Genomic DNA, 143,136 nt, shown 5'->3' on the forward strand with positions numbered 1-143,136 from the left:
ATCTCCATTAAAACCAAGAAACACACAGACTAAAGCATTCAGCAGCATTTTCTCCTCCATCCAGCATGCATCTGATCTAGACACCAGGAAGTTCACAGATGATTTACAGGTTTGCAGAAACCTTGATGCCTCTTACTCTGCCCGCCCATGTATCCATCTGTTAGAAAAGCTGAAGATCTGGAGTGAACTGGATTCCTTCAGCTGCAGCGGCAGCAAGGCCAGCGACTGGTGCTCGAAGGCCTGGATGCCAGCTGACGGAAGCCACTAATTAAGAGGGCTGGGGAGCCAGTGGGGTGCCTTATGAAACAGGGGCACCTGGGTTTCACAAGAGGGGGCCGGGTATCCATCGCAACTCATCTGTGTTGCACAGCGAAGACTAAAGTCCGCTCCGGCACTATGCCACGTAGCACTCTTTTCACTCGAGTGTAATGTCAAATTACACAAAAGCCTTCCTCCCCCTGTGCCCTCTCTCAGCTTGTCTGCCATCATAGAGGGAGATGTTATTGCATGGCATGATGAAACTGTATATGTCAAGGTGCATTTCATTCAAGCCAAATGCACGTAAATGTAGGCGCAAAAAGAAACAGCTGTGTGTGCACACACTCACACAGCAGCTAACTCCCACATGCATAACTTAAAGTCCCTCTCCGTTCTATTGTTCGTTGAGTCTTCTTTGCTGTAGGGTCAAAATGTCTCTAAGTAATCTAACTAGCTCTGGCTTTAGGGACAATATAAGGTCTGCTGTGAGTTCTGTCATTACTGTTTCACCCACCACAGGCAGATACAGCTCTCGACCACCACTGAACCTGCCATATTGCTATCCAACCTGACCCCACAGATGCAGTAAACCTAAGTGAACCACAGTTTCTAAAGTCGACAGCAATAACCACTGCAGAATTGCTTTTAATCAACGTCTGAAATGAGGGTGACTTGAAGCGTCGCCCCATGCTGATTAAATGTAATTGTTTAATTGCCAAGTGCTGGGAACCCATCCTAAGAGGATTCCAATGGAATTATTTAATCTCTAGTCAGGAAGTACACTGCAGGAAAAAGCAGAGGGAAAAACGGAAGAACGGAAAAGGCAAAAATCAAGCAGAAATAGTCTGTTTTTCTTTTTGAGTATGTCCCTCATGAAATATTAACTGTGGTTTACATTTAGTTAGCTAGGAAAGAGAACAGCCAACGCAGGGGGGGAAATGTACACTAAGTGATGCTACAACTTCAAAAGAGGTTACAGCTTTGACCTGTATCTTCAGACTAAAGTGGTTTGTTCTTGTCTGCCAGTTCACTTTTATATTCCATCTTAACTTTAAAATACCAGAGGAGCACATTGGTCATCGCCTTGTTGAAAAGAGTGCTAAAAAATCCTGATGTCTTCTGTGTTTTTCCTAATGCCAACCATTACAGTGGCTTCATTCCACATCTGACACCTTTTTATTTATCTGTTGTGTGGACCAGAGGTGTTATCCAGTTTGAAAACAAGAGATTTCAGCATGAAGTCATCCTAACAAAGTGCTAAAGGGGAACCTCTAAGAGTTTAACTATATTCCGAGATTCTCGTGGGGAAGTTATGTAGGCCCTCTCCCCCCTCTGATCACTGACTGACTCTCTCCTAATGGGGCTCTATAAACTTAAGGGGCACAGGTGCGCTCCATTTGGGGTCACAGATTTTAGATACATTGCTTGGGGTGACAGACATCCAAACCCCCCATAAACACAAAGACAGACACACCTTTGCATGCGCACATTATTAAAATCTCTCATCTGTATTTTTCGTAGTGCTACCCCTCTTAGACCAGTTTCAGCTGGCAGGATCCCCAACACAACCTCAGTCTGTAGCCAATCGGTTTGGCACACATGCCATGACATTTCAATCTATCAACAAAATCAATAGCAGTAGTCCTCCTAATATAACTGCACACAGTGCAAGCGCTCCTCGCGGTGATATGGCTCTTGCTGTCGCATTTAGATACACAGGGAGTAAACCCAGGCTTGCCATTCTGCTGATAAATGCAGTTCTGTCATCCCGAGGGAAATGTGCCTGCATCCCTCTGGTCAGAAGTGTGCTTCTGTCCCCCCACCACACCACAGGCAGAGAGGGAGTGGGGGGGGGCTGTTCCCTGCAGCTGTGCCCTTATTCCCAGCACCTGACCAGGGGCCCAGATGTGCACATGGGCAACAGCAACAGTTTGAGCAATGTAAGTCTCCTGTGGGACCCAGGCACCTGCAAATGTAACCCCACTATCTAACATGATGGCGTAATTGCAGGTCTAATAAGTCCACATCTGGAAAGAACTCATTTAATCTATCAAATCAAACCTACCTAGACTGGGGAACAATACAAAAATGGTATTGCACTCTCAGCATTTCATCTGCACATCAAACAAAAGCCACTCGGCACTTGGCACTGACCCAATTAGCCATCAGGTAGACAGCGGCTACAATGTTGCCATATAAAATGCATCACAGAGCTCAATTAATTTTTTTCATATTGTGCATAATGGTCCTCAGTCAGTAAAAGAGATGTGTTTATTTTTAAAAATCCTAAATTTAAATCACGTAAAATAAGCACAAAAATGGATTATTTCATTTTTTTTATTAATAAAATGATATACCATAACTTTCTTCTGAGCCAATAGGGCAACATTTTGACTACTACTTTAATATTTAAGTGACACAAACAGTTACCAAACAAAATATATAACATAACAGCACTTAAGGACTATATAAAACATTTGTAACTGTAACTGTTCAAGTTTTGCAATTACAAGTAACACTGTGAGACAGTGAAAGGACTCACTGTGAGTAAATGTAACGAGAGCACCATCCAGTTTTATAGACCTATGATTAGTTCCTTAGTTACAATTTTAACCAGTCAAGGTCCTGGTGCAAAAATATAGCATGTATTTAATTGACAATTCAAACACAAGCAATAAAGAAAAACAGTTCATGGAAACCAATCTCAAAGACTGACTTCACTCAATGATGAATCTAAGCTTAACGCTCAGGCACTGCACACACACAGGAAGCTGTAAAGCTTAATAATGACATCTAGTGGCACATAAGTATACATACACCTTCTGATCACAGTAAAATGGCATTTTGGCATTATCTGTAAACACACAACTTCTCTCTCTTACATAAAGCCAAATAATTTCTGTAAAACAAACAAAAAAATCTAATCAAATACTATAAAATAAGCCAGTGGTGGTGGCACTGCTGTGGAGTGTTTTAGTGGCCATAATCACAAATAACATAATAACAGTTAAAAATAAAAAATAAAAACGAATGTTCCCCTTTTATTTGTGTTGTTTTGTACAGCACAGTAAAGAAGCCATTTATTTTTCAACATGGGGAGATGGAAAAAAAGCAGAAAATGTACTCAGTGTATGGAGAAATGTAATCCATTACTAATCTATTATATAACAATGTGGCCTGAAAAGAGAGAAAATAAGATGTTTTTGCTCTGATAACACATTTCATTTTACAATACATTATATTACATTTACACCTAATGGCACTTTGTGTTTTCATCACTGTGCTTCTGCAATATTAAGAGTAGTAACCTTTCTAACAGCAGAGGGTGATAGTGATCTGTTTTACTTCAGCAGAAGCAAGGATGTCACAGTGAGGGCAACACTTTACAGCAACATAAATCCTCAATATCATGTATATAAATTTGTGATACAAGAACAAGACATAATTGATTAACTGCTATCTAACCTGCATGTAAAATCTAGTTTCTAGTTTCATTTTCTATAGTATAGCCATCACATAACCCACATAAGAGGAAAATGAATGTGCCAAAGTATGTGGCAGTTAGTCATGGAAAATGAATTTCTTAGCCTTATTTCTACAGATACTTAATTAGTTAATAAGGTACAGCTGGTAGATCTGCTTCACTCTTTTCTGTTGTTTTTTTCTCCTATCAAACAACCAATAGACGGAAGAATAATGTTCATGTGTATGATGAATGTTTAATACTTACTTTAGAACAAAGTGAACTGATTGACAGTAAATTACATTATACTGTACAGTACCAACTTTATACATACAAACACTAGAAAGCACAATTGAAAACTATTTATTGTGGCCTGTGTAACAGCTCCATATGCTGAAACTGTGGAATTTATGGGTGAGATTTAGAATTCTTCCATCCATAGTTTTGGCACATTGTTCATCCCCATCCATGCATGGGTATCTGCTTGTCACTGGCCAGCACGAAGGACAGATGATGGGGGAGTAGTATGCAGCCTCGGGCAGAGAATCTTGCTAAAGGCCCTGCGGAAGCTACTGTGGCAGAGCGGGTACAGGAAGGGGTTAATAGCAGAGTTTAGCCACAGGAGCCAGAAGGTGACCTCGTACCAGTGATGCTGGATGCACCGCCCTCTGCAGGCAGCACGGATGATCATCAGTAGGGTGTATGGTGCCCAGCAGATGGCAAACACACACACTATGATGGCCAGGGACTTAGCAATTTTCTTATCCCTGGACAGACGGCTAGGCTGGGCAGCCCTGCTGGTTGAGGGATCTAGTTTACCCAAACTGGGAGAGGAGGTCTGCGAGTGGATGGAGCCTCTTACAGCCAGTTTCATCCCAAACCCCCAGTTGTGGGACAGGGGGACACCTTCCCCCTGGGCAGAGGCAGGTTCGCTCACTTGAAGGTGGAGCTGGGCCTCCCTGCTGTGGAGCCTCCTCCTGCGTATGCTGAGGTAAATGCTGAGGTTGAAGAAAGCCACTGAGATGAAAGGAGAGAAAAACTCCAGCATGGAGGCACTCAGCAGGAAGTACCAAGAGTAATAGAACTCCGCAAAGCACTCATTCTTAGGCACGCGGCTCCTGCCCACCACCAGCTCCCAGAATATGATAGCTGGGCCGTACAGGACAAAGGCTAGCACCCAGACAGCAATCATCTTGATTATGGCTTGATGAGTCATGCTCTGTCTGGCCCGGTAACTTACCTGCAGTAAATATAAGCATAAATCAGAAAATATACTTTGAGTAATACTGTGTGCACTCAGTCAATTTTATGTGTAATTGCTGAATCCTACCATTATTGTAGAAATATTTAGAGGGCGAAATAACAATTTATTCTCCTAAAGTACACTGTCTTTACCCATGAAAAGGTAGGCAATGTTCATTTAACAGCAGAGGTGGAAGAGGTTTAATTCTAGCACTTTTCAACACAACACTGGCCTCCTTGAACTAATCGCAGCACTGCGGTACAATGAACATGGAGGCCAGCCTTCAAACAGAGGACATTGCTTTAAATCACCATGTCTACAAAAATCATCCAGTGAAATTCTTCAAACCCAGGGGACACTAATAACATCTTTTGACAGATGCATAATTGTAAGTATTATTATGTAACATTTTGAAGGAGAAAGAACATGTGAACTGTTGTTTCCAACATCCTGACATCATGCACTGCAGAAAAGAGTGTGAAGGAGTGTTAAGTCGATGAAGCGCCTCTCATGATCACTTGTCTCAATTAGTGTCACATCCTATGTCCCGGTCCACATTCTTGTGCAGCGGGCAGCGTACTTCACATCCTCACCAGCTGCTTTGAATATGTGCCCCTCTTCTGGATGACAAAAAAATGAACTGCAGCTCTTCTGCAAAGAAGATGGAAAATGGCTCCACTTATGTTTGTATAAATTAATTGGTATAGGGTACTTCTTGCCCCTGCTTCATGTAGCGATGATAGCACTCAGGTGTGCTCATAAATCCAATCTGAAATTTTGCATTATCTTTTTAAATTGTTAGATTCCTCCTGAGAGGTTCTCAGATTAATCTTAGCTTACTCTTACAATCACAAGTAACACATAAAATAGGAGCTTTTCTCTCTAACACTGTGCAGTTAGCCCTTTGCTAATGTGCTGACATTTCATCTAACTGCCAAATACATGCATCTAATCTGACTCCATCTTTTCTTTTAAAAGACAAACTTTGTCCTGTGGACGATCCTTTGTCTTTCGATGTTCAGAGAGAAATGTTTTTAGGAAAATGCTGCTTGGCTGCTGGTGGCCTGTTTCTGCTATGATTGATCTCTCCAGGTTGGAAGGACCATGGCACAGAGGAGGATCTCGATGATCAAAGCTAGCTAATTAAAGAAGAGGCTCTCTCTCTCTCTGGTGTTATTTGTATTCATTGCTCTGATGTTAAGTGTTTGCTTGCGAAAGGAAACAGAACACTCTCTTTGTCTACTATGCCAAGCCTCATCCCACCTTTGAGTTAACACTCGTGTATAGGATACAGTCAGCCAGCTAATGCACAGAGAAGCCCCAACAAAAGGTTCAAGGGGCCTAACAGCTGCAGAGGTTTGGAAAAATATGCTAACAACTAGATACGTGCCAAGACAGGCAGAAAACAGAAACATTTATATTAGTGATGCTGTACAACTGTATTTCAGCAAAATAAAGCAGAACATAGTTGCACGGACATAGATTAAATTATCTGAATCTGCTGAAGTGGAAATTAAAAGTGTTTAAGTAATTCAATCATCTAATGTTAGATTATTGACAGTCTTGTGTTGTTTTCTGCATGTTTTCTGAAGCCCAGTCCGTCCCAAAGTCGAAATGTGACTTTTTTTATCTTTGTCATGGGGAAGGGCTATAATTAGGGGTGGCACTGGGCCTGAATGGGTCAGGAATGATTAACCTCTGCAGATGGGCACATTTGGGAGGATGAGGTGGCACTGCCCCTACCAATGACCTGGGAGACTCACCAGTCAGACATTAAGCCACAGAGCAGCGCAGGGAACATTTGTATGGCTGCAAGGGAAAGGGCACTTCAACTTTTAACGTTACACTACACAAAAGGTTATTTCCGTCTGAATGGAAACCAAGATGGGATTTTGTTTTTTACACTATGGCAGGCTAATGTATGGTGAGTCACAATCTGAAATTCACTTTGATGGCTACGTGCATTACGGATGTGAGGCCCAGGATGTTCCACTCACTGCTCTGGTGACTGACAGGAAGCGGTCGTAGCTGATGAGGACGATGTTGAAGACGGACGCAGAACAAAGCAGATAGTCCATGACCAGCCACAGCTTACACAGCCCTCGGCCCAGCATCCATCTGCCTGTGAGGATGTAAGGGATGTAGACTGGGATGCAGAATGCCCCTACAGACACAGTTATTGGAAAGGGATCAGAGACCAGTGCAGTGAAATTTCAGCCCCCCTATGTAGCATTTGTAATCAGTATAGTAAAACACTATAAAATACTGTACATTAACGATCACTTAAAAATACCCTTATATCGCTTATGAATGCATTATAGAGTGTTATAAACCATCTATTAAATGTTTATATAGTGCTTATAAATGTTAAGTAAAAGAAGTGTGAAAGAGCAGATCATAGAAAGACTACATGTTTACAAGAGTTAGGCCATGCCATTGCAAAAGAAAGAAAGAAAGAACCAAAACATGTATCAAGCACTCTAATTATGTAATGCTTGTAGCTGCTTGATTTGTGAATGCACAGCTACTCAAGTGCTGCACTTATAGTAGCACACATCTACTGTGCAGGGAGATGGACAGGCATACGAAGGAGCATCAAAGATATTTTAAAGATTTCCAAACTTAGCCAGCATATATCAGCATTGATACATATCATAGCCTTTGTGACAGAAATAATGCATTCATCTAAGGTTGGACTTACCTACAAGAAAATCTGATATTGCCAAATTCAGGAAGTAGTAATTGCACTGCCTTCTCAAACTCTTGTCCACTTTAAAGGCCAAAATGACCAACGCGTTGCCCAAAACTATCACAACAACCAAAGTCACCATCATCACCATCAAAAGGACAAATATGGGTCCTGAAAACACGAAGCTGCTCTGGACTCTGGTTGAGGTGTTGTCAAAATAGTACCGACTGGAGTTGGAATCAGTTTGCTCCACCGACATGGTCCTGGTGATGTGAGGTGAACGATGCTGTCGTTAAATCCTCAATAGACCGGCGCTGAGAATAAGAAGCCAGCAACAGGTGCCAGGCGAGTGGACGCTGCATCCAACACCCCCCATATATGCTCTGTGCGCTCTCCTGTTGAAACTGAGCACAATGTCCAGGAAGATCCACGAGAGAGCGCACACACGCTCTCCACAAAACGCTGCCTGGACACTTGATGAATTATGCATCTGCCGGCAAAGCCGTGAGGTAGTTGGATTACTTCTCCAAACGATCAAATGGTTTTTTGTAGCGCCAGATTATGTTTTTAAAGCATTTCCAACCAGCGCCACGTTCCGTATAGTCGACACGATGGAGTGAATGCTGTTTATACAGTAGAAACGGGATAGAAAAGTTTGGTTGTCTTCACTGACGCGAGATTAAGGAGTTAACTGCCTTATCCTCCGTCTTAAAGGATATCAAGGCGTAGTGTGAGGTTATTCCAGCAGCAAACGGAAGAGACTTTGGAAGCACAGCAAACCTGATGATTGTCTTTAACTGCACTGTGAACTGAGACTGACATTTTTAGATAATTTGGCTGACGTCAAAGAGTCTATTTCTTTCCTTTCCTTTTATTTCCTTTTCATGCTGTGAATCAACAGTAAGTAAGCTGATCCGCGTGTTTAATAGTCTCCAGTCATATATTTTCCCTGCTGAAATCCATTCATAGCTAACCCCATATTTGATTCACAGACACACAGTCCCTCAGCAGCACTCAGCACGCAGCCCACCAATTTTGGTTGTTGCCTCAAATGAGCTTGCAGTGGGCATGAAGAGGATACAGGACATGTATATGGACAAGGCATGCTGAAGGCACGGCACAATCAAACTATAATGACCCTTACCTCATCCTACGCTGTACCAGGTATTAAGAACATTACCTTCCAGCTATGAACAAACAATACAACTAGAAATGCAGCTTACTCTGTGATTTTTTAAAATTTTATTTAGGCCTTATTGGCATATCTATGCATCTTCTGTTGTTTGTTGAAATTGGTGAAGGTTAATTTCTTCTGTTTCATCAAAGTTGACACTTTGGACATTCAAGGTTTTATAAATCTCATATTTTTGTTAACACTCTCTGCTTTTTTCTTTCACCCTGGCAGCAGCCGGTACCTTCGATCTGACTGACAAGCTGTGCAAGCCAACATCAGCATGATGGACAGAACAGGAGTGAGTGAGAGGCACACACACACACACACACACACACACACACACACACACCGCAGGTCTTTCACTGAAGCTCTCATTAACACGCCTCATGAGATTAACAGTTTTACCAGTCATGATGAAATATTTAGCATTCTAGCCTATCACCCCTCAAAGTCCAGCATGTGGGAATTTGTATATTTCATGTACCTGTTTAGCTACTTGTGTGTGTATAGCCTCTCTCTGGTACACAGTGAAAGAAGCTGTAGGCCTTATTTGCATTCTGATACAATCCTGTCAGTCCCCCAGCTGTGGTCCAAGAGAAATGAGAAACACTACAGAACAGTAGAAGTGACTGAAGGAGCCCAGTTTGAATTACTGTTATTTTCTCACAAATAGAGCCACCACCATCTCTCAGAGTTAGTCACGTCACCGTTGCAACACAGGAACCAGTGCAGGCAAGGGTAAACAGCAAGCATGGGAGTTTTAATGCGGCTTCATTCAGACTCTTTACCAGTGTTGTTCACAATAAGCTCAATTAAAGTGAAATGTCTGTTCAAATCAGCCCTTTAGAAATTTGAATGTAACTGCCCTTGTAGCTTCTCTTAATTAGGTGGTGTCATCATATGCTGTAATTTTCACCGCAAGAGAAATGATTGAGTGCTTTATCATGTGACAAACGTGTTTTAATGATCAATTACAGGAATTTGTGTTTGTGATTTGCACCTCATGATGGCTGATGGGAAATCAACATACAGAAAATGTGTTTTGTCAAAGGAAAACCCCTAACCCTCTGGATGTTGAGAGGGAATAGTGTCATTTTACATACTGTATATGAGCTGACTATACTAAAAGTGATATACAGTATGAATAACTGCTCCTCTTTTACTAGAAAAAGGATGACTTTTCATATTTGAATGGTCTAAAACCCATTTCGATCGTAACTGCTCGCGTCCATAAAATTGACCCTTAAGGGCAAAACTGTAAGTTCAATATTCAGGAAGTTTTTGGCTGCCTATAAAAAAGACTAGTGATAGTGAAATACCCATTAGTTACAAATGTCAGTTATTCAAATATGCAACAAAGGCACAGGGACGTCATGGAAACTGGCGTTGTGCCGTCATGGAAACTAATGCACATAAAAAATTACTTGCTGTGCTCAAGAGGCAGCTTTCATAGAAAATGTTGTTTTCTTGTCTGCCATCATGAGGTGCAAATCACAAAACTGAAACAGAAAAAAACTCTTCATAATAGAAAAAAACATTGTTATCAATGTTGCTCTTGATTTTTATTTGCCTTTACCTGATTGGGAATATTCCCAGAGAATGAAAGAAAAAGTGTCATACATTATGTAAAGATCATGCAGGTGTCTCAGCCAAACATTAATATTAGACCATTGCTCCAAAGGTCATGCTTGAGCTGTTCTTGATAACATACATTGAGGTAGTGGGAACAGAATGCAAGGAAAGTGTGTCAGGGAGGCAATCAATTTGGCAGGTGCATTGCCGCTGGATTTGGAAATACAAGTGCAATGACTCATTTGAAAATGGAGGGCACTCAGAAACAAAGCAGTGCCACAGAGGGTACACAGAGGCTCTAGTGTTGCCGATTATACTGTGCCCTGCTGTGGCTCTCCATTGCTCTAGTCCTCAAGTGTTTGTGTTTGGATGCTGGGCTGGAGAACCGATGCTATCATACTGTAACAGTGTGCCTATCAACAGTAATCACAGCTAAAATGAAACGATAACATGTACAGTGGACATCCCAATTCTCCCTTTAAACCCCAGTGGAGGCTTCGTAGGAGTCCTTACAAGAACACATTCATAGGACAATGTCTGCATATAGGTATTTTATTGCAAATATCAATAATTTCTGCATACTATTTTTATTTTTATGTATAATATATTAGATTTGTCAATAATCCAGTATTGATGAGGTTTTAAGATTTAGAAATAGATAGGTTTACTTGACAATACTAAAGCTAAACACAACACACAGTCCTTACATACAAACACAATTGTCGAGGATAAAAACACACTAAAACTAAAAGCCTTTTTCAGTTTTGGTTCTTGTCAGAGGGAGAGTAAAATGACAGATCTTCAAGGTAAAAAACACACAAAAACAAGCAAACCTACAATAAAGACATAAGATTGATCATTTAACAACTATTGCATACTTATGGCAATCTCTGACGAAACTGAAATTGTTGACTAAGTAACCAGAAATTGCATTCTTCTACCTACAATTTACAATTTTACTTGGCTGATAGCTGATGGGAAAACAACATACAGAAAATGTGTAATGTCCTGCACGTGTCAGGAACACCAGAAATGTCTCCCTGATGGAATCGTAGGTATGGCAAAGTGAATTGAAACTTGAATTTTTACGTTTTCCTAATTCCCATCTCTGGCCATTTTGCAATTCACCTAATTGAACGAGTGATATTCTCACGTTCAGCAAACAACAGTATTAACAAAAGCATTATTTTGGATTACCTCAGTAATGACTCCTAATCTCATTGCGCTGATTTGCTCTGACTTTGCTCCATGCCAAAGTCACAAAAAGACAATAAGCAGTTGCAAAAATGTGTTGACGCTGTAACCAAGGAGTATTACATCTACTTAAGTCTTTCAGAAGACATTCAAACAAAATGGAATCTGATTCTATTCAACGATTTCTGAAAAAATATGAAATTGCTATGGAAGGCATTTGGAAATGTACACTAAAACAGCAATGCACTTTTGTTGTTTGAGGAATAGGTAAACATTTTGTAGAGAAAGCTCCATCTGTTGAACATGCAGTGCTGCAACAATATGCTGGTTATGGGCTAATTGCCATGTGAACATAACAGAAATATCCCCTGATAGTCTCCGTCTCCACATCACATCAGAGCTGTCACAGTTTACATAATAAATGCTAATCATTGATGAGAGAACTGAACTCGTAGTTGGATGGCTTCACAGCCTCACAGTCTGTTTGGCAGAGCTGCTTGCGAGATGAAGGGTGCTGGCATTTACCTTATGCTCCACATCCACAGAAGCTCATTGAAATGCTGTGGGTGTGCCTCATCGTGACAGTATTTTGACTTGTTAAATTTTTCATCTCATTTTCAAAAGCTCCAAGCTGGTTAATCCACGTGTCACTGTACCCCACCCTTGTATCAAAATGCATTGAGTAAGCCATCATTGTAAGCATTCACTGTGCAGTGATTATTACTGTGAGAATTATGTGAGCATTAAAAGGAAACCCTAAACATTAAATAACCAGAATGCACCATGTTTAAGCTATCAGAAAATACATTTTAAAAAGAAAATATTAAGGCAGTTGTATTAGTTAATCAGTCCTTGCTGCAAAGGGACAGAATGACAGATATAATTAGTATAATTTCCAAATGCAAATATTGTGTAATATAAATATAACTCTTTTAAATGTTCACTTCCACTATGATGCCTATAGTACTGGTGGTTTATTTTAATTTCTGTTGAGATGCTTTGGTAAGACTTGCTGCTTCCTCTTGCTTTTGGATAAATGTAATTTACTGTGATGTAAATATACATTAAGAATGCTTTAAAACAAAGTTGTTTACTCCAATTTCCTTGCTAAAGGTGAGCAGACAAAAAAAAAACAAGGTAATCTATCCTGCAGTATCAAGGCAGTTTAAAAGCAATTATTTTTAGAATAATATACCCCATGCTTTAGTGTCTTAAAACCTATCAGTGCTAATGACAATACCCCTGTGAAAACAATAGCTAAACCTGATGGTCCTCTGGGGTTCATTCAAGAGAGAATGCATTTGAGAGCATCTTGGCTCATTTCCATATAAAACGCTATAACACAGAAAAGACAGAAAATAACAGATTCGTTGCACTATTTATTTCCTAAAACAACTTCACCATCATTGGTGCAAAGTACAGTACCCTAAAGTAGATCTTGAAGGCCCCATGAGTGGACGTGTACTGACTGTGCTTGATTGATCTGTCTAACCCTCCTGTTAGTTTTGTTGTGTTGTTGGTGTTTCGGCGGGAGAATTTACACCTATTAAAAAACCCTACTCAGTCATGATTTTCACTTAATCTTAATCTTCTCAGGACTGCGTGGGCTTTGGTTTTGATGCTCCTTTTTGTTGCAAGACAACTTACACATGCTTCATTCTTGTTAGTACTAAGAGTTTGATGACATCACTTAATTCCCAGCATAGCTCCTCCCAACGTCCACCTGTGTAGAGGTCTAATCAGTAATCAAAGTAATTGCAAACACCTGTGTGGCTGTGCTGGGCATTTAAGGATGGGTCACAACAATAAACCCCTCAATGTTGAACAGGGCCAAGGGCCTTTGCATTTACAGCTTGTATTAGTCTTGTCATTATCTCAATTCTGCCCACATTTTGACTGAATCTACATATGCAAATTAGGTAGACGGGGGCTGGTGGACTTGTCAACAAATGTATTGTCCCTGGTTAAGGGAAGCAATGATGGGCATCCTTCATTTTAAAATCACTTTTTGCGAGGGAAGACTTGCTAGCTAGTGCAGCTACTGGTAGTTTTTGCCAGGCTTCTTTTTTTTTGTTTATGTTTATTAACAGCACAGTAATATTACAATACAAATAACAGTGAAGGGAGTATTGGGGAAAACATTTAATAAAATAAATACAATGTAAAAAGGTACATCATACAGAAATTAAGAGTGAAGAAATAAAAAAATAAATATATCAAAATAGAGTCAACTTTAAAAAATGAATAAGCAATATTGCAAACCAAATTAAATTATCTGGCAATGTCGTCCAAAGTGTTTCTGAAGAGATGAGGTGTCTTTAAAGATGTTTTGTTTTTAAATACAGACAGAATCATAGAATGTCTGAAGTTCAACATAAAACATAAAACAATTGTTTTTGGAAGAAACTGAAGAAATCTGGCCTTGTGAATATTTTGTTTGCCCAAAAGACACAACAATTTTATCTTTCTACAACATACTTTCTGTAATAGAGACCTAGACCTTATGAGTCTCCCAGCTCAATAAGGAGAACAAAAATAAAATAAATGAGAAAATGACTCATCCTCCTATTTGAAGAAGGAACATAAAGGGGAAACACCAGGTCTAAAATTGTGATTCTCATCAGAAATGAACGCAATACCTCAGTCATAACAGTCCTTAAAAAGTAGGGTCTTATTTTAGTATGTTGATTGTTTCACAGATTTTTTTCTTACGGGTGCATTTATACCTGGCTGAGATCTGATGTGGTCTGGTCATTTACACCTTGCATTAACATAAACTCTTCATCCAGATAGGAGATGGAGTTACAGATAATATGTAAATGTAGGGTGTAAATGGGATCCGTTGTTCCCATCATGCTGAATGTATAATGGTAGCACAGTTATATATGCTATATCAACAATTCTGCAGTAGACTGTTTTCCTGCAGAAGCGCTGCCTGCCTTGGCAATTACACGCACAAAAAAGCATGAAACTGGTGAATCCTTGTTAGAATAAGCTTTTAGTAGTATGTTTTGCACCACAGGTAAGTACGCCACATGTTGGACTCAAAGAGAGAGAAGGACTATTGATCTGTGGTTATTAGCTGAACCATCCGCTGAGCCCATGCTCTACATCATGAAATATAGTAGAAGCACAATTTTTTATTGTTGACTATCATCTTAAAACTATAGTGAAAAAAGCATAATGTGTAAAAAAAAAAAGTTACATATCAACTTATCATTATCTGTTTCCTTTGGAGCCAATCACTTTACTGAGCAGTCAAATAAGCCTCTCCTATTCAGGCTGCTCTGTGTGAAGGGAATGTCTCACTGTCTCTCTCTCTGCCTGTCCCTAAAATGTCCCTGCTGGGGATTCTATCTCCTGGTTCCTTTTGAAGCAGTGGCCTCTCTTTGCCTCCATTATCTTGTAATTTGTGAGGGATTACGCTTTGGAGCACACACAGTCCACCCCGTTGCTTAAGGACTGTGACAGCTTACAATAATTGCCATGCTAATTAGCAGGAACTAGCCCAGTGCGCTTCTTTCCCTCACCAGACCTGATTTGATGAATATGCTTTGATTAATGTCTGTCTTTCCATAACTTCTGAACCACTGTAATTAAATATGTCTCTGATGGTAATGACTGACTGATACATGTCAGAAAAATAAATAAATTGTGGAGGCTACTGTTTTTGAAGGACAAAGACAAAGCCTGCGTTCAAATCCTGCCACTGAGGAGGTTGTATTTAGGTGTAGGAAGCAGTACTGAGATCAATACAAACATCCCTAGAGTGTGAAGCAAATTATGATCAGCTCAACCACAATGACTTGAAAAGACCACCTTTAACCCATGATGCATTTCTCAATTGATGGAAGCAGTTACTACTTTGTATCAACAGCATTAGAGGTGTATGTAGAGCATGACAACAATTGAGCAGCATTGAGCGGTCCACATGACCTTGTGTGTCTGTGTAAAAATGTGAAACATTATAAAGAATATAGAAAAAAGATAATGATGCTTAGAACTGACAAATGTTGCTGTTTTCCGTCAAAGATTACTTACTGCAAAACTGTCAAATCTACATTGTTAGTAGAGCCGTTCGTCTGTGTTTGGCATAATTGTCATGATTTCCAAGACTTGTTGCCCTTAATTCCCTGTGACGATGAACTCTGCATTTATTCTGACGGGTGCATCTGCAATATAAGCACAGTTGGCCTCTTTGGAGCTCTGTTGGTTGTCTCATATTGCTTTGAAAACTCACATATAACACTGATTTACAGACTTATTTTACAGCAGTAGTTGCTTCAGCAGGGTTAGTCTAGTCCTATTCCACTGGTGCGTGTTTATCTTATTTTGTCCACCCCCCCGCAGCTCTACTGTGTTTTAGCCTTGCCTGTGATCGAGGTTTCTGGTCAACACAACCACTCAAAAAGACATCTCTCTTCTCACAGGTGACTAAGTAACTCATCTTTTAAGTCCTCCCTGACACATACCGTCATTACAGCATGACCTCCCATCGTCCTCTCTGCCAGATATGCACACACCTCAGGGGACCTAATTGCTTGAAGTAAGCAGGGCCCTCTTAGCCACACACAGAGAATTGACCTTCAATACCTCAAAACTGTCTAAGACTACAGTTTTCTACATAGCATAGTGGAGCCCAAAATGTCTCAGATGAATGACCTTTAAAAAGGAAGTATGGCACAAATAAAGGTAGAAGGTTAAAATGTGGCAGTGATGTGCAGGTTTCTGTGTGATTGTTGCCCAAACAGTTTTATCGTCTTTCTGACAGAAACTTGGAAAATGAACACAGCTCTAACCTGTGCGGATATCACCTGGCCCAACAAATACTTCCATCTAGTGTACAAAAGAAGAATTGGGCCCTGGTGAGTAATTAGATTAAGTTAGGTTCAGTAACAAGACCAACAAAATTCATAGGAACCCCCATTTGGAAATTGTATATGCTATATGTAATGACACGGAAGAGGAGTTTATTTCTGATGTAGCTATAATGTGGCAAAGAATTTGAATAATATTTTCAAGTGATGAAAGATAAGTATACTTGATATGGTTATGATACAGTAACATTCTCACCAGTGTAGCATAAATGTTGACATCTTTTCACGTGCAAATACAGAGTGTTTCAGTTAAGTGTTTCAGTTAATGTGACAAATATGGGGATGATTAGTGGAACGAAATGCGATGTTGAAGTTACACGGTACATGTCTTAGACAACTTGGACACCTGTATATGCAGTGGACTATGGGCGTGGACAGGCTGTGCTTGATTGACAGCTGCCTCACTGTCCTAATAGTTTTATTGCACCTGTTAGGGCAAGACAACTTATACTGTTATATATATCTATATATATATTTTTATTTTTTTATTTTTTTGTATCATGTCATTGTAATTAGTTCAAAGAGTGATATCAATTGAGTGATTGAGTGGGTATGCAGAGCCTTTGTGTTGCCAGATTTGACTGACAAAAAGTGAACCTGCACAATCACAGGGACACAATAGCATATATATATATTTACATATATTATATATATATATATATTACAATTGATGGATGCAGTACTCATTGTATCTTTGTAACTGTAGGTTATCTGTGTTTTTCTGTTTCTGATGTTAATGCATTGGGTGTGGCAACTCCCACCCTGGGATTCATTACCCAATAGATTTGAAATCCTGTTCAACCAATTATCCAATGACAATTGTACACCTGACTATATAGTTGTTTGGCTCATGTCTTTGCCCATTCTGTCTCTGATGAAGAGACAGTCTGTAAAAGGCTGCAAATCAATATGTCAGTCTCTGCTTTTCCTCTCCTCTAACTGAGAAGCACCTGATTCAGCTGCACATTGCTTGAAGAAGCGCAGAGAACTACTAGTTCTACTAGAATAATAATTGGAATAGGAAAAAAATGTTTAAACTTAGTTGTAATAAACTGATATGACATTTGATTTTGATGGTCATCAGTTATCAGTCATTGCCTGCCAAACTCGGTAATACTATTGGGATGAGAGCTGAATGCCCAAATTATTACAACCTGCCCAAAAAAACAAAAAGTAGGCCAATTTGGGGAAAACCGCCCAGTCTGGTTCAGGTTCAGATTCAGGTTAAATGAACATTTTTGATGCAACAGGCTTCACTGGCATCTTGCTGATTCACTGGAGGATGATGTTGATTCTTAAAATCCCACAGTAGTACAGGGGGTAAAAAATTATTATTTGTTTGCTTGATTGCTTGTTTGGGGTTTGGGGTGGCTCAGTACTATTTGAGGGGTGGTCCAGTATTGTATAGCTAGCTACGTCTCTGCATACACAAGTTTAGCAGCTGCCTGGTCACGTGACGGCTACCAGCAGCTGTCAGCTGATTGAAATGATCAAGTTTCGGCTGTGAAGTGTTGTGTCCCTCAGCTGTAACTAAACCAGACCCAAGTCCGCGAAGGTTTGGTACATTAAGAGTAGTAAATCCTTAAATCCTGTAAGTCTGAAGTTGTTATCTCGTTTTAGCTAACGTTAGCCAACAACTAATTAGTAGTTAAGTGTTCAGGTAAATTCGCCTCATATCCTCGTGTTATTGGTTTTAAAACCAGTTTCTCCACCTCACAGAAGCTAAAAGAAAGTAAATAGCTAACCTAGCTAAATAATAACTGACTGAAAATCCATGTAGGCGAGTTACTTAACATTTAAATGTATAAAATTTGATGCTAATTTGCCGATCGAGGAGCTCTACTCACCTTTACTGGTTGTATGTGCGTTTGTCTAATAATTCGCTTTTTGTCCCCAGTATCTTGGACAGGCATTTAAGGAAGTCAAGTGCTGATGGAGGCAGACACAATTGAGGATCAGCTTCTCCTCTATGCTAAAGAGGGCAGTTGTTCTCATATTCAGAGGCTCCTTCAGTCGAGGATCGACCACAGCAACTCTCTCAACATCAACTGCACATGTAAGTGAAAAGAGGATGCTAACATGAGTTCAGGTAGGTAGGAGAGTGTTCATGTTCCTGTCTGTCACCGTAGCTAGGTCTAAAGCCAGCTCAGGATGGACACCCCTCCATTTGGCCTGTTACTTTGGACACAGGGATGTTGTGGAGGAGTTACTCAAGGTGAGAGCTGACATCACTCTGTATATTGTGTCCAATGCATATTTGCAGCCAGTGAAATTTACTCTATCGGAACACATTTTGCAGGCAGGTGCTGATGCAAATTTGCAGAATAACATGGGTGACACACCTCTACACAAAGCAGCCTACACCGGAAGAAAGGTAGCTACAGCTCATATATCATAATAAGAGGTTTTGTTTGCATTGTAACTTGACATATGACTCATCTTCTCAGCCAACCTAATACCAGTTGGAATCACTGTTATAGACTTTTCCCTTTCTCCCTTTGAAGCTTCAGAGTGATGACATGTGATGGTCAGACTTACATTTTTTCCTTTCTTTGGACCCTTAAGGAGATTGTTCTGTTGCTGCTGCGCTATGATGCCTGTTCCAACATAATCAATGGAACAGCTCAAATCCCTAAAGATGTCACAGAAGATGATGAAATCATTACAATGCTGGAGGGTATGAAATGATGGGAGGATTTTTTTAATGGCTCATGGCTTCTCTTTACTGTAGATCAGTTGCCCTTGATCTCAAATAGTGTTTGGTTTTTGCAGCTGCAGAGAGAAGAGAGACAAGGCGGCGGGAGGAGAAGCTTCTGGAAGCGGCCAGAGAGGGGGACATCTCCACTTTGTCTAAGCTGGTTAGGGTGGTAACCTTTCGAGGAACTTTGGCAGAATATATCACACTTTGAGAACATCTTTCACACATTTAACAATGCCTTTCACAGGTTTCGCTGTCTCTGAAATTGTTGCGATGCACAAACTACGACAGATTCTAGTCACAAAAATCCAACTTGTTTGATATATTTGCAACCAGGCAACAAGTTTGAATCCCAGATGGCCACAAACAAGACAACATGTGCCAACTGTCCTGTCTTAGTAGACCAGAGCAGAAGCTCTTTATAATTGGCTCGTTTCTCTGTATTGTGTGACTGGTTTAAGGTGGATACATCAGATATTTAGATATAGATACGTTTCCAGTCAGATGTGTAAAAGAGGTAAATGTCTGTCTCTTCTGCCTCGTTAAGTTTTCTGTTGTTCAACTGCCTTCTGTTCTTCAGCTCGGTGGAAAAGAAGCTCCAGATATTCACTGCAGGGACTCGGTGGGAAATACGGCCTTACACTGTGCAGCCTACAGAGGGCAGAAGCAGTGCATTATAAAGCTGCTAAAGTCTGGAGCCAGCCCCAGTATTAAAAACAACAATGGTATATCCTGTAACTTTGAGCATCACCCCTTATTATTTTGACTAATGTATTATAAGTGCAATCATGTTTACAATGGAGTCTTTCATAATTTGTTTTCAAATAATACACACTTTGGTAAACACTACAGTACATTCTGCTAGTCCTGTTCCTGTGTATTGCATGATAATTTATTGTATGGCTGATTGTATTGCAGAGCAGACAGCATTAGACCTGGTCCGCAGTGGTGAACTGAGACTGATTCTAGCAGCCTATCAAGACAAGGTAAGGGCAAATAAATTGTTTTTAATTCACCCAATTAATTATATGAAGTTTTCTTCTTTCCAGAATAAAAACCTAAGGTACAGGAATTAAGGTACAGTAGCACATTTGTCCACCACCTGAGTGCATGTACTGTGAGTCAGTGTCCAACACACTGTCCAACCTGAGCTATCGGCTCTACACCACATTGCTATTATGGATGGGATGATTCCTAATTATTTTAGTGATCCTCTGGCCTCACCTAGCACCACCATCGGGCCAGAATCTTGCTAGGAAAAATCTAATTAACAGATTTCTGTGAAATCTACTGAGCTCATTCCTGTTTCCCAGAAGATTAAACATTTCAATTTTGGGCTCTCCATGAGCAAATAACCCAATCTTCTCTACTGAAAGTCAACACTTGATGTGCCAAGCACCTTAATCACAGATTGGATGTTTCCTGCCTTCCTACCTAAATATAAGTGCACACAACTATCTTCCTGCACTTCCTCTCTTCACACATCTCTATACATGTTCACTTTAGGTCTGGTGACTGTGGAGAAAAAGCCTTGCGAGTCAGCAGTCCTTGCTCTTGCTTGGATGTCTGATAAGCCTGGCACAGCTTCAATGCAGAGTACTGCATAGTCATGGGGGAAATAAAAAACAAAAAGGCTAAGCACTAAGCTGTTAGGTAAATTAAAAATATATATTATTTACCTCTGAAACTATACAGGTTTTACTGTAATACAAAAAAACTGAGTTGAGTGTTTATGGTCTCTTCAACGCTGTCAGTCAGGCTCTGTCTGTACACAATCTGAGGATTATTGTTTTTTCCCCCACAAAGGATGTGAGCAGTGGGGTGCAGAAGATTGAAGGCCCTCTTTGGAAGGTACCCAGATGTTGAAGTGTGTTCTTTTCTACACTCAAATTGTCAGGCAATGTTTTTGTTCAGACTCCTCCACATTTGGTGGTATAGACTTTACTTTTTCCTGTTAGTCATCACATGGTCTCACATAGCCAGACCCTCCACACTTTGTTTTACCACTGTGCCAGTGCTGGAGAAAGGTCGGGCTCAACCCATTATCATTCTGGGATAGGGGAGAAAAGACTCTGGCTTGTTTGTATTTCTTTAAACCAATCACAGTCATCTTGGGTGCTAAGCGCAGGATGCAGCTTTCATCTTTCATCTTTCATCTATCATCATTAGTATATACAAAAGGCCCCTTCAGAGATTTTATTCCTTACTATTCAGTGTTGAAAGTGTTATCTGTGAATTCATTAGTTTATTTTGAATATTATGAAAAAAGATCAGTAAAACGAAAGTTTAAAATAAAGAAATAATATTTTGTTCTCCCCATCTACATATGATATATTTATACATTTATATGATTTACTTTTGCTACACAGTTGATCTCTTGTTGACCTCATGTGTCTCTGACAGAGTTCACGCTTTCTTGGATGGCGATCCCACTGGGTGGTAATTGAGGATGGAACTCTCTCCTGGTACCCCAGACAGTGAGATAACTTTATATGCATGCAGATTTCTTAAGCTAAAAAGTATAGTATGTAAATGTCTAGTATACTGTGTATTCTGTACATATGCTGTTATGGCCATGGTAGAAGTTTTGCTCTTGCTACTCCGTCCTTGATTGTGTAAAAGGTCACATTTAACCAGACAATGCCTTGTCACCTGCAGTGGCTGAAATACAGGCAAATCTAATTTCCTCCAAATAGTCCTTGTTGGAGATGGAGGCATCAGTAGTGGTTCACCAAGCATGATGAAAACTTTAAATTGTGACTCGATCCGTACTGCTGTGTTTTATTTTGTACAGTGTGTCTATGGTGTGATGCCACGTCTATGTGTTCTCTCATCTGTTTCTTTTTCTAGGGCTGATGCACTGGCTGGTGTGAGAAAACAGGGCTGCAAGTCTTTAACACAAGCCTACTGCATGGTGGGTACTGTAGTAGAGGTTATAGGCTCGTTGTAAGCGATTAACCTTCCTGACTACACAAGGATGCACAGTCCTTTGATGTTTCCGTTGTGGTCACATTGACATGATGATGTTTGATATGTAGTGCAGCAAACACATATAATTTCATGTTGTCATTCTAGGTCAAACCATGGGATCATTGCTTCTTCATGCTCAGGTGCTTTGATGACTCTGTACATTATTTTAAGGTCCCCTCAAAGACAGATTCAGTGGCAACAAGAAAAGTGAGATGAGATTCACCTTCTATGCTGTGGCTATACCCCCACCTACCTGAACAATCTGATTTGTCTAAGTGTATCTGTAAGGGTGGACAGCATTATAAATGTTATTGATATTTGTCCACTTAGAGATGGTTGGAGGCTTTTGAGGCACATTCGTCCTATAGCACTCGTCACTGCACCCGAGAACAGATAATCGACGATGCGGATGGTGATTGTGGCGTGACAGTGAGGAATCTGTCACAAGCCCTTCAGGTAAAATTTAGTTCAGACCTTTTTTAATGAGGTGGGTTGTTGGGTGACTGTAGGGAAGAAGTGCTATTCAGAGAGGACGATGTGTGAGTGTGTGTAAGTGTAAGGGTCTCTTGTTGTGTGCTCTTGCAGGCAGCCAACGCTTCCCAGCAGAAATTGGAGAGTGAAGTGTCAATATTTCTATCGATGGTGAAGAATGAGGAGAATTGCGGTAGGAGTCCTGGAATTGGTGACATATTGTGCAGTTAATCCAATGTCCTTTTTTTTATTTTTTTTTTTAACCTTTGCTGATTTTATACTAGTGCTGAAAAGATTAGTAAATTAATTGTTTAGTCAATGGACAGAAAATTAATTGCAAACAATTTTTCATAACTCTAACCCTGTGGTTCCCAACGTGGGGCTCTGGGCCCCTCAAGTGGTCAAAAGATAAATATGACGGGTCTATTGGAGAGTTTTACATCTCTAGTCCTCTAAATACAAAATCTAACCCTTGAATTGTCCCTTTAGCGTGGAAAAATCTGTTTCCAGCTTCTTAAATGTGAGACTTTTTATTTCAATGTACATTGCATATGTTTGGAGTGTGGCTTGTTGGTCAAAGTTGAAGACCTCGCCTTGGGTACTGGGAAACTCTGGGATGAGCATTTTCTGACATTTTGTATACTAATTGATTCATTGATGGATCATAAAAATAGTCAACAGATGAATCAGTAATAAAAAATAACCGTTAGTTGCAGCCAAATTTATACATCTGCTCTGAAAATGTCTTTTTTTTTTTTTTGAAAGCATTGGCTGCCCCTCTTTTACTGAAAGCCAAAGAGACCAGTGACCTCTCCAGTGAAACCTGTGCTGCTCTCCATCTGTGCCTTGAACTGCTGTCAAAACAAGAGGAGGTAGGGAAACATCTTCATCATCTTAATCAGGCCTGTATCAGCATGTACAGGATTTGACAAACTAACAGACACCGTACAGTTCAGTTGCCTTTGGGGTTTGAGCTATATTCCACCATCAGACCGTTTCTTACACATTATTATGTGTAATATTATATTAAATGCAGCCAGAACCATAACAATTGTTTATCTAATATCCTGTATTGTAATGTTTTTTTTCCATGAATGTGAAACCGTGTTGCCGTAATTTCAGAGAAATAAGACATTCAAGTGAAATCTAATCTTGTAATATAGAATCCTCTGCAGTATTGCACTTGATGTAATAGTTGTGGAAGACAGTTTTCTTTTTAGATTAGCTGCAGCTCACTGAGCATGTATGAATCTTCATCTCATTGACTCCCATACACTCACCCATGTGCTGTGCTCCTATTGGCTGGATAAATTATATTGAGTGATTACAAAATCCTCAAGCCCCCCCCCCCCTTTACGTTAGCTCCCTCATACCGATCAGATTTGAAGTTTGTGTGTGTGTCCACCTGTCCCAGTGGCTGTGCTGTGCCCTTGGGGGGGAAGCAATGAACAGTGTGTTAATCACTGGCACGTCTGTAGGAAGGACACAGGCAAGATCCGCTTTTATGCTTAGGTCTGCATTCAGCCCGCAGATCAGTGTAGACACACATACACACACACACAGGCACACTTGGACTTGGATCCACACACTCCTGCTCTGGGGAAAGGCTGTGCATTGAGCGAGGGAGCTGAAGCGCGTGCATATTCACAGGCTCAGCTGGAGATACATGCATTCACCCTTACATAGTGAAAACACACGCTCGCAGGCACACTTCCACATGCCAGAGCATCCAAGCACAGGAGAAAGAAGAGACGGAGCTCTCATCCAGTGTCTGCACAGGTACAAACCAAACAGTTGTTCTTGTATCTTCTTGTATTTCATATTATTTTTTATTGTGAGCTAAATAACTGGCTGTGTTTGCAATGTGCTGTTCCCTGATGACTTGTCATAAGGTGTTTGAAGTTTGGCACAGGTTAAATTTAGGCTGATGGTTTTTTTTAGTGTTGTAGATTCGATGTTAATAGGTTGGTCTGAAGCGTTGGCTATTCATCAGTATGCGGAGGTCAGTGATGGATTTGATGATGAAGAGTGTGAAATTGAGCATGTTTGAAGTGGTAGTGAACGCTACACTGCGCATGTTTTCAATGAGATCAATTTATAATGTACAGAATTCTGTCAAAGTAAGAGCATGGGGGAGGATAGATTAAATTGCATTGAGGATTTATTTGATATGGTGATACTTAAAGTTAAGATTGTGGGTTTAACCATTTCAACATAGCAGTTTTCCTTTGTGTTACACTGTTGTGTTGCACCTAAATTAAGAGCTGAGAGAATCACCTTTTTTGTCTCATTACCAATTAATTTTAAATTGGCACTCTGTCAAAATACCTCACTAAAATGCTGACACTGTCTACTGATTGCAGGTTATAGTATGGTATGTACTACAACTCGTTTATTGTAAAACCACTGGCAAAACAGGAATTAAGATTATATTTATATTTAGACACAAGTAAGTATTCCTGTGTCTACATGTGTGTGGTTTTGTATAATGTGAAGATAAATGAAATAATTTTGCATCAGATACAGTAAAACTCTGCTTTGGAAGTCAGCTGGATATAACACTGCACGACAAAGCCCAAATGCAGCGTGTTTACACAGTGATGTGTGCATTGCCAAACTACATTATCTTGGTATGAATTGGCACCAGCTGCTCTCCTGTCATAAGGAATAACCCTGCGTTGTTATCACAGGGAGGCTGAGAACATTCACTGCAGTCTCATCACCCAAGAAGTATTGACAGTGTCATAACAATGGACACTGAATTCATTTCTGGCAACCAGATAGTATAATATAAGAAGGAAATGTCTTAACAAGCATGTTACATCCACATGTTACATCATGCTAAGCTGGAGCTACTACATCTACTAACTGGATTATATTTCCTACACTGCTGAGATTGGCTGTATTACGCAGTATTAACTCTAATCCCACATTCCCATTGTCCCACGACAGATGCCTCTGTTGCTGCCACTTACTAGACTTAGACTTAGACTTTATTTATCCCACAGCAGGGAAATTTACAAGTCACAGCAGCAAAGACAAAGTTTTTTTTTAAAAACAATATACATATAATAAATACAGATATAAAAAATATTGGGAACAAAATAAATATATACACGGAAAATATAAATATGTGCAGATTTATGTACAGAATTATACACATTTGTTTTCTACATACTGTATTCACGTGCTATTGTAATTGTGCCTTTCATAGGGTTTCGGAGCATTTACAGTGTTACCATTTAGCAGAGTATATGTGGTCTGACCCATTTCAGCAGCAGCTGCAGAACTAAAGTATGCCAGTGAGTGCCACATTTATACAGTACATGCAGGGCACAGTATGACGGATTCGTGACTACATGGCATTTAAAGTGGAGAGATTTGTGCTGCTAACTTTGCTTCTTCCCAAGGACATTGTCGTGAAGATTGAGCTGCAAATGGACAATCCTGGGCAGAAACCCTCTTGGGGGTTGTGTCAGTAACTGTCATGCACACAACACAGCTCTGTAAAACCCAACCTTTCCCGGTGTTTCTCAGGCAGCAGGCTTCCACACCTGTCAAGAAAACAAATGGGGGCTTACAGCATGAAACCACTTAGTGGTGACACGCAGATAAGCAGATCTGTCAGTATGTATTGCTCTGAAGGAAGGAGAATGGCAGCACAGGATCTTTTTTTTTCCTGCAGTGATTCATAATTTTTTGTCTACAGATTGTAAGAAAGATTGCCCTTCAAACCCTTTGGGAATGGTGGGAACACAAAGTACCGTTTGACCTTTAGTTCAACCATCGCCACATGGGGAACTGACCGACCGACTGTCATCTCTCACCCAGGAGAGACTTCGCCGGGCACAGTTAAATGTTCTTGTCGGTCCCTGCACTGACTTCATTCTTTGTCGGGTCATACATTCATAAATCTGTCTGAGAGGAGGAAGTGTTTATTCAAACTTATCTTTTTGGATTCTCACCTTTTAGTCAAGGGTGTGTATGTGTAGAGAGGTACCTGGGAGTATTTCTGTGTAATTGCTTGCTGCATCTCTTTGCTGCACTGGTGCTCACTTCACGCTCAAATAAAATATTTTTTAGTTGCTTAGCTCCCAGCCATCATAGTCTTGTACAGTTTGATATACAGTTACAGTATAGTTATTACAGAGGACTGTATAGAGCTATAATACATTTGCTTCCCCTTCAGCAGAGAAAGCAAATTTTAGAACAAACTAAAAGCTCTACCCTTTGGGGTGTTGGCCAAGGAGAAGCTTCCCTCCCAGGCTTCAGCGACAGCTACTGCACACAGCCTCAGCAGGGCTTAAAATAGCGCTGTTTGTGCTCAGGCGAGAGGATGCAGCGAGAGCGAAAGAGCTGGCTGGGATAGTTACACAACAAAGTGTTCTGTCCCTGGATGGGCTCTCAATCCAAGTGCCTGTGACAGGGAATGTTAACACAGGCTCCTCACAATGAGCTAACTTTCTTTCCACCATACATTTGCAAGGACAATGAACAAATGGGTGTGTTTTTGCACACTAAAGGTCATATTTTGTGAGATAGTAACAGCACGAACATTTTAGAACAATGGGATAATCCTGAATTTGATTTAGATTAGATTTAGATTGAGTCGTATTTTCCTTAACTTGCCAATTAATCTTCTGAGACTTTTTCTATATCTGCATGGAAGGACAGTTATTACAGTCAGAGGGAAAAAATCATAGAGATGTTTGTGGGTTTCTTCACATAACATGACCTAAAGGGGGTAAACAGTATAGTTGATGACAGCAAGAGCGAAAGTGTGAAGTTTGTCCTTGACTGTAGGTGCTAGACAGCTGTTGAACCTTGTGTGAAAGAAGCTGCTTATGAGCTTCTGTCACATTGACAAAAACACCTTAGTGCAACATGACGTCTATGTGTATGCACAGTAGTTCATTTGATTTTACAAGGATACAGGTCTATATAAAGTGATCATGGATAAGTTAAGTGTGAGTGTGGGTTTTTGGTGTATTTGTAGAAATGGGGTGATATGAGGCAAAGTCATGAATGCTTCAGTAGCTTGAAATCTTCTGATCAGAGGTGTTTTTATTGCTCTCTGTTGCAGAGTTAGGATCTGCATATTGTTGCACATGAGTCATTCTCACCTCTCTGTACTGTATGTATAATGAAGTTTTGCTGAATCGAGCCATGGGCACAAAAGAAGTCAGGTTTACATTATGTATTTCAGTCATTATATTTAGATAAAAAAGCCCTTAGCTAGTATTGGGGTGCTCCGATCGATTATGTGTGGATTGGAATCAATCAATATTCATTACAAATGGCTGGATCGGCAGCCTTGAAGTTTGCTGATCAGAGGAAAGAAATCAGCTAATAGGTAAATGTGTCACTCAGTGTTTTCACTGTCTCATCCATCATGTCTGTCTATATACTGTATGTGATATATTATCTTATGATTTGAAAATGTCTTGTCAATATGAGCACTATTTAATCAAAATCATAGACTCCAGGGTGTGTTTCACATTTGTTTCTTTAATGGGAATATCACAGATAGTGAACATCTTGGATATGAATTCCACTGAAATTAGTTTTTTGACCTTCGATCCCATAAAGTCTCCATGGTGATCACTGAAACATTGTACCCATGATGGTTATGGCCACATATCTGAAAGGGAAATTGGTACAAATCATAACCCACCTTGAGCACATCAGCAGATCTGCGTTGACAGGTGTTTCTTTGTGCATGGCTGTGCACACAACTGGTAATACAACAGGCAGTATAAGAGATGAGGATGAACTTTAATAGAAGACATTGGCCGTGCTTTGCAGTCTCAGATTTACAGTGTGATTTACAAGCTCCTGTTTCTCTCAGACTCTGCTGCCTTCCCCAAGGTGACTCTGGGAGTTTTTTGGGGTTTTTTTAAACCGCCAAGGCTATGCTCCATTTTTATGATTATTCTGGATGCTTTTTTTTGTCTGCTAATAATACTTATAAATGAATTGAATTAAAAAAAAAAATCCTTTTTAAAAGTATTTATTTTTTAAGAAAAATGTGTTCTTGGCAGCACTTATCTCATTCGACATAATTTATGTTCACATCTGTGTATTTTTGTTTAGTGTCTGTCTTCTGTTTAGTTAGTAAAGGACGCGCGTACAAAAGCAGCGTTAGACAATAGGAAACACTGATCAGTCTGTCCCACAGTGGCCTGGCTCAGGTTGCTCTGAAGAGACACTCAATCCTGGGCTACAGAGCTCTCGGAGACTAGGGTGTTTGGTTCTGACTGGAGGAAACCAGATCTGTGGGCAGGGTTAGAACAATGACCTGCACTCAGAACCACAAAGACACACACAGAAGCGGATCGATAGCTTCATATCAATCAAACCATCAGTCAATCACAAATCTGCCAGCAACACTGGCTATACTGCACACATGTTGGATCAAAACGTATATGAGCATGTTTTCTTCATTTACTGTACCTTGTTTCTGGGGTGTGTCTGTGTGTTTCATCTGTCTGGTGGTCCTGTGTTTGCAGGTGTGGAGCCTGAAGTTAGAGCAGGAGGTGGAGAAGAACAAAGCTCTGACAGAGGCTCTGCAGACATTGGCCACTGAGCATCACGAGCTCCAGCAGCCCCTGTGTAAGAGCAGGAGGTCGTCTACCCTCAGTACCCTCACTGAAGATGACTTCTATGACGCTGTGTCAGGTCGGCAAACTTCTTGATTGAAGTAATCAAGAATATGTTAGAATATGTTACAGGGGTTACACGAGATCAGTACAGTACATCTTGTTCTTCATACAGTGTCTTGGCCACGTCATAAATTAGACAAATTAAGTCTCAAGCATTAGATGAAGCATTTTTTCTTCTCTTGTAATTTTCTGCTTTTACAAATGTTGCTTAAAATAACACTGAGCTAAATGCATTGTTCATTGAGCTGTGCTCATTTCTCCCATTGCTGAGCTTTCCTTAAAGGTAGCGTGGAGTTTTTGACCTCTAGTAGCCATAGAACAATGCCTTCACAAGTTGCTGTTTGTATTGTAACTAACATTGCTGTGGTTGGTTTCACACCATTCTTCTGTTTGATGGTTGATGGCAATAAAGGGCAAAGAAGCAGTAGCGATGTGCCCACAAGGGCAGGGAAGAAGAAGAATACAAGCTTGCAAACATGGATGTGAACAAAGCACAATTTTAAACATTAATGTTTTATGAGGAAGGCATTTAAGAAGTGTGTCAGGCCTCAATAATAAACACTGAATGTAAACATAACTTTGTTTGTTTACAAGAAAACTCCAAAAGGAAACTTTAAGAATTGCAGCTCGTATTTACATACTTAGGGCTGAACAATCGCCTCCAGCAGCAAATCTTGTTCTAGTATTACTGCACTGTATGTTTACCATGCATGAAGTTTGCTTCTTTGTGGACCCAAAAGCCTCACCATGGTGATTATATACAGCAGACTTCCTTCAACAACATGTTTGTGCACTATGGACCAATCTTTCTCAGGAATCATTACATTATTCATAGATAGCCCTGAGTTATCTACGAGCTGGAGACACTCTGCCTGTAGACTCTAAACTGTGTTCAGCATATATATGAGGATTTTCACATGCTGAGCTGAGTGTGTAAAAACCCGATCAAGTGTCTTTGTTTACGTAGAGGATGTTTATGAAGCTGTGTTGTACCTGCGGCCACCTTGAACACAGTACATGCACATACGGTACAGCCATGCTGTTGTATACTGAATAATATGTTGACAGATATTTCAGACACAAGTACACGTATTAACAATATGCACTCATAACTCAGACTAGCATATACAGTCCTCCCATCAGAGAGTGTACAAATACCACACTATTCTCTCCTCCCTTTGTGTATGTGACGGTAGCTGTAATGCCACTGACAACGCTGGCTAGGGGAGGAGTAGCATCCAGCAAGCACAGAGCAAACAGTGCTGGAGGAAGTGAAGCCTCTGTGTGGCCTCTCATTGGAACACAATCCTCAGGTGGGGTTTGGCTGGCAGCAGGGAGGGGGAGGTTGGAGAGGAACTCGAGTGCACAAGCGATTATTTGCGGACAGTGTACTCGTCAGGCTGCAGCTTTCTGCCGGCCACTTGAACCTGCATATATGTATGTATGTGTGAGTGTTGACCTGGCGTACTTGGCATGACCTGGCATCTGCCCCCTGTCACCATCGTTCCACAGAGTCGGAGTCGGAGCTCTCTGTAAGCGGCTTCCTGTCTGTGGCCAGTCACTCCTGTGAAGAGGACGAGGGGAGAGACACCCCCCTTCTCAGCAGCTTCCGCCATCCCAGAGCACTCGGGGGGCCTACCGGAATGTCGGGGGAGGGTAACCATGGCAACCAACCAGCCCAGTGCAATGGAGTCAAGAAGCACAGGTGGGACATGCTCCAGTTATGATGTCATGCTTGTTTACTGGCTCAAAAGATGGCAAAGAGACGAGTGGAAATGTAATGTTGGCCATGCTGAGTGGTTTCCAGACAACCGATTCACTGTTTTGTGCAAGGCTTCGTTAAAGATCATTATCACAGCTGGTAGCAGGATTCAGTAGAATATAACTTTATATTGCTGAGCAACTTTAAATATCTATCTATTTGACTTTTTAGTATGTGTGTCTGTTGGTAGGTTACAGACCTCAATCAGCAAGAGGATAGGCTGGCAAATAGCAGAGTTGGTGTAATGGGATACTACCTTTCCACTCCGGTTTGTTTTTGTAGTCAGGTGTTTTTGTTTGAGCACCCAATCCACAGAGAATAGCCTGCTTTGTTTTTCCTGACAGATCCAACTCTCCAAGCGAAATATCAACGTAGCGCTTGGTGTTTGGCTGTACAGGGGAGTTGGGGGGGGCATTTCTTGAAGATTTGACAATCTTTCATTTCCGTGCGTTTCTGATTCTGGCTTGGCCTCTCTTCCTTAATCCAACAAGTGATCCATGAATAATTTAGCATGTGCTGGCATAGAGTAGGAGTTGGAGGAAAGGGGACTGGCTGGCTGGCCAGCTCTGTGTGTGTGTGTGTGTGTGTGTGTGTGTGTGTGTGTGTGTGTGTGTGTCTGTCTGTCTGTGTGTCTGTGTGTCTGTGTGTCTGTCTGTGTGTGTGTGTGTGTGTGTGTATTAATGATTTAGGAGGTGTCTATTTTGAATTACTCCTGTCATTCAAAGATACGTCTGTCCCTGGTTGCCTGTAGACGGGCCTCAGTCTGGTTGTTTAACATTTCTCTCGCTCTCTACAGTGATGTAGATGTATTATTTTCATGCATGTTACAATAATGATTTGAAGACTGATACAGCTCAACCATAGACAGCGTTTTCTGTAAGTGCATGCTTCAAAGCTTTGATTTAACACGTATATAGAAAATCCCGCCTCACTTCTAGATTGGCTTGTGTTTCAGGAGCCTCTGCTGAACAATACAGTTTTGTTTAAAAGGTTTATTTTAGCTGTATTTCAGAAAGATTTAACATAAAAACTAGGATTTCTGACCACATTTTAAGACAAATTTGGGAACTTTGTGGCTTAAATTGGAGCATCTCATCTAAAAAAGTAGGATTTTTGTGTTCAACAACTACAAAAACTACATGTCTCATGAATCTTCAGATGTCTACACGTACAGTAGTAGATATCATTTACTTTAGAAAATAGAAAACCCAGTTGTCACGTTTCAGTCCAATGAAAGAAATCCTCTTTGTAAAAATAAATTTTGGGTCTGAGGCTGATGGAACACAAACTAGGCCAGAAGTACAGTCTGCCATGCATCACTGCTCTGCTCATCCTACAGATGGAGTAACCCCCCCTCCCCACCACACCACCACCTCTGTTTATTTAGCTGAAGTAATGGTTTTTATTTGTGTAGTTGCGTCAGCACTCAATTTTAAACAAGGACACAATCTGCCTCCAGCCTGCATAGCTGTAAAACAGTCCACACTACAGTTGTTACCAAGCCTGGAAGATAAACAACATGGACCAGATTTAGTCAAGTAGCAAAGGCAAAGTTTGAGAGGGAGCAGAAAAAGCAGCTGCATGTGTACAAGTTAAGACAGAGAACGTTCAGTCCATAATTAATCTAAAGGTGTGCAAATTAGTAAAATATCTGAGAAGTGTTTTTGAGCCAAGCTTCATAAGCAAAATTGTCAATTTAAGGAGTGTGTCTTATAACCAGTCTTGAAAATCAACGCACGCACACACGCACGCACGCAGTTCATTCATGCGTGTTGCCTGAGGCTTGACCTGACCGGCTGAAACCTCATTTGTCTTTGTTCCCAAATGGTGGTTCAAGCTATGTTGTCTACTCTGCATCTTTTAAATAGTTCAAGCTCTCAAGTAGACAAAATAATGGTTTAAATATGTGGTTTACCCAATACTTGCAGGCATTGGATTTGTGCTCAGCACCATATTAGAACCGTAAATAATTTTGATTGTGGAGGAGACCAGATCACGTGCCCTCAGTGTTTGCCTGCTATACATTGCACACAAAACAAACAATCTAATGATTTCCCATGAATAGACTTTAAAATGTATTGTACTTACACGTAGATGGATATTATGGCACATGATATGGGCACTGATAGAAATCCTCTTCCTTAATGTAATTCTGTCTCTTCATGCTGCTGTCCCACAGAACATCTCTACCGGCTCCCATGTTCTCCAGGAATGACGTCAGCATCTGGAGTATCCTGAAGAAATGCATCGGCATGGTGAGAACAGACGATTCTCCTCCAACAGATGAACCCTTGTTATTTGTTGTACTGCAATTTGCTGTTTGGAGAAAGTAAATGCTGTCCTGAGACATTGTTTTTACACAGGCTTGTTGAACAAAGACTAAACTCAGGTAAAAAAAAAAAATTGGTTAGATAATTGTGATAAATTCTTTTTTTGTACTTCCTCCTTAACTTACGGTGTCTTTATGAGTATAGTCATTAGTATCAGTGTCTTGGAGTCCTAAGGGATCTCAGTCCTCACTCAGCCCTGTCCTGGATTTAATTACATTTAATAATGTCTATTAATGTTTTATTCCTCAATTAAATGTGGCTAATGATTCATGCATACGCAATTCTGTGGACAGATAGATATACAGACACACTCACACAGGGTATGCGTAAAGTGTGTTGAAGAGTGCAGTCATGTGGTTGTTGAGTTAATATAATATCTCCTGTCTTTTTTTTTTCACCGCATCTTTTTATATTGTAAACCACTGCATTAGATTTGTTTGTACATGTCAGGCAAAACATTTTTACACTAAACCTCAGATATTACAGTTGAATGTTATAATAGAATAATGTCAGTCTGCAACACCACCAGAACATTGAATTGAGCTGTAAATGTTAACAATTATACCTTAATTAGATCCACACCTCAAATCCACACCCATGAAAAACTTTAATTTGATAGTTCACATATATTTAACTGTATATACACGTGTCCATATACTTATTCATACACCATGCATATGCTTTACAGAGATGGGATTTAGCTCTGTTGTATTGGATTGTATTCGATTCTAGAGCTGCATCTATAACTGGTAACTCAGAGTAGAAATACAGACGATCCACTGCCCCTGCAACACAGTTTCTTTTATTTCTTATCATCTTATCTTTTTCAGGAGTTGTCAAAGATTGCCATGCCTGTGATATTTAATGAGCCTCTGAGTTTCCTCCAGCGGTTGACAGAATACATGGAGCACACCTACCTCATCCACCAGGCCAATGCCACAACAGACTCTGTCGAGAGGATGAAGGTACCACAAAGCCCACGTTTACTATCTTAAAAATATCTAATGGTTAATCTCCAAAGTAATATGTCATTTGTTTCTTCTCATGTAAGCTCACGTTACTTATTTGAATTAAGTCAAATATTATTGTAGAGTTTCTAGCCTTTCATAAAGTACTGTGCCATTATTATCTTTTCGAATAAAACAGCAGGATGCTATTATGAGACTCAATAGTTATATTTTCTATCATTATCAAATATTGAATTGGTTACCTGTAATTTGGTTTGTAGTGTGTTGCAGCATTTGCTGTGTCAGCTGTAGCATCGCAGTGGGAGAGGACTGGGAAACCCTTCAACCCACTGCTGGGGGAGACCTATGAGCTCATCAGGTAAGACACTTGTCAGTGCCTTAAACGCACAAATGTGTCTCATGGGCGCACCTATACACAAAACATTTTGCATTTAGTGAAGATTAATTTTTTAGTGCCCTTCCCTGCAATACCAAGCATGTCCCTGTTCTCCATCAGAGACGATTTGGGCTTCAGGTGGGTGTCAGAGCAAGTGAGCCATCACCCTCCAGTCAGTGCCTTTCAAGCTGAGGGCCTCGAGCAGGATTTCGTCTTCCATGGCTCCATCTACCCCAAACTCAAGTTTTGGGGAAAGAGCATAGAAGCTGAGCCGAAGGGAGTCATTACACTGGAGCTGCCCAAGTGAGTGCACAGTCTAAGACTGCTGTGCAACTCTGATTTGAATCCTTTTGAGGTGGCATCATCTTATGTTGCTTTTGTCTTTTATCTTTTGCTTCTTCGTCTCTGCAGATATAATGAAGCCTACACCTGGACAAATCCTACCTGTTGTGTCCACAATATCATTGTTGGTCAGCTTTGGATCGAGCAGTACGGCAGCGTGGAAGTCATCAATCACAAGTAATAGAAATCCCCTTCTCTTTGGGCCGCTCTGTGTGTCTTGTTTGTCTCGAAATGCATATTCACTTGGTGCATTTGCATTCACAGAGACTTGGGAGCATGAATATCTTTCTCTCTACGCTCTGCAGTGGAGTGTTGATCTACTTTCAGATTCAGCGTATTGATCATGGGAGCAGAACTGGGACAGTTGCCATTAGAATAGAAAAGCTGGATAATTAATGTTTGAAAGCCTCAGCTCGCATTAGGAGAAGAGTGAAAGAGAATTGTTAAACAGCCTTGTCATTCTGTGGTAGGACCGGAGAGAGATGCAGCATGATGTTCAAGCCCTGTGGCCTCTTTGGAAAAGAGCTCCATAAAGTGGAGGGATACATCCTAGATAAAAGGTATCTTCTTCCTTTTAATTACCAATGATTTAATTATTCATCAGTTGTTTAATATTGCCTGACAGTAATGTAGATTTGTCATAAATTACTACATTGTTAATTACCTTTTGCCATATGTAACACTCAGTGATGCTGTGTCTGAATCTGTGTTTTATTATCACTTGTTCTCTGTATGTTTGCAGCAAAAAGAAGCTCTGTGCAATATATGGCAAATGGACTGAATGCTTATACACTGTAGACCCTGCTACCTTCGAAGCCCACAAAAAGACTGACAGAAAGAATTCAGATGAAAAAAAGGGCAATAAACAGGTATTCAATTTTACTGCTTTCAAAGTCACCTGTGTTCTGTCTCCACGTGGTTCAATACACTTGAGCTTATGTCTGTCTGTGTGTGTGTGTGTGTGTGTGTGTGTGTCTGTGTATCTCCAGAGCAGTGTGGATGAGGAGCCAGAGGAGATGCCTCCACCTGATGCTGAGACGGTCCAGGTCATCCCAGGCAGTGAGCTCATCTGGAAAATAACGCCTCGACCGGACAACTCGGCCAAGGTATGAGAAGACAGGAGGGGTGGAATCAGAACAGTTTGTAGATTTAAAAAAGAATAATCTGCGTCATTCTGTTGCCTTTTGTCTTTGCTCCCGCTATGACGAAATGTTTTGGTTATTTCATTCTCTCTCTCTGGCAGTTCTACGCATTCTCCACATTCGCTATGCACCTAAATGAGATGGAGAAGAGCATGGAGGGAGTTATTCCCACAACAGATAGTCGCCTCAGACCTGACATCCGCGCCATGGAGAATGGAGATATAGGTACAGTGTATGGCCCCATTATGCCACACTAGCTTAAATACCAGCTCTGGCGGTATTCAAGTTTCTTTATCCGTGCCTTTTTTTTTTATAGATTTGGCAAGTGCAGAGAAGAAGAGGCTTGAGGAAAAACAGAGAATGGCCCGCAAAAATCGCACCAAATCAACAGACGAATGGAAAACAAGGTTAGTTACTGAGACATATGATGTTGTTGTTGTTGCCCTATGTTGTTTCCCTATTGCTAATTTGTTTCATTAATTATTATTATTGTCTTGTGTTATCAACTATGCCGTCCCCTTTATTATACTTGAAAAGGAACGCTGCACTTGGCCCAAGGTTTGGTTCAAAGCTTGTTACTTTGTTGCTGTTGTTTTCTCTGGTGTGAAGTGCTGCACTACACCACCCTCCTCAGGACAAAATGCACAACTGCAACTGTGTGTTGTTGAATGCATTAGTCAAAACACTGTCACTCGTGAAGATACTGGTGTTTGATACGGGACATATATATAACTTTTTGCCATTGTGTTGTAAACAACAGTGCCGTGAACTAGTGTTATGCTTTTGTGTTTTGATTTCTCTTTCTCTATCCATAAGTGCTGTATCCATGTCAAATAAATCTTCTCTTTGTTAAAACTCTACAGGTGGTTTCAGCAAGGGCCCAACCCTCACAACAAAGCTCAGGACTGGCTCTACTTGAAAGGCTACTGGGACAGGAACTACACTCACCTGCCTGACATCTACTAATAAGTAGAAATACACACAAATACCATATACATGGATATCTACTTTTACCACCTTTTGGACTTTATCTGCTGCACTGGGGTTTGTGCTGAGACTCCCTAGCACATGCGACCGTGTAATGGAGTTGGTATAGAACAGCAGGTAAGGTCGAAAAAATAAAATGTCTTTAAGGAATCAAAGGCAGTAAAACACTGAATGAACCCAGAGGCGTATATTCTTCAATAGATGTGTGAACAATAAAGCACAAAAACTCACTTATTTATAGTGGCCCTTGACCACCCAAGTATGGTATAGGCATGTATTGGAAAAACTAGAATGTATTTTAGAGATATTTATATATATATATATATATATATATACACACACACACACGTTAGATAGATGGAGTGTTTAAACTGCAGCCTTGGTTTTGTTGTTGGTAGTTTGTCCTGCTGGTCATGAAAACATTTTACTCATCAGCTTCAGTGCAGAGACATACAAGGCCACCACCGCTACAAACAGCTACAATGGAGTGCATGATGCATCCTGAGCACATCCATAGAACTCTGACCCCGATACTTGTGCATGCATACTATAATGCAGTGCAAAGTATTAAAATAGACCATTTGGGAACATTAGCCTTTGTTTTCACTCTCTAGTACCGTGAGTGGTGCAGATAATTAGTGTTTAACTGGATGTGTTCAAAATCTGCTTGTTTGCAGTTGATTGTAACTCTGTGTCTCAGCTGTTTCTCTGCTAAGATGATGGCAAGTAAAATGTTTCTTCAATCTGACAAGAATCATGGCCAGTACTACAACAATAAAATATGTTTAAAATATCATTAAGCCCTAAACGATGTACTGTATAGATGTGTATAGAGACTTAACAGCGTTGCACTCAAGTCTACTTGACTCTGTAGATACAGTAGCACTGTACTGACGCAGGGACACTGGCTCTGCACTTATAGATTTGTGTGTGTGTGTGTGTGTGTGTGTAAAGGTCTTGCCATAGTTAAGTATAATTAGATATATATTCCTAGTGCTATTGGTCTAATTAAAATCCAACAATCACGACAAATGCATGTGCATCACTATAACTATGCAAGCCTTACCTCCTTCACAATCAAGCACTGAATATTCCTCTCATGTTGTGGATAGCTGCTGTAAGTTTTAGTTTTTTCTCCGTTATCACTCTTTATGGTATCAAAACAGAATTTCTATTGTTGCTAAATAAAAGCTTAATGTTAATTGAACTTTCTTGGTTTTGTGTAATTTGCTTGCACATGTGTTAATATATTTTACTATTTGCCGTCTACCCACTACCTTGTCTACCACAGGCCATGTTCTACTTATTATTCCCCTAGAGACTTATCATAAAAATGGTCTTTGCCTTCCTATTTGAGTGATTTTACAATCAAATTATGCACACTGTTCTATTTCACAAGTCCTCCATGGATCCCAAGGGGAATCAGAAAAATCCAGGTTGAAATTCTTGGCAGTAGTTAGACCTGCCCATATAAAGAATTATTTTGTTTTTGCCAGTGTAAAGTTGCCTGTTTATTAGGTGCACCTAGCTAAAACGAATAAGTCTAATACACCAGTGCTGCAGTAAGGTTAGAGAGGTGTTGATTCAACTTTATGATCATTTTGAAGGCTGTAGTTTGTGGTGCAGTTGAACTGTATATTGAGATTTAACATGAGCAGTGTTATTTGTTAGCCGTTAAAAGATAATTATGTATATGTATCTATCACCTTCGTGTCCCACTCATATGACACCTAATCAAGTGTAGTGGATAAAACAATATTCCATTTCACAATATTCATTTTATTGTCTTAAAACAAACAATATAAAGGAGAACCGGTTTTATAGCCAAGAGTAGCACTGTGCACACAGGCCTCTCAGAAGTGGCACAACATGATGTTGGCACATCTATTAAAACTTGTGTTTACTGATTAAAAACAATTGTGCTTAAAAAAGGGACTACGCTAAAAATAAAAATCAGTTTAGTACTCATGCCTATGGATTAGCAAAGCCTTTACAGCACAAATGTCGAAGTCAACAACCAACACTGAGATGGTAAAAATATATCTGCTTCTCAAAGTCATAGGCTGAGTCATTCATTTTAATTGCTTTGTCAGTTAATACTTGATATGTGCATTGCTCTACTTGACCTGACTTCAAATCAGAGGAAGAATTGTCCCTCTGTGGAAGCAATGTGCCTGATGCTTTTCAAAATTAATTTATAGATTTTCATGTGATTTAACTGGCATCTAGTTTTGAAATTAAACATAAACAATAAAATCCAAATTCATGAATTTATTGTGAAATATAGTAACATAAGTAAGACACCTCTTGTAACTGTTCACCCATAAAACACTCATTGTATTGCACACATTTTAAAATGATGCATTGGCTCAGAATATCAAAATAAAAATAAATTAACGAAAACAAATAAAACAGTGTGACATTAGTTCCCAGAATGGCATTGTGGCTATTTTTTAAAGACATTTCTTCCAGTTCTTTCTGAGGTGCTGATAAAATGTCATGGCTGGGCTTCGGCCGTCAAAGAGGCCAGAGCTGAATGGATACGAACATGGAGCCTGTTCTCAAAGTCATAGCCGGCATAGTCCTCCTGCATAGTCCATGATAAAAGACAAAATAGTGATTAAATTGTTTTGATTGTGCTCTGCCATCTAACAAGCTTAGCAGTCTCTTAGCATACTCAGACTGATCAATGCACTCACTGCCCGATCATGTAGCAGCATACCCATTAAAGAAGCAGGGAGCCCACTCCTCCTGTGTTGCAGTCAGATATTGCTGCATCTGCTCAGACATGCAGAGTTTGCAGAGTCAATGCTGCTGCACCTGACATCTCCAAGCTATTCAAGTGGGTGAGGCTGCACCCAGCACACCACAGGCAATGCAAATCCCATTTACTGTACTTGTGTAGACACAAACTGATGTAGCCTTTTGAAACTGCCTTCACCTCTCATCTAAAGCTCATGTATTGGGTATGCTATCACCTGATCAGGCAGTGAGTGCATTAATCTGTAAGAGGGCTCAAATCCTCATTGAGAACCAGTCATAGAACTTGCCACCAACTATTTAACAGTCAAATCCAAATCTTAAGAAAGCATAAAACAAAACCGCCATGCAATAAAGAAACCTACTGTACCTTGGCCTGAAGCATGAGCATTCTGCCCTTCCCTGCAGACTGTAAAAAAAAAAGACAAAATAAAATATTTAGACTATGTGACTTCTCCACTATCTCCGATACGAGAGACAGTCTCTCTCTCTCTCTATCAAACACACAAAACTTGCCTCTGGGGTGTTCAGCAGCACACAGCTCAGTTCATAGCAGGAGTAGGGCTGCACATAAGAGTTGCTCAGACGACCCACCTCATCCCTTGCAGCCAGATGGAAATACTGCAAAAAAGAAAGGAGAGGAAAAAAATCTGTTTTGACACACTTCATCAAAGCAGTTTTCGCTATCATCGCCACAGTATCGTGTAAGGAGTACACTGTTTAGCTGAAACAATCCTACAACTACAGTTGAGTACAGTGTATCTTGTTCTTCACATTTCCTGTGTACCTGAATGGCATCTTTGGTATTTTGAAGACATTTGTTTATGGCACCAAGAAGCAGGTTTTTCAGGCCTGCACATGAGGCATCATCAATCTCCTGCAGGACTAAGCAAAGAGCAATACAGTTAAGCTACGCTTAAACTACAAAAACTGTAGTTTGGTGACTTTCAACATTTTACAATCTGGTACCTTGTGCCATTGTCTGCAGCTTGGCGGTGGAGCAGTTGGGCAGAGCTTTCCACAGATAAAGAATCTCAATCACTGACAGGATGCAGAGCTCTTTGGATAGACTGGGGCTCCTTAGCTTCTCAGCCTGATAACATGCGTGCAAACATACTTCACTGATTTTCATTGTATTTTGCACCGCTAAATTTGCAATAGAAAAGTCAGCTGGATACATACTCACCCTCTTCATGGAGAACAACTCTATCTGATTATTCTTGCGTTTGAAAAGTCTTTGAACATCCTTGAACACAGTGGCAGCTCCCTCCAGATCACCTGTGGCTCCTTGGCACACTGCACAACACAACAAAATATAATGTATGGATTAGGAGCCAATACCAAACCCACAAGAAATGCCCTTAAAGCCTTGTTCATTTGTACTGTTTGTACCTCCAGTTAAATAGGCATAGTAGCACTGGGACCAGCGAGATTCCATCTTCAGTCGCTCAAAGGCTCTGTAGGCTTCGCTGTAGTTGAGTTCGATCATGCTGCACCAACCTAAAATGTTCCACAATCAGAAATTAAGATGCAAACTAGCGCTGAGCAAAGTGGTTTGAAATCTGAGAGGGGAAATAGTACCTATTTCATATAAACACACGTGCTGAATCTCCCTCTGGTCAGAGGCCAGATCTAAGGCATCGCGGAAGGACGTCAAGGCACTACTGATCTGGCACTAGAAAGGGGAACTTTGTGGTGTGAGTTACAGGATGAGACAATTCTGAGCTTTCACAAGTCAGGCGAAGAGGCCACATTGCAGTAGATTATAAGGTTTATTCTTGACTTGTATTTACCTCGAGGCGCTGAACTCTGCCTTTGAAAAACATGAAGAGGGAGGAGTTGGGATAGATAGCCTCCCTTTGTTGGAGAATGGATTTGGCTTCCATCAGGCCTGCCTGTGTGTCTGTGCCATCCAGAGCAAAGAAGGGCTGCACTACTGTGTGGTACCACAAGAGGGCCAAGCTGTAAGGGAAGCACAGGCTGACTATAATGAGTGGGAGTATATATGTACAGCAAAAAGTGTTATTTTCCACTTATAAAGATGACACCACCTGGTACAAAATTAGAAAGATTTGCAATGATTTTTAACTCATTGGTTAAGAGTGAGATTAAACATATTTAACAAATACTGATAAAAATAGTGTTGTTATTAATCGACATTTAGAGAACTTAGTTACATGACTTAGAAGACATGACCAAATGTCCACTCTTGATTTTAAAAAGGGGTTAAGTACAAACATAGTTACCAACGTGTTCTAGAGGAAAGAATTAAAGAAGAAATTAAAAATGATTATCACAGAGGCAGGACCTGGCATCAGCCTGTTATTAAAGCTATGGCCTAAAAAACAATGAATCATTATACAATGAGTTGGTGATGAATATCCTGGTAATTAAAAATCAATAAAATTTCACTAAAGTCATGATTCATGGCAGCTATCAACACGAGACAGTACTTCATCTCACAAAGATGACATCTCCTTTCTTTCCCCTAGAAATTATGCTTCCATTACTTTGTCATATTGTTTGCAACTGAATTAGTTATATCACGTTTCTGTTACAGCCAGAATACAGATACACAAATGTACTCACTCACATACTCACGTAGCTAAGGGGGCCTTCATGTCCTTACTTTCACTGGCATACGCGAGCGCAGACAGGCCTTGAAGGCGGTCGCCAGGGAAGCCCAGTAGGTTGACGATCTTCAGTAGGTGCGGCGGCACCATCGAGATGCAGAGGTGGAAGAGGCCGTAACCAAAGCTGACCGAACCTTTTAGCCGATCCAGAGCCTCTGGGCTGATGCCGTCCAGTCTCTGGGCTGGGCTGGGCCCGGGTGAGGAGGAGCGGCTGTCGCCGGACGGATCAGAGGAGGACAGAGATGAAGGTGGTGTTGCTTGCTGTTCAGAAGCTCTTCTTCTGCTGCCCTCCTGCAGGTGTGTGATGTCGCTGTAACATTTGTTGTACATTTTCCAGGCTTTACGGAGGATCCAGCCTCCTTTGATGTATGCTGTCAGGAGATTGAAGTTGGAGTGAGTGAAACATGCTGTCCTTTGCAGAAAATGTGCAAAACTCAGATTACAGAACTGCAAAGTTCATTATTTTCATTTCACACTGATAAATGTGAAGTCTTCATAGTTTAACTAACAAGTACTGAACGTTTCCTTACCTGACAGCTCTTGTTTGATGAAAGACAGCACTGCAAGGTAAACCTGGCAGTCTGCAATGATGATCTGCCTCTGGAGTCGGTCCACTGCAGCCACCCCCGACCTCTGAGAGTCCATCTGCCCACACAAACACCTCACACTTAGAGACTGATGTGACACACAGACATGTCGGCAAGCTAACGAACAGCAAACCTGGACATTATGGCCCAACATAAAATGCTCCCTTTCAGGCAAATTGCATTTGTTCTATATCACTCAATTACATTAAATGAAATCAAGTGTTACTCACACTCCTCTTGATCTTGTTTTTTATGGTTTCAATGACACCAGTGTTTTCACTCTCACACAGTTTCTCTGTAGCTTTCAGGTCTTCAAAGGCCATCTGCATTTTCTCCTCTTCAAACGTCATCATGGCATTCTACAAAAAGGAGGCCAGATAAGTAACGCTGTTATTTACACACAACTACTCCTAAATGAATGCTGGTGGATCACCAGGTCTTCAAAGTGAAGCAGAAAGCCTCATCCAGAATTAAACCCTGGAGTCCACAACAAACAACACCAAACTGTACTAATCACTCCCTTTTTGCTTTTCAGATTTCTTACAAAGAAACAATAGGCAGGAGTCCTGTATTTTAATATTTGTTTGACCTTTTCGAACTGCTGAAGGCAACATGATGCCACCTGCACAAAACCAAAATCAGTTCTGCTTGTCCACTAAAAAAAAAGGGAAAAAAAAGCTTCATTTAATTTCTAGGTGGCACGCTGCTCATACATCTGTAAATTAAAGACAGTCGTATTGTGAGGTGGAATATGATAGATTCATAGATTTATTCAATATGCTAAAAATCTAATTATTGATTCATCACTTACAGATAGAATAAGAAAGTAGAATCGTTAATTGGCCAATTTAATTCACTTTTTATTCTTTTTCATTGGTTTCGTGAACATTCTAATTTAATGAATCAAGTTACAATAGCTCTAAATTGGTGAGTATATTAATTGATTATAATTAAACACTGTGAAAATCTATATTTACTCTGGTGGAACACTCCAGGCTCTTTTTTTTTTGAGTGATACATTACAGAGGGAAACAATTATCCCTCAAGGTGAAGAATCCAACTGTTACACTGCCTGCACTAACATTTACATTAACAATGTTTTGTTTTACTATTATGGTTTTCTTGAGAGTTTCTCTGTGCATGTGTGCTGAGGTCTGAGGTATCTGGTAGCCTTTGCTAACTCAAACAGGATATGTAGTCTTGTTATGCGTTTTGCACATATAAAGAGTATGGTCTAAACCGAAGCTAGCAGCAAGTATTCCTCTGAGATGAAGTGAATAAAGGTTTGTTAAATGACTACTGCATCTCACCACCTACAGCATGGAGTACATGGTGGCATCAACTGGCACCATATTATCAGTCAAGAGGACGTGGTTAGCTTGTTATTAGGATTATTTGTAATGAGAAAAGGTATATATTTGTCCAAAACATATGTGTATTTTATCTGCTGACAAAGACCTGGTGATATGGTAAAAAGCTCCAGGACAAGCGAATAAGTGAACCTTGAGTAAAAACTGTTTCGTCAACTCCTGTTTCTAACTTGCACAGTGCTCTCTGATCATGCTTTTCGTTGTTTATTTGGGAGCGTTGCACTGTCAACTTTTGTTCCTATTGAGTTCCAATCCACTTATTGACAAAGGAAGGCAATTCACAATTAAAACAAATCTTGATGAAAATTGGATTGTAAAAATACCATTTAATAAAAACCCTAATTACACCTAATTAACCCTAGTCACACCTGTTTTTGTGCAAGAAAAAAATAGGACTCTGGCTTTGTGCCAAGCAGGAACACAAGGGAAATTCCTTGAACCTCATTATGAAACAGAAATGCTTTTTACAGGACAATTTACAATAATTTTTGTCAGCATTTGGACCGCAATGTAAAACTTTGTTCTGCAAAAGGATGTTGCTTCATAACTCACCAGAAAACTCACAAAACTGGCCCCGAAACTCATCAAAGGACTGTGATTCCTGAAACAGAAGGTGAAAAACAGGTGACATGTCAGTGAGAGACGGGCTGCGTGAACAGGTAACAGATCTCGAGGGCAGTTCATGGGTGGAGTGACAGAAATGTGTTCAGCCTGTTTCATGATTCACTGTTAAGACGTGAACAAGTTGAGGAACAAGATGACAGCCGGACAAAAGCAACTTGATTCAATGGGAAAGTGGTGATTTCAGTCCCTACATAGCGTTGGTGGTAATTTACCTACTACCTTACCTAATCTCCTACACCCATAATGCAACACACTATGTCACATAATTCTCAGTTTCTTTGCATGTGTCTGTCACTTCCCTCCATCTTTTTTGGCTGATGCAATCAAAACAGGATGACACCTAGTGCTTAACGCAATTAGTGGAGGAGGTGACATTTAAGCTTCCACCAGGGGTCAGGACACATAGGGGTTGCCCTTCTGTGACATCAACACTCAAGTTGAAAGCGAAACCCTTCCTCAAGCTAATCAGCCCTAATAACAACAGCACAACACGATTGAGGGACGTATACAAAATCCTGCAACCAGCAAGTGGTCTATGGTCAGAGTATGTGCTTTACAGTAGGGCTTGAAAACAAAGTCAGGTCTACTTGTGACCCATCACAGCTTGCTTACAATCAGGTCAACCAAACCTCATGTTTTTTCCATTGCTTTATTTGAATAGGCTTTTAAAGAAAGGTTAAAAAAAAATCTAGTACTTCACATGAATAAAAGGGGAAAATTAGAGTTACGTGTGGAAAAAATGAATATTATTTAGCATAGCAAAAATGTTTATTTCAGCTTTCCTATCCTGTTAATTGTCTCACACTCCCTCAGATTGTGGCCCACATGGGAACCACTGGATTGGAGGATCATTTGCAAGTTAAATTTTACATTTGGACACTAAATTACATCCAACACACAAACCTAGACAGGTGCAACCATCCAACAATCAACACTCAGTTGTGACAAATTGAACACAAACCTGATCAAAGTAACTGACAGCCATTTGAAGAGCATTTCTTCTTTGAAAACATTTGAATATTATTTAGACTGATGATGGTCACAACATTGGTAGCAGCCTGTCGCCACACCGCTAAGAGCAATACTATTACATTAATAAAGACATTATACTGTTTGAGCATCACTAGTCACACTCTGGGTGTGGATATTTGCTCAGGGTATTTAAACAAGATTCATCCTGCTCGTGACCAGATCATATGGTGCTACAAGCGTGACAAGGATGTTGAGGTTTTGTTTTGCAGGCCAAGCACAGACAGTGGTGAGGGGGAGTCATGTCATCATGGCTCCAACTCGTGCTGGTGGACCCCATTAGTTTGGAAACCTGAGCTACAGTTGTCATAACGTGTAACAACCCCCTGCAGAGAGTCTCCATCACTGAAATGTTCCCCAAGCGTCAAAATAGACAGAATAGTAACAGAAAGGTTGCTCATTGTCTCTCACAGACCTGTATGTCCTGAAGAGCTCGTCGCTCTCCTTGAATCCATTGTTGAGGAGCATATTGATTCCTTTCAGTGCCAGCTCTGCGTCGTTGATACGGTCCGGCTTCTCCTCCTCCACGCTTCCCGGGGATGGTTCTGTCGGGTCCGCCATTGAGATACCCGACACCGGAGGTGTGGAACTGAAGGGAGGGGAATGTGCGGTGTCGGTACGTCTCGTTAGTTAACTTACTGTCAGAATAGTCTCAGCCGGTGGCGCAGTTTTCAGCAAACGCAGTCATATTCATATTCTTAAATGAGGAGGGGGATATGCAAACAGGTTCAAATAACTAACCGCTAACAACATTAGTGTGTATGCTAGCCGTTTACTCAGCGGTTGTGTTGCTGTTCCGTATTCTGCCGCCTGACCGGTGGTTCGTGTGTTCCCGAGCAGACAGGAAATGTGCTGCCTTTCAGGACTATCGGAATTATCGCTTTTCTGATCACATTACAGAGACACGACACTGCGGGTGACCCAACAAAGCTATAATCACCGAGATGGGGCTTTTAAAAGGACAAACGCGTGAATGAATCAATGGTGGAGCTGTGAATATGTTATATGCTCATATTATTGGTGGCGTACAGGATTCACATCAAATTCTGTGACCCGTCATTTTCTGTCACCTGATGTTAACTATAATTCCTCTACACACTTTCTTTCTGTCATACTTTATCACATACTTAATTTTGATAGCTGTTACCAAACGTGGTGCTTCATAAGAAAGACTAAAGGGTCGACCAGATTATGCGATTGACCGATGAGGTATTAATGCTTATGACAGTTTCTGTTTTTACAGCTAGCAAAATTTTGATCAATAATTTATTCTTCACAGCAATAGGAATTTCTGACCATATCCAAATACTATTTTGTGGGAACAGCTATCGTTAAAATATATAAGTATATATATACGTATGTAACAAAATCATTTCCTGTGGCAACATAACTAAAATACATAATTAGGTCACAGAATGTGATGGGTCTCTGAATTTGGTGCAACCCTTGTTTGCATGGCTTCACAAAGTCCGTGAAGGCAGCATCAGAGTGGGCGTGGTGGCTCCTGCTTCTTCAAAGAGCGAGTTGGAGAAATAGCTGTAGTCAAGGAGACCAAGGACCAAGGAGGATCCAAAGGAACCAGCAAGTTTTTAATGTTATGTTACTCCTTGTCAGGGCCGCAGGTGTCGGCTAATTTTAGAAATACTGAGGTCAGGAGTCCAAATTGCCCCTTACGATATTTTCCACTAAATTAACATAGTTCTAAAATAGTACATTTGTAAAAAAAAAATGCTAAAATAGTTCAAATGATTTTTGGTACATTTAAGCTCCCTACATGATGGTCTAAATGCTGTGTATAATTCCGGTGGACACATGCTAAATTCCTTTATTTTACCTTAATTAATAATTATTGTTTACTAAAAATAGTCACATTTAATAATAGTGCTTTGAAAAAACACGACATGTAATTGTAGTATGTAAATGTATCCTCAGGTCATTAAATATCCCCATATTCCCAGAAACAATACTGAGGATATGACTTCAGTGTCCTTATTGATAACAACTGCCCTGTTCTTCTGTTTATTATAAGAATATTATGATTCCCTAAGGGCCACAAAGGGTGTGTCAACAAAGAGGAAAGCCCTGCTTAGAAGTGTAATTACTGAACACCACTTTATCTTAACTTATTCTAGTTCAAACTGAATCACCCATACTCCTATGGAGGCATATGGAGACAAATCAACATTAGGTACTGTATTCCAACACAGTAGATCTTTCTCTTACCAATATTAAACATGAGACCTATTCAAAAAATGTTCAAATTATATTTGTCTAGTTTTACAATCAAAAGTATACACATTTTGCTGAGTATAATTCAACAATTAATCCCAGATGTCTGAAAAAATGCATGTCTCAATACCTGTAATAATGTGAGATGTCACAATGGTCACAAGTCAAAAGATATTTTTCAAAACAGATTACAAAAGGTTTTACAAATCAGTGGTCACAGGAGAGGAATGCATGTAAAAATATGTCCAATCATCATGCATGTTTTTTTGTTTTTTTCTTATACCACAAATGTTTCCTCAAATGTACAAAGCAGGTAAGTAAACACTTGCTGGGGAATTTAAATACATCAAATACATTTTTTTTGTTATATTACTTTCAACTTTACAGTAATGTGGGCTAAATGGTCCCAAACACGACTGACCAGAATTGTGAGATTTATGCTAATGTAATCTATATTGTTTCTTCAACTCATAGACAATGCTCCACAACTTTCAGTACATGCTGTCTTCTGGTGTGACTGACGTTAACAGCCACACAGAACATCCTCATATATGAAAAAGGAATGCAAAATGGAAAATGAATTCAGAACAACAGTTATAAAATATGGGGAAAAAACTTGTGGTTTCATGGCCTGTGTGAAGACTCCATGTCTATTGAACCAGTTAAAATGCAGCATTCTACATGCTGGCATGTGGATATGAAGATAAAATATCTAGGCAGCCCCTGAAATGTCATTGAATTGAGCACCGTGGGTGTAAACGTAATTATTCTAGTATAAACTTGTGAGTCCAACAAACAAACAAAAACAAACATGTTGATCTCCATCAAAGCACCATCACAAAAGGCATCATCTGTTTTCTTAAAGTGCTGGGTTGCTCATACTGCAGCCCTGACAAATCACAAGCATATTCAGTTGCATTTGATTGTCGACAGAAAATGAATGGACCAACACACCAGATTGTAACAGCTGTTGGAATATGCATTTGTGAATTGGTGCCGTGATACATGATTTCATCACAAAATAAATACAGAAATGTTTAACCGAGCAGCAAATATTATGAACCTGTAAGCTGCTGCTCATATCTCTATTTTTACACACACACACACACACACAGACTCACTCACACTATAACACACTTCTCATAATATATACATCCTTACACACAGACACATTCTCTGTCTTGGTAACAGATTGCACATGGTTGGCGGTGGTGGACGTGGTCCCAAAGGTTTGTTAAATGATGATGCAGTGAGACGCGCTTCGTTCAGCCCGGACACTCTCTGAGGTTGACCGGACCGAACACACCGGACAGCCTGTCGAAGGAGACCGAGTCGCTGTTGATCGTCATGTCCTGGATGCATCCCACAAAGGACGTCGTGACAGGGAGCGCCTGTTGAATTGACATCTCTGCAGCAGAAAGGAACATGTGGCGAACTGGTAAGTGAGTACATTGTAGTGCAAGTGCATGTTAACTAACATGAACTTGGGGATTTAAATAGGAGAATATTATATGTAGTTATATTTTAAAAGCTTCATAGTTTGAGGCTTGCCCTTAAGAACATATGATAGTTGTTTGTTACTTATCAAGGGGACCCACACAATAAACCTCTGGCTTTTTTCACTATACTGGCATATCTCTCTCTCTCTCTCTCTCTCTCTCTCTCTCTCCCTCTACGACCTTTTCTTCACATTATTATACTGTATAATATATTATTTTGCTGTGATATTTTCACATTTTCTATCAATTTAAGTAGATTAACTCTCAGATTAACAGATTAATACTCACCAGGAATGCCGCCCACGTACAAGGAGTCTTTGGTCAAAGTTGTAATGGCAGATGGTGGTCCAATCTTGTAATTGTCTATTGTGTCCACATGCAGCTGCACAACATTTTTCCTCTTGATTACTAGAAGACAAATGGACAGTGACTTAATGCAAAAGACAATTAGTGTTTTAATAGGTTCTAAAAGCAGTTGTAGTCTGTCTTGAATGATGTCTTCTTTAATGAAGTGACTGCGTGCGTTTTACCTGAAATTTTATGAAACATTCCATCACATAAAGAAGCTTTTGGCTTCACCGACACCATGAACTCCCCTTTTCCATTGTTCACTTGTGCCACTACCTGTAAATGGGAGCCAAACACACTTTAAGAAAAGACACCTTTTCAGTCAAGATTAAATTTAGGACAATAAAATGGAGAACAGAGTCCAACATTAGCAGTTCATGTTTATTATGTAAGACGTGTTTTTCCAATCCAGACTCAGTTCAGCTAAGTCTTTATTTTCCCCAAACTAATGGCCAGACAATAAAAACACCTGACGTGGCATCATTAAAGTGACATACTGTCAGGCCTCACCTCTCCTCTGAGCATGTACACACTGAGATAGTGGCCCATCGCAGGCCCATATCGGCTCCTGCTGGAATCACCAACGTGTAGCAGGAGTCCATTCAGACTCCGTGGACGAATATTAAACAGCAGCTCAAAGCTGGAGCCCACAACAAAGGAGTCATCTGAAATACAGAAAGCAGGTATCATCGCGGTTGTCATCATCTTATTATTATTTATTATAGACATCATAATTTAGACTGTAAGTAACAAGACAACCATGAAATTAACATATCAAGGAGACTCTTTCTTACGGCTCTCATAGTTTCTTAGAAGGAACTGACATGTAACTAATTTCCTAGGAAGTGACTTTGAAAGGACTATCTAATTTGGTACTAATTATAGAGAAAATGGGAGATGGTGTTCCTTAATTAATTAATTTCAATTAATATCTAGTGTGTAACTTAGAGAGTGTTTTACTCAGTGCGCAGTAGGTGAGTTGAACATGCAAAAATACAAAATGGAAAAATTAATAAATATGTACAATAAATATAAAAAAAATACATTAATATTTACTTGAGTAAAATGGATCCAAAAGGGAAACCACTGACATGTCCATTGATCTTAGCAACTTTTCTGATATGTCTACACTACTAAGTCTTTTTATTTCCAATCATTTTGGGTCATTGATTTGTTTAGGAGGAGGAGAATCATGTGGATGAAGCTGACAGAGATCATTTATAGTCATTAGAAATGACTCTGCAGTTTTATCAGGTTGTTATCAGAGAGATGTACTCACTGATAACGACATGTGCTCCATTCCCTGAGAAATAAGCCCCTCTCTGTGTCTGTCCATCGAAGCAGGGACCAGCACCATGGTTTGTGGTTGGACTTGACATGGGTGCTCCGTTCATTTTAAAATTGCGGATGCAGCCAGACACACTTTGTTTTGGTAGGGCCTTCGTCTAAAAGTAAAAAAGATATATATACATTACAATTTGTTAATGAATTGATTGTGTGTGTGTGTGTGTGTGTGTGTGTGTGTGTGTGTGTGTGCGCTTGTGTGAATTGACTTTTTATTTTACCCTCAGCTCTTTGTGGAGAGACTCTGGGGCGCTGCCCAGGTACACAGGTGACACAAACTGCTGCATGGATGTCAACACAGTGTTTGTCAGCTGACCGTCCTGGGCTCTGATCCCATCTACAACCAATCGAAATTTCTTCTTCTCCAAACTGAATATGACCTACAGGCAACATATTCACCATACACATGAAGAATAAAACAGTATGAAGCCTTGCGTTACAATGTGGATTGAGTGATTCCACGTTTTTTAAATTTCAAAATAAAAGTTTGCTTTCGTCTCAAAATACATGTGATTAGTAGTCCACTCACCGAGTGCCACTTTCCATCATTGTATTTCTCCCTGTTGAAGATCTCCTGCTGTTTGCCTACAGACAGCCTGATCCTGCCTTTGGATATGTACAAAGCGAGATGAGAGCGCCCTCCTCTGGTAGCAGCAAAGAACAGCAGGCCCTCAGACGCTCGAGTCCTGACATCCAGAGAAAAGTGGGGCCTGGGGAGGATAAACAAAGACATCAATATGATGTAACTGTAGCATTGTTCTTGAGACTCAGCCAAGCACATCTTTGATTTAGAAATTTTCCACAGAAAGTTTCATGTAAGACAGGTTACTCACCTGGGCTGCAGGACCTGTAGTGGAAGGCTGTAACTCAGGCTGCTAGCAGGGCCGCCCATGCGATAAGCATGTTGAACCAGGGCTGGTAATGCACACGCTGATAGACTCTCATTGATCACCTGCATCACACCATCCTAAAACAGCACACACATAAACAAAAGAGACACTCAGCACAAGGTGGTCCTCAAATCATTGTTTGCTCTTTGGGAGATCTCCAGAGGGGTTCCACTCTGTCAATAAATAAAGATGTGAGGGTACAACAATGTGTAGTGGTAAGAATGACAACAATCAATCATGGAAAAAATATATAAATAATATGTATACGGTCTTAAATTGGGGCTCCATGAAACAAAATATCTTCTAAGCTAAGTTTTACTCACAGGTGAGAACACTCAGGACGTGTTGTTACATTGAATAAATGAATTCAGGGCTTCAACTAATGATTAATTCGTTACCATTTGTCTGCCGATTATTTTGAAGATTAATGGACTAATTGTTTGGCCAATAAAATGTGAAAATAGTAAAAAATATCCTCTATCCAACAAAACCCAAATATATTCAATTTACTATCATATAAGACTGAGAAAACCAGCAAACATGTCAATTGCGAAGGTTTTTTCATGTTTTGCTTTTAAAAATGACAAACTATAATCAAAATTGTTGCAGATTAATTTTCTGTTGATCTACTACTTAATAAATGCTGTTTTGCAGATCAGAAATGCAGTAGATGTCTCCCAGAGAGAGTTAACTTGCAGCATGTAATAGACAAATTTTGACAAATAGCAAAAAGTATAACCTGGAAGGTTTCATCAGTCATGTAGTTAGTATTGATGATAACTGGTGGGTCAGTGTGGATCTTATAATTACAGCTACGAAATAATACATTAGATTGATGTTGGTTACTCTGAGGTTTTTACTATCACAGTGAGTGTCTTGTAGTAGTGAAGCCCCTTGAAACTTTCTATTTGCTCAGAGGTGTGTTTGGTTGCAACATAGTTAGGGATTGTGCTTGTTATACTGTTCAATACAGCATTCGGGAAAGTATTTGCTTATTCAGTTTGACACACACTCCATTTAACGATAAACTAAATTATAAAACTGTAAATAGATTCGAAGACCTTATTTATAGGACCCATGTAGTCCTGATACTATAGAAAACACCAATAATGGACAAGGTTCAACTTGCACCAAAAATATCATATTACACACATAATATATTACATAATGCAATATGAGAACCTCATGACTGAATTTCAAAGCACTCATGCTGAGAATTCATTATTCAGGCAATCTATTGTGGGTCAGGGGCTGTTGGAGAATAGACTGTGGTAGTGATATAACCTCATTTACTCCAAATCAAATACATAGAGCTTAATAAATGATGATGGACATGCAAGATTCACAGATATTTGAAGGAATTATGTTGTGTTTTTGAGAACAGAATTAAAATGTGTCTGAACACAGTGAGCTCTACTAGACTTTGCATATTTCACTGTGAGGCCTAGCCTAGCCTTCAAATACCATCATTTCATCTTGGGAAATGCTTCCAAACTTCTCATTGGCTGCTTAATTTATTATAATGTAGATCAGTGTCTCTCAACCTTAATGCTGGGATCCCATTCAGAGTTTCAAGAGATGCAAGACTGATAAATTTAGATTTGGTTGTTAAGTCAAGACACATTTATCAAAATCTTTATCAAGGGCTTTTCTGGCCCACAACAATTTAAAAAGTTTGAAATATATCACTTATGTCCTTGTCCTTAGAATAAAAGTATAACGTATGCCACAATCACATCTACATAGATTTTGTCAGGTAAAAGAGGCTCATGGGCCAGAAAATGTAGAGAAACTCAGATGCAGATCCTGTTGTGTTTGTTGGATATTAACTGTAATGATTAGTCATTTTATTTGCCATTGATATAATTTTATAATCAGGTATGTTTGTGTCTGAGTGCTTCCATTAGGTCTGGCAGTAGTGAGTTAGAGGGCACGTGCTTGTGAATGACTATTAGAAATGACTGAGTTACATGAAAGAATGAAAAGAGACATGAGTTGATTTCAAGCTTGTTATTCACAAGTTTTTGTTTGTAATTACTGGATTTTTTTTAAATAGAATAGACAGAGATACAATACATTTAATAGTTCTTATGATTATTGGGAATGTTGCATGCAACGTTTTTTATTTAAGTACACTGCAGATGAATGAGCTTGTGCATAAGCAACAGAACATTGTGGTGCAAGGTGCCAGTTTTTCATGTCAATATTAGATTCTTGTCAGCATCAGCAGGTCTTAGGGCTCCTCCTTCTTCATCTCTGGAAATAAGGCAGCAAAATATAATGTAAACAATGTCAACATAAGACAAACACTGGGTGATTAATTTGCCTTCAACAGTAGTATTATACAGTAGTTTCACTGTACAAACTTATGGAAGTTACAAAAGAGAGTGGAATCAATAATTAACTCACCATGATCATAACGTACATGCTAGTTTTGACACTTAATACCTTGAAATAAGATGGATTGCTCTAGTCGTTCAACAATAATGTCACTTAATTCAAGGAAAAGTTGATTTGCTTTGGAAGTTAGAAACTTAGAAGTTTCATTATTTCATCCTAAAGTGAGGTTTTCCCACCTATTTACAGAAACAATATCAGGATTACTAAAATGAATATCTCACTGATATGGATTACAGTATGTATGTAAGACAAACACTCACCTTCTTAGAGATGCGGTCCAGCATCTGTTGAACAGGACTGTCAGCAGTACACACATCCAGAAAGACATCTCCAGAAGCCTGGAAGGTGCTGAAGTCCTCAGCCTTGTACAGATTGTTTGGCCTGAAAACAGAACAAATAACAGATATAATATAACAATAATGTACGTTACATAAATCGTTAAATAAATTAAGGTATTTTAAAATGATGCCGCTATGAAACTCAAAGTGAGGGAATATTACCGTCTTGTGTAGAGGTTGGAAATGCAGCCTTTGAACTTCTCTCTTCCCAGGAACAATGAGCTGCCTGTGTCGGTTATGGGAATGTTGCCGCCATGCTGCTGACCCTTGTCTTCGTCGTCAATCATCAGCTCAATCCTGTTTGGAAAAATCATCATGGTATTTTTTGTACACAAGCTTTAGATTCAAGCAGTTATTGAGTGTTTGTCAGACTTTGTTAATTTTTTATTTCATTGTATTTGATAAGTGTTTGATTTCAATTGCAGGGCGACAGGCGTCACTGTCAATGTCCATTTTCTATTTATGGATAACTGAGCTCATATACCTGCTTGTCAGTCACTGGAATAACGTTAAAATCACATCAAACCACAGACTAGTTGTCAAAACAATGTTAAATATGTATGGAAGTTTACATTATTTATTATATGTTTGAATGTAGAATCATTGCCTCTTTCATACCTTCCAGCTCTTCTGGTTACAGTCAAATAATGCCACTGGTCATCATGATACCGTTTGTTTGATCTCCAGATCTTGTTGTTGAAACTGAGAACCACATAGCCATCCCGCAATTTAATATCAAGCCCATCAGCCTGGAAGACAGAAGAAAAGAAAAAGGTTTTAAAATCTGACCAAGTTCCACCTGCTGTCTCACAGAAATCTAATCTCACACAAATAAAGTCACAATTAAAGCATCAGATTTCAAAATAAACGTAAGGACTGACCAGCTGTTTGTCCTGCAGAAGGAGACCCTCATTCTCTGTGCTCTTGAATCCGAGCGAGATAGTAACGTCGTCAGCCAGACTGAAGCCTGGTAGGTCAGCTGACAGGGAGCTCCCCAAGCTGAACTCTGCTTTACGTGTAACCTGGACAAGAACATGGACATTAGACATCAGTTGATTTGTTGACACACAAGCCTAAGTGTGGCTTGGGCAGTGATATGAATGTTGGTAACTGCTTTGGGATGCAGAGGTTAACGTCCTACCAAGGAATCCTTGGGACAACCTTTGCTGATGCCCACTTGCTCAGCAACAGGTTTAAAGGCTTGATTCAGCTTCAGATTCTTCAAGCATCCTTTGAATGGCTGCATGGTGATGTTATCTCTGTGAGGAGGAACAGAAAATCAAGTTATTCTCGATAAAGGGGGATAAGGCTGACCACCTTACTCACAACACATTCTTGATAACCACATACCTTTCCCTCAAGTCTTGTGGGGCACCGCCAATGTAGTATTCTTTAAATTCACTGTTGCTGTACGTAGCTTGGGCTGTGGCCACGTCTTCTTTGGCCATCCGGACTTTCATTACTCCCTTGTTTGTACTGACGATGAGGATTTCAACCCAGTCATTTTTCTGTTGAAAGGATAGAGGAGCAAGATGCGGTTGAATTAATGCTTCTTTATTTACAAATGTTATTTGGCTGAGTAATGGTAATTGTCAAGGAGGAGCCTGAGTGATTGCAGAAAACAAAAAAAGTTTCTTACCGGGAATGCTTTCACATTCTTTGTAGCTGGTGCTTGGAGCAAATTACTACGTATAAAAACGATGCCCTTCTCCATCGTCACAGTGAAGTAGTTGTTCTATGTTGAAGAGAAAATAGAGTAATCAAATGCTTGCAAATAGTACATATAGTTCAATTAAAAATGCATCAAAACATAAGATATGTAAAGTAACCATATGAACAATAATTTACCTCACTTCCTATGTATAAGAGCAGACCGTTTTCTGAACGAGTAAAGATGGTCATACTGATGACGAGGGTAGAGGATGTTTTATCTATAACCACTTTGCCGTATCCAGTGCCCTCATAGTAGTCAGAATCCATTGGAGATACATATCTGGATAGAGGGGAGAAAAAGTCAGAAAATAATATTTTAAAAATCAGATTCTGGTTAAAGACAGATAGTCTTTGCTCATCTGTCTGTCACTTAAGACAAAGATTTCACACTAAACATGTTTACTCTGTAACAAGAGTGCAGATTACACATCTGTTTGTTCTTTGTTCTTTTGAAATTTCAAAGAATTTTCCATCATTTCTATCCCGACGTATTCAGGATCAAAGTGCCCACTCAAGCATCCCTTGGGCAAAAGAGCTCACCAGTGTTACGTAGGGCTAACACACTGACAAACACCAGGAAAAGGCTACAGCCAACCATGTCTTTGAGAGGAAACACCCAGATCACTACAGGAAATCCCAAAAAATAACCCCAAATAAACAGGGAGATCATATAAGCGCCACATAGAAAGGAGCATTGCAGAGTTTAAAACCCTTGTTCAGGCAGCTACCAAAGAGGGGTGGGATGGAATTTTTGAAAAATAACACTACATGGCAATACAAAAAACAGACGACCTGTTTTGTCATATTATCATCAATCATACTGGGACCTACCTCTTGCATGGAGTCTCCAAATTGATCTTCTCTGCCTTTTGGAAATTATAGAGACTGACGACTTTGTCGTTAAAAGAGGAGAACTCGATGCAGCCCTTGTACATGGGGTGGTTGAGAGAAGCTGGCGGCTGAGGGGAAGCAAAACAGAGAAAGGTATTAATAAAACGCATTATAGTTTAAAATACAAAAAAATGACAGTATGGCTGTTCTTATTTCCTTGCTGCTTACAGTAAAGTCAGCAGGGTAGCCTCCAACATAGAAAACAACATCACTGGGAGTGAGGTCCAGGAGGTTCTTGCTCTCCTCTCCTTGCTTGCTGCTCTCAATTGGCACACCGGGTGTGGTTGAGGTGATGTCTTTGGTGAGGATCATCTTTGCATCTTGGTAAATTCTAAATTGTGAGAGGGGAAAAAATATTTTACATTTTCACCTCTTTTACAACATTCATATTGTTCACAAATCTTGCTCTTTTTCACTTTAAAATAGGGTGGATACGAGTATACATACAACACGGAAAACAGATGAATTAAGAATTAAACTGTCAGTTTACCTGCGCAGGTCCACTCTATCGAACTTGGCCGGCTCAGACGCAGACATGGTGATGGAACCCGTCTTCATCTCGTACTCAACTCCGTTGAGCTTGTACACACCGTACAGCACGTTGCCCCTCAGGACCATACCTATGTAGTTCTTAGAAGACTACAAGACGCAGTTTGTTATTGCCTTGTGTACAATCACAAACTAAATCTTTATATCAAAACATTCATATGCATTTGGAGCCACTTACATCTCTGTTGCCAAGGTATAACACAAACATGTCTCCTTGGTCTCTGGCCTGTCTGCGTCTGCGTCTTCCGTCCCCTCTGCCTTCAGGTCTCTGCAGCGACAGAGACAGGGCTGTGTAGGCCTTCAGATCCTCCAGATTCTTTGGCGGACGCAGCTCCACATGGCCATCGCCTGTGAACTTCATCGGGATCACAATCTGGAGAAAAAGACGGAAAAAAGGGAAATTGTATCCATCAAGGGGACATGTTGGTTTGATTTGGGCTTGGTTATGGATGTATTTACAGAGTGGGAGCTCACCCTGTTGGCTGCGTCCCGGGCTTGTTCAATGAGCTCTTTGATCTTCTTGATGTTCTCAGATATGTTGCTAATGGGGGAGAACTGTGAGGTCAGGTTCTCCACCTCTGAGATCTTATCGTTCAGAGATGGGATGGTTTTCAACAAGTCCTTCACTGTTAGTGGAAGGTAAGAGGGAGAAAACAAATTGTAATGCGTAAAAAATGCAGCATCTTTACTTTAAATCCTAAACATTTATAATATATTCTGGACCATAAAGTACAAAAAAAGATATTTTCAAAATCTCACCTGACTGGTCCACAGCATCCAACACACCGTTCAGGTTGGAGTTCCCTGGAGTGACACTGATCTTGTCAATATCCTTCCTGATGGCGATCAGTTTGTCGATAGTGTTGCTGGCTGAGTCATTGGCTGAAGCTGCCTTCCTCTTGGCCTCATCAATCATATCAGCAATGTCATCTGATTTGAAGAAATGAACAAACCTTGAACTCCGGCAACAGACTCAGACACAATCAGTTAAATAAGTCATGCTAATCCTATAATGCCATGACTTTTCCTACCTCTCTTGATGGCATTTAATTGGTTCTCGGCATCAAGCAGGTCTTTCTGAAGAGCTTTCTTCTTCTTGTCAGCGTTCTTCAGGCGATTCTTCACATCATTAATGTCGTCTGCAGCACCTATCGACGAAATACATGGATTAGTGACTGAGCCTTTGGGTTATTTTAAAAACAACAGTTTAAAAGTAGGGCTACCTTCAAGGTCTTTCTCTGCGTCCTTTGCATTCTGCACCAAGTCATCGCCATTCTCTTTCAGTTCTTTTGCTCTTTGTGTCAGCTTCTGGTTTTTTAGATTCTACAGGAAGGAAAAACTATTTGGTTAAGGTGAAACATGTAAAAGGTTTGGCATCATACCAAGAAGCGTGTGCAGTTACTTCGTGTTTTAGGTATCATGTCTGTGGCTTACATTCAAGGCGTTGTCTGCTGCACTTTTGGCCTCATTGGCTGCAGCCTCAGCAGCATCAATCGCTTCTGTGATGTTCTTGTAGGCATCAATAACGTCTTTGGCGTCACGCACCTCAGTCCGTCCACTCGCGTTCTTCACAGCACTGTTATTCAGGATAACAAGGGAAGAAAATGAACCCAAGACACATGGAGAATGGATGCACAAAACATACAAAAAGGCTCAAAAGACACACATCTTGAAATCTTAGCAGACTTTGCTTGAATAGCATTGAACCAGCAAGGAAATATTCCACAGCAGAAACAACAGAATATGCTGTGCTGAAATCCACTCATTAGACCTCAGGTTATAATGTTTGTCTGTATTGTATGCACAAAAGACCTACTTCTCAAGTTCCTTTGCCAGCTTGTCCAGGTTTTTAGCATGCTCCTCTGCCGCCTCCACAATGTCCTCCTTGGCTGCTGCCTTGGCAATCTCATTCACCTTCTTGGTCAAGTCTGTCTTAGCACCATCCAGCTGTGCTGCCAGCTGTTCGTATTCCTACAGAGGAGAAGGACAGGTGAATGGTTAAGTTATTCATAACAGCAGGAAATGCCATTTACCTCAGAGCACGACAAGAAAAAACACTGATCATTATCTGAGCAGACGGCATGTTAGGACCTGACGGCTCGCTGGGATCAGAGATGAGGCCGTTTATTATAACATACCTTATACAAGAAAATGTGTTGGCTCATACTAAGAAGCAGCAAAATGCATGCAAGATATATAAGTGCATAGAATATTTGAGGTCAAGAAACATGCAGGCTACAGTTCGTCAAGCATACCGTTTTGCTGTCGGATAGTGTTTTCACCAAATCCTCTGTTTTCTGCAGCTCATCTTCTGCCATGGCCATTTGGTTCTCAACAGTCTTCCGCTCCTTTTTTAAGTTTTCGATGCGTTTCTGTAGGGACCACATGAGTCAATTTAGTACACAACTGTGTATGAATAGCAATAATAACCCGGTCATACTTTGTTTACATAATATCTTAGTATAACCTTAATGTATCACCGCACTTTTATGTTATAAACCATTATATAGTACATCCCCAATCATAATTTACGTGCTGTTTGTTTATGAAACAAATGCAACACCTTATGTATACATATGATCCTCATTTCTGTTTCTTTCCTTACCAACCATTAACCAACAAGCCCATGTGTTTCATATAACTGATTGACTACTTGTGAGTTAGTACCTGCAGATCTTCCAGTGCTTGAGCATTGAGTCCATTCTGGGCGTTGGCTTTTTTCACCAAGGCCACCGCCTCCTTCAGAGCCTTGTCCAGGTCCTTCAGCTTGGCATCATAACCCTTCAGAAGGCCCCGAATCTTCTCCGCTGCAGCCTCGTTCTCGTCACACTGCTTACTTACATTCGCCTTGATGTAGTCCAGCACTAGAAAATGGAACAGAATAGGAGAATGGAAATGTTATTGACCAGTCTACAAGTGATGTTTAACTTTTTCTACAATATGTGGGATTATAAAACCATGGCAGTGTTTTGATGAAGCAATTCTGGAAGGGGTTGCTCTCCAAGGTTTTAGGGTCAGTTTCTACTAATTAAGAATAGAGTTGTGTCGTACGTTTCTTGGCCTCGTCTCTTTCTTTCTCAGCAGCTGTCTTCTGAGGGGTGAAGTTCCTGTTCTCCATTTCCTTCACCAAGCCCTGAGCATCTTTTAGCATTTTAGCCAGGTTTTCATTGGGCAACATATCGCCACTGGTGCCTGACTCCTTCAGTTGATCCAGAAGAGCTTTAAACACACAAGAACACACACTCGGTCAAGCAAATATTTTAGGCTCTGATAGTCAGTGGCACTATGTGCTGATGAACCAAATATAAATGCAGAAAACAGAACAAAGTAGGAGATTAAAAGAAAGTTGAAAACAAGACATTAAGACACTGAAAGACAGAACAGACAGAGTTGTGCGGCTGAAATGAAATGTCCCTTTACCTTGGATTTTCTTGAGAGCGTTTTTAATCTCTGAGTCCAGATCTTTAGCCCTCTTGTGGGTTTTATCAACATCTGCCACTGCCTTGTCAGCATCAGCAGCCCTCTTATCTGCCTAAATAAAAAAATAATACCAACAATACAAATTTAGACACATTCACACAATAATTATTGCATGCTGATATTCTAATAAAATGTTGGGCCTTGTCTCCAACACACTACCTTGTCTTTGAGGGAGCTGATGTCATCTGAGAGCGTGAGCGTGTCCTCTTCCAGCTGTTTGACTCTGGACTTTTGGGTGTTGATGGCGGAGCTAAATTTGTTGACAAGAATCTGCAAAAAGCACAGTAGCAGAAATGTAAATTAAAAGCATAAAGGTAAATTGTGCTGTGGGAATTATTCGCTGGTGTCTCATGAATGCACAAAGGATGCACACTCAAGTGAAGTGGATATAACACTGAGATTATGAGGGAATGAGAAACGAAAAGTCGGTGCGATAAACACTGGCATCCAGTGGTGTGGTCCCTAACTCGAGTCGACACACAGGCTGTGGGACAAAATTCACTGAGATTGCTTATCAGCAGGAATCCCGAATGTTTGAACAAGCACACCCATCCTGCGCCATACTGTTTGTGTGTGTGTGTGTGTGTGTGTGTGTGTGTGTGTGTGTGTACTGTATGTGTAGGAAACGGACATCTGCAAAGTGCAAATTATAAACACAACGGATCTCATTGTGCTTGTGACCAGGCATTTGGCATCAGGATATGGCATAATTCCTTGACTTTTGTGTTTTCACTGATTCTTTCAAATGTTTTTAAGTGCTCTTCACTCCTATCTGTTCAGAGTCACAGTGCAGGGTGTACATATACACTGATATATGTTACCTTGGTGTCTGACACAGCCTTTTCCAGCTTCTTCAGCCTGTCCTGAGAGGAGGCACTGGCACTGGCGTTGTCCAACTGAGCCTTGATCCTTCCCATCTCATCATCCAGCTTCTCCAGATCTTGTAGTAAAGTCTGGGCACAATTATCACACTCTGGAATACAAAAAGAGGATTGGATTAGCAAAGGAGCACAATCAATTTATTGTAAACTGCTTGTCACAGCGTCACACCTCAGTTCATTTTGTTAATTCACCTTGGCAGTGCTCATCAGTGTTTGTGTCTCCCGGCTCTAGTGTGTTCTTGCAAACTGGAGGAAGAGTAAAAAAAAAAATTAAAAAGATTTAATGAAATGTATGATGATGTATAGGAATTTTAAAACAGTGACTGAATTGTACAAAAAATAAGCAGAATTGTTTCAAAATGCAATCTAACCTCCAGTCCTGGGATCACAGTTGTTACCATTGCCATTGCAATTACAGAGCCGACAACTTCCTCCTGACGTCAGTGGATCACCATAGTAACCAGGAGCACACCTATGGGAAAGCGAAATAAGAATAAGAATAAGAATACTACAGTATTCCAAAATACGCAGTATCTGCACTGTACTTCAACATCATTGTCCACACAGACACCCACCTCTCACACTTGTGTCCAGTGTAGCCTGCTCTGCATATACACTGGATGTCTCCAAAGAACTCTGCGCAGCCAATTGCAAAACTGCAGACCGATAGAGAGATCACAATTTAATTTTTGACATACACATTTAATTATAGTACAGCTGTTTGGAGGTGCTTAGTTTTTTTCACCCACCTGTTTGTTGGCACGCCGAATGGGCACGGGCAAACTTTGCAGGTCCTCTGAGCCGCGTTTCCATAGTAACCTTCTTTGCAACGTTCACATCTGTCCCCAGCTGTGTTGTACTGACAGTTCTGAAAATTACATAATGTATTCATTAAACCACTTGCAAACTATAACAAGAATGAAGGGTGTGAAGTCGCGAAACACCGGATAGACAAGGTGTAAAAATTAAAACTCAAGCACTGCAGCTAACCTTTTAAACACATGTTGTACCAACTCAACCAGGCACCAAGTCTTTTACTACACTGAAGCAGGTATGCAAACATGTGGGAGCAAAGAGAAAATACAAGTCCCCGCCAATCAATCAATCAAAGAGTGTGTTAGATGCACGAGGTAGTGAGAGTGTGTTCAGATGCTTGTGTACATTTTGCTTTGAGCTGCGAGGGTGTGGATCCATGTTTGCGTTGCACACACAGGCCCAGTCTTGAGCGTCTTGCACAACAGAGACAGCTGAGAAAGACTCATCCTCTCATCAAGGAGAATAATGAGCCAGAGGGGCCCCACAACGGGAGACCAGGAAGCCGTATCAAATAATACTTCTGATGTGGTGATAGAAAAAAAACACAAAGCTATGGGCCCACAGATGTACCCTGAAGGTGAGAGGTCTAGACTAAAGTGACTAAACTGTGGCTCACACTGAAGTCAGCAGGACTGAAGTAACCACTCTTTGCTTTTAGGTGTGTGTGTGTGTGTGTGTGTGTGTGGGTGGGTGGTCAAGAAGCCATTAATAAAGGTTATGGGTTGAGTGTGTTTCTTACCAGGCACCTTCCTGTCCTCTCTTCACACTCATCAGCCAGACCGTTGCACTCACAGGGCACGCAGCGGCCCAGGTAAGGCCCACTGCCATCTCTATAGTAACCAGGAGCACATTTCTGAAAAAGAAAAACACAAATATAAAGACTTGATTACCCAACCTGAAAAAAATCTGTATTGATAAATAGCAGCAAATCTCTTATAAATCTCTGACTGCTGACAGATTTCTATGGTTATACATTATAATATTGCCCAACCTTGAATGATATCATGTAAAAAATGTATAACACAATGCCAATTATCACTGCAGTTTATCAGAGACTAAACTCATAAACTGTAAACACAACATCTGTTTCATTTTCCGCTTTATCTGTTTTACATAGCAGTGTTTCCAGACATTTTACGCCATTCACAGAGGATGATTACAAACTAAAACTAAAAAACTAACTAAACTAAAAACTACTCTCCAGACAATACCCCTGTTTGTTGAGCCATGAAATGTGAGAATTTGCAAAGCACACGTCAATGAACTTGACCTGGATTGACTGTCATTAAAAATTAACAGTAGTGAGCCAAAGCACGCCCTTTGCTTTGAGAGGTAACCGTCGTCAACAATCCACACCTGAGGCGTCGAGAAGTGTAACCTACAGCTAAGGTAAAACAACATCCCTTCAACAACAAGATCACATCTTCACAGATTTTTACCTTAATCTGAGCACTGGCACCACTGTCATTAACAGAGGGATATTGAACTCTCTGTCCTCTGTCATGTACCGAGGGGTAGCGAACCCCCTGGGTACCTTCGTCATTCACTGATGGATACTCTATCCGCTGAGTTCCCTGGTCATGAAGTGAAGGGTACTGTATCCTCTGACTCCATCTGTCATGATGCCTGGCGTAGCGGGGTCGCTCCCCTCTGTCAAAGGGCCTGTGGCCAGCGCAGCAAAGTCCAATCAAAGTCCAACATAGCAGGGTCTGTAACAAAACCCCTGTACACCGCCGTCTATCCATACACGTATCTGACATTCCTAGCGTTTAGTCTGTGTGAAATAACGCTCCCACTCTCCCCTTCAGCCTTTTAAACACACATCCTCACACTCACACACACGCACACAGAGAGGCCACGCCCCATCTACCTGAGTAAGTCTTACAGATCAGCATGAGTGTGGGCACACAAGCACACACATGCAAGTGTTTACATGCTCTCTCTCGTACACACACACACACACACACACACACACACTCGCATACATAGAACAGCTTGAGACACATTCAGACAGTCAAATGTGGGTGCAGGCACACACAGGAAATCCACTTTTAGAATTTTTGAATAGAGAAAAGGAAAATCACAACATTGTAAATGATTCAGTGTTTACTTCAAGCTGCAAGTTTGTGGTGATAAAGCAAGTGTATTAATATTCTGTAATATTCTGTGTGTCTGTGTGTGTGTGTGTGTGTGTGTGTGTGTGTGTGGTTATAACAGTGTTTGTGCAAGCATTTGTGACTGAGAGGAAAGTTAGACATCCTCAGACAACACAGACAACAAACTCACACCTGAATCACACTCCTCAAACACACAACTAGGTGTGCCGGCTACTTACAGACAAACTCACATACAGTAGGTGCACTCAGGTGAACACACTCAGGTTTATGAGTAACAGTGTGTTGCCAAGTGCCACACCCCAAGTGTCAAGGCGAGGCACCTTGTCATACCGCCTCTGGGCACATATAATCAACTGCCTCTAAAACACTCCCTATCAGACGATGGCTCACGTATTGGCAGGAAGGTAAGCACATCTGTGACAACGGCACTCCCACAAAGAAAAATATTAAAAAGTTTCCTCACTGTTTCTCTCCGCTAATAAATGCACTCTGTTATATGAAGAACTCCTTTTTTCAGTTAGTGGTTGCTCTATTCTCATTTTTAATTAACTTCTGTGGGCAAAACTGCCACAACCATGTGTATGCACATCAGATTTGAGAGAGCACAAACACACTCAGTCAAGTCAGCACCATTCCCAGGATAAAAACAATTCAAGTAAAGCTTTTCCTTAGCAACCACATCATGGTTGTTTGCACTACGTTTCTGTGAGCTGTAGCCATGCCAGTGATTATAGCTGTACAATCACTAATATTATGTCTGCGTGATTGTGCATCATATCCCAGCCTGAGGCAACACTATTTGGCTGCGCAGCTCTCCGACTGGTATTTTCCAGTACATTCCACCCAAGGCTCCTCAGATGATGATTTTTTTTCTCTAGGATAAGGGTGTGGCACTTGGTTCAGGCGTGTCAGGACACCCTAAAAACATGAGGAGGAGGACGGGTTCCTCAAAAAAGACAATATGCCTCGCTCCACCCTGCTTCTCCACTGCTTCTCAGACCTGACAAAGTGATCCTAATCTCCCCAACATGTAGCAATATGTTTCTAGGTAGGTTTCAGGTGTAGAAAATATTTAAGTCAATGAGGTTGGATTTCTTTTGTTTGTCTAGTTTATGCCTACATCCAAGACAGGATTCACTGACATGCTAAGCTTTTTAATGATGCTGCACTTGTTTGTTGTTTTAAATATGAGCTTCTTTTTTCTATATCTGTTGTATTTGTAACCTGTAACAAGTTCAATATAGACTATTATTTGATTTGAATAAAGCGCACCGGCTGTAAGTGAATAATCACACAATCTTCTAACATTTATCTACATGCCTTTACGCCTTCTTTTTATTCAAGGAAAAATAAAGACCAGCAGTATTAGGGGATATCTAATGGCCTTTAAACTCCTCACCTCACAAGAGTCTCCGGTGTACTGAGGGGGGCAGGAACAATCTTCCACAGTGTTTCCAGGACCACCAGTCCCTTTGTCAGTCGCCCCCTCCAGTCCCACCTCCCCTAAGCTGAGTCGCTGGGTCTGAGTAAAGTACAAGGCTCGGATCCTCAGGCCAACCAGACCAGCTAGGACCATCATCAGTTCCTCTCTGGAGACAGGCCTGCTGGTGATAGCATGGCGCCAGTTTCCCTGTAGACAACAGATCAGTTATTTTGTGGCTAATGCTGAGAAATCTGTACGGGGTGACTATATTAATCAATTATCAATAATATTATCAATTCATTAGATTTAATATGATCTAAAACAGTACAAGTACATGATATTATACAGTATAACTACCTAACTGTTAATGTCATAACTGGTGAGGCTCTAAGAATAAAAAAAGAATCCCCTTTCAACATTTCATGCGATAGATTTAAAATCACAACCTAGTGGTGCGTTAGATTGTGAGTCAAATAGCGGAACCGGTGTGTACTTTACCTCCAAGAGCTGGACTCTGCCCTGATACAGCCTGTCTGGAAGTGGGACTTGTGAAGCCATGTGGATCAGAGTCATGTTCTGACCCTAGGGGGAAATAATGACATGGATAAATAAGCTGTGTTTCTTCCACTGAAAAAGAGAGATCGTTCTAACAGTGAAGAAGCTGGTAGCACTACGCACAGTCAGCACGACATCAGGTCTTCTGTCCATAAGAGTCATTCCCTCACTGGGAATCCCAAAGGATTTGGACTGGTAAGTGAGAAAACCACCATAAGATGAAACCTAAGAGAAAGGGAGAAAGCCCAAATATCTGTCAGCTTATCTGAAAGGACTGCAGGTTAAAGGAAAATTCTGTATCTAACCTGGGTCTTATTTCACAACTAGGAAGTAATAGTTCATTTCTATAAGTATAGCATTTTACCTATCAGTCTGATTACTAAGATTTTAGAGACATTGCAACATTTCTAAAACCATAAAAGCAAAAGACATGAGACGATAAGGCAAAGAAAAGCCCAGTTAAACTAAATTATCTGAACCAAACTATTTGGAAGTGAACAGGAAACTATTTGGACGTCAAAACTGAAAGAAAGTAGCTAGAATTTTAACTTTATTCATTTTCACTTCTAGATGAGTCACAAAGCTACGAAAATACTAAACACAAAAATACTAAATTTTCTTTTAATGTTGCCTTTTATTTTGGCTTGATTCAATAAAATAACTATAAAGCTATTACTCTGGAAATACTGTTATCTGTTTCTATATTTAAACATTAGCGATCATTTATTGACAACAGTATTCTCGTTGTCATGATCCTTCTTTGACTCACCCTGTCTCCCAGGTAGGGCGATGGTGCCACCCAGTGTAGAGTTTGAACTGTAGGGGGAAGCTCCTGGATGTCTGCCACCACTGTGTTACTGGCAGTGTTCAGCACTGAGGGAACATCCTCCTGGTCGGGGCTTTCCAAACGCCAGACTCGCATCTCAACAAACTAATAATGGGGCGTATTTGGGGGTTAAAGAGTGCAAAAATCTGTCCTAAAATTGTACTGTAGCCACAATTCACAAGTGATAACTGACTCAATGGGCCTATAACGTTTACATATACACATAATATTACAAATAAATTTGTTTAACTTGAAAACAAAGGTGACTGTGAATCAAAGAATGTACCCAGATCCCATCCTTTACCTGAACAACATGTTCTGCTTTCATTAAACAAATGACGTTCACCACATGACAGCCAGAAAGCTTTGCAGGCATAACATTTCCAGAGGCATTCATAGACATGCAGGGGCACGAAAAGCAAACACACCTTCCCCCTGCGTTTGCTGGAGCTCTGACACCGGTCAGTCGCTCCGAAGCAGAAGCAGCTTGTACAGCCGAGAGGGCTGGAGGGGTCAAAATAGAAGGAACCTTCCCGACAGGTATCACACTTGACGCCAGCAACATTTCTCTACAAACATGGCAGCAATGATAGAGAGAGAGAGAGTCAGAGCAAAGGAAAGGCAAATAAACGAAAATGAGTAAGATGGACTTTTTTTAAATCCGCATTTTGATGAAATTGTCTCACCTTGCAGAGACACCTCCCTGTGTCTGGGTGGCACACGGCAGGTGTGACACCACCTTGGTTACAGTTACAAGGTACACAGTCAGGGAAGCGATAATAACCTGCAGCACAGCGATCACACTGCCGGCCCCCAATCCTAGGCTTGCAACTACATAAAGACACACAGACACAGTATCTTTAGTAAAATTCTAGATGTGATTTACAAACAGTCATAAGTGGTTCATACAGAAGCAAACTACATTTATGTATTCAACTGAAATCAAACAGATTCTTGTAAATAGGAAAATACAGTATCATCACATTTTATGCATTACTGCGCAGTGTGTTGCTTTATGCTGCTATTTGGTCATGCATCCCACTGTTTCTTTATCAACAGAGACATCAACTGAGTGGTGGAGGTCATTTTGAGATTGAAAACATACATGACAGAAAAGACAATCTATATATCAACCTGACCAGACTGCGAAACTAATCCCCTCATTAATCACTTTAAGTGGTTTGGTGTCATGTTTCACTTTCACAGGCCTCATAATTCAGCCCTTTTCATCACTCATACATTAGTGCATGGAAGATTGGGATGTATTGGAGAGGGACAACAATTGTTTGTGCAGCTGTTTAAGTACAGAAAATTACTGAGAGATTATACAATCATACAATTAAGAAGAATACAGAAATTATATACGACACATCTGAGCGACTTCTATCATGAAGGGACAACTCAACTGTTCAGCAGACTACAGCAAATCTAAAGTTAACATCAAATAAATGTAAATAGAAAACAGAAACCTTGCAGGTTATTATTAAGTTTTATAGTGACATAAATACAACCAGAAGTACTTGCTCTTCCAAGGTGTGAACCAAAACAATATTCTAGCTGCTCTTTTTACCTTTTTGTCATTAAAAATTGTTTTTTTTAAAAAGTTTTAAAAATAATGTCCCATTGCTTAATTTGTGCTTAATGTTTTAATTGAGTTAGTTTTTATTTTTATGTTAAGAAGTTTTTTGCTTTCACTCAGTAAAATTTTGGTAACATGACAATACATGTTTTTACATCCCTGATTGTTTGTATGATACACAGGAAACAAAAAACTACATACGTGTAGAACACAGTTTAATTTACTAATCTCACTAATAAACGCTAAAAACTAATCTTAGTACATGCACAGCCTTGTAGGTAGAAGGTTTCCACATACCTGCACTGTCCGGTGGTGCGGTCACAGTCAGGCCCTGCGTTGGCTTCAATGCCATTTGGAGAGCATTCACAGCCCTCGCAGCCCAGCAAAGGGTGATAGCTGAAAGTCTGACTCTGACACACATCACAGGTTGGTTTGACTGTCTGAGGAGGGCAGATACAGCGTCCGGTCACCTCGTCACACAGTCGGCGGCCACACTCACACGCTGCAGAAGGGAGAGGGGGGGATTTCATGTGGACAAATGCATTTCAAACTAATTTAGAGGTTAGAGAGTGGGGAAACTCTCACACTCTAACCAGCACAAGTCAGGAGTAGCCATTCACTCACGTCTGCAGTAGGGAAAGCCGTAGTTTCCCGTGGCACACTTTGTGCACTGTCGACCGATGACATGCTGCCTGCAGGGACACTGTCCTCCAACAGGATCACAAGAGGTCCCTGTAGAGCCGGACTTGTCACAGTTGCAGGGCAGAGCTCCATCATTATAGGCTGCTACAAGAGACCTGGCAGAGTCTCTGCAGAACTGCGAAGAAGTTGTGGGGCTGAGGGGACAGAAAAATAAAAGTTCTTTCAAATACAGATGTGGTTTAATACTTCATTATCACAGCTAGAGGGCACCATTTCCAAAACAAAACAAAAAGCAAACATATATCGCAGATTATAAAACAGAAGAGCTTATAACAAAATAAAGAAAAAACTGATCAAATCTTTAAAGCACAATTCTAACTGGATTTGAGTCCAGCTTGTTTCAGAGACATAGCGGATACTTACTCAATATAGAAACCTTCTCCTCGACACTGCTGTATAAAATCTTCAGATTTATCCAGTGGCTTCTCTTTCAGGAGATCTGGCGTGTAACTGCTATCAGGAACCAGCAAGATATAATCCTATACAAAAGACACAAATCACAACAAACGATAAAAACTTATTGTTTTGTGCTTAAAACGTATTTATCAGCATGATGCAGAGGGTGATGAACAGATAAACTGAGGCTTGGAAGTTTTTTAACCATATTTTTCTGTTTGATTTTGTCTGAAGAAGGAAAAGTAAAGCAAGTAAACAAGGCAAGTAAAACCCATCCTGCCCCTGCCGTACAGAGGTTGGAAGCTTAGCTTTTATAAAGCCGTGTGGGGCTGCCAGGTAGAATACAGTCCCTTCATTGTTGTTGTTGGGGATATGGCATAACACAGAGGAGAGAGGACCTCAGCATGCCAAGTACTCAACCTGAACAACTGCAAAACACAGACTCCTCAAACCTGCAGACTTTACACAGAAGTGTCTTACTCATTTCTTGGATTTTCTAAATATATTTCTATCATTCAATTGTATTTTAATTTAGTGGATAAACATATTGCATAAACCGCTGACCAGAATTAGTGTCTTCTTAGGTGGCACGCTCACAGAGATGGTGGGCTGCTGCCAAGAATTCTGGTCAAAGTCAAGGGCAATGCGCCCATCAGCGATCACGACCTCCCTGCAGCCTGAGACCGCAGGGCAGAAGGACGCATTTATTAAACCTGTAAGAGAAGAGCAGAGCTTAAGTTGAGTAGAGAAAGAAACGCCAGCATGCTGCACAATAATCCGTCCCTCCTTTAAAGTCATATAAGGAAGTGTGTCCCAGGCCTTTGATCATCTTGTCATGAACCCAGGGACTTAATCTGCTCTTAAGGAGGAATCACTTTCCCACCCACTGCCTGAGTAACCAGGCTTTTATCCAATGGGAGTCAATAAACTCTTTTTATTTCATTAGACAGGAGTAAGCCGACCACGTCCTCCAACACACTCACCCTTCCACTCATGCCCTGCGTCCACTCGGACCTCCACAGGGAAGGAGGTATGCTCAGGCTGGTGATAATGGACCACAACCACATACCTGCCCGGGAGGGGAACATTGGGAGTGAAATTGATCTCCGTCTGGGGAAATAAATGAGGAGGAAGCTTAAGTGTCGTGCTGAAATTGAAAATGATTGTCAGGGCAGAGGTTGCTCAATGAATGTCTTCAACTCCCAGCAGCAGGGTCAAGTCCAGAAAAGCTCAAATTATTCAACAAGGTTAGGAGAGGCTGAGCATGGTTTTTACCTGAGGGAATTTCAGCAGTATCCCGTCACTCTGAGGTTCACGGACAGGGAACACCCCAGTCTGTCGTCTCCGTCTCCAATCCTCATTCTCTCCTCGTTGGGGAGAAACAGCCGGTGCTGAAGATAGCTGTCCATCACGCGCAGCATACAAAATCCCGGCTGAGGTTGGCTTGTCGAAATGCCTCAGAACGCAGTGCCGACTGGAAACAAACAGCAACAAGATGTTGTTAGTTAAAGGCTGTTGATTGTGTTTGAGGTGTTTGCCAAGCGCTGTCGTAGCAGAACAATGTGACTTGTTATGAGAGGGGTCAGTGGTCAGTCAGAGGTTACGGCCAGTGAAACAACATTAATCTAAAACCTGAAATCCTCTTGTTATCACACTCTCTCTCATCAATGTGCAAAAATCCTGACATCACAAACTTCTAAGGAAAGTTTCAGTTGCATGTCCTCCTTCTTCCTGATTCTACCTCCCCATTTGTCCCTTGGTCAAATGTGCGCTTTTCTTCCAAATTTAGAAACTAAGTTGGTACAAATTGGTCAAAATGTTTCCTGATGAAAAACCTTTTCCCAGAAGATCTGTAATATTCTGTAAATATGGCAGCAGTGTGTGTAAAATAAGAAATGTGCATGATAATATTTGAATCACCCATAAATCAACATAGAACCACTTAAATGTTCCAGCAAACACAAAGCAAGTTGTTTGCATATTAAACCATCATTGCCTTCAGTTTTTTTCAAGTATGTTTATTTGTGTTATGTTAAGCTTAGTTAAAAGATTTACCTTTGCTTTCGAGTGAATTTCTTTGTTGACATGTTTTTCCCTTTTCTACACTGTCCAGGGTGAATTACACAGTAAATGACAGGACTGCACACTGACAGCTGTAAACACATGTGTAACTTCTAACATAGTCATTAGGTTCAGAGTGAGAGTAAATTTAGTGAGACAGAGAGAGAAAGAGAGAGAGAGAGAGTTTGACCCTAAGTTCAGCCTCAGATAAATGACCATGCTCCAGCTGGAGGAATGTGGAACCTAGAAAACAGATGTGTGTCTCCGTAGTCCAACACAACAACACAACACAAAGGTCTAGTCTTGTATCATCATCTTCTAAATTGCAGCTTACGTTCATGGGTGTTGAAAAATTCTCTGTGTGAACCATGTCATTAAAAGCACTGGGTTTATTCAAGGTGACTTACCTGTCTTCAGTGAAGCGGCCATGAGTGGAGACACACAGCACCTTGGGGTCTACATACTCAATGGTGAACTCTTCTGCAGGGACTGCATACACTTTATACTACAGAGAGAAACAAATGTATTTCAAATGGCATGCTGCTGTCTAGATATTGAGCTATTATAGATGTTTTGTGCAAACATTTCCCTCACCAGCAGGAAAGATGCAGTGGAAGTTTGCAGAAGGACCTCTGTCTTGTGAGTAAGCTGCAACAGTGTCACCTGATTCCTGCTGTCCACTGCCACACTCCGGCACAAAAAGCTGCAAGGATTAAGACACATAACAGCTGAAAAATAATATATATTCTATAACTTTCTAGCTATAGGACTTAATTATTTTTTACAAATTGTGAAGACATAAATCAACAAAATACTAGTACAAGAAAGTTTAAGCAACAAATACAGGACTCACCTGTAGGCACAACTGTAAATGTTGGCTCTGGCCGGGATCTGGCCACCTGTCTGGCCACTGATGAGTATATTGACATTCTGGACAGTGTCCACCTCGCTTGCATACTCCAGGATGAGGGCGTATGGGCCAGGACGAGGCACACGTAGACTGAGTTGGAGCTGCGACTACAGGACACAGATCATCAAGTCATCTTCAAATCATTTTATCAAGTCATATTTTAATGAACTTCAATGAAAGGACAAAGGGAGGTAAAAAGCAATCAGTAAAATATCACAAAAGATTTTTTTGAAGTATTAACTTAAAAGATTTAGCCTTAGTTGATTGGGCAGTAGTTCCTCAAAAGCCCAATCACCTGCTTTTATTCTGGACTTTGAAACATCCGATAAGAACCTGCCCAGGATCTCAGTCTGTTTTATATCTTTGTGTTCAACCTATTCATGCCTTAAAGGCGATCTCTACAGTATTGTAACCAAACAGTGAATCCAATAGTAACAAGTTAAAACTCATGTGGCATAGTACGTAAGTCCAGGCCTGCTACCTGTCTGCCATTGAGAGCGGCCATCTCAGGGTGATCTGGGGTGGGACGCCGAACGCGAGCCTGCCTCCTCCTGCGCCCGCTGCGGCTGGAGAGTGTTCCTTGTGAGCCCAGTGCAGAGCTGAAGCCATCCATGGCCACATGTTTATACAACAGACAGCTAAGACAGAGACACACAGCATAACAAGAATCAGCAATAATGGTGATAATTACATGATCATTCTGTTTTAATTGATATGGAATCACAGCCTAACATATTTATAAAACATTGCTTAGCATACAGGAATATTTGGAATTTATTATGGCTATCTCTTTTGTACACTATGTGCTCATGTATTGCATACTACAGTCTATCGAAAAAATAAGAGGATTTCTCTGCTTACCCTTCGGCATGTATCAAATCATCTGTACATTATGATTTATTATAGCAATAAAAAAACACCTGTACATTTTAAAACACAAAATAAACCCTTGTATATTTTATGATAGACCTCTGTAGCATCATGTTAGGTTTAGTTGAACCAAGCCAATAACTGCGTGGAACTGCATATGGAAAACTTGGGCTGTGAGTGCAGTATGAAGAAAAGGATAGATGGCTGTGAAAACAAAACCTACCAATGTCATGCATGAATGGTGAGTATGAAATAGGGACAGACCTCAAAAATACTGAACAGAAATATTAAAGATTTACTTTGTATCCCTGTTTGCAGTAGGTAAGTATGTGCAGGGCTGGGTGATCTTTTCCTGCAGCAAAGGCGTCTCATAGTACTCCCGGGGCAGGAGCACTAAATAGTCCTGAGAGCGAGAGTGACAATGTGTACTTCAGTATTCAGCCTATTGTACATTTGCTATTTTTATATGCAATAACACACAGGAAGACTCCAATTTTCTTTTTTTTTCTTTTTTACATGATCATTTCTACATCTTCGTCTTCCTTATAAACTCACCAGCAGTACCCCCTCTGCCCTGATGTGAATGAGCCATTTCCCAGGAGTCAATGCAAAGGGCTCAGCGAAGCCCTCTCCTGGGACAGTCAGAAAGGATGGGGAGGGACTCTCAGGGAATATTACTTCCTTACTCTGATCTGACCCTGCCGAACAGCAAAGCAGAAATGTCTGTAATGTTACACACTCACAGTTGAAGGCACAGAAAATAAATGACGAGTGGGACGTCATCAGCATAAGACACATCAAGGACCAGCTTACATATAAATGTCACAAATGAAATGAGTTATTTATTTTATTTCTTCCATGATGAGTTAGGTTTTATGACATGATATGAAATGTACATGAAATGTAAGAGTGGATTCAATGTCCGAGGCAGCCTTACCTGCAGTGCCTCTGTTATTGGTAGCCTTGATGCTACCTGTCACACTGGCGCTGCTCGGGTTAGTGAACCGCAGAACCACACGGAATAAGTGCTGCCTCCCATCTTTTGGGTCAACATGCACTGTTACTCTGACCTCACTCTGCAGGGACGAGAGTGACACACAGCTGACTGCAATGGCACAGGTTTGAGTAGACAATGAGGGTATAACGTTAAGGGAGAGGTTAAAAATCATGGCAGGCTGAGAACTTAAGCAAACAGAGCTGGTTAATAAACGGGCAACAAGCAAAGACGAAGAGAGGAAAATATAGCCAAAGGAAGGCAGGCCCTTCACTTACAGTCACAGCAAGACTGAAAGCCAGCTTTGTCCACCACCAAGATCTTTGCTCTCACTCGTGCTCTCCCCTTTTGTTTGGGGACGGAGTAGCGCATTACAATATGGAAAGGGCCAGGAAAGCCAAGGGTAAGCGTTAGGATCACCTCCGGCTGAAGAGAGACAGCGTTAGTTCTAAGAGAGCTGGTGTCCATATTTGTTGTGTGCTTTAAGCAGGAACATCAGTGCAGAGGTAAAAGCAAAACAATCATGGTGGTATCTGAATAGACTGAAAAAAGAGAAGCTATAAGGTTATGAAAGTTGGAGATAGTCCCAGCGATACTGTAATTTATTAGAATAATCACACCAATGTATCCAATATATCAAGGTACTGATGTGAATATGTACTAACCTGTGCAGGAGACATTACAGCGTAACCTCTCCAGCTGAAATCTGGGAACTCTTGGGGGTTATAACCAAAGCGCACTGGTCTGGCATTTGGCGTGGTGCCATCCTCAACCTCAAACTTCAGTTGGTGGAGAGTGGGAAAATAGTAGCTTGGTGCTGGCCTAACAAGGAACAGACATTTAAATACAATCTTTGTTAGTTAGTAATATTATATATAGATTTTCAAAAGAGAAAAAATATTTCACGTAAACTGTTTGTATGATGCATTCTGACATTTAAGACAGCCATATCTTACTCAGTGCATTTACGGCCAACTACATTCTTCCGACACCGACATTGTCCTGATATCTCATCACACGTCATGTCAATGGCACCCCCTACATCACACTGACAGCCTACCAGGGAGAGAAAAGTCATTATTAAAAAGTCAGACTGAAAAGCAGTGTTTCCCTGCCCTCTCTAGTTGAAAGTTTGTTGCAACCCACCCCCATCATCACTCATGGGTGGTGCCTCTGTAACCACACCCAAAGGTGATGTCACGGTGTACTGGCCACACCCTGAGTACACTTCTGCTGTATATTCACTGCAGCAATATGAGAGGTTAAACTTAAAACTTAAGAATTATGTCTTACCTTGACAACCAAAATACATCTTTTTCTGCAGCAGGAAGTATCCATCCTTACAGGTGTCACATGCATGTCCACATGAATTAGGCTTACAGTGACACTGTCCACTTTTCTAGACGAACAGATTGTCAGGAGACAAAATAAGTGTGTCAAAAGAGTCAAAACTCTACGATAACAATAATTCATAGATGTGTATTGGTCACTGGAGGTAGTGACGAAATACTCACCTGTTCACACTCGCCAACACCACTCAGAGTCCCTTTCACATCACACTGACACTCTAGTACGAGAGAGAGACAGAAAGAGAGGGGAAAGGAAATGAAAACATAAAAGGGGATCTACAGTGAATAGACTCTGATTACAGGATTTTGTCACTTTCATGGGTGAAACACAACAGTACAAAACCCCCGCTATCTTCAGAGATCTGCACATCAAAGGTCCAGAGGAGATTTACTGTCACGGCTTGCTTTCAACCCAGTGAAAAAAAACTTCCCCTTAATGTCCAGCCACAGTCAACCAGAGGCATTCTTGGGATATTGAAAGCCCCCCCCCCCCCCCCCACCTTGTGTCTTCAGGCAGTGTGGTCGTGACAGCATTCTTGCTAGAGAGCAGAACAGTAACATTAGACAGCTATCTGGACAAAGCCTGAAGCTGTTTTCCTCACTGGCTGGATAATGGGAGCCACCTTATTATTCTGATATGAAGTATTTTCAGTGGATTAGGACTTAAGAGTTATTTTTTGTGGGGTTAGAAAAAGTCCAGAGGTATTGTTTTTAATGTGCCGCTGGGTACTCATTACTGCAAACTCACAGCATGAAATCTCACAGGTTCACTCGCCACTCCACACTCAAAGCAGTTAACAGGAATTTGCCTGTATTTACGTGTTATTCCTCAGCTCCCCTCTGAGGGACAGGAAGGCAGATCTGGCCTTGTTGACAGGGGTATGTTGACATATCCTCTGGTAAGAGGGGCCAAGACCCATATCAGTACCTTGTCAGATTGCTACTGGTGATTTAATACAGCGGGAAAAATGGGGTCAGTGATCAGAACTAATACTGCTAGAGAAAAAAAATGAGACTGGGGCACTTTTGGCTGAGAGGAGGTCAACAATTCTTTTTTTCTTATTTCTTTCATCTTTTACAAAATGAAGTCAATTATAGTTTTCCGTTCTATTTCCGGTCTCTTACCTATACAGCCACGAGGGTTGTCTGTAGCCAGTTTCCAGTAGAGAGGTTTACACCTGTCACACAGGGATCCCTCTACGTTTGGTAGGCAGCGGCAGGAGCCCTGAAACAACAGATAAGGAATCTAAGGATTGTTGAGACTGGTAGCTACTGTTGAAAGGTTATATTTGTTTACAATCAGATAGATTGAAATGAGTTGCAAGCGCCTGCATATTGTACTACAGTGCCAGTTTTCTGAATGACTGGAAATTTGCAGTTTTTCTTTCTTTCAAACATAGGATATGTTCTAAAATAGAGGCGAAAATAACCTTCCAGAGACTTGTTGTTTTTCTTTCTCTTCAAAGTGGAAGGAAGTCTCTTTTCCTTTATTTTAATTGCATTTACATTTCAGGGAAAAACACTTCCTTGAAAAATCTGCTAGAATAAGTTTAAGCAGCACAGCTGTGTTATCACATATACGACTTTGAGGTCATGTAAATCCACAGGGCCAGTACTGGGTTTAGACTGTGACCACTTCTGTTATCAAGGCACAAGCACTGTCGCACTGGAGGTAGTGCAGGGTAGAGCGGGTTGGGGGTTTGATCCCCGGCTCCGCCCATCATGTAGAAGTGTCCTTGAGCAAGACACTGAACTCTAACTTGCTCCCGATGGAGACCAGCACCTTGCATGGCAGCTCGGTCGCCGGTGTGTGAATGTGACCTAATCTGTGAAGCGCTTTGGGTAGACAGAAAACTAAAGGCTACTGAGAGTGACATACCATTTGAGGATCAGTGACCTCTGTTCCTGCTTGGTTACACACACTTACAGCAGCTAGAAGGACAAAAGTAACACACAAAGTCATAACATAAACATAAGTAAATCAGTAAATTGTATAATTAGTTAATGTAACAGACCATCAAATAAGGCCCAAGGTGGTCAAATCTTATATATTAAGGGGGACTGAAGTGAGAACTATCAACACATTAAACAAATTACATCTTTCAACACGGGACATTGCTGAACTCTATCAAAAAGCACTGCCATATTAAATATTATTGGTCTGTAATAACTGTTGCTCCTGCTCAGTCCCAAAATGACTTCATTTATTACTATGATGGTTCTTGATGTGGTTACCTGAGCAATGGGGGAACCTGAGTCCAGAGGCACAGCGGTCACACTGCTGGCCCACCACCCCTGGGAGACACAGGCACTGTCCTGACAGTGGGTTGCATATGTTGCCATATGAGCCTTGCTGTGAACATTGGCAGGCTGGGGACAGGAAACAAGTAAGAACTTCAACCGTAAGCCTGTAGTGTTTCATTATTAGGTCTAGAATCTTATTTTCTTCAGTGATTCCCAGTTGTCTATTTTTGGAAATATGATGCCCTAGAAGGAAGAAGTATATATATATATATATCTCATGTTCCAGCTCTCTGCAAAATGTTGTGTCATGCAGCATATGTTAAATAAATGAATGCGGATTTTCGGGATACTGTGGGAGAATGAAGATGTTTGCTCCACAGAGTCTTGAGAAGAGGCCACAGTAAGCCCAGTGAAACCAGCAACAACATTTTTTTCCACGAGCACTCAGATCACATGCACACAACTGGTTTATCTATCGTTGTTACACTGGTGGACATAGAGGGGTCCAAGCAACTCACCAGCACAGTCTGGGTATCCATAGTAGCCTGGGGCACATTCGTCACACTCCTGTCCCCCATAGTTGGGAAAGCAAACACACTGGCCAGTTGGACTGCACACATTGTCAGCCACACCAGCGCCATCACAAAGACACTCTGGAGGAAGAGGAAGAGGGTCACAAGCTACTGCTTCAGCAAATTTTCATAGTTATATTCTCTATATTCCTCATTAGAATCAAAATAATCAATCATCATTCATTTTATTTGTCTGGCACTGTAGGTTTCCTTAAAATCTATGTAACATTGGTTACTTACTTAAAAAATACATAAAAACATGAATTTATATAAACAGTGTGTATAAGCAAGGACCTGTAACATAAGCAACTATTAAATAACTTAAACAGAATAGGATGACAGACTACACATTAAAGCAAGTTTTTAAAATTAGATCATTCTTCAAAGGATTATTTTAGACCATTGTTATTAAAATTACATAAGCTGGTGATGACATAAAATAGATTCGGTTGGTCTGGGCTTCTAAGGAAGGTCATCTAAGGAGGTGTCAAAAAAAAGTGTCAAAAGTCTTAAGTTTAGACTTTAAAATGTACTTGCTCCACAAATTAGTACAAGCAGGTTCATGCAGACAAAGGGACACTTCTGTGTAACAATAAAGCTCAAGCTTGCTGCACTCACTGTGTAACTGTCTGCAATTAGTCCAAAATATCACTACTGCTATGTGGAAACCAATCCCCATTCTCTTTTCTGGTATGCTGTGTTTATATCTACATTATAACATCTCGTGGCCATCTCTTTCAAAATAAAGGTCACGTTTCATAAGCATTCAGTCAAGTTACACTGATGAGGTTTAATGGTCTGTGGGGGGGTGAACGCTCATTGGCATGGTGATTCTTTCTCACCCTGGCAATTTGGGAAGGAGTGGTATCTTGGTCGACAGCGGTCACATCGCTCCCCCGCCACACCCTGACGGCATTGGCAGCGTCCCGAAGCATCACACACCCCGTACAGAGTCCCTCTGTAGTCACATATACACTCTGTGCACAAACACATTAGCATTGTTTATTTTAACAATAAAAGTAAACAAATTAAATCCCAACTAATGGAAATTCAAATGAGTTGCCTGTTGAACCCTGAAGCCTGTTTATAAATGAGCCTGGGTGCTTTCAACAGGGAATGACAAATACTTCCGTCAACTATTCTCATATTGTGGCACACAGTGGTACGGCCACACTGGTGCCCACGTCTTGCCAAGCCTCGCCTGGTATTGGTATGTGAATAGACTTGGCATTAAGACAGGACAGCCACCAGAGAGACTGCCACAGTTTTCTTGTGCCCCTAAGCAGCTCCCAATCATTAAAATCAGCTTTTCAAGGGCTGCTGACGAAATTCCTTCTCAGTCAACTCACAGGATGAAAGACACGTTCTTGAGACAAGTCAAAGGAAAGTTAGTGTTTGCTTACATTCTCTGACAAATGATAAAACAGAAAAAGCAAAGGGCTAAAGGTCTTTGTTTTAATAGAAATGCCATATTATGAATAATGGGTTTCCCAGCTTGGAGGAAACCAGAAAAAGGAATTTAGAACAGGGGCCATAACTAATAATAGACTGGTTAGTTCTCACTGGACAGTCCCAAATGACTATTGCTATCAGGAGAGAACACTCTTGAACTTGAACTTAAATCCCCATGATAATTTAAAACCAGTGTTTTGCTCAACAATTGCACGAGATCTGCTGGCACTGAGCAGCCGATTTACTAATTCTGACAACATATTATATAAGTATTTGAACCATCCCCTTAAACCCAACTGTGATGAGGCCTGCAAACATGACCTGACTTTTAGTCATGCCTACATTCATTAAGCCTTTTCTTGACTGACCTCTGCCACATGTTCTTAACATTTAACTCCGAAGAAAACCAAGTCAGACTGAGTGGTGCCTTACATGGTCCTCTAAAGCGCTTTTTAACAACCTAGTAAATGTGACTAAAGTAAATGTGACTCAGGTGACAAAAAAATAAAGGGCTCTTCGAGAGGATACAGTATCAGAAGTTTGTTTTTAGATACAGTAAATGCAAATAAAGAAGCAATAAAAGCAATTAACGTTGCATAGCCGTGTAAACACCTCTGTAGTAGCACAACATATCAGGTCTAATCACACTCACGCTGACAGCTGGGTGAGCCGAAATAACCTGGAGGGCAGGCTGTGGGCCCTATGCAGACAGAAAGCAATAGGATGGAGGAAAAAAATCATAAAAAATCATTGCTTAAAAATCTGTCAAGCTAAATTATGGTATGAGACACTGCAAAATCTTGTTTACTTACCCACAATAGGTCCTGCAGGGGATTTGGTGGTCGTCTGGTATACAGGATATCCTGATTATGAAGGAAAAGACACAAAATTAAGACCTCCACTGATGGGAAACTGTGATCAAGTAAAACCTCAAGTGTCACCTTTATTTATCGCAGTGGGGAATTGCTTTTGCTGTAAGATTAAAAAAAAAACATAAACAGACCACAATGCAGTTTGAGGCAAACCTTAAAGGAATAGTTTGACATTTTGCTCATTAACTTTCTTGCCGAGAGTTAAATGAGTTAGATTAAGTCCTTACAATAAATATTCAGCTGGAATCCACAACTTGTGGTTTTTACCATTTTGTTGATTAAACAAACAAGACATAACTCAACATTAATGAGTGAGCTTTAGAGGGGCTGGTTGGTGGATTTTGGTACCTTTGGACAGAGCCAGGCTAGCTGTTTCCCCCTGTTTCCAGTCTTTATGCTAAGCTAAGCTAACCGGCTGGTGGCTCCAGCTACATATATAGCATTACAATACAGACACAAGAGCAGTATCAATCCTCTCACATAACTTCCCTACATGTCAATAATCATAACAATAAATTAAAACACTGGTTGTAGAAATTTCATACAGTGACAAAAAACAACAGAAAAAAATCTCTTTAGAACCCAGACGGCCTCCTAATGACTGTGTCAACATGTTTAGACCAGTTTGTCAGTGCAGACAGCCTGGAGATGAGAGACCCAAATTTAATAATAACTTCTAGTAATAAATCATTCTATTCCTCATTAAATGCCAAGTCTGAATTTTCAGTCCACAATTACTTTCACGTGTATATGACATAACAAATAAAACACCTGGGGCAGATTACACATTTGTTGCTTTTTTGTGTACAGTATAATGACCGCATAAAACTAACATGAAACTTTTAGATGATATAACAGGTCAATCAAAGTTATTCAAAGTCCAGCAACACAGAAGATGTTGTCATGCAAAGACAGAGAAATAAAAATGACTTAAAAAGATGAAAGATGAAAGACTGGGAGGCTTATCTCTACGCCATGGAAGACTCCTGAGTCTGTAGCCAGATCAGATGAGATAAGATGGGAAACTCTATTTGTGTGTCTAATATCTGCATCTATTTGTTTAGATGGGGGTATGGCATGTGGAATGTGCGCTAGTCAATATTGTAGCATGTGCATACATCCGTCTGCATGTAGCCCTGCAGCATTAAAAGCATACTTCTTTGAGTATATAATAATGATAAGCCTCTTCCAAAAAGGTTGTATTCTTCCCTCGAGGGGAAAACCGACAGGCTGAAACACAAAAGGCTAAAAAAAAGGGTGAACATGAAACTGATTCCAGCCATCAAAGGGTGGCTTCAGTTTCACCTGTATACCTTGACACACTGAGCTTTCAAACACAGACACAGGTAGGGCTAACTGCTCCTTCCTTTATTACAGTGCCTTTACCTGCAGCCCTCAAAGATGTGATTCATGCCATATGACATATTAACACATTCACCCCTACGTTTTCCAACTATTTATCCACCCATCCGTTAGGTAAACTGGGTATCCAGAGTGTGATAAGAAAAAACAAAACTTACGAATGCACTGAGGGTAGTAATAGTATCCGTCAGCACAGCGATCACAGTTTTCTCCAGCAAATTGAGGCTTGCAGATACACCTTCCAGAACCCATTTCACAGCCGGCTGTAGTCCCTTCATCACACCTGCAGGCTGGTGGGGTCACATGTTGTTTTTTTAACTAACATATATATACAAATGTGCACAAATGCCAACAGATGATGTAGACTAACATGGACATGCATACACATAAACATAGCACAGTATTATTGATCATAAGGAAAAGATATATTTACTGTACATAACATAAAACATCAGTACAGAAAGCTTTCAACCATCCATCATCTCAAAATGAGATATCTCAGAAGCAAATAATGATTACAGAACCTTTACTGACTTCTCAGCTAAGCTGACTTAATTGAGTTTGTGGATTTTTATGGTTTACTTTTCAAAGCGCTAAGGGCAACCAGTTTAATTCCTCTACTTTCTAATGTCCAAACACAACTGGCAGCTATTTATACGGCGAGGAACAGCCATAGACCATTAAAGTAATGTAAACAAGAGCGGAGCCCAGTTTAGCAATAATACAAGCTGGTGGTGCCAGTGGTGCTTGTGCAATGGTGCCATTTGTGTCTGTCTCAAACAGGATACTGATGCCTCTCTTTGAATGTAACACTGTTTTGGCTTCACTTCACTCATAACTCATAGGTCGAATACCTACGTGGTGTAACATTATTTAGCTCCCAAACTTAGATAGTGCTGTATCCTGGAAATTTCAACCCAACAAGTTGCATTTTTGTGATATGCTTTCATTGCATTCATTAAACCAGCTGCGGAAATGGATTTGAACTGGTATCTGAAGGATATTTTGCTCCAGACTTGACACAGAACAACTATTGAGAACTATGCATGTTGTCTCAACATCCATTTTAGTACGATATTTACACAGCCTTTCATTTTGGTGCAGACCCCCACAGCAACATCTATTCAGCATCTAAATGTTATCCCACATGTCTCTACACTTATTTTCCACCTCTATATGTCTAGAGATACAGCGTGAAAACAGAACGCAGCCACGTACCCAACCCCCAAATAAAATAGAATAAAGAAAAATACCAAAACAAAATAATAACACACACAAGGCAGCACCAGCTCTCAACTATGAGACACAAATAAGCCTACATACATCTAGCCACACCCCCTGGACAGTCCAGCAACACTCAGATCCTTGCCATGCAAAGTTCTTTAAAAAATGATAAATAAACTAGTAGCAACAACAATCAAAAAATGGACTAAAATATGTAGAATTGAAAATTGGACATTTCAATGTTACAGTAAATCAAGGGGACAAACAGAAAACGCAACTCACGTATGCATCCAGTGGGAGACTCGGGGGGGACGCTGAAAGGTCTGTAGAAACCGTGAAGGCATCGCTCACAGTTCACTCCAGCAGTGTTGTGCTGAAGAAGAACACAACAATAATGTGTGAGTTCCAATTTCTTGTTTGAAATGCACATTACACATTCTCTGCATCAGTATCATATTGCAGAGGGATGTCATATTAACATAACACTTAATACGACTTTATTTTGACAAAATAAAATGACACAAAATGAATTTCTTGGAGCGGTGTAAATAAATGGGAAAAGTTTGTTTTGGCCTCACAAACCCGTTCGCACAAGTTGAAGAGTAAATGGTGCAGCACTAAACGCTCCATAGAGGACTCCATAAAGACATACACAGACAACATGGAATTTTTCTTCATTTTTTTGATGTCCTCCTCCTCCCCCCCTACAACCACACACACTCACACACAGGAATCAGTTTAGACTTGACATTGCATTTCATACCTGGCAGTTGATGCACACTCCTCCTCCGTTGTACCTGCCGAAGGTGTCTAAACTTGCTCCCCTCTTTTCCACCTCAGAGTCGTAATAACAGTCAAAGGCATGGGAGAAACACTGGCAGGCTGAGGAGGAAACCCCCGAGACACACACACACATACACACAGAATTATTCTATATGCCTCAGCAAATTATCTCTGACTCCCCCGTCTGTATTTAAGCCCCTTTAAGCTACTCATTTTCCAAAAAGGAGTTATAAGTGTGGTTGTTAAGTATTAAGAGAAACTATAAAATACAAATTAAACAAGACGGCACATCCTCTTCCTGTATACCACCCCTGTGTCTCATTAATGTTTATGAATGGTTAAGGTACATTTCCGCTGCATGAGAGCACTGATTGGATTACAAGTCTTCTTCATCTTTCTCCCTCTGATTTTATGGCTGCTACAAGGTCATGTTTCATGAAGGGAAATTTTGTCAACAGTCCAAAGCAATTAGATTCCAGCTAACACAGGCTCTGCTGGCTGACTGGATGGCTCGCCGATAAGCTGGCATGGGGGACTATCTGGTGGGCTGGCGAGGAACTGGCTAGCCAGCAGACTAGCTGGCTAAGCTGACAAAAAGCAGTTATCCTGGAGCTAGTTGTGCACCGTGTTGTTCATCACACATACCATATGAGGAATGTCCTCTCATCTCTTCACTGAGGCTCTCTACAATACCATATCAGGGCATCCGCGACAGGGCTTAGCTATCAGAGGCAAGAGGACACTTCAGTCCACTCTGTGGGTCGTAATTCAAGGAGCCAGCAGCGTGGGGAGTAGCAGAGTGTGGTTTTGTTTACACATTGAATGAACAATTGTACATGCACACTTACGATGACACTCATTGGGGCTGTCAACAGTTGCGGCACGCCATGGCTTCTGGTTAAATCCTGGGCAGCAGCGGTCACATGACTCACCGCAGGTGTTGTGTTGGCACTCACACTGGAGTCTACAGAGAGGAGATGAGACACCTGGATTTAGTGATGCAAAATCCCAGAACTTTCTTTAAATGTGCATTAATTCATTTGTTAACCACTTGGCAGCAACAAAACAAGCTGTAAACACAGCATTGACACATTATGACCTTATTTAGTTGTTAAGGTAAATGTGTCAGCAAACAGCTGCCTATTTATACAGCAGACACAGAGCAACATTAGAATTCATTTGGAGTCATGTTTCAGGCAACCCGATGAATGTAAGTCCAACATTCACTCCACTTTTAGCTTTTTGGTCTCCACCAACTCCTGAGGGAAATATCTGGCTCTTTAGCTGCTAGCTAGCTAGTTCTAACTTTGTCCATCTGTCGTTTGATGCTGAGCAAGTAGCGTATCAGAGCCTTTTCCTGAAAACAGCTTCAGTAAAAGTAAACAGTAAAGCCGTAAAAACCAAAACAATGAGCTGAAAGACGCTAAAACGCTCCATAGAACTGAAGAGAACTGCAGAGTTGGGAGATAATTCACTGTGTGTTTGTCACTCCAAGCAACACCTTTCATATTATACATAGTAGTTTGAATCATTGTTAGTATAAAAATATTGATTGAAGCAGCAATGGGATAGCCATGAATGCCATGTTGTTCTGTAGCTTAGTTGCTGTTGAATACAGAGGACAACAGTGGTTATCACACATCTTGCCCTTTTACCAACTATTTACAACGTCACAGCCAGTAATCAGACTAACTACAATAATCTGCTGCCCTTTACAATGGTGATGTCAACATACAAACATATGAGGTAATTGTCCTTCCTCAGAAACAATTCACTATCACTCAGATCACTAGATTTAGCAGCATCTCTGTGGTCTTTGCTGTGTGTCTTTTCAGCATGTAGTCATCTCAGTAAACTGGTTATACACAGGAGGCCATTGTGCAAGAAGACTATTAAGCTATGTTAATGAATAAACAAATGGAATGAATTTACTGGTTAACTTTTGAAATGCTTATAAAGAACCACTTCAGGCTGTAATTAATGAGTGATGAAAAATGCTTCAACCACACAAAAGTATTGAGTCAAATATTTACAGCATTGCTTAAGATGAAGAGCTTTACCAACCTGTTTGGGTTGTCCTGGTTACGCCCCCCACCACACACCTGTGCATGGCCATGACAAACGCAGCGTCCCCCGATGCTGATGTCTTTGATACTATAGTAATACTGTCAACAAACAAGGAAAATGTTATCACAGTAACAGCGGTGTTATCAGCAACATCACCCACACCAGAACAAACGTCTGGCTTTGCTTGGCAGCAGAAGTGAGTCACACGTGTTGACAAGAACAAACTTATACCATGATGATGATGATGATGATGATGAGGTGAGTCCAGTTTTATGGGGTGAATCAGTGCATTATAAAAAAAATCTATGATAAGAATCAACAGCAGACATCACAGATTTATTCTCAGCATGTCATATGAAGAAGAATGAATTAGCTGTTTTGGACGTGAATCCTGAGAATACATATCTGGAATTACTTTATACAATTTTAATAGTTTCACCAGAGCTATGTTACAGGATATCTTTAGCCCTATTACTCTACAGGATTTTATTAACAAATATTTGTCTGCAGTTTGGAGACGTGCCATAGTATGCACCTGCAGCCTGTGGGAGCTGTCCAAGCCAGTCCTAGCTGTCTCTACCAAAGGAATTACCATGCTGACAACAGACAGATCTGGCATTAGGCCTTGACAAGGATGAATGTGTGAGCAGGAGGGAGCAGGTCAGTGTGTTTGTGTCAGCATAAAGGAGGAGGCTAGAGGGTGCAGGGTGCAGAGTTGTAAATTTGGCTTGCCCAAATGGGAAACAAGAGTGTGCCAGCATGACACCTTTGTGTGAGGTTGTACAGTATGTGCCTCACCCTGCGTGTGACGGTGGGATCTCTCTGGGCCTTGGAGATCAGGTGGCCCAGCAGGGTGGTGGTGCGGAGGAAGTGTAGGCGGATGTTGGTGGCCTTGGTGAAGTCTCGTAGCACTGGCGAGTAGGTGAAGTTTTTGGACCCCGGCCGACCGTTGACCAGAGACACCACAATCTGGACAACACAAATGTATTTCACAACGATTGTTTTTGATACCTTATAAAATGTAGCAATTTTGGTTTGGTTTTCCAAAACTTTATGTTTTACCTCTCCGTTCTCCAAAGGGACGATCCGTGAGTATTCTGTGGTGCAGAGCTGGTCATCATCATTTAATATACGAGCATTGGGCTGCTTTCCGAACCTTTCAATACACTCGCGCTTTGAATCTGCCAAAATAAGAATAATAATTATGAGTCTTTTAATCTCTCACCCCATATTCCATTAATTACAAATTCAACTAACGACATTAATATTATCACATGGATGACTTCTGTAAAGCTACTCTCTATCACCAATCAATACAACACACCAATACCTCATTAATGACACATTGACAAATGTTGCGTTCGGGTGCTCTTGTGAAGCTCTGACATCTGATATTTAAAAGTCAGCTGCCAAAATACCTTATAGTCACAAATCTTGCTGTTGGACATTCAAACCCAGAAGGCAAACAGCAAACAAGTATCATGTTAAATGGATTCATCTGAATTTTAAATATGAGAATAAGTAAAATATGTAATATGTGAAAAGTATTGCATTAATACCTGTATTTTTGTACTTTTGTTAATTGGAAAAAATTATAGGAGGAGTAATATTCAATTGCAGTGTTTGTGAAAAAGGAAACAAAGCCTTCAAAATCATTAAAGGTAAGTGAATGAATCATGAGAGTTGTTTAAGAAGTTCAGTCTTGAAAGATCCTGAATAAACATGAACTTGGATCAAGTAAAAAATATGGCAAAGAGTAACTGAGATTGTAAATCTGATGAGTCACAGCTGTATCTCCTGGCAATCTGCGTGCTCAGGTACCTCTCGGATAGACGTCATAACTCAGATTTGCCAACTCAGCAAATCAAGAGCATGTAGTCAGGTATGTAGTTCAGATAATTTGGAAATGGAATGACATTATAGGCCTCGTAAGTTTGAAGTTCACTGCATGTCACCACTTGCTACTTTCTACTAAACATCTACCCCAAAACATACAAGTTTTAAGCCTGACATTTAACATTCAAAGTTAGAATAAGATTTTTTTTCACATACTACAAACACGCACACTTCCTGTCTTAAATTCTTAAGCAGGCTGATCAGTGTGCCAGGATTAAATGTGTGCCAGAAAACAAACTTTAATCCATCCTCACAATGGGTCTTTTTCAGAGCAGACATTTATGACTTGTCATAGCAGGAAAGACGCTGGTCTAATTAATAACGATAACAATGGCTGCATTCCATTCAGCAGTGCCAGTTTCGGGGCTCTGGTACTCTACATGCTGGATCTCTGGCATGGCTTAGGGGACCATTGTTAATGTCATTAGTTACACCTGTGCGTTTCCTCATATAATGAGTCAAAATGTCTGCCATCAAAATTTATTTATAATCTATTTTCCAACTAAATCTGCCAATTATGATTTAACAACCGTTCACTACAAAGACATGATAATCCTCCATATCTCTGTTTTTGTGATTTTGACAGGATTTTGTAAATAAGTGGTTGCTGCTGTTTGTACTGCACTTCTAATAAGTCACTTTGCAATCTCTTTCTGTTTATTCCAAACACACTATTGTCGCATCTGAAGAAAAAACCTGCTACCAGGTGCAATGAACAAAAAGTATAAAAGCTTCTGTCACCTAGGGATGAGCTAAATCACTATTGTGTTATACAGTTGGCAATAGAGAATAGCAGACATTCATTTACAAGAAAATGATTTACTTAAAAAATACAAACATGCATTCCAGATTTACTTACAAATCACTGATGGTTGGTGGACTGGTAGGTTATATATGGAAACACATTTATCTTAGATTTTCTGACCAACAACTTCAGAGGGACTTTCAATCATAAAGTTTCAACATTTGAGTCATAGCACAAGTCATGCTGCATTTTTAAGAATACAATAAAAAACAAAACTTACGTGCAAAATATTGCCAGGGGGTGAAGGTTCTCCCGTTGTCTACCGAGCGCTCTAGCACCCAGAGGTCAGGACGAGGTGAATTAGCGAACTTGATGAGGACGTATGCCACATGGAAGAGCTAAAAACCAGAACACAAAGAGCAGGCTAAACAAAAAGCAGTAACTGCTCTGAGCGGATTTTGGCATAATGTTGTAGCTTCCTGTGCTCTACTTGCTCGATCAAGTCAGGTCCAGTCTTGGCCGGCAGCTCTGACAATACTCTTATTTCCTGTCTTGGTTGTATATTTGCAAGTGATCACCAAAGAACTAACGACTATACTGAGGATTTAGCCGCTCTGAGCTTTTATTCCTGCAGCTTGCCTTCTGTGTGGCCATACAGCAAAGTACAAACAGTTCACCAACATTTGTCAGCATGGAGTCAATAAAAGAGGTGCAGGTGCAGCCAGGTTAGTGAAAAGACATCAGCTAAGCCCACATGATCCACATCTGTTCTCTGAACTCTCTATCTTCACCTTCCATCAGAATATACAGTCCATACAAGGGCAGAAAATTATGCCAATGATTGTTTCTGCCAACACTGAGCTTTCAGTCAGGCTCATGACGCTCAGAGCAGTATGTTTCCTTTGCAGTTCACCAACATCCTCATCAAGGCCTAAAAGCAGGTGACTTCAGCTTGACTGAACATTGTACAATGGAAAGGTAATTCGTAATAGTCAAAGCTCTCTTTGTTATGGTCTGGCATGGACTTGGTGTGGCTTGGAATTTAAACCCTGTGACGCCAACCTGCACGTGACACCTGCAGTGTCAACAAAAAGCCTCACCTACACCTGACCACCACACCCCTGTCTTGTTTTTATGAGGCTGAAATGCATTTTATCTTCATGCAATTTCATTGCTGGCGTGGACTGAAACCTGAAATATTGTGTGTCATTTAAAAAAAAGACATTTCTATAGACTGTCTTCTCTTTGAGAAGGATGAAGGCAGGCCCACACTCGTCTAGCATCCCTCAGTGCCTTGATGAAAACCCCCGCGGGCATTTGAAACAGTCAGGTTGCTATCTCTCCTTGCATGAGGCAGGCTATGCTAGTACTCATATCAAAGCAAACCAAAGCATGGCAATAGCTCTGCTGAGGAGTCATGGACTGTGTCAAAGGGGATCAACAATTATCTTGATAGATTTCTCCACTCAACCATGAAAAGTGATGGCCAGAAGTTCAAGTAGCTCTAGGGTTGATGGATTGTGAGAAAGTTCAGAGGTTAGTTTGGGAACTGTCTGGTCTTAATCTCTGAAAACTGTCAAAAATCCCCAATAACAAACAACAAAATCATTACGTTGCAAATAGCCTAGAATAGCCTTTTTGACTGTCCTTTAATCACTGTTGCCATTGAGCAAAACAGATCGGTAAGTAAATAAAACAGCTTAGAACGCCTCTTTCTGACCTCAACGTTGAATGGGGTGTGTCTTGAAATTAATCAGAGAACACTTCCACCTACATGCAACAGGATGTGCAAAAAAAAAGGGCACACGCAAACAAGATGTGGGCTGTCATGCAGCTAAAAACAGAAGGAAAGCTTTTCCAGAGGAGCTGCCTTTTATCAATATGCTGGTTCTGCTGAGGACCAGGAGGAAGTTTAGTTCACACGGGCTGCGATGACGTTAAGGGAGGGCCAGGGGAAGGGAGGCAGCAGAGTGAGATGGGGGGAGGGTAAAAAGGGTAGGCGGGTGGCTAGAGACGTGCTGGCTGGCATGCGGACCCATCTCAGATTCCAAACATAGCGCCACATTCCCCTTCCCTCCTAATGCCCCCAAAGCAGAGCATGCCACTGCTTTCAGGAACCTGTCACTGACAGCAATGCACAGTAGTGACAATCTTCTTCAACACTTGTCATGTGTTCAGATAAAGATGGTAACTACAAGAGATTCACATGTTTCCCAAAGAATAACAATGTACTTTATCACCCATAAAAATCTCTGTTCCAGTTCTGGTACCATCAGACACCAGACAAGTGTGTGTGTGTTCCCTGAGGATTTGTGGGCTAGCAGCACATTTGCATTAGTTTGCCTGTTGTTAAATGTATTGTCAAATGTGAAAGATAATTTTGCTACAATAACTAAGCGAGGAGTCTGCATGTCATTCAACCAACGTGTTCAGCAGACATTTTTTTCAGAATGGGTAATTATGTACAGGTTTCACCAAGTGGGCAGGTGAATAGAGCTGGGCATTAGAAATACTGGTGCCAATATAATAACTACAAATCTGAGCATTCAATGCCAACCTTCGGTACACAGCAGGCATTTCAGTCAGAACAAAAACATACTGATGTTCAGTACCTAGGCCTACTGGTGAGGAACCAACAGCATTATTACTGCAAAAATGTTAGATCTTAAAAAAAGCTTTAAACTCAATTTCATCAGAAAAAACTAAAATAGGCAATCCAACCACTTCTTATTTACTCTCACTCCTATAGAAACTGTGGAAATTCTATAATCTAAAGGAAAAGAAACACAAACTTCATGCAACTTAATTCTCGGCCTGAACGTGAATGATGCCATTCACTATGGTATCTAATACTGTCCTGATGCCAGTAACTGAGGGATGGTGAGACGAATCCTCCGGAAACAAACCCAGTCAGAAACAGACAGCGTGATCTTGGAAGACAGGGCCTGTCCTGGCACGGCTTTCCTCAATTTCAGGCCTGTCTCTCCAACTGTCCTGCCAGTCTAAACACACACCCTTGAAATATGTCCAGCACCTACGTATTGTTTGCAGGGAGCATGAGATATCGGGCTGGCATGCTAAGCACATCAGCACAGGCTTCCAGTGGCGCACAAAGACATGAAACAGATTGACAAGCTTGTGGCAAAAACACCTGGAATAACACTTGAGCCGAGCCATCCTCCCTGCCCCTCCCTGCATCTGCAGCCTCAGGCTTTAGACAAGAGTGTCATGCCAGAAGGTTTGGTGTGGGAGGTTGTGGGTGGGTGTCAAAAAGGTCAGGGGTTGAGCTGTGACAGGTATGGACTGTTTGACATCTACCCTGTCTGCCTTCTTACCCCATCTCAAATTCCTGACCTTGACCCCCAATAATAGTGTCACATATACAAGGTATAAAGTATCCAGATCTCCTCTAACCTTCTCATTAACACGACAGGGCAACACAGCCAACCAAGTCCCTCGTGACCAAACACCATTTTAACAACAGCATGTTAACATTTTCCCTTTCAATACACTTGTAGCAATGTGTAAATGCATTTTGACAAAACACACACAGAGTCACATTCTTACATCTGTTGACCCCTGACATTTCATGCCCACTGTGTATGTGTGTGTGTGTGTTATTATTTCTGGATTATTAACCCCTGACAGTTGTGTGTGTGTGACAGCTCAAGAGTGATAAATGTGCACCCTTAAGTGTGAACTGCAGCAGCCCTGCTGCCTCTACACACACAGAAGTCCTGCCCTCTAACTTCACACATGCCTGTGTTTCACACTCACAGAACACTTAAAGATCTCAAAAAAGGCCTGATTGCGTGACCCCGCTCTCGTTGCTGTGCCTGCCACGTGGATCTCTTCAATTATAATCTCTTTGTGTTGATCAAATGAAGTGTACTGTAAAGTGAACTGGTTAGCATTTTCTCACAGCCTTCTCAATAAGAAACTATAGTGTCTGTTACGGTCACTGTTCCTTTATTTCATAATCCATGTATTTGACATTCTAATCTTACTGTATTGCCCTAATAGCAAGTGCTGTATGCTACCATGAGAAGAAGAGATGTGTAGACACAGTACATGACTAATCTAAATCCAGGAGTGGAAGCATTTATTCTCATTACTGTAACAAAGTTGTTTTTTGTACTTACTGTACTGTACAAATCTATAATTTTACTTTTACTCAGCTCAAAACATTTGAAAACGTTGAGGAGCACAGTGGGACAGAGATGCTGAGTGGACAGGTTATAGTAGGACAGAGAGACTGAGTGGACTGGTTATAGTGGGACAGAGAGGCTGAGTGGACTAGTTATAGTGGGACAGAGAGGCGGAGTGGACTGGTTACATTGTTTTGAGAAGAAACGAGTAGAGAGGTTGAACCTATTCTAGTACTCTTTCCACACCTGTCTAAATCGTATATCTAATCTTATCTAATGTTAAACAGGCAGGAGATGTAAGCTAGCAATCTAACATTAATAAGCACATTTTCAGCAAGTGCAGTCAAGAAGCAGATATTGGATATCTTAATCCCAACTTCCAACCAAAGGGCACCGCATGGCCAAGAGGACTAAATCTACAGTGAGATCAGAGTACTGACAGATAGAAGCCATCTGAGCAAGCTCCTGAGAGTCTGATGTGAGATCAGAGGAATGCAATTCAAAGAAGAGGAGGCATCGCCTTCTGTTGGAGTGGATCAGCCTCTGCCAGACAGAGCATACTGCAGCCCACTGGAGCAGTTGCCCTCCTGTTTGTAACAACGCAATGTACAACTGTTTGTCTGTGTGCGACAGGTGGGCGGGGGGAAGGGGAGAGGGGTAGTCTAGTGTATTTTTCTCTGTCTCCATGACAGAATTAGTTATATGGTAACAGTGAAAAGCTGGCCAAAAGTCACAAGAGAAGTGTAGGTGTAAGAGAGAACATACAGTATATTCAAGTTTCTACTTGTTAGCAATGTTCACATTAGAAAAGCCTGAGGAGCAGCTGCTCAAGAATTGTCAGTTCACTTTATTCCGTTGAACACTACATGTTTGAAATTATTAAACCTTTAGAGAACATTAAGAAGCCAAGCAGAGTTCAAAATGGGCTTTAACAGTTTTCAGCATCAGTGTGTTCAGGTTCTCAGGAATTGAAAAGTAAGAAATTGTGTATTTTCCGATCGTTGTTTGTTAGCAATACTCTCTCTCAAATCATTCAATTATCTAATTTCTATAATATCTATAAATTATGAATCTTTGTTACAATTGGTTCAAGACCAAAAAACTCTTCTTTACTCAAAAACCTTGAAATGTGAGCACAAAATATGATGATTCTGAACTGCAATATTTCATACAATATGTGCAGGGAAACTATTGCATTAAACTGATGCAGCATGTCCTTGAACCTCAATGACCTTAATTGAAAGCATGCATATGGGTGTAATTCCATTCATACTATTCATGAAACGGCCCTCTCAAATGGGTCTAGGAAAACTCCTGCTCTCTAACACATCCCATTGCATCAGTGCCTGCGTCAGTAAACCTGTGACCACTGATTAGTATTTCCATGTATGAATTGATGGCAAAGGCCTTGAAAAGGTGAATAGATTCCGCGTTAACCCCCACAAGCTTTTCCACGCCTGAGCTCCAGATTTAGGAGGAACTGCAGTCCAACAGTCATCCGTGATGAACTTGCCAAGCCAGACTGCTATACTGCTAACTAGCACGAGGTGGCTGTTAGTGGAGTAGTAAATATCTGCTGGGTTGGCCTGGCGCCTCAGGCAGCCCGGCTAAAGTCAGGCACTTACATCACCTCCATCGTCACCACAGCAATAGGGACATGCCAACAGCCAGTCTTGTCACGAGGGTCGGACTGAGCCAGCTGCACTGTATGAACAAATATTTATCACCAAGCATGTACAACAACATAAGATTTTCAACAGCAATCTAATCTATTCTTATATTCAAAACACATGACACCTCAATTAGGATTATACATATTTGCTAACCCCCTGTTGCACGATTTGGAAGGATGCAGCTGTGCACAATGAATCCGTGTACACATGATCATATATGCATGCAAGCATCAGGCTTGGTTGTATCTGAATGTCTTCGCAGTAAGAGGGCAGATGTCAAGGGAAAAAATGTTTTCAGTCTAAGACTTGTGTGTTTGTGTGTGTGTTTTCTGTTTAAGTACTTTCTCACCACCAAATTACACCACCTCTCCATTTCTATACATTTATCTAGTGAAAAAAGAGGGCCAGGTCACTTTCAGAGAGGCTTAAAAAGAACCAAACCTTTGTGAGAGTCTGAGAGCGCAGAAAGGATGTCACACAATACCGCCTGGAAGGATTCTAACACAAAAGGGGGCGACGGCTGCAAATAAAACATTCAAACCAACTACGGTGGGAGGTGGACCCCTGAGAGAGGGGATTAGGTTCCAGGGGAATGTCTCTAAAATTGAGTTCTTGGAAGCTTTGTCTCTTGACTATTGCAGAACTGTGAGCAGTGCCAAAACCATTGGACTATCCTGAACCAGATCTTTCTTGTCATCCAACTTTAGCATTCAAAGTCTTGCACTTATTCACATCCCCTACAAAGTGAAAAGCACGTATACTCAACATCTCTGCCTGTTGAGCAAATGGATAAAAATGGATAAAAATGCAAGATGTTCTGTCCTGTCAGGGACCAAGCAGTAAGGCAACAAGGAAACAGGAGAAACAGGAGAAAAACTGGGTTTTTATTTACCCAAAAAAATGCAAAAACATTATAAGCCAAGGTGTTGATAATTAGGCCTATAAAAGAGGTCAACGCAACATAACTATACTCAATATAACAACTCAACAAGGTGTTAACTGAACAAACTGACCTGCCACAATGACTGACATGGGAACATATATAGTGGCTCAGCCAAACCAAGTAAAACGCAAGGGGTAAACAAAATGGACACCAACTACAACTAAATATAAAGCAAAATTAACTAAACCCCCCCACCATAACAAGGCAGCACATGGTTTGGCCCGATGAGCTGGCTCCAGGATTTAAGAGCCCTCAGCCACACCTTTTGCTGGACCAGGAAGGAACCTCCCCAACAACCATGATAACTCAAAAGACAAAGAAACAAATTATTAATACAAAGAATTACCAAACAAATTGTGATGTTAATTGATAAAGTATTGTGGACTGCAAATTAAAGTACCTGTGTAGGTTTACAAACTAATCAGTGTGAATTGGGATTTTATTACCCTGTGTGGCCATGGCCATCACATGTCCATTTAAAGCCACAAAACCACCTCACAAAGCTCCATCATCAACATTATAAACACCCACAGAGTTAAGTCCCTTAAACATCAATCCAGCAATGAATCAGAACTGAATTTAAACCAATAATGTCCAATATTCATTCAGTGCCTGACACTAACCAATCAAAAGTAGCTCAGTCTCATCAGATGGGAGACAAACAGCAGTAAGCCCCGGTATGTTTGCCTCACATGGTCTACTCTGAGCTCACTCAGGCAGATAAGCACATGTGGTCAGGGCTCCTAAAATACATTCCCCAGAAAAAAGACTGGCAGTGACTGGCAGTCCGATATGTGGTGTAAATGTTTACCAGAACAATGGCTTGCCTACTGTGTCCTGTAAATAGTTCCTGGAAAAGTAGCCAGTATTTTGGTGGGCACAGATGTAGAATACATTTACAATGGGATGGACAAGAAAAGGCTTACTGGTTCTTGACATATGAATGATCTGGCTAAACAAAATGACCATGGGTTAAACATATACAAGCCAAAAGCTGTATCAATCAAGATGTGATCTGTGCTTATGTCAAATCCACTCATTTTGGGCCCTTTATGCCAAACACCATCTTTATCTATATAGAAGCCTACTGAAGATCATTGAGGTGATTTCTTGTCTAAAGGTAGGATTTGTTATAGGTCACGGGTCAAAAGCCAAGAAGTCACAAAAACAGGGAGCTTGCATTGGCCTGTCTGAGACACAAATCCAGAGGAGATTTCAGAGCTGGAGGCAATTTAGAGAGTGATCACGTCACTAGAGGCACTCAGCCTTTGGGCCGGGCAATGAAAGTAGCACCAAGATTTGTGGACAGATCACCTGGATGAAAACAAGACTAAGCATGCATCAGTGACAATACAAACATGCTGATGTTTAGCAGGCATACACAAAGTAGTTTTTAGTCATACACCAAAGAATTGGACAAATTTGACCTGATGATGGCGACAATGGCACTAGATGAAAAGTCAGGAGATCAAAAAAAACTCAAAAATGCATTTTTGCAACTCAACCTCCCAGTGGCGCTAGAGGTAAAGTCAGGGGATCACCAGAGTCAAGAAGATTCATCCTCTGGGGACGATAAATGTCTGTACAAAATTCCATTGCAATCCATCAAACAGATTTTGAGATATGTCAGTATGGACAAAAATGGTGGACTGACCAAAAGACTGACATTGCCATTACTATAGCCATGCTGCTAGCGTGGCAAAACATTTAAATGATTTTCTTTTTAATAATTCTCAAAATTGTATTTTATGCCCATGTTTTGGTGTAATTTGTCTGACAAACTATTGAGTTCACTTTTAGCCGGATTAGTCTAGCTTTAAACTTGGCAGACCTTTGCTTCAAACAATCCTCTTTACAGAAAATAACGGAAACACCTCTGTCAAAAAACATAGCCCTCGCTCTTTGAACCTCAGCATTTTAACATAAACATCAACTGTGCCATTATCTAATACATCTACTGAGAGCTGCATGGATAACAGCAGAACAGCCACCTGCGTTGGTCTTGAAAGAAACCACAAACCCATTCAGCTGGGTCTAGCCCACATATTTCATTGAACAATCATTCATCCTTTGGATTTGAAAAAGAATCTACAAAGCTATCAAAGCTTCACATGGAACAGTCAAACAACTTGATAGCTCTAGTCCTGCCTTAGATAATGCATGAGCTTGCATTTGTAGGGTGGAGGAGAGCAATAAAGCAGTCTGGGAGGCAAATAAAACACTTAATTATTCTCAGGAAGATACCTCCTTTCAAACCCAAATCGGGTAATATATTAATATAAGCTGTTTTGAGTCTTTTGAATTTTCTTCTGCTTGCGAAATCTATCTATCTTTTGTCAGAATACTGTGAGTTTGTTGATCACAAATCTGCCCTCCACATGCTGAGGCTCTTTCTCACAGACTCATCTGTCTTCATAGAATAGGTTAGAAGATTTGAGCGTTAAAACAACCGTACGGCTTAAAATGCAACGGTGGCAGGTGAGCATTGTTTACAGCCTTGGTGGTTGAATCAGATACCATGAAAAGAAGAATGTGTGTGACAGGTGTGTGTGTGTGTATGTATGGGGTGGTGTTGTTGTAGTGAAGGAGGGCAGGGTGTTGTGCGGTTGGTAGTCACCATCAGAGATCTTGCCATGCTCTCTTTTTAGCACACCATAATGCAATAATGCTGCTTTCCCCCGCTCCCAAATAAACTGAGCATTACCACGTATTAAAGTCTGACATCCCTAAAGGCCCTGCATGCGTCCATCCTCTTGTAAGTGCGGACTATATTTAGCCGTGTAGGGTCTTTGCTCAGCTCGGTCTGTCTAAAAACAGAGATAGAAAAGCCAACACCCACTGTCTGACACAGTGCCCACTGGGAGCCAAATATGCAACACGTGTGGAGGAGTTCTTTTGTTGCTCTCTTTTTGAAGTCTACGCCAAAACTAGTCAAAACCCTCCTCGCACAAGTTGTCCAGGCCTCCACCTGCACTCCTCGAATCTGATTTTGCATCCTTCTGATCCCTAATCCCAAGACAGAATTCCTCTCTTTCCTCACCGTGGATAATTGAGCGTGAGGTGCAATTTTATGGGCCGCGAGCCAAACTCCTGCCAGAGACACGGGTAGTGATGGAAGCATATTTGCCGGCCAAAGGGGCGTGAATCTGATGCCTGGCAAGCATCCAACTGCAGCACATTATTCACATGATCACTGCTGCTGGCTGAAATGATAAAGCTCAAACTTTAAATATAATCATGTAACACTTTTGGGATATTTGTGAATGAAACACTGTGAGTCAAAAACAACTGTCTTCCGAGCATATCCAGAACAAATAAGCAGCAGCAAAACACAGAATAGCATATGGTGCCAAAAAAATGGCAATTTCCAATTTCACAGCAGTGAAGATGCTCTGGCAGCTCACACAACTGGCGCAACTCATTTCGCAGAGCAATGACCAAGGCAGAAAACACTTTCATTCTCTTCCCTCTGTAACATCCAGGTGCTATATTTTACTGCCACCACACAGTAATCATTCTTCAAACTGCAGGTAGCAGCAAGTAAACAGCTGCTCATAGCAGAGTGTGGTATGATAATCTCACCTGCCCAAGGTCCAGGGTGACATTCACCTCGTTGTAGCCCAGTCCCCTGGAAAGAGGAGGGCTCTGCCACCACCGCTCTGTCCCATCGATGGCGTTCGTCACCGGGTGGGCTTTGTTTGGGTCAACAGCATTGCAGTTGTCACAGAATTGACCCTAAATGGTGTCAAATTGTTGGTATTTAGAAACCTACACACCCAGGTAATTGCAGCAAACTACATGCATGGATGGCAAGCACTGGCAAATAACTAACCAAATACTTAACCTGAGGCAGTTTTATGTATTTAATCTAATGAAAATATGAAAAACGTTGCAACCACAAGAAAATCTTAAATTTAGGGAAAAAAACCTTTGCACATCCATGCCAAACTACTGTTCTTACAGTAATGTTGGGCCTTTTAGAAGACCTCCTGGGGGGACAAGACCACATTTGAAATGGCATTTCCTTTAGAAAACTCAACTACAATGGTGTAAAACTATTTCTGGCAGTAGTACAACTTGGCGGGCAGGATTGTCAGAGCTTTTACAAAGACACAGACAACTTTTATAAAGGGAGCATATTCATAAAAACAGCTGAATATACTTTCTGTTAATAGTTATATATTGAATTTAACTTACTGTTCTCTGTATGCATCCGATTACAATGTAATTTCCTATTGCAGTGCCTGCATATTGTTGTTATGTGCTTTTTACGCACGGACCGAAAGCCCTTTAGAGGGATCGCACCCAGCTTTCTCTTACCTGTATATTTTGAGTAAGAACTCCAGTGGTCGGTCCTCCGACGAGTTTACAGTATAATTCATATTTCGGAGTCCCAGCCTCATCCTGACCGCAGGTTGCTGTGGCAGAGATACTAGACCCCACAGCGAGGTTGAAATACGGAGGGTTCAAACTAAAACCTGTTAAGTCATTAAAAGTTTGTTGTCCATCTGCGTCCCTGAAAAGTGTTATTGAAAATGTCAAAAATACAGCGAGGAGATGAGCTCCTCTCATCCCTCTCGCCATGTTCCACGTTAGAGATCCCAGTAGATGCTGAGAGCAACCCGCAGCGTGCAGGTCTTGTCATCTATAGATCTCCATAAAATGCGCCTAATGGGCTGCGCGAGTTACGCGCGAGGCTCTTTCAGTAGGACGTATGTCAGTGACAAAGCTTCAAGTTGATCTTCTGCTGTTGACGGTGTGCTTTCTTTCCGCCGCATGTTTCCAAACTAACAACGCCAGCGTTCCGTCTTCCTGACCAAAGCGTGCGCCACACTGGAGCTATCAGGTGTCAGGCTGTCGATGGTCTGAGCTCAACGTCTAATCCACTGAGTGGGGCCAAAGGTCTCCTGTCACAGTTTACTCTGCGTTTCCCAGCAGGGGCACGTCTATTTGAACACTACAAAACTGTCTTAACTACAAGCTGGTTAAGAAAGCTTCTACATACACACTGTATAATTTATATGTTATTAATACATAATATTGTATGTATTATTATTTTATATTTGTCAAGCTTTGATAAGAAAGTATACCTCTTACAGGAGGATCGGAGGAGCCCCTCACCTGTGAAGGACCCCACTAGAGGGTTAACAGGGTCTTCACGTCACTGATCCATTTACAATGATCTTGGGGCGACCTCTAGCGGAGCGGACAGCCAGCACACCAGAGAGTCATAACTAGTGAAGGGGATTTTGGAATCGCGCACACGCACATGCACACAACTGAAGTCGCTGGTTTTACGCATCACTTGGCCTTCTGTAATAAGAGCTGCCATACTGTGTTACAAGTAAAACGACTCTTCTGTCTTATTTTGCGCATCTCGTTGTTGGTTTCGTCAACAGTCCTAAAAAGGCCAATAATTCCAAATGAATTCTATCTGGGTCATTAAAACAATGGCTCTCAGCGACTTGTCTTAGTTTCTCGCACGACAACACTGAAGGGCCGTGACTCACTGGCAGGAGGCTTTCCGCGCCCCGGCATCGCTGCCATTCCTTCGATGCTTTCTTCAACGCATGTGTCAGAGCCGAGGGAGTGATAAGCAAACAGGAACTCGCTGTGCGCTGACACACGACATGATAAACGAAACAAGACTGGTGGCGAGGATCACCAGTCATCATCTGCTGTGTTATTAAATCTCACAGGACTCCGCATGGAGCCAACGAATCTACAGGTAGGACGAATAACCTTCTTAAAGACTGGAAGCACCGCGTTTGTCTGTGGAGTTGAGTGTAGTAACTCGGATAGGAACAAACCCACCGAGTGTTGTATGCAAACTGACGGGTTTCACTTCGACAAGCATATGCTTTATTTTAAGTATTTCTAAAGGTATCGTGTGCTTAATCAAACATTCCCGTTTTTTTGTTCATCTATATCAGGAGTTCATAGTTTGAATGCAGGACATTTTGAGTTCATATTTCTATTAAGAGCTGACTGAACTCCATCATTGACCACAAATAGTGATTCACACCAAGTCCACACATTCAGTGTCAGTCTGTGAGATGATTCATTCACATTTAATGAAATGTTTTAAGCAGTGAATGTGACCAGTTTTAAGGTGGTTTAGGTAATGTCTTCGTATCCTAGACAGCAAATCTGATATGCAGTGTAGTTCTCTGTTATTGGTAAAAGCAGCAGGTACAGGTGGGTGGTTAGTTGGGGGGTGGGGTGTCCTAGGTCAGGTGGAATTCACATAGCCCCTCTTCTAATATTAATAACTATTTTTATTTCAATTAGAGTTATACAGTTCAGTCTGCTAAGTAGACAGTTTACTCTTACACAAAATCACCATATAACTGAAGGACACAGACAACATTTCAGCAGCCATTTAGACACTAAAATCATTTGGTCACTGACAGATTTGAACTGACAATACAATGAATCACTTACTAATTAACTGATTGACCCTTCACTCTTACAAAGTCAATACTGATAATATCCATGAGCATATATTTGGGAGTCTATGTATCATTCCAGCACTTGCTCCAGAGCATTTTCAGAAATGATTATGATTTATTTATAAACTATAGTATACTAGTATGAGAACAACACTGCACTATATTGCTTTTGTTTTAACTGTAGTAGAGTTATGCACTCAGTGAGTTTGAGGTTCCTATACAGACTCTGTCTTGTAGTGATTCAGTAGAAACATAGGGTATGATAGTATCTGAAATATTGATTACTTTCCTGCTCTTTCAGAAAGCTATTGCCATAGCACAGAAGGCCTCAGAGGAAGACCAGGCTGAGAACTATGAGGAGGCCATCCGCTCCTACCAACATGCTGTCAAGTACTTTCTGCACATTGTAAAACGTGCGTCAACATGGCTGGAAAACAAAATGCATCTTCTAATGTCACACTAAAACACCGCACCAACAATAACTGAGACATTTCAGTTCAGTCTGTACATGGGTGTCCATCGCTGTCATTGCCTGATGGGCCACTGAGCATATACAAGTGAAGTTGCTCAACTATTAAAGGTTTTTGTTTGTGTGCGTATGTGCCAATTATAATCTTGCCATCCTTATACTTGTATAGTTTATAACATGCCTGTAACAAAAATCAATAACATTACAGTCTGGTATTAACTGAATGTTCTCCTTCCCATCAGGTGAACCCCAGGGTAAAGAAGGCAACCAGAAAATCCGAGATAAATGTAAACAGTACCTGGACAGAGTGGAAGAACTACAGGAGTACCTAGTGAATAAAGAGGTCGCTACAGAAATTAAATACATAATATTTGTTTTACAAATACATGAATTAATGCCACAAGTTCACAACAGTGTGGATGTGCTGCAGCATAAGTGATTTTTTTAAGCTTATTTTTTTTTAAGTTTAAACTTAATTCAAGTGCTTGATAGATGATTCATGTTAAATGAATCTATCAAGCTATGTTTCATAGTCTGGTAGTGTTTGATTTTGGTACATCTAGACGGGACAAAAATAGGTCATGGGTATGAGGTATAACCAAACACATCACATAACACGCCACATGAAAGAAAAATTGTCAGATAAGACTAGTGTAAAAACATGTACACCAACAGAAGATAAATGCAGTCCCGATTGGTCCCCAATCTTCACTTTATAGTTATAAAATACAATCAATCAGTACTTCTTGATTGTAAAAACGCAGTACTATACTGAACTGTCTGCTACGCCTTGACGTCATCACATTCCGTGCACGCGAGTATCGACTACTCAATGCGGAAGTTTCCTCCTCGATCTTACTCGGGAGCGATCTAAAAAACGAAAACAAGCCTCATAAAAACCTCGATTGTCGAGTTAAGAGCCAACTTGTAAGATTAAATTCTAAAGCATAGTGTTTTAAAGTTGTTTACTCACGGCGGTGTTACATTCGTTGCGATTACTGGACAAGTGACCAGCCCTTATGGCTACCAACAATAATTTACAGGTAAGTTGAGGACCAGCCTCAGAGCTGTCTAAAACGGGTAAAAAAAAGCTGGCTGAAGTCGTTCACATCTAGGACAAAACTGAAAAAGTATTCTAGTTTGACAATCGAAAGGTCTGCCCTAGGTTTGTTGGGTGGTGTTCGGTATAACTGCTTCCAACGGTGTAAAATCGCGTAACGTTAGCTGCTAATTAGCATGGTTAGCAGTTAGCTAACTTAGCCAACATAGGCATAAATTCGGCAGTTAACTTGTGATTAACAAAAATGCCACCGAAAAGTGACATTGTGGTCTATATGTAATATAAAGGCTGGTGTTATCCATTGTCACAGCACATGCAGTTGTGGCCATTATATAACATCTATAACAGCTTGAGTTTGTAACGTTATTGACGAACAAGGCAGCTAATGGGATTAACGTTGCGAGCTAACGGTAGCTAACTGGTTTTATTTGGCCTCTAAAAAGACATCCACGTCAAATAGAAAGCAAAACTGCTTTCTTTGTATTCTTTAAAGGTTGTGTTAGTACAAATTGTGTTATATTTACACTTATAGTTACGGCAAACAAAGGGAAGTGAAAGAAAGTGCATTCAAATTTAAGTTAAGACACTCCTATCTTGGTGTGCGCAGTGTCACCACACAGGACAGGTGTAGCATTGAATCTGATCTTTACATATAGTAGATTACGGTAAGTATATATAGGAAGGTGACATATTCATTTAAGTATTTGTCCCTTTTATTCTGTTGATTTCACAACTTTTTGCGCTTACATTTGTCTCACTTTGTTTTGATTGGCTGGTGTGTACCACGCTCTCATAATTCAAACACATTGTTATTAACCCCACACAGTGGTCTATGTTCTTCATTATAGTTCCTACAAGTGTCAGTATAACTAACATTGTTCTGTGTCTCTGTTATTTCAGAAAGCCATTGATCTTGCCAGCAAGGCGGCTCAGGAGGATAAAGCTCAGAACTACGAGGAGGCTCTGCGTTTGTACCAAGCTGCTGTTAAATACTTCCTCCATGTGGTGAAATGTAAGGCATGAGTCCGTACATGTGCATTAAGTGTACAGTGTCCACAGTCTGATAATCACAATCTGATCCTTCTTGACATGGCTGTAGCTTGTTCTGGGCCGGATTTAAGAGTGACTTTGTATTGCTCAAAATGGCATGCAAGCTATTTTGTATGCTGTCTTAGCTGTAGTGATAGCAAAAATATTGAAAAGAAGTGTTTGCTAATAGTTCAATGTTATTTTCTTTGTTTTTATAGCAGTCACTTCATATACCAATCAGTACACTAACACTGAAATACCAAGAGGAGGTTGATGTCTCTTTTGGGAACACATACTCAAGCCTGAAATAATTTTTGTGCTTATTCCTGACAGATGAAGCCCAGGGTGACAAAGCTAGACAGAGCATCCGGGCAAAATGTGCTGAGTACTTGGACAGAGCAGAGAAGTTGAATGAGTATCTAAAGAAGAAAGAAAAAGCTCCTCCTGCAAAGCCCGTCAAAGAGTCACAGTCTGACGACAAAGGGTGTGTTTATGGGTGGGGCAGTGGTGTATATCTGCTTGTGTGAAACCATTCAGACCTGGACAGAAAAATATAATAAATTATTTTTTATTTGATATATAGACAAAATTATATATATATTTTCATAATTATATGTTTGTGTTTCCAGGAATGAAAGCGATGAAGGTGATGATCCAGAGAAGAAGAAGTTCCAAAATCAACTCTCAGGTTTGTAATATTCCTTTTGGGGACTTCTGCAGGCTTTGTATTTTTTTTTTTTAATCTGATCCTGAAGATTTGTTGATTTCTTGTGAACTTGTTACATGCAGTCTGTCATAATTAAGGCGTTATATCGACGCCTAGGTAACATAGTATGTTATTTTTTCCAGGTGCAATTGTTATGGAGAAACCAAACATCAAATGGAATGATGTTGCTGGTTTAGAGGGAGCAAAGGAGGCACTGAAAGAAGCTGTTATTCTTCCAATCAAATTCCCCCACCTTTTCACAGGTATTATGTCTTAATTAATAGGAAGGGCTACCGCATATTGCTCTTAAATGATAGAAACAACAAACCTCTATGTTGCATGGAACAGTAGTGTCAGGGTGCAGTTGATGGTTTTTGGTGACATTAATATAGACTAAATTACCTTTTTGCTTGATTGACAGGAAAGAGAACTCCATGGAGAGGGATCTTGCTCTTTGGACCTCCAGGTACAGGAAAGTCCTATCTGGCTAAAGCTGTTGCCACAGAGGCAAACAACTCAACCTTCTTCTCCATCTCCTCATCTGACCTTGTCTCCAAATGGCTGGGAGAGAGTGAAAAGTAAGTCATATTAACAGTAATCCACAAAAGCATGGGTTAAGTATAAAAATATACTGTCGCCAGCAGCATGTTGCTACTTAATTTCTAAAAAACCTTCCTTTTGCTCTCCAGGTTGGTGAAGAATCTTTTTAGCCTTGCAAGGGAGCACAAGCCTTCTATCATCTTCATTGACGAGATCGACTCCCTGTGTGGCTCAAGAAGTGAGAACGAGAGCGAGGCTGCTCGGCGTATTAAGACAGAGTTCCTGGTTCAGATGCAGGGTAAGTCTGATTAACTAAAACAATTATTTGTAATTACTGAATGTTGCAATAAGTGAAATTAAATGTATTCTCTAAGTATTGCATGTTAAACAGTCTCCACTTTAGTGTGAAATAGTTTCAAGATCTGAGATCTAAGTTTTTTTCTGTAGAATGACTACCCAACAGCCTGTGGGATCTAAAATGGCAGTTCAAGTAGAAAATGGATGTTTATCCACCAAGTGAAGCAAAGCTTTCAGTTTCAGTCTCTGTCTGCATCTTAAATTTTCACTGGAATCATTATAGTTACATAGTATGGGATAGACAAATGTATAGCAATAGAAACACTGAGCTGTGCACAGGAGAAAAATATAGCTGCAGTGGGTGACTGGAAGGTACTTTTTGTCAACCTTAAAATATTTGGGTTGTTGGGTTCCTCAGTACATAAGTCCAATGGCTGGCCAAACTTTCAGATTAATGTCTTTTGGTTTTCATAGGATTTGTTCCAGAGTAGGGCAGTGGGCAGACTCTTCCTCTCTTTACTTCTCCCTTTCACTTTTACTAACTGAAGCATGAACAATTTAAATGTTAAATGAGCACTGAATCACATAATCACACTTAACAGCATGCTGATTCTGGTCACACCCATAAACAGATGTCAGAGCAGATATGCTCTTTGACAAGGGAAAAACACCTGCTGTGACATCACTGATTGAGGTGTGGCCAGAAGTCTAACATGGTTTTTAGATGAAAACCCACCGACAGCAGTGACCGTAAAAGTAAATTATAGACACTTTGTCCACATGAGGATTCACATGATATGGACCCAAAAACATTGTAAAATATAACCATTCCCGTAGTCATGCACTAAATTATACATTGGTCAAGGTTGCTCTAGGATCAATATTGATCTTTTTGTTATTGATGTGTGTTACATGTTCTGCAACTTTCTTGCTCCGTGTATTTGCTTCGGACACATCTCATGATCAATTTAGTGTGCAGATGACATCCTAAACTATTGCCAAACTCATATGTGTGATAATAATAAGACCTGTGCCTTTTCCTTAAATTTTTTTTTGATGAAAAATGTATTCATTTTTAAGATGTTTGGGGTTGTTGTTTTTGATTCAGGTGTCCGCAATAAAACACTGGGGGGAAACCACTAATAAGCAGATTTGCAATAATCAAATGTATAATTTTGTAACTTGAATACAGTCTAGTCTGTGTGAGTTACAGTATGTCTCAAAAGTACAGATCTATAGAAAGACCGCCATGTTTCAGTGAAAGCACCAAAGTATCATTGTTTAGATGTTAGGGTAAATACACACCTAAATACATGCTTTTCTTGTTTTGCAGGTGTGGGAAATGACAATGAGGGAGTGCTGGTACTTGGCGCAACAAACATCCCATGGACGCTAGACTCAGCCATCAGAAGAAGGTAATTGTTATTACTTGGTGAAAGTTGTCAGTAACTGTATTGTCATTCACCTGTGCTCACTGTACACCAATAATGCTCTCAGATTTGAGAAGAGGATCTACATCCCCCTGCCTGAAGAGCACGCCCGCTCCTTCATGTTCAAGCTCAATCTGGGCTCGACCCCCAACAGTATCACAGAGTCTGACTTTGTCACTCTGGGCAAGAAGACAGATGGATACTCAGGAGCAGATATCAGTATCATTGTCAGAGACGCTCTAATGCAACCTGTTCGAAAGGTCCAGTCAGCAACCCACTTCAAACGGGTATGTCTTTTAAAATATCTGTCTCTGTTTTATGCCTCAGTGTGACATGGTGTAGTTGAGTAATTGTCACTTTTTTATTTTAATTTTTATAAGGTTCGAGGTCCATCAAGAACTGACCCCAACGCTGTTGTAGATGACCTCTTGACCCCTTGCTCACCTGGCGATCCCAACGCAATTGAAATGACATGGATGGAGGTTCCTGGGGAGAAGCTAATGGAACCTATAGTATGCATGGTAAGGATATAACAATTCTAGATGATATTATAAATGCGTACTTGAGCCCTCAATTTAATATCACACATTTTTTTGTCTTCTCACAGTCTGACATGATGAGGTCTCAGGCCAACACAAAGCCAACAGTCAACGAACAAGATCTGGACAAACTGAAAAAATTCACAGAGGACTTTGGGCAGGAAGGCTAGGTGGGATGATTGAGCCAAGCCAAACCAAAGCAAAGGAATTGTGATTGTCTCTCTTTATTGTCCTTGTCCTGTTTTTCTCTCTCTGTCTCATCATACTGGTTCACCAGGCCTCGTGGTTTATCGTAAGTGGGCAAGAATACTGCTCTATTTTGCCAATCTGATAACCACACAAAGGGTGGAAGCCCTAGTTTTATTCAATATTCACCATTGTCCAAAGATTAAAGACTTCCCATCCGCAGCTGACCTAATAAAAGAATCAACACGACATAGGGAATTTAGAGGGTTGTTTGACTTATGCACTAAAGACTAAATGTATTGATGAACAGAATACCCAAGCAACTTAAGGAAATTAACGGCAGACATTCACAACAATTATTGCAAATGATGCTATTGAAATCAAGATAATTTATTTTCAGTTAGGACTATCTCTTGTGTCCCTATTTTCCAGTCAGAATACATCTCATTAGACTAATAAATACCCTTTATATATTCTCTATTTTATTTTATATTAAGAAAAAAACAAGCATTTTATAGTGTATACTGTACTTTGTGAAATGTTTAAATCTTGGGCTGGGGGAGTGAAGCGGGGCATGAGTTCATAAGATTTGTTGTGGTGAGGTGAAATATGTCATTGTTGTCTCAAGGTGGTGGACATTTAGAGTTTTGAGACAGAGATTCTCAGGATGAGAGCTGCATTAAGCCCTGTGGGAATTTTGGCTTGTTTTATCCAGTTTCCCAACAAATGATAATTGTATTTGTTTACTCATTTGTCATTTGAATTAAACAAGGCTATTAGAGTGGATCACCAATGGTGCCAGACCAGCATAATTCTACAAGTTTTCAAGGACTCAGTAGCTTTGAATTGCTTTGTCACTCAGCTCATGTTTTTCTTTTTTCGCAATATACTGTACATATTTTTCACTTCTATCCACAGGCTTTGCTGAGTATCCTAAATACAAACTGCAAAAACATTAGGCCTTATGTTAAGATAAAGTCACATTGCGGATTTTGATAAGACAAGGTGTTGAAGTTGGACACTGATGGCTCAGGTGGAGAGATCATCTTCTTGTATACTTTACAACATAGGAATGCATCTCCAAGCATGAGCTATATGTAGCCATAAGTGGCAGTTTGCACCATGTGCCTTCTAGAAAAGCTGCAAGTTTCTTTTTTTTATTGGTCAATTTCTAAATTGGTCATAGTGCTTATATATCCAGTGCTGTGTCACTACAACTAAGACATGTATAATACTTGCACATTTCATGTAAGCTCTTTAAGAGATTGTATACAACTGTACTCTTTTGCTCCTAAGGTGTGAAAACTGTCTCTTTTGAGTTTTGATGGGGAACATCTCTTATTTTACTGTAAATGTCTATACATATAGCCAACTCTAAAGCCTTTTCTTTGTGGAGAGGTCGTCCATGCATTTTCTGTTTTTCGTTTCCATAATGTAAATAAAAGTTATAGCTACGTCAAGAAAAGCTGTTTACGTTTTTGTATCCAATTCACAATTTATTATTGACAGTATTTGCAATAGAGATGTAGGTTAATAAATAAAGGTTTCGCATTTTGAATAGTTAGTTTTTACTGTCTCTTATCAGTCAACATACCTGGTGGCTGTTTGGGTGGGGTGAAGCATAGGTGTGTAACATGTAACTGAATGCTAACTGAAACGGATACGACGAATGAGTAAGCGCAGCTTTGCATTGTGGGTGTTGTTGTCAATGCACATTCAAGCAACGTAGGGATGCAAAGAAACATTTTCCCTTGCGAACTACAAGTACCAAGTACGACCGTTATGCGTCCGTTTACAGTGCACAGTTCGATTTGTTTTGGTTTATGCAGACGGCGCTTTGTCACGGGGAGCCAAGGTCCACCGTGGTACTTTCACCTGGCCGTTACACATCTTTGACTCATTACCTAACCCTGGAACAGCCCCTCCTCCGAGCCCTGTGTTTCGCCACCCCCTTTCAGGGCCGCTGCCTGCCTCGTAGCTCCGTTATCGGACCCCAGAAGCTGGCCTGCTAGTTAGCAAACAAGCTAACGATTGCCAGATTTCACCCATGTCCTCTGACGAAGCGTTGAGCTCAACAATCACGGATTGGCTTTTCATCAATTCCTGGTGGCTCCTTCTGCCATTCATCATGCTTCTTGTAGTTGCTGCCTTCATTGTTGCCTTTGTGTTGCTGTTATACATGATATCGCCTCTTATTAGTCCCAAACCTCTGAAACTGAACGGGGCCCACGTCGTGGTAAGTGCACCAGAATGCTAAGTAACATTACATCGCCAGTAAAGCTCATAACGGTAGCTAACGTCCACTCATTACTATGACCTAGCTTTATAGCTAGCTTTAAGTCGAGTTCTAAGCTAGCTGAGTTTACGTTTTAAAGTTACGGTATGCCTATTAGCATTAACATTACCGCTAGTAACCAGTCATAATTTTGACAGAAAAATATTTTTTTTGAGTGCCGAATATATAATGACAGTTATAAGGAGTGACACGCCCACATAATGAATTAGCCTAACGCTAAGTAACGTTACAGTTAAAGCTAACTGTTGCTAAATTCAGTTTATAAGGTACAAACGTTAAGTTAGATAAAACATCATATACTCATGGATGTATAAAGAAATAAAATTAATGCAGTCTCTCCCGGCTATATGTCTTACCTTCATGAAGGATATGTTCAGTTTTGTTGAAACAGTTGTAGAGAGGATCTAATTCAACTTAATAACTGGTCAACTGTATGGTTACGTCACAGAGGACGGGAGACTAAATATTATACTCCTCTCAATACAACGTAATACATTTATTCAGTGCCACAAATTACAGCCTCCAAAATTACTATGAAGTGGAATCATTATTGTTAGCTAGGTATACCTGTCAACTGAAGTTGCATAACATTTTGGAAACATTTAATTTCCAGTTTACCTGGGCCCCAACCTATGAGTTGCAGATCAGCTACCTTACATCTGACTTTTGATAAATGATCCTCTTACACTTTGAATTTTCAGGTGACAGGAGGCTCAAGTGGGATTGGGAAATGCATTGCAATTGAGTGCTACAGGCAAGGAGCATTCATCACTCTGGTGGCACGGGATGAGGTCAGCACAAACCGCAGTCAACTAATCATTCCTTTGTGTCTAGCCTAGTCACAGCCTGTTTGTTGTTATACCTGACTCGTTTGATGTCAAACACGGTGAAACATATTCTAAAGGTGAATTTGCTCCATGTCAGGTGAAGAAGTGCTCCACTTGTGCTCAAAATGTACTTTATTTTGTGTTAAACAGTTCAGCCTGCATGTGAGCATTCATGTTCTGAAGATTTGACATGTTTTCATATAGTTTTGAAGGTGAAACTTGATGACATTCATAAGCGTTTACACAAGTTTACACACGAAAGAGTTAACATGCACTTTTTTCCCGTAGGCTAAATTGCTTCAAGCTAAGAAAGAGGTGGAGAAATTTGCCATCAATGACAAGCAGGTGTGGGTTTAGTATTTATTTCAATGAAAGATGTTATTTTCAGATATTGTTTTAAAGCACCTGTCATGACTGTATACATGTTCATATAGGTCATAACAGCTGATGACATGTTGCATTACATTGAATAAGATCATGTACAATTTCCTTACTCAGGTGGTGCTCTGCATATCAGTGGATGTTTCCAGTGATTATAGCCAGGTGGAAAGTGTGATAAAACAGGTAATGTTACCCTCTTAGCAACAGTGGAACATCTCAAATTCTTTTAATAATTAAATGGTTAAGTATTGAAGTGGCTTTTTTTGTCGTACAGGCTCAAGAGAAGCTGGGGCCTGTTGATATGTTAGTGAACTGTGCTGGATCCTCCATTTCTGGAAAGTTTGAGGATATGGAAGTGGACCGTTTCAAAGTGGGTACCTTGGGAGTGTAACCAAGACACGGCCATGGTCTTATTTATGTTCAGAAATCAATAAGCTACTCTGAACATTAGTAAAAACTGTTTTGAAAAATATTCTTTGCTCATATTTACACCTTACAGTGTCAGAATAAAAATGAAATAGTTTTATGAATTTAGAATGAAGTTCATTTGAGTAAGGCCAAATGTTTCCAAGTTATAATGGGAGTAATAATTAACACACAGAGACATTGAAGCAATATTGATAGTTTTATTTTAATTATATATATGTGCAATATTTATTTATATTAATATTTCATTGTGCAACAGTATTGTGGGATGTGTGGCTACATTTATGCAGTGCTACACTATGAACGACCTGGTTATAACGTGTGTGAACTTTCCAACAGAAACTGATGGAAGTGAACTACCTGGGTAGCGTTTACCCGACACGGGCCGTCATAACCACCATGAAGGAGCGAAGAATGGGCCGCATCATGTTTGTGTCCTCCCAAGCGGGCCAGATTGGCCTGTTTGGATACACTGCCTACTCCCCATCCAAGTTTGCCCTGCGTGGCTTAGCAGAGTCGCTGCAGATGGAGGTGAGTTTCAGGCCTCTCGCGCTTGAATACCCTTTGGCACAGATTTCCACTGCACACCAAGCAAACACGCTGCATTGCAACTTCACAATGCATCTAGTTAACATAATTTAGCTCAGATCTGTTATATCTTTCCACCACTTTGCAGCTGAGGGATGTTGAGCTGCTGGAATTAATATTGTAACAAGAATTCACAATCTATATATCTATATATATATATATATATATATATATATATATATATATATATATATGTATAATAGGGGTACTTCATACTTAATTGTATCATCAAGGTCAAGTGGTAGGACATAATGCTCAGTGAGTCTTGCTGTCTTTCTACTCCAGATAAAGCCATACAATATCTATGTGACTGTGGCCTACCCCCCTGACACTGACACTCCAGGATTGGCTGAGGAAAATAAGACAAAGGTAAACGTCTCTTTAAATAGTAACATGATTTCACTTCCAATTGACTTCCCTATTTAAAGCCCTTTCCTTCTTGTCTTTTTCCTCTACTAGCCTCTGGAGACCAAATTAATCTCTGAGACCTCTGGAGTTTGCCAACCAGACCAAGTGGCCAAAATCATTGTTCGGGATGCAGTGGTAAGAAGTCCAGTTCACCTGCCACTGACCCACCATGCTTCTCTTCCAGTGTTAATCAATAAATAAATTATTTCGGAGAAAGATGGATAATCTGTTATTCCCTTTGCTCTTGCAGCAGGGGAACTTCAACAGCTCTGTGGGGCCCGATGGTTACATGCTATCAGCCCTCACCTGTGGAATGTCACCCGTCACCTCCATCACAGAAGGTCTCCAGCAGGTGAAGTCGTGTACATGATGTTGTGTCACGTTGGCCAAAGTAGTGTTGTGCAATTTACAAATTCTCACCTCAGTTTCTCTACTGTACAGATTGTTACCATGGGATTATTTCGGACCATCGCCCTCTTCTACCTGGGGAGTTTTGACAGCATTGTGCGCCGCTGCATGATTCAGAGGGAGCAGTCAAAAGCAGCTGACAAGAGAGAGTAACAGCAGCCTTACCTTCTTCACAGCCCACTGCCCCTCTTCCTCTTCCACACCTCCCATCCCATCCCCTCCTCCAGCTGTACTAGTGCACAACCATAGGTGGGGAAAAAGGCCAAGCTTTGAGTGCATTTCTGATATCAGCTTAACAGATGGAATGAAAGAAAGTGGCTGATGTTTACTCTTTGCTTGACTTCACAGTCATTTAGATTTTCCCTCTCAGAGATTTCCAGTGACTTTTTCGATTATTGTGTCCACCTGCTTCTTTTTGTGGGAGCAGCCTTACTTTAAGAGAATGAGGGCCGACTAAACATCCCACAGCCTGGTTTTGAAGTATGTAGGCTTTGTAAACCACTGACATTACAGATATCCCTGCCTCCACTTGCACAGTGCTGAGGCAAAGCAACAGATAGCCTGTCCGACCGGTTGTGCCAAATATGGCTTGAAGTTCCTTCCCACCAGGGGCTATAGTGAAAACCAGAATGGTAACTCTCAACTTTTGTCATATTGTTTCACGTATCTCAAACCTAGGTCCACCTTGTAAGAATTTTACAGTTTTCACTAAATAAGGCCGTTCCCCTCTACCTTTTCACACCACAAGTCTTTGCAGGCAAAGCACCTTCCTGTTTGACTGAATAACCTCTTTGTTTGAAACCAGTTGTGACCCTCAGCATTTTGTTTATGCTGTGGGATGTTTTGTTTTTGTGCTCTATGTGTGAAGAGAGAGATAGCATGCCTGATGTTTTTGATTTATTGTTAAATTTTATTGATGCAAAAACATAATTTCCATAAGATAATAATATTCAAACATGTTAGACGCAGTGTTGGGGGCATGTTTTTTTGAGTGAACTGTGTGCATGAATGTATGTGTGTCTGTGTTTGCTGTGACTGAGCCAACCCCTGGCCTGGGGAGAGAAAAGCCATTAGATTTTATTGTCTCGGGAATAAACGCACCAAATTATTTTCTCATCATCCCATTTTATTTCATTGAGAAAGGAAAGCAGGTATTATGGGTCGAAGCCATGAAGTCAAAAGATGGGGTGGGGGGATAATTTCACTTGTCAATTTGACCAAGTTCAATACACTTTTTTTTTCTCATTAAATTTGCAAAAGGAAGCGTATCATTTTTACATGCAGTTTTATGTGTCATTGCACATATTCAACCACCCCAGTCAAGATCCGAGTGGGATCCATAATCTGTTGGGGTGGTGTAAGTCAGGGCAGGGCAAGACTCGCTGGTTCGAGTCATGTCCCTGTAGGTCTAGCGAGGGCGCTGTAGATTTGTTTTACATAAAGACCAAAACAGTGGAGGGACTAGCATGAAAGTGTGATCCTTGTCCCTCTGATTTTGACCTGCTGTCACCCTGTCATGCACAGTTGGGACTTTTGTAGCTCCCTTAAATGACGATATCGATTCCCTCCTGATTTCTGTCAAGCCTTGAAAAATCTTGTATTTACCATATGTGTTTCTATATGTTTTGCATATAGAGGGAGAAGAAGTACAGTGTTGACTCTTGCAAGTCTTCCTTTGGTCCATCACAAACGGGGAGAATGTACTTTAATACAAAGCATACAAATCAGAACATAGGAATATTATTTTTAAATACACCAATATTTGAATGCCAAAATGTGTTAAGACAATTTCTGTAGATGCAATGCATTTATTTGAGATTCATTTCGACGTTGCTGCTCTGTTGATCCTAGAGTTAGTTTGTTGAAGCTGTGGGGCAGTGTGTGGGGACCCATTCAAAGCCTTAAGACGTGACTACTGATGAAGCTAATGCTATAAGAATGGACCTGTCCACAGAACAATGTGGCTTAAACCCACATGTTGTTTACCAGTTCATTTAATACTTAATCTTTAATACTTTTCAGTGTAAAATGCCAGCTGTTTTTTGTGTATTTTGTCAATTTCCAGTCTTTGTATGACAAAAAGAAGCCTTACTGAAATCCAAGATATGAAAGTGAGAATGGATGACTCATGCTTGATGATGTTCTCATTCGATTTTGGTTAAAGGCATACTGTCCTTCACAAGAGCTTTTCATAATTGTACATTTTTTGCCATCAGAAGTTCTCTTTTACCTTGAGGTAGCAGCACATAGTTAATAGAACATGTAGCCCATATAAAAGCAGTTTTGTTCCAACATTTTGTTTTAACCTTTTAAGCTATGCAAATGAAGCCTATGCTTACAGTATGTATGAACATACAGTTGACATTTAAGTTCTGTAACAGTCACAGCTAGTTTCCCCCGATTCAGTGGTGTCATCATCCGATACTTAATATGAGTTTTTAAGTATTGAACGTGAAAGTCATAACGCACTCTTTTGTTTCATTCTTTCTTGCTTTTTTTTTTACTTTTTTTTCTGCCAAAAAACTTAACACCTTCACCTTGTGTGCCATTGAAAGAAAATGTGAGTGGAAAGTGGAACGTTTCTTTGTCTTATTTTCTTACATGATAAACTAAATAAATACCTGTGAAGAAAAAAAAAATCTAACTTCGAGTCTTAATCCTAAATTTTGGGTATTGATGGATGTTCATGGTTTAAGGGTAAATTGCTCTTGATGTCTTGCTTTGTCACAGCCATTTCCGTCCTGGTATATGCTGCTTTATATAGCTGCAGACCTCTTTGGCTCTTTCAGTGGAGGGTTGTGGGACTTTATGTATTCTGTTTGAGGAGATGAGATTTTATTCTTCCACGATGGAACTTTCCAGATCTCTCAGATTAGCAGAATACAGGATTTTAGACTCTTTGTCCCATCAGAGAATAAGAAGACATGCAGGATCGATAGGGAATCAAAGAACACAGAGAGGCTGTATACAGGTGCATGAATTTTGTACTGCGAGGTTGGATCTCCATCCACAAGGGGGTGGCTGGACCACATCAAAGCAGCCCCTCAGCAGAATGGGATGGTACCGAGCTCCTCGTGAATTAACAAGGATCCTCCACGGAGCTCTCTTTGCACACGTCTGGGTAAGCACGGGTGAAGTTGTCTGGATTCCAGTCATAAAAATTGATGGTTTCAACATGCAATCATGAGAAAAGGGGCTATATATGTTTTTTTAGTGCAGTTCTTCGTGTGCACTTGAAGTCTCCGAGCGCAGCCAAAGGAATTACTTTGCGTAGCTGACGTCAGGAATACCTCACCAGCAGAGTGCGGCCCACTGGCGGTGGGCAGGGAGCTGCTGAAGAGGATATGAGGAGCAATCGTGGAAGAGGACTCAGTCCGACCTTGTCTGGCTCACAGTCCCGCGCCTAGTTGTGCGTAAACGCTGCTAAAATAGTTTGCGGCGTTCAAAGCCCGTTCAGGCGCGTACAACTTTGGCCCTCATTCATGTTTTTATTCGCAACACATCCACGTCTGGGTGATGTGCACAGGAATAGATCAACACTACTCCAACCTCTTCCGCATATTGGATTTCTATGCAAAGAGAAGGTCGCCAGGGTCCCTCCAAGGATTCGGGAAATGAAGCCTGCTGCTGACACGGACTCACTATTTTTGGACTTTTGAAACGTTTTTCAGCGCAGTTTTTTGATCAAAGGGGTTTTTCTTCAACTCACGTAGCATTTGCTCCCCGCGTGGGATTACTCGTTGCATTGCTCATATTTGAATCGAATCGAGTTTTTTGGATGAGCCTGTGCTGTGCGTTGTACAGTGCACACATTCGACCATAATGCATTTTATTTAGGACAACATCTGTCTATACAAAGTGCCAAATCAAGCCGGGATGGAGAACGAGTGTAATCGCAACATTGTGGAAAAGTATATCTGCCATAAACTCTCCAAACAGGGCTACGTGTGGGGATTTGACGATGTCCGGGATGAAGATGCTGCTAATAATGGGTCTATAGTTGCCCCTCCACCGACTTTGGTCCGCCGGTGCCGTGAAGACAGCACCGGGCCTGGCAGCGAGAGCATCCCCCACCTCTGCAAACGGCTCCCCCAGTCCGACCCGCACGCCGCCATCCACAGGGTCCTGCGCGAGGCTGGAGATGAACTTGAAAGACTGTACCAGCCGGACTTCACGGAGATGTCGCGGCAGTTGTATCTCACCTCCACCACGGCGCAGAGGAGATTCGCCGAGGTGATAGACGAACTGTTCCGGGACGGGGTGAACTGGGGCCGGATTATCGCTTTCTTCGAGTTCGGGGGCACGGTGTGCGTGGAGTGCGTGACGAAGGAGGAGATGACATCGCAGGTGGACAACATCGCGGAGTGGATGACGGAGTATTTAAATGGACCTCTGAACAGCTGGATACAGGATAACGGGGGATGGGTAGGTCTGATTCCGTGTAGTTGAGCGCTTTGCAGTTGTGTGTCACGGGGGCGCAGAAGTCCTGTTTGCCCTGGTTGAAGAGGTTTTAATGCGTACATTCAGTGAGTGTATAAATGTTCAACTGAGATCAAATCGTGCATCCTGATATGACTTCATCTTGAAACCACAGCTGTAGTTGATCATAAATACAAATCTATTTCTCTTGATGTGCCCATTACGCACAGCAGCGCAACGTTCGTGGCGGACGGCCTCACTTATGAGCTGCTCTGGTTGGATGTGTATAGTGGCTGTTAAGATGATTTGACCAATCAGACAGCATGCTCTGTCACACCTCCCTACGCTCTAAACAAAGCCCGCCCAGTCGACTGGAGAGCCAGTGGCAGCTACACTGCTGTCATTGAGAGGAGGGGATAGTCCAGAATAATCCGGGGGAATTAAAGCTTCATTAAATCTTAAAGCATCGCACTATGAAGAAGTTAATGGCAAATTTCAACATCTACCTGAATCTAGAGCTTTATGTTGCAAAGTGCTCCAGTGCTGCTGTGATGTGATGCATTAGGTCATGGTTGCAGCAGGAGGGAGGAGGCCAGACACATGTCAGCAAACAGTAAACTATTGAATTAATGTGTTTAGGCCTCTGGGCATGGCTGGACCCAGGCTCAGCAATCGGGGGCATTTTCTGCACATCTAAATGACACATGAACTTCAGGTGCTAATGCGGCGAGGCATCTACACTCTGCCGTTACCTGCCTGCACACATACTCATTCACAGAGAAATGAACAGAGAGTTGAATCTGAAAAAAAGTGTGCAATATCATATCCATTATTTGCATTTCTGCAGCCTCCTCTTCTGTGCTCCTCAACAGCTATTAAAACCAACCTGCCACGAATTAGCCTCTAATTAGCAGAGGTGCTCTTAATGAGAGCATAACATTTGTGCTGCTGGGTTGTTTTAGCCGGAAGGTATCAGAATCGGGAGGAGGGGGGGGGGCATCATCAATGATTCATATCGAACATTTCATCTCAAAGGGAAGGACCATTTAACATTCCCCTTGAGTCTGCCTTGCCCCTGGAGGTGGCAGGTTGTGCCACATATCAAAGGCAGGCAACAGAGGGAGGGCCCTCCAGGAACACACAACGCTAATCTGCAGCCGCTGTGTTTAACACACAGTCCTCTGTGCTTCTAGGTTGGCACTCTTTTGTCTGCTTTTTTAGACCTGTGCCTTGAAGCTGGCACAGGCCGGGCTGCAGAGATGCCTGCTCGAAGTCTCTGGAGCCCAAGCCCACCGTACAACAATGTAGGTCATCATAGTCTGTGTTTTCCAGCTGGGCGGAGATGACTGTGTCTCTGCTGCTCTGCGTCCACTTAGAGAGAGAGTACAGTCTTTTAATCCAAAGGATTATTTGGGATTATTTGAACGCATATGTTTCCAGTTTAGGTGATTTTGGTGGATTTCTGCCCTCAGCACTGAGGAGACCATATCCAAATGATTTAGGCTCAAATTAGGCTCTAAAACAGTTTAATACGGAATATATTCACATTGGCTCATGTGAGTTTATACCTTGAATGTTTGTTGTTTCAGCACAGACAGATGGGAGTCTAACAGACGTGTGTTGATTTATATAATCATTTGAATGCCCTTCAGGTGGGGAATTTCCTGAGGTGTGTGTGTGTGTGTGTGTTTCAGTTATTACCTGACATTTAGTAACTGACACTGCAGCCACAGAGCTTTGTCTGTGCTCTAGATTTGGTTTGTGAAATTCAGCTTTTCCTTTTTTATTGACTCGTTGGCGAGTGTTTGAAATATAGAAGAGTCACTGTATCATTCAGCACGTGCCAAAAAGGTTGTTGTCGCATTTTGTTTGTAGCTACTCTTGGACCTACAGAGTCTGGGAGTTTTTCTGTGCTGTAAATAGCAACTAAAAGCTTGTTGATTGTGTTCTGATTTCATCCTGAATTATGCATCCATGCCCCAAGTTGCTGAGATTTCTTATCAGACACCCCCCCCCCCCCCCCATGCACCCACACTCACATTTGTTTTCATTTGTATTTATTCTTCTCTGAAATAATCTGTTCTGTGTATTGTATATTTTATTTCCACATATTAACTTCTAAATGCAGTCTCAAAGCCTTCTCTATATTGCCAGGAATCAAATTCTGGTCTGGAAATAGTGAATCAATTTTTGTTCATTCATTCATTTATTTATTTTGCTTGCTTTAGAGTTGTCAAATCGAAATATATTGAGTCTAAAAATACTGGAATTAGACAGTTAAATACCCCCCATGTATACATTTTTAACTGTGGAGATCACTCCCAGTTACTGAAACAAATTCCCAGAAAAACTGAGGATGGGACCTCAGTGTCCTCAATAGTAGCTACAGTCCTGACAATGGCTCCCACTGTTTGGATATAATCTGGCAACCAATCTGTTTTAGTGTGAAAGCTTTGAGTGGATTGTGATGGAGCGGGCCACGGACTATAACGAGAGATGTTTTTCTTAATTGGGTTTACACAGCTTTGACAATGAAGACTGAATTAACATATGTGATTATATGTGTGTTTAGACAGACTGTGTTTATGGTCACTTACACTGTCCATTGTGTGCAAGAGGTGGGTCTTGTGTTTTCCACCACCCTTAAAACAAAGGTGGGGGCTAATCAACCTATTACTGACATTTTGACATGTGAGAGTGGTGTGGAAACAGCTTTCTATCAGCCACCCTCCGTTTCCTGTTGTTTTTGAGACAATTTGAGCCCAAAATAGGAGTGCCCACTAATCGTTGTTGAGTCTAGGCATCACCGGTGAGTCAAATGTACTTTTAGTTAAACAAAACTATCTGCCCTTTAGAAATAACAAAGCAGTTACTGTATTTGCAAAACCCAGCTGAGGGTGAAATAGCTCCCATTCTGCAGTGAATACTTCCCACACTCCGGGAGATGAAACACTGTCCTTTCATTGTCCTCAACACTCAATACTCACTCTTTCTCCGCCTGTATAAATTCAACCTCTGTGGTGGCAGAAATTGCTCTCATCAGGGGGACGCATGCATTTAGGTTGCAGCCTCACCCACACACGGTGCACCTGTGTTTATTTACAGGCACTCGCAGTAAATACTTTGTGATTGGACAAAGTGAAAGACGGCGTCCGACTCCTGAAATTACATGCTTGACCTCAGACATCTGACTGACTGGGGGGGCGGCACGGAACAAAATGCCAAAATATGCTCCGAGAGAAAAACAGCGGTTTCACAACTTTGGGAGGCTAACTGACAACAGCTTCAGATATGATGTTGAGAAATAACTTTATTTGTTCCAAACTGAAATATCTCAACATCTATTGGATGGATTGCCATGAAAATCTGTACCTTCATGGTCCCCTGAGGATTAATGGTGGTTTATATGGTTTGGTTTGCAAATCTAATGACATTCTCATCAGCCACAAAACTGTACTTTTTTTTATTGCTAATTAGCAAATGTTAGCATACTAACACTAAGATGGCGAAAATGATAAACATACCTGCTAAACATCAGCATGTTAGCATTGTCATTAGCATGTAGCTCTGTACAGCTTTACAGAGCCGCTAGCATGGCTGTAGATGCGTCTTCTGTTTACGTAGGGGACGAGAAGGAGGAGTTAAAACACCAGAAACACCTCTTTTAAAGCCTCAAACAGCCGGATCAAGTGTCTGAGGAATGCTGCTAGCCAGGTGGCCTATTTCTGTGTGTTACAGGTGTGTGTGTGTGTGTGTGTGTGTGTGTGTGTGTGTGTGTGTGTGTGTGTGTGTGTGTGTGTATGTGTGTGTGTGTGAGGAGAAGACAATGTAGGTTGGCTTGGGTTGGGTCCATCCTGTGGGGGGTTCCCCGAGCACAATCTGCTCGACGACGGGTGGGACCTCCATGTTGCTACGGTACTGCGGGCATCTGGCTGCGCCCCTCTCCTCCCTTGTTGAGGCTGAATGGATCTGGGACAGCGAGGAAGTCATTAATCTCCATATAGGTGACATGTCGGCAGAGCAGAGGAGTGAAGAAAAAAAAAAACCCAAACAAACTCACTCACAAAGGAGGCACATGCACCCACTCACAGGAAAGCAAAATACAAAAAATCCAGATGAGATCTCACTTACATCCAATTTGTGTCTCCTAGATGCAAATTCAACCCGTTAAACACAAGTCGATACAAACCGTGGCAACGTGCAGGAAGTGTTCATGGCTATTTTTCACATGGCTTATAACTCAACAAAAAGGAGTCTGTATTGACAGTGAAAGAAAAGCTACATTTGAGGACACATGCTTTTTCAGCGTAATGAGCTCTATAAGTTGTGATTGATCCATCCGTTCAGAGCCAGAAACGTTCTCTTTTCACTCTGCATGCTGTCACAGTCCGCTGTTTCCTTTTTTCGTCTGTTAATTTGTAGTTGTTTATCACAAAATTAGAGCGCGGAACGAACTCCACTCTCTTTTTTTCCCAGCAATCAGACAGAGGAATAAACGATTACTCATGCAAATAGCATTTAGGGTTTTTTCCCTCCCACTCATCATTTCAAAACAGAGAAATAACAACATAATTTCCCTGCTGGAGAAGCAAAAGATGTCTGTAACTAAGGCTGAGTTTTTGACAACAATGTTATCTCCTATTGTGGAGCTCTCAGCTCTGTACTGGAGAATGTACACCACAAAAGAGCTCAGTGTGGCGAGAAGCAGCCAAGATTTTCCCCCTGTACTGTACCCCTTTTGCTGCACAGGCCTCGGTCGCTCGCCATCTGCCACTGTGTTTACACCCATCAGCCCGGCAACTGTAATCTCAGAAACATTTCCTACAGACGCAGGGAGCTCTGGGCTGTAACTCTCTGAAACATGAATACTTTCTTTCAGGAACAGGCCTGGAGAGATCTCTAACCTCTCTTTGCTATCTGGGTCTCTGAGATGCTCGAAGCACAAAGACCTTTGTTCCAAATATTCAGTCCTGTGTGTGGAAAGCAGTTTTGATAACCCTTTATAGTCCATTTGGTGCAGTTTGAGCGACAATAAAGAAACTTCTTTGGTCAGTTTTTACGCTGAGATCACTTGTATCTGAATCACTGCCTAAATGAAAATAGTGGTTGACTGTTCGGTACCTGTACAGACATAACATCAAGACATAAATTTCTTTTCATCTTAACTACATTTGAAAAAATGATATGATTTGTCTACCCATGCCTGTACAAATGCCTGTTCTGTGGGCATATTAGGGCACTCAATGTCATTTCTATATGGATTCACTTAAAAACTCCTACATGTGATGCTGCCAGTATAATACGTACTGCTTCCATGACAGTGTAGATTTTAGACCATTTTGTTGCCATTTTCACCAAAAAACCAAGTACATTTTCGTACAGCAAGAGCAGCCTTTCACTACATAGACTGACAAACGTAAGGTTTTGTTGCAGCTGGATACAGTGCCGTGAATAATTCAGCCATTTAGTCAAAATTTGAACTGCGATTCCTTTATTTTTCTGACAATAAAATCAAGTTGATCCTCAAAACTGCAGACACACTGTCAGTCTTAATTATAGAAAAGGTTGGTATCATGAAGACAGAGTAACACACTGTCTCTCTAAAGCTAAATTTGCGCAAGCAAAGGATTTCTTTTATCATGCTGTTGACTGGAACATAAGGTCAGACGTTCAGCTTGACATGACACTCCTTGCTTTTTATGTCGTGTTTACGCCGGTCTTTACCATTCCACACATGCCGAGCATTTCATGAACACACCGGAAACGTGCACCGTGAATGGAAATCACTTTAACAACACAATTAGCACAGAAATACGGTTCTCTTGCCGTTTCTTGAACACAACTCTGGTGCTTTGAGAGTACTGTGCCGATTTCCACTACCTCACGTCTCCCCAGAGACCCTCCACCCCGTCCTGTGTGCTTATTTCTGGGCCTCCTCAGGAGAGCCGGAGGAATGTCTGCTGGGGAACAGCGACTGTAAATAAATAATGGAGATGACCTGGGTGTTTCTTTCCTGAGTTAAGGGTGTGGGTGATTTTGCTGTTTGACGGTCATGTCAGCTGAGCATTCAGGAACCACCGTAGGCGGTTTTGTGTGCTGACGTGTGTGTGTGTGGTTTTTGTTTGTTTATCTTGCCACTCGCAAATTCTCTTTATGTTAGGCCTATGGGGCCATGTGAGCCTACAGATTGGTGTTTGTGAATTCAGCCATATGATTGTGTTTCCTTTTTATTATTTAGTTCAATTCAGTAATCACCTCAACCTGCTGTTTTCCTGTTTCATGAGGGACACGTGCCTGAGCTGTTTAAAAGCACTGCTATCCCGGTCAGAACACACACTGATGAATAATATATGGAGCAGATAAACTCGGACACTAAATGGATGTCCCTCAAGTAGAACCCCAAAGGCTGTCTACGCTCTAGTTGATAGATTGCCTCCTCTTTTTCCCGTCTTTTTTTCTCAATCTCTTTCTTTCTCTTACCCCGCCACCATAGACGCACTCATTTACACACATACACGTGCCCAATCCCTCCACAAACGACACGCTAATACCCTGAGACCTGGCTTTTAGTGTCAGGTAACGTTCCAGATTCTTGAAAAATGCAGGGACATGCGAGAGGCCTCTAAATATAGAAGTGTTACCATCACTGCTCCCGTGTGGTCCTTTAATTGTCATGTTACACATAAATCCCTGCCCTGTTTGCTTCTGTGCTATCATCTGCGTTCACATCACAAACCCGCCGCCAATCTGCATGAAAAAAAAAGTCCTAATGAACCATTTGAGACGGCAGATAAAAGAGTTTTCCACCTTTCCTGTCATGGTGGGAGCTGGATAATGAGGAGCCTACTGAGACGCTAGCTGACTTTGCCACTGGGCACACCCTTTAAAGCTGCGCAGCATATCAATATAGGGCAAGGTTAAACGGTTCCTCCCATTGTCTGGATACTGTAGTTATTTTTGGGACAAACCCCCGAAAGGGTTTTAAAAGTCATTTGATATTCTCAATTAATTTCTGGAGCAACAATAGCCACTCCTGTTTGAAATGCAGCTGGGGCTGTCTCTGAAATTACTTTCTTGTTCACAAAGAGCCTGTTGCACACATAGCATAATGTAAATAGTTATTAAAGGGTCAGTTCACCCAAATCACAAAAACAAGATTTTCTTACTTACCTCCTCATGGTTGACAGTTTCCACTGGAAACTATTTCCTGCCAAAGAAATAGCTCCAATATAAAACGTAAACACAGAGGTTTGTGGAATTTCCAGAGAACGTGCGACATGTTTCTGGGAAGGTTTTCAAATGAATGATGATAAATACATTTTCAACCCCAGTGCCATGGAGGTGACACTGGGGTTGTGGCAGAAGACTCAGCCACTTGGGGGCAGCAAAACTAGCAGTAAAAGCAACATCGGCATATTAATACCTATTGTCTATTGGCTATTTACACATTTAGCAGACACAGAGCAACATTAGCATTCATTTGGACTCATGTTTCTGGCGACCTGCTTTTGGTTCCGTCTCTTTAGCTGCTAAACGCTACACTATGTTCACCAGCTAGCCGCTAACTTTGTCTGCTGTTTGGTGCTGGGCAGGTAGCTTGCAGTGGGGTTTTAGAGCTTTCTTGATCTAAAACCCCCAAAGCTGTCTACTGCAACTGGAAATGACACAGATGAGAGTGGTGAGAGGGAACCAAAACAACAAGCTGAAAGACGATAAATTCCCCCGTAGAGCTGAGGACATCTGCAGAGTTGGACGATAATTCATTCATCAGTGTTCAATTCTCATCACTACGAGTGACACCTTTCACATTCCACAAAGCCATTTGATCAATTTGATCAATAATATAAAAATATGGACTTTATTTTACATGGCTCAATACCACCAGGGATAAGTGGGAAAATATGTTTTTATGATTTGGGGGAACCGACCCTTTAATATTTATAGAGTTCATATGCACACACAGACAGGCAAACACAGAAGCGGATGTACTGGTGCAAATCAGTTATTTGCTATCCACAAAATGGCTGTGTATACAATCACATGCATCTGCACACACACTCATACTGTGGCACATCGGCGTGTACGCACAGAAGCGGATGTGGTAGTGTGAATCAATAATGCTGTGTTGTCACAGGGTGACATGTGAGCCATGGCAGGGAGCAGATGGCCCCGGGGTGCCTAGCTTCCTGTTAGCTGTGCCATTCAGCCTCAACACACACACACACACAAACACACACACACACACACACACACACCACTACCATCTCCGCTGGGATTTCCTGGTGCAACTAGCCACAACACTGGCCATTAACAAACAGCATGCCATTATTGGCTTTTCTCTGAAATGCTGAGTACATGCCCTCCCAAAAAAATGACAACAGCCAGATAATGGTAAATAGATTTCTTTGCCTCGTCCATGGAGGTCTGGGGTAAATAATTCTCCGGACCCCCTCCCCAATGTGATTTTTGCCAGCAGAGCAAATAGGCCTCTGGAAATCTGATCCGTTTCGGTGGACGCCGAGTGAGGTCAACCATTGCTCAGATATCACTTTGACTATGTTGTATTGATTGAGCGTTTCCGATGGTTTGTGTTGGTATCTCTGAGCGAAGACTCAATTAACGCAGTGAACCAGCGGCTGTAAATGTCAGACTGCATATGAAGGTGATTTATCGAAATTCAAGTGTCTCTGTGGAAAGACAGTGGCGAGACGTTTTAGCACTTTTATGCTGAAGGCTTTCAACTGAAGTGTGTATGTGTGTGTGTGTGTGTACAACTGGGTGCTCTCTCTCCTGGTAAAGCTGCACACAGCAGCACCACCCTGTTGGCAGTCACCTTTGATGGCGACTGATTAGGTTTGAAGTGCAGAGAAAGCGATACTGATGTTTGGAAGATAAAAGCTTTGCCAAGGGAGCGTTAGCTGCTGCTACGTGGTGTTTCAGGGCAGCGATCAGTGTTCATGAAACTCCTTCGCCATCCTAAACTCTGGTGCTGCCCGCTCAAGCCTACAACCAAATTTCTGTCAGCACGCTGCAGTGAACAGACATTTTGTCGCTGTCACAGATAACCCCACGCTGTTTTCAGAGGACTACTACTGCATGCTACTTCTGACAGGGATTTCTCGCCGGCAGGGGCATACCCAGTACTGCCACGCCGTTTTATTACATCAATTTCACTGGGTCTACTCTGAAGGTGTGCTGCCTTTAATTGGTTGTTGGGCTGTCATTACAACTTCAAATAATGACAGATACTTCAAAGAAAATGGGGGGATTGAAAACAGGAGAACTGACAGTGATTCCTTTTCTTCTTAGCTATTTTGTTTAGCAATTTTTGGTATTTTTTTGACAATACAGATGATGCTTTATGTCGGTATATGTTTTCAGGATGCAATCATCTTGTGACATATGTCAGAGAAATTTTTTTTTATGATGCCTGGGTTCAGTTATGTCAGGCGCCATTTTTGCTTTATAGAGGAGTGTTAACTGTGACATGTCTAGACGCGTCTCATGTGGGCAAATTTAACCACCAGAAGTTTAATTAACTCTGCAAATTGACCTATAAAGTGCTTCATTTATCTTTCACACTTTGTGGCACTTGGTGGTGAAAAAGCTGTCAAAAAAAAAAAAAAAGCCCAATAAGTATGTATTTTCTCTCGTTTAATCAACACAATTTCATGATACCATTGTAAAAAAAAATAAATTAAAAAAAAACCTTTGATTGTCACTGTGCCGAAGTATCAGCTAGCTTTGCAAACTCATTTTCTGATACCACCCAATCTATCACGACAGGCGCTCAGACCTCTCGACCTTCAATGTTTCCAGATTTGAATTAATGTGAGTCCACATTCCTGCTCTCCAGGGAGGACAGAGGGTTAGAAAATATTCCTGGATGAAATGACTGGACTTCACAAGGTGTCTTTGATCAGGAGGTGAGGCTAACAGGGTTGAGGAGGAGGAGGCGGAGGAGGAGAAGGAGGATGAGAGATGGAAGGGCAAGCAAGCAGAGGAGGCTTGTAAAGCTGTAAACAGGCTGTCCACTGCTTCTCACTGCCTCATGGGCTGCGGGGGTAATTGCTGGAGAAAAAAGGTATGGATGGTTGGAAAAAGTATGATCAGGCCACCAGGGTTGAAAGACCAAAGCAAAAAACGGAGCCAGTAGAGCAAATGGTTCTGATTTCATTGGAATTCATGCTGTTAGCAGAGATTCTGGGAAGTAAGAGCAGATTAGCTCACTCCTTAGAAATTTATAGAGCAAACTTGGATAAAGTTGCCTGTTAAAGTCATCTGACTCAACAATCATCTGATTCTCAGCTGATCCATCTGCTGACTTAGAATAGCGGAGGAATGCACTCGTGAAACATCCACATGGACAAAATAAAACAAAAAAATAACAACAATAATATACAGTATGTTTGCATTTTTTTCCTACATGATTTAAAGCCTCTTTTTGAGGCAGTATATTCTAATATTCACTGCAGCATTAAGGCTACTCAGCTCACAACAGGCAGTCACTGAATACCACTAATGACATTTTCCATGGATTATTCCAGAGAGAAAATGTCACCAAAAAATCCACCCCCTCCTCTATTATGAAACTGACATGTGCCTTATTAGCTTTCTGCACATTTTCACACCAGACCTTCAGTGTCACAATAGGAAACTTATTATCATTCATCAGGTGGGCTGTGCTTGTTTCCCTTTGGTCTCTGCATACAGACTGCGAAGGTCACACAGCTCAGAGTGAGCCAACCTGCTCCAGATAGTTCAAACAATTGGACGTTTTTAAAAGCGTTGCTGCTCAACACAGCTCTGTCCAAGGTCTCTGTGAGTCACATTGAACCCCAGACCAAAGACCGGACAAAGGACCAGGAACAGAAGAGGTGTCCACTCCGGCTTTTAGCTGCTTGACTGGGGCTTTAAGGATTTAAACGCAGTTTATTATATTACATAATGCAAGTGCGGTGTAGCTGTGCTCCTTGCAGTTGACTTGGTTATCTCAAGGTTCATTCCTTCTCATATCAGGCCTCTCGGGCACACACAGTGCAGTTGTTTGTTTCCACACATCAATGCATTCCTCTCATTCCTCTCCCCCTGGATGAAAATCAGCTGGTTGCCGGAGAGAGGTCATTGAACTTTTCCCCAGTATTCCCAGCCTGAGAGGAGAAAGAGGCAGGGGGGAGGGAAAAGTTTTGTCAGCCAGGAGAACGTTGGAGTTCATTCTGAGATTTCTTTAGCTGACATTTGAACGCTATACAGGCTGTGGATACCTGCTTAGATTTATCAGCCGGAGGTTAAATTGTGTAAGAATATTTATCGCTTCTAAAGTGTAGTGAAGTATAGATATAAAGTAACATAAACTATGTAGTTACCCTCCATCACTGGCAGTAGATGCCTTCACTTTGACTTTGTGGAAGATTTTCATTGTGGTTCGGCTCCTCTGCTCCCCACTTCAAAGGTGTTCCTGAGGGAGCTGCACCTCAAACAGACGATTGTTTCCTCTGACATTATCGGACATCTGAGCTCCTCGATCTGCTTTGCTCTGCTCTGCTCACAGCGTGCCCTGTCCCAGACTGTGGCCTCTCTCATTTACATGGGTACACGGGCAAACACTGTTGAACCTGAAACCTGGCCCCCGTGTACTCCAATCACGTAAACCGCTCCAATATCTTGTTGCCAAAACTGACAAGCTTTCATTTAGACTTTACAAGATGCCTCCTGTATGAAAGAGAGACACTGGGCGTCTAAGCTTTGATGTTCTTAATGCTTTCTCCTTCGCTGGCATGTTTAATTCTCTATTAGATGATATTACACTCCATTTGTTTGGCACGGCTGCCTAAATTACAGGGGTAACTTGGGGCTTCATCAAAGGAAAAATCACAACATTCCCACTTTTTGTGAACATAAAACTTGCCCTTTTGTTACAGTTTGCTTTTTCTTAAACTTGGAGCTAAGATTTAGGAGTCAGTTAATGGTTCAAAACAAATACAAACCTCTTAGTTACAGTGTCTAACCAGCTGTAGCTCTCTGCTGCTGCTCCCCCTCCCTTTCTCCATGGTATTAGTATGACTACATGTTTGGCTTGCCTCTAGTCTTTCCCTAGTTACCCGCACAGTCGAGTCTGTGATTTAACCATACTTGGCTCTACCACAGAGAAGCCATAGTCTCAAACCAGACAGTGATGTCATCCCCACAGCGTCTGGCACAGGAAGTGACTTAACACTAACTGAACTGTCAAGCTCTTCTACAAAGCTCTTACACAATCACTGCTGCCCGAAAAGCCCCTTTTTGAACATCAGGATTGTGTAATTCTGTTACGTCAGCGCTCGAGTCGAAAAAACCACAACAACTGAAAAGCTGAATGCACCATTTCAAGAAAATCCAAAACCAAGTGACTTAATTTCTTGGGCAAGTTCAGCACAATCACCACGACATCGAGTATGCTGCAGATGGTGTTCCCAAACATCCCATTCATTACGCCGTATACAGTAGTCGTTTTTGGCTCAGATCAGTCAGTCTATTTTCAGCTCCACTGCATTTGAGATGGTGGTTGTGTGGTCTCGAGGTCTTAAGGGGTCAGCGCATATGACTTTTAAGGCTTGAAGCAGCGTGCCGCCGCTGTCACAGGAAATGAGCCTCTCCCTTGGCTCCGTTTGTCACAGGAGAAGCAACAGGCCACCTGGGAATCTGCTGGTTCCCACGGCCTCTATCAGAGGTTTCCATCTGAGCCAATCAGGCAGAGCCCTTCAGCTATGGGGGGGCTCCCACACTTCCTTGTTTTGCCAAAGTGAGAGGTGCTCTGGTTCCCGTACACGGCAATCCAACGCTGATTTAAAGCTGATAGAGCAGTTTGAAATGTGAAAGTTTTACCTCTGCGGTTAATCATTAACCCAAACTGCAGAGTCAATGTGAAACATGGCGTTGCCTTTTTTTGTTCACAGAGAGTGCTTCTGCATGTGGCATTTAAATGCCACAGATACTACTCTAATTTACCAAGTGGCCCTTTATAAAAGTGCCCACGCGTTCCTGAGTGTGAAATGTGAACAAAACAACCCAGAAGCTATCTCGGGGAAGAAAAAAAAACCCACCAGTAATTTGGCTTTCACACGCTTACATGGATTTTTGAAGCCACAAGCGCGTCACTGGAACAGTCGATGTACTATGCAAGGCTTCCTTGGAGAGAACACAGAGCTATTAGACTCCCAAGTGGCAGACATCCTGTCTTTACTGGAAAGCCACTCAAGCCAGGTTTAATGCACTCCAAACACACCAGCCTCTACAAGTGTGGATGATGACTCAGCGGGCCCTTTTCCATTCTCTCCTCTGCTCTTTCGCGTCATCGGTGGCCTTTTAAACGGGCCGAGCAGCAGAGACGAGAGTTGTTTTATTAGATTGGGCGGCCCTGAACCAGGAGCTAACATGAAGCCTCTTGATATTTATAGCCGCACAACAGTCTTGCCGCTTCTGTCCTGTTCAACTATTGTCACTTCCTCCTCCGCTGAGGGCCGGATGGGCTTGCTGCAGACGTCCCTTTTCGGCTGCATTGTATCTATTTGAGGAAAGCCATTGTGCCACATTTTGGCTACCGTGAAGGATTTTGGATCAATTGTTGAAGTTGAAATAGGTTTCAAGGTCAAAATCACAAGACTGGTTTGTTTCAAAGACTGAAAGAAACATAGCGACTGAGCTGCAGAGGTTGTCTGATTTATTGTGAGAGAAGAGGATCGTCTCTCTGTGGCTTTCCCTTTGCTTTGATGTCTCTTTGCTCTGCATGCAGAAGTGGCTGATTGTAAATGATGCACTCTGAGCTTCAGTAAAGTGTGCAGAGGCACCGATAAACCAGGATTGCTGGAGGAGAGCAAACACAGTCTGCGCCCATCACCTCTCCGAGCCTGCAAGGTCACCCCGTCCTTCATTTCATGTTGGATCAAAGCTGTTCAATAAAAATCAATGTGCTCAACAAGAATAAAGGGCCTACAAGGATCATATAACTGCTCAGTCAATGTTAAGTTAATACATCAGAAATAATGGTCAGTTCAAAATCTGTTTGTACAAAGAAAACTAGATGTTGCTGCACAAATTGGAAGGTTTAACTCCAGTGGTTCTCCTCCTCTTCCTCCTCCTCCGGCCTCCTTGATGGGATCAAAACCTAGTCAAGCGTTATTCATCTCCAAAGAAACCAGAGTCTCATGTGTAAAGTTATAGTCCCCATTTATCTGGCGGAATAGACAATGAAAAATGGAGACAATAAAAACATGCAGAGTGTCATGCGGAGTGTGGGTGATTTACTGGCGATCACGTTTCATGTTCCAGTAGAGCAGGCTGACTCCCACGGGAGAGCGTGCTGTTTTGTAAACACACAAATGCCGCCGCCGCTGACGCAGATTTGAATATTTATGAGCCTTTAGGGTAGCATCCAACGTCAAATGTGTTTCTCCGTTTACAGTCGAGCCCAATGAAAGTACATTGCCAAGTATGAAACCTGAGTCTTCAGTGACGCCCAAAGTGAAAGCAAATTAAAAAGGTTTCCCATTTCTTTTGATATAAGTCCAGACTCCCTTTCTGCTCTCGTTATCAGACAGAGAGATGTTTCTCCACAGTTACTGTTACCGTGTAGTCATTCAAAAGGCTGTTAATTCCTTGGGTGAAGATTTAAAAGATATTTGTGGGACCAGAAGCCAAATGCCATTTGTTCTTAATTATCTGACTATTTCACATCAAAATAATATCCCTTTTAAGCTGATGTCATTGTGTCAGTTAGAAATTGCACTGCTTGGTTTCACCTGTAAACACGGCTTTCATGGTTTAGTCTGAACAGTTGATCGTTGTCAGAGGTGGTTTAATGTCTCACGAGCAGTTTTGTAGCTCTCTGTGCTAACTTAAAAATACATCATGAAATTAATTACTACACAATGGATTAGGGCTGCCTTTAATCATTATTTCCATCATCTGCTGATTATTTTCTTGATTCTTTGATTAAGCGTTTGGTCTATACAATGTTAGAAAATACTAGAAAATGTCCTTTCCCAGAGCCCCAGTTGACATCCTAAAATGACTTGTTTTATCCGACCAAGAGTCCAAAACCCAAACATATTCCATTTATAAATATATAAAACAGAGAAAAGCAGGAAATCCTGTTAAAGGAATTACTTGACATTTTAGGAAGTATGCTTGTGTGCATTCTGGCGGAGAGAGAAGATCGAGCCAGACAAACAGAGCCAGGCTAGCTGTTTCCCCCTGCTTGTAGTCTTTGTGCTAAGCTAAGCTAACTGGCTGCTGGTGGTAGGTTCATATTCAACAGACAAACATGAGAGTGGTTATCAATCTCCTCGTCTAACTCTTTGCCAAAAACAGAATGGAAACCATTGCTTTTGCAAAAGCCGAATAATTTTCTGTTGATCAATTAATAGACTAGTTGTTTGAGCTCTAAGTGTATATGTTTTAAATCAAGGATGCTACTCAGATATTTTATCAAGCATTATTGTTTTGTTAATGTCATCCACTAAACATTTGTGTATTGACGACACATTTTCCAGATTTATACAGCTTTCCACCCAGTTTGCCATCACTTGGCTATGAGCTTGTTGTTTCCAAGTATTGCAGTATTGTCACAGCGTGGTGAAGGGCTCGGTGTCCTCAGCTCCGAGCCGTTTGGCGGTGCTGACACAGGGGGATTCACTGGGTAATGAGTATTGCAACAAACTCCTCCGTCATCTCGTTTTTGCCGGACCAGTCGATGGATGACACTCCAGAGACTTGATCGAACCTGACCTTGACCAGACAAGAGATTGCTGTCCTGTCACCTATTGTGACTGGAGAGGAGTGTTTTTTAATATTTTCTTTCTGCATCTGTGTATGCATTCAAAACAGATCAGTTACTAAGGACATGAATGCCTTCCTTGCATTTTTTTTTTTATCTCCCATTACTACCCCCCGGCTCCTGAAATGAGAGTTTTGTTTGACTTTAATTAGCGGCGGAGAAGTCTACAAGAAGCTCATTAGAAAATCAAAGAAGGAGCGGCAGCAGCAGCGTATGCAATATTATAAGTACGTTACCATGTGAATGCTTAGGAAATAAACAGAGCGTGGGGAGAAGCTCGGTTCAGAGGTGAATATAGCAGCGAAGCCACAACAGGCACTTTAATTACAAGTTGAACTTTAACCCACATCCCTTTCTCTCAGTCTCAGTCTGCCCGCAATTACCCACAGAAACGTCCCAAAACAGAGATGACTGCCTAATCATTTTTCTCTTTTGGCAAAGCGCTGCTTGGGGTTTTAACAGAGCTAGCCAAGCGCACAAGATGACTCATTATCTTCCACACAAGTCGAGGGATCATTCCCAATAGTAGGGGAATACCCAAAGGAACCGGCAAATGTTTGGTATTTCCTGTCGTACTTAAGATAGCGTAAAGGCCATCCGAGGAAGGCAACAGTGCAAAATCTCTTTGTGTCCATGAGAGAGACACTGAGCAAAACCCAGAGGTCTACATCATGTGAAAAACAAATCAGAGGTCGAGGACAGTCTCACTCCCGCTGGTGGGAAAAGCAAATCATGTGTGAAGCTTCCAGCCTAGGTAACCATGACACTCAAGGCAGCAAGTTGCCACCCCATGGCTGAGTATGGGATCCTCTCAAGTCCTCACTGTTTAGTCTGACTCCTTCACTCTGTATGCGTCTCTCCGAGGGATTCATTGTGTGCAGTAAAAACGAAGGAAAGGGAGTGTGTAAACCTGGATAGGGCATCCCATTGGATTCTTGGCTTCAGTGGGCGGCTGTGACCTTTTTAAAAAGCCATTGATCGAAAAAAAAATGAATACTGTAGAGAACTGCCGCCAGGACTTCATGTCCCAGATGCACACCTGCTGTCCATGGCAGATGGTTTGCTGCAGGGCAATAAGATGAGTTTTTGGGGATTATAGTCTTTTGTTGATGTGATGAATGCAGATGTTTTGTCCTTTTCCTGTCCCTGTCAACCTCTTGTGTCCTCCCTCGCCAGCTGCTTATTATTATTTTCTTCAAAGGTTCAGGTTTTCATAATGAAAGTCAATACAGGGGAGAGAGAGGACAAAATAGAAAGTACTAAGGTTTGTTTTTCACACTACTCACATGCTTGTGACAGCACTGCCTGCTAACGTGTGGGTGAAAAAGTTACCAGAGGTGAAGTGCAGCATGCCTCAGTCTCATGATATCCACCTGACACCCTCCCTCCCTCCCTCCCTCCCTCCTCTATCTCTGCTTTCCAGCTCTCCCCTGGGTCAGTCTGGAGTTATTACCGTCCGTGTCCTTGTGGGATTGTTTTAAACATCCATCACCGCTCTTATGAACCTCTTACCGTAATTGGCCTGCTTTCGTTTCAGACTTAAATAGATGATAATCTATGCCGACTGTCTGGGACATATTGAGGACACGCATCATGAGTTTGCCATTTTGTCAAGCCTCGCTAGCGGTCAGTCACATGCACTTGCTGCTGGACCCGGTGCTTGATTTGTGTTGTTGCCTCAGCAAACTGTTATTTTCCTGGAGTGGGTGGAAAAAAAAAAAAAAGGATGGAGGCAGTGTTTTTGCCAACTAACACATTCCCCTCAGCTGGCAGTCTGACTGAAGAGCTTGTTCTCTAATTAATACCTGAATCCTGGTGAAGAGGAGGAGGAGGAGGAGGAGGAGGAGGGAGGGGGGTATCATCACTGAAAGACGGGGCTTGTTCAGAGGTCTCTAGAATAAAGCTTTCTGACATTTTGCATTTTTAGCCATGTTAGCAGCACGGCTCCAGGGATAGCAATGTCAGTTGGCCCACGGATAAATCCTAAGGACTGGAGGTCATCCCCAACTTTTCCACGAGCACCACTAGCAGGCCGATGTCACTTATCCTTTAAAATATGTCAGCCAGCACAAACTTTGGTACAGACATTCATGGTCCCCAGATGAATCCTAGTATGAATTGTAATAACATCTCTGATCCTGCAAAACTAATGACCCATCAGCCTCAGCTGTACTTTGTGTTTAGTGCTAATTAGCACACATTAGCATGCTAACTTGCTAAACTAGGGTGGTGAAAATGGTAAACATTATGCCTGCCCAGAATTAGCATGTTAGCATTGCCATTGTGAGAATGCAGCATGCTGATGTTAGCATTTAGCTCCAAGCACAGCTGTGTCTGATGAGTTGACAGAGCTGCTGTAGAGTCTTGTTTTAGCCCTGGATAATTAAAAACTCTCAGCTGCAACAAAGGAAATGCCATGTGGTTAAAGATATTGCTGGCTGATTTAAGATTGCGGTGTGTTTTGACACCAGAGGGCCTAAACTGGGAAGAAATTGCTGATCCTTCCTCCTCTGTGACACCGACTGGCCCCCAGCCTCAGGAATGGGACAGGACGGAAAGGGAGGAGAGGGAAACAGGAAATACTTTTGTCTTCCCACAGCACTTCAGAATGGATGTCCTGTGATGTTTTTAGTCCTGTGTGGGCTTTTGTTTGATAAAAGGAAACTGTATATTAAAATGTGACACAAAAAAAAGAATATGATGACCCAGTTTTGCTTCTGCGAGATCAAGGTCGAATAAAATGCGTGTATTCCGGTTGGAATTACACAAAGCATAATTACTGTAGGTAAATTGAGTTAAATCAAGACAGATTAAAGTAGGATGATAATTGATTCCCATGGGAACTGACACAGTAGTGTTGAAGTGAGTTAAACTTAACAATTCACTATTGTTCACAGATCAAGGTCACGTTACAGCCAAAAACAGAGGCATCAAAGGAGCTCAGATGTACAGCTCCACCACACTGCTACTCATGTGGTTAGCTTCGTAACAAAAGAGTTGATATTCAATAGGAAACTGTTGATATATCCTCTCGTAAACCTCTCTGAAACAAACTCTACTCTAGTTGGGTTCAAGATAATCTACTTGTGTGTGTGTGGGGGGGGGGGGGGGGGGGGGGGGGGCGAGGAGCTTAGCACCATGACTTCCTGTCCAGCTGTTCCTGCTGTCACTGCTCAAGAGCAGATGTCTGTATTTCCTTGTCTAAGACACACAGCCGTGGTATTTGCTCCGCAGACCTTACATACACTCGCCCATTCCCAATTTGTAACAGACCGATTTTAAAACTCCTGTTAGCAGCAGAAAGCAGAGCCCCCTCTGAGTAACATTAATATATTTATGTCTGAGTGCTGCGGCGCTCGTCCACACGCTAAAACCCCCCCCACCAAAATCTGTTGGCATGCAGTTGCGAGTGGGCTCTTTTTTGGTGATTTTCCCATGTTTGTTTAGTGTGTGTGTGTGTGTGTGTTTGGGTGTACTGTCTCTCTCTGCGTGAAGGGCGTTCATGAGTGTGAGAGCCGATGGACATTAATGGATCTGCTGCAGAATGGGCGTAATAACACTCTATTTCCACCCACATTTGGTAGCGGCCGAGGGATTTACATCCTAAAGGGTCAGTTCACACAAATCACAAAAAAACATATTTTCTCACTTACCTCTGAAGGTATCAAGCCATGCTGATAATTTTTGTTTTATTCGCTGAGATTTTGAGATATCTGCCCCTGAGATTACGGCTGTTACTCCAATACAATGGAGGTGATGGGATTTCATATTTAAAAATGTATTTAAAATGACATTTAATAAATTCAGAGGCAACGTTTACCAAAAAAGTTGTCCCACATGTGTGTTAAATACTACAATGCCCAGCTGTGAGCCTTTTTTATATATGAAGTAATATATTTGTGACCCGTTTTTAAAGATTTACATCATCAGTAGGATCTGTATGGTGTTTTCATGTAGACTCCACCCATCTGATAACCAACTGACGCAAGAACACACACAAAGGTAAACACATATTCTTTGGAAGCCCAATTAACTGTCTATCTGTCTCTTTCCTGTCTCTCTTCCAGGATGCCTTTGTGGAGCTGTACGACAGACAGAGGGACTCGGTCTTCAGTTGCTCTTGGCCCTCCATTAAGACAGTCTTCGGTCTGGCTGCACTCGGGGCAGCAAGCCTCACCATCGGAGCGTACCTTACACAGAAGTGAACAAGCCCTCTTTCTACCAGCGTGACTTTCTTTCTCATCCTCCTCCTCCTCCTCCTCCTCCTCCTCCTCCTTTTTTCCTCGTGCCTCTCCTTCTTTCCTTTTAAAGACGCCCCTGACCCCTCAGAGACAACCTTCAGACTCTTCCGAATCAGCCTCTCTTCAAAGCCCTCTCGCAGAAAACTCCCTTTTCCTCGCCCCTCCATGTCAAAACAGACACAAATCAAAACAACTGAAGCAATCCAATGCACAGCCCATACGGAGCAAAGGACGTCTTGAAAAGAGCCAGCTTAGATGTAATCACACTAAGCTGAGCACAACTGAGGAGAAAGGAGGATTTTTTTTGTTCTGCCTGCTTCTGTACTAGTTATAGCATGAATGTTGAGTGTTAGTGTAGACGTTGCATGTGTCAGAGCTCATGCGGGACCTCTATTTGGAGGCCTTGATGATGGGGGTTGCAGGGACAATGATGCCCCACACCAGAGAGGAAGCGGCCGTGCCCCCGCCCCTGCTTGTTAGGGTGAAGAACCCTGTTTGAACTATGGACTCCAGTTACCCCCCCTGCAGCCGTCCTTCAAAGGACTTCCTCCACAGAACAGCTGCTCAGAATGTATAATGGAAACAGCTTGCTTCAACCAGCGAGTTGTGTGTCTACGGCTTTCACTCCTCAGATAGCTCCAGTGAACTCTGAACACACTGCACCATTATACTCTCCCTGGCCTTTAGCATGTAGAGGAAGGGCCCGTGGAAGACTGAGTTGGGCTGATCTTTCTTGTGCAGAGATGTTGAAAGCTGATTGCGATTTTTAATGTCGGTTGTAATTTTTGCCAAACCCCAAATTGTGTTTAGAAAAAGAGGAGAATGGAATATTTCAAGGAGTGAAAAACATGCCAGAGAAGGCTGCCGTGGCATCAAAATGTCATTTGTTGGCGAGTATACTGAGAAAAACGTTGAGCACAGCACAAAAGAGTGAGGTAGATTTAGCATCTGAGCGAGTAGGCCCCTGCAACATAAACGGACAAGGTTGTTGAAGTGTGTGGACGAGACTCCTCTGCTAAAACGACTCCCCTTTAAAAGCACCATCACAGATTAGCACCAAGCAACTCTTAAGACCTGTCAGTTCTTTTCTATTTTCTACCTCTGTTGCAGCTTTCTTACTCTCAGCTCCAGTCCATCTGTGGTCAGATTGTTTGGGCTCACCCAGGTTTCGGAGCTGACCCTGTCAACATGTGTCCTCCAGCTGCTGAGGCCCCACAGCGACTCTAGCAATGCAAGAATCCACTCCGACAAAGACGCTTGTCCACGTGGACCGAGGAAAAACCCTCGCTTGGCCACAGACGACTGAGTACCACGGCAGCAGGGTTTCAGTTCAGGACTAAAGCCAGTGTGTCCCGTGTGCTGGAACCTGAGATGTCCCTTCTCTCCGGTCTGCAAATGCATTCAGTCATTGATTTGTCCCTTTCAGCCAGTTTTATTGATGTTCGTCTTGTGTTACAGTCTGATAGAAAATTTTGGAAACGCTCACAGGCTCCAAAATATTTTGTTGTACACAGTACTTAGCAAGTTGGTCTTTCCTCTGTCATTAAAACTCTTCAGCTTCTTTGTTGCATGGATGAAAGATACTGTCTTCACACCTATATATCTGCTGTGTGTAACCATATTTATAACAGAATAGGGTGGAAGATAACGAATAACAGCAAAGGAGTTGCATTTTCTATTTATTGAGAGGTACCAGATTTTTTTAACAGTACTTTGATGAAAAAATTAATTGTTTTTTCACTTTTTTCTATCCTATGGAATCACACTGTAACTACATTTTTTCCCCCCTGGCTGCTATTATAACAAGAAAAATGTTTAAAAAGTGAATCTCTGTGTTGTATTAATACTGGCTTCAGGCTGCTATACTGTCGATTTTAACTTTTACTTACAGCTTAAACTGCCACAGATTTACAGTATAGTTCTAGAGAGCTGGAAACCAAAGTTAACTTGTATTAATCTTTAAAAAAACAACAAAAAAACAACAAAAGTAGCTTAAGGAGAATACATGTCGCTTCACTTCGCTGAGTCTTTTCAGTGAGGTTTTGTCTAGTGTCACTGTGCTTTATTATCAGCTTAAACTTTTGTCAACTTTGTGCTCCGATGATAACTCAGTGCTCATCTGTAAGACTTGTCTCAGTTATCACTATAAACCACCCCATCCTCATCACAGCAGCTCACAGTGTGTGATATTCCTAGTGGTGTGTGTGTAAGAGACAAACAGAAGGGTGATGTATGAGCAGGAATAGGAACACAGTTTAACAGCAATATACTGTAACTTTTATATCCTCTGTGCATATATGAATGTAGGCACTATGGTTGCTGTACTGTTTCATGTCTATAATCACAAACCAGTAGCACTTATAAAAAAAAAAAGTGAATTGTGTTTCTGTTGTTTACTGCTATATCCACGATAAGCTAGCGGGATCATATTGTTCCTAATAAACCAGATTTCTCAAGCAGCTGCAGTCCAAGTTCATGTTGCGTCTGCCTCTTCTTTTTTGTTTTTATCGATTCTCAGATTCATCTCTCAGCTTGTCAGCAGGACAGAAAGAGAATAAGAGATGTTTAGGTGCAGAGCAGTGTATCAACAGTGCTCTTTTGATTATCTGTTATCTATCCACAGCTATGAGCTGTATATGTATATAAGCCTGCTTGTGTCAACGTGACAGTCTCCTTGTGGAGGACTGTGCACGAGCAGCAGCCTCACCCCATCAGACATCAAAGCTGTCCCCAAACACTGCACTTGTCAGCCTCCCTCTTCGGCTCTGTACGCTGCTAAACACGAGTGCAAAAACCCAAATGCCCTGCGGCCAGGTTTTTTTTTACACCCCCTGCCTCTGTTCTGATCACACTTGTCTTCAAAGGCTACGGCACTCTTGCTGCTCGGTGGAATTTGTGAAAAGCATGATGCAGTAAAACTAATGTTGAAAGAGTTGAGTGGGTGCGAGAAAATGAGGGGAGAGGAGTGAAAGAAAGTGGTGGTGGTGGTGGTGTGTGGATATATATCCCTGAGGAGACCAACAGCGGAGGGAAATTCATTTGGGCTGGAGCCCCACGCAATCTCTCCTCTCTCTCTCCCACTCGCCATGCATATAAAATGCATGACACGCTCTGAAGAGGAATTTTAAATCAAGCCCTAGACTTTCAAAAGAGGGTCCAGTGTGGGTGTGGGTGGTGAATATGTGTGTGTGTGTGTGTAAAGAAAGAGAGAAAGATGGGCAGCGAGAAGGAGAAGAGGAGGGGCAGGGGGGGGGGTAGTGAAGCCCTCCTGCCTCTTCTGCTTTAGGGCTACAAGGTG

General features: G+C 41.2%; 7 protein-coding genes across 13 annotated transcripts; 4 read left to right on the plus strand and 3 right to left on the minus strand.

The window, feature by feature from the left end:
* Positions 1-4,208: 4,208 nt before the first annotated feature.
* LOC139296779 (histamine H3 receptor-like) lies at positions 4,209-7,912 on the minus strand. Its single transcript, XM_070919291.1, has 3 exons — positions 7,666-7,912; positions 6,962-7,128; positions 4,209-4,961 (listed from the first exon to the last, which is right to left on the minus strand). The coding sequence occupies exons 1-3, from the start codon at positions 7,910-7,912 to the stop codon at positions 4,209-4,211; spliced, it is 1,167 nt and encodes a 388-aa protein (XP_070775392.1).
* Positions 7,913-18,402: 10,490 nt separating this feature from the next.
* On the plus strand, positions 18,403-37,402 carry LOC139295954 (oxysterol-binding protein-related protein 1-like). The gene is made up of 27 exons (XM_070918156.1): positions 18,403-18,526; positions 18,600-18,685; positions 18,770-18,844; positions 19,036-19,147; positions 19,243-19,328; positions 19,749-19,893; positions 20,087-20,154; positions 20,975-21,019; positions 21,572-21,645; positions 22,019-22,082; positions 22,244-22,345; positions 22,469-22,594; positions 22,724-22,802; positions 23,375-23,481; positions 29,119-29,287; positions 30,784-30,976; positions 33,213-33,288; positions 34,194-34,328; positions 34,592-34,689; positions 34,828-35,010; positions 35,119-35,226; positions 35,520-35,609; positions 35,792-35,918; positions 36,039-36,155; positions 36,293-36,416; positions 36,508-36,598; positions 37,055-37,402. Exons 1-27 carry the CDS (start codon positions 18,403-18,405, stop codon positions 37,155-37,157), a joined length of 2,907 nt encoding a protein of 968 aa, XP_070774257.1. The 3' UTR covers positions 37,158-37,402.
* Positions 37,403-38,941: 1,539 nt separating this feature from the next.
* Positions 38,942-46,977, minus strand: LOC139295955 (tetratricopeptide repeat protein 39C-like). 5 transcript variants are annotated; one of them, XM_070918159.1, is made up of 15 exons: positions 46,597-46,977; positions 45,081-45,129; positions 43,389-43,517; positions 43,102-43,216; positions 42,795-42,942; positions 42,540-42,746; positions 41,732-41,900; positions 41,520-41,613; positions 41,331-41,438; positions 41,125-41,234; positions 40,908-41,031; positions 40,726-40,823; positions 40,455-40,559; positions 40,309-40,347; positions 38,942-39,765 (listed from the first exon to the last, which is right to left on the minus strand). In XM_070918159.1, the coding sequence occupies exons 1-15, from the start codon at positions 46,740-46,742 to the stop codon at positions 39,676-39,678; spliced, it is 1,731 nt and encodes a 576-aa protein (XP_070774260.1). In that variant the 5' UTR covers positions 46,743-46,977; the 3' UTR covers positions 38,942-39,675. The 5 variants fall into 5 exon arrangements, with proteins under 5 accessions (XP_070774260.1, XP_070774259.1, XP_070774258.1 ...); XM_070918158.1 differs by having other exon boundaries at positions 42,540-42,758; XM_070918157.1 differs by having other exon boundaries at positions 42,540-42,942.
* A 1,500-nt stretch (positions 46,978-48,477) lies between these two features.
* On the minus strand, positions 48,478-101,906 carry LOC139296058 (laminin subunit alpha-3-like). Its single transcript, XM_070918339.1, has 77 exons — positions 101,643-101,906; positions 100,905-101,057; positions 90,839-90,956; positions 88,980-89,098; positions 88,716-88,886; positions 87,915-88,015; positions 86,699-86,814; positions 85,831-85,949; positions 85,350-85,440; positions 84,002-84,133; positions 82,422-82,472; positions 82,262-82,309; positions 81,000-81,134; positions 80,104-80,238; positions 79,577-79,711; positions 79,221-79,273; positions 78,467-78,566; positions 77,507-77,559; positions 77,286-77,391; positions 76,949-77,048; positions 76,658-76,814; positions 75,936-76,074; positions 75,554-75,696; positions 75,298-75,401; positions 74,610-74,766; positions 74,072-74,235; positions 73,813-73,921; positions 73,626-73,723; positions 72,433-72,631; positions 72,141-72,267; positions 71,722-71,870; positions 71,125-71,240; positions 70,684-70,895; positions 70,357-70,561; positions 69,167-69,311; positions 68,909-69,049; positions 68,424-68,585; positions 67,778-67,879; positions 67,598-67,681; positions 67,076-67,306; positions 64,299-64,412; positions 63,493-63,611; positions 63,319-63,399; positions 63,115-63,215; positions 62,936-62,989; positions 62,684-62,835; positions 62,022-62,132; positions 61,803-61,914; positions 61,434-61,601; positions 61,050-61,246; positions 60,638-60,754; positions 60,199-60,353; positions 59,817-59,958; positions 59,606-59,705; positions 59,414-59,530; positions 59,142-59,312; positions 58,857-59,008; positions 58,561-58,755; positions 58,324-58,472; positions 58,002-58,164; positions 57,774-57,901; positions 57,078-57,222; positions 56,869-56,964; positions 56,580-56,737; positions 56,371-56,488; positions 56,111-56,251; positions 55,848-55,978; positions 55,392-55,526; positions 55,152-55,272; positions 52,435-52,568; positions 52,131-52,311; positions 51,823-51,981; positions 51,537-51,702; positions 50,768-50,922; positions 50,440-50,533; positions 50,198-50,317; positions 48,478-49,818 (listed from the first exon to the last, which is right to left on the minus strand). Exons 1-77 carry the CDS (start codon positions 101,904-101,906, stop codon positions 49,676-49,678), a joined length of 10,239 nt encoding a protein of 3,412 aa, XP_070774440.1. The 3' UTR covers positions 48,478-49,675.
* A 1,026-nt stretch (positions 101,907-102,932) lies between these two features.
* vps4b (vacuolar protein sorting 4 homolog B) lies at positions 102,933-110,823 on the plus strand. 3 transcript variants are annotated; one of them, XM_070919029.1, is made up of 14 exons: positions 102,933-103,050; positions 104,076-104,187; positions 104,486-104,589; positions 104,891-104,925; positions 106,197-106,315; positions 106,666-106,816; positions 106,962-107,020; positions 107,182-107,301; positions 107,460-107,616; positions 107,728-107,876; positions 109,209-109,290; positions 109,373-109,592; positions 109,686-109,826; positions 109,913-110,823. In XM_070919029.1, the coding sequence occupies exons 1-14, from the start codon at positions 103,030-103,032 to the stop codon at positions 110,012-110,014; spliced, it is 1,572 nt and encodes a 523-aa protein (XP_070775130.1). In that variant the 5' UTR covers positions 102,933-103,029; the 3' UTR covers positions 110,015-110,823. The 3 variants fall into 3 exon arrangements, with proteins under 3 accessions (XP_070775130.1, XP_070775131.1, XP_070775132.1); XM_070919030.1 differs by lacking the exon at positions 104,891-104,925 and having other exon boundaries at positions 104,486-104,586; positions 106,204-106,315; XM_070919031.1 differs by lacking the exons at positions 102,933-103,050; positions 104,076-104,187; positions 104,486-104,589; positions 104,891-104,925 and adding an exon at positions 105,090-105,286 and having other exon boundaries at positions 106,204-106,315.
* A 1,216-nt stretch (positions 110,824-112,039) lies between these two features.
* Positions 112,040-115,612, plus strand: kdsr (3-ketodihydrosphingosine reductase). The gene is made up of 10 exons (XM_070919061.1): positions 112,040-112,266; positions 113,028-113,117; positions 113,442-113,498; positions 113,652-113,717; positions 113,809-113,904; positions 114,300-114,491; positions 114,834-114,917; positions 115,008-115,091; positions 115,207-115,308; positions 115,398-115,612. The coding sequence occupies exons 1-10, from the start codon at positions 112,078-112,080 to the stop codon at positions 115,515-115,517; spliced, it is 1,080 nt and encodes a 359-aa protein (XP_070775162.1). The 5' UTR covers positions 112,040-112,077; the 3' UTR covers positions 115,518-115,612.
* Positions 115,613-118,762: 3,150 nt separating this feature from the next.
* bcl2b (BCL2 apoptosis regulator b) lies at positions 118,763-142,309 on the plus strand. The gene is made up of 2 exons (XM_070918601.1): positions 118,763-119,789; positions 139,665-142,309. The coding sequence occupies exons 1-2, from the start codon at positions 119,241-119,243 to the stop codon at positions 139,800-139,802; spliced, it is 687 nt and encodes a 228-aa protein (XP_070774702.1). The 5' UTR covers positions 118,763-119,240; the 3' UTR covers positions 139,803-142,309.
* The last annotated feature ends 827 nt before the right edge of the window (positions 142,310-143,136 follow it).

The sequence above is a fragment of the Enoplosus armatus genome, chromosome 14 (genome assembly GCF_043641665.1).
Source record: "Enoplosus armatus isolate fEnoArm2 chromosome 14, fEnoArm2.hap1, whole genome shotgun sequence".
NCBI lineage: Eukaryota > Metazoa > Chordata > Actinopteri > Centrarchiformes > Enoplosidae > Enoplosus > Enoplosus armatus.

Excerpts from the sequence above, each read along its gene's own strand:
- LOC139296779 (XM_070919291.1), bottom strand. The coding sequence starts at position 7,912 with ATGTCGGTGGAGCAAACTGATTCCAACTCCAGTCGGTACTATTTTGAC. Across the intron at positions 7,129-7,665 it reads AATATCAGATTTTCTTGTAG|GGGCATTCTGCATCCCAGTC; the intron begins GTAAGTCCAACC and ends CTGTGTCTGTAG. Across the intron at positions 4,962-6,961 it reads TCCTGTCAGTCACCAGAGCA|GTAAGTTACCGGGCCAGACA; the intron begins GTGAGTGGAACA and ends TATTTACTGCAG.
- LOC139295954 (XM_070918156.1), top strand. The coding sequence starts at position 18,403 with ATGGAGGCAGACACAATTGAGGATCAGCTTCTCCTCTATGCTAAAGAG. Across the intron at positions 34,690-34,827 it reads GAGACCTATGAGCTCATCAG|AGACGATTTGGGCTTCAGGT; the intron begins GTAAGACACTTG and ends GTTCTCCATCAG. Across the intron at positions 35,011-35,118 it reads ATTACACTGGAGCTGCCCAA|ATATAATGAAGCCTACACCT; the intron begins GTGAGTGCACAG and ends TCGTCTCTGCAG.
- LOC139295955 (XM_070918157.1), bottom strand. The coding sequence starts at position 46,742 with ATGGCGGACCCGACAGAACCATCCCCGGGAAGCGTGGAGGAGGAGAAG. Across the intron at positions 45,130-46,596 it reads GAGCTCTTCAGGACATACAG|GAATCACAGTCCTTTGATGA; the intron begins GTCTGTGAGAGA and ends CTTCTGTTTCAG. Across the intron at positions 39,766-40,308 it reads TGCTCATGCTTCAGGCCAAG|GAGGACTATGCCGGCTATGA; the intron begins GTACAGTAGGTT and ends TGGACTATGCAG.
- LOC139296058 (XM_070918339.1), bottom strand. The coding sequence starts at position 101,906 with ATGGCGAGAGGGATGAGAGGAGCTCATCTCCTCGCTGTATTTTTGACA. Across the intron at positions 61,915-62,021 it reads TCAGCTCCCTCAAAGACAAG|GCAGATAAGAGGGCTGCTGA; the intron begins GTAGTGTGTTGG and ends TTTTTTATTTAG. Across the intron at positions 50,318-50,439 it reads AATGTTTCATAAAATTTCAG|TAATCAAGAGGAAAAATGTT; the intron begins GTAAAACGCACG and ends TTTGTCTTCTAG.
- vps4b (XM_070919029.1), top strand. The coding sequence starts at position 103,030 with ATGGAGCCAACGAATCTACAG. Across the intron at positions 104,188-104,485 it reads CTTTCTGCACATTGTAAAAC|GTGAACCCCAGGGTAAAGAA; the intron begins GTGCGTCAACAT and ends CCTTCCCATCAG. Across the intron at positions 109,291-109,372 it reads GACTCAGCCATCAGAAGAAG|ATTTGAGAAGAGGATCTACA; the intron begins GTAATTGTTATT and ends TAATGCTCTCAG.
- kdsr (XM_070919061.1), top strand. The coding sequence starts at position 112,078 with ATGTCCTCTGACGAAGCGTTGAGCTCAACAATCACGGATTGGCTTTTC. Across the intron at positions 112,267-113,027 it reads TGAACGGGGCCCACGTCGTG|GTGACAGGAGGCTCAAGTGG; the intron begins GTAAGTGCACCA and ends TTGAATTTTCAG. Across the intron at positions 115,092-115,206 it reads TCATTGTTCGGGATGCAGTG|CAGGGGAACTTCAACAGCTC; the intron begins GTAAGAAGTCCA and ends TTGCTCTTGCAG.
- bcl2b (XM_070918601.1), top strand. The coding sequence starts at position 119,241 with ATGGAGAACGAGTGTAATCGCAACATTGTGGAAAAGTATATCTGCCAT. Across the intron at positions 119,790-139,664 it reads TACAGGATAACGGGGGATGG|GATGCCTTTGTGGAGCTGTA; the intron begins GTAGGTCTGATT and ends TCTCTCTTCCAG.